The sequence below is a fragment of the Tenrec ecaudatus genome, chromosome X, assembly GCF_050624435.1.
Source record: "Tenrec ecaudatus isolate mTenEca1 chromosome X, mTenEca1.hap1, whole genome shotgun sequence".
Lineage (NCBI taxonomy): Eukaryota > Metazoa > Chordata > Mammalia > Afrosoricida > Tenrecidae > Tenrec > Tenrec ecaudatus.
This window is the reverse complement of record NC_134548.1, coordinates 12,989,628-13,133,806: the sequence shown is the minus strand read 5'-3', so window position 1 is coordinate 13,133,806 and position 144,179 is coordinate 12,989,628. Positions and strand designations below refer to the sequence as shown.

Below are 144,179 nucleotides of genomic sequence, written 5' to 3'. Positions count from 1 at the left end.
AGAGGGACTTGTCTGACCAGAGCACACAGTGGTTAACGAGGGGGGAGGGGGAAAAAAGAGTGAAGCACATCCTGTCTCACCAAGCCCTGAGAACAATGATCCTGCTGAGAAAAGCAATGCACAGAGATGACCACAGGGCTGGCCGCACCACGGGACACAGCGTTCCTCACTGACCCATAGCACCATTGGGGACAAAACTAGAGACACATAGCGGGACTTGTGCCTGCCCTGTGCTCACTACACTGAAACCAGCCTCTGGGGGCATGCAGCAGAGCAGCGGAGGGAGCAGAGCAATGAAGTCCCCAGGGATAGATGTGAGGCCAGGGCATGGCACTCCATCAGATGCAACTGGAAAGCACACGTGAAGGACAACAAATAGACTCTGAACTAGTTATAGGGGTTTTCCTGTGTTGTTCTTGTTGTAGCTATTGTTTCACTTTCTGTTGTTGCTTCATTGTACTCAGTCTTGTGATGGTACATAAATAATGTTGCTGCATGTATACCTGGAAGGGATAGGCAGGATAAACAATCCAGAAGAGAACAACAGGATGACAGTTCCAGGGGGACATGGGGGGGGCGGGGGAAGGAGATGGGTGTTAACAAACCTAGGGGACAAGGGAAAAACAAGGGATCCAAAATCTGTCGCAAGGAGGGTGTAAGAGGTCTGGCAGGGCTGGATCAAGGGCAATGTAACCGAGAGGAATTCCTGAAATGCAAATGAAGGCTGAATATGATAGTGGGACAAGAGGAAAGCGCAAAGAAATAGAGGAAAGAACTAGGAGGCAAAGGGCAGTTATAGATATCCAAATACAGGCATATACAGATGTAAATATGTTTATATATGATGAGGGGGAAATAGTTCTATGTACATATATTTATAGATTTATTAAGGAAACAGATGGACAGTGAGTTCCGACTCAAATACTCCCTTAACACAAGAACACTTTGTTCTAACAATTCAGCAGTCTGAGATGCTTGCTTTCCTGGCACGATCGCCAAAGACAACAAATGTGCTGAAGAAAGTTGATGGCTACCAATAGATATAGTATCTGAGGTCTTAAAAGCCTGAAGATAAAACAAGTGGCCATCTGGCTGAAAAACAACAAAACTCACATGGAAGAAGCACACCAGCCTGTCCTGACTATATCGCTGAGGACAAAGCGGGTGTATAAGCAAATACAGTGAAGAAAGCTGATGGTACCTGGCTGTAAAAAGATATAGAATATGGGGTCCTATCAGCTAGAAGATAAACAAGGGGCTATCTAACTGAGAAACAACAAAACCCACATGGAAGAAGCACACCAGCCTGTGATATCACAAAGCGTCAAAGAGATTAGGTATCAGGCATCAAAGACAAAAAAAATCATAGTATTGTGAATGAGGGGGAGTGCAGAGTGGGGACCCAGGGCCCATCTGTGGGAAATTGGACATCCCCTTGCAGAAGAACTGTGGGGAGGAGACAAGCCACTCAGGGTGCAGTGTAGCAATGATGAAATATACAATTTCCTCTAGTTCTTGAATGCTTCCTCCCCCCCCCCCCACTAGCATGATCCCAATTCTACCTTACAAATCAGGCTAGACCAGAGGATGTACACTGGTACAGTTAGGAACTGGGAACACAGGGAATCCAGGACAGATGAACCCCTCGGGACCAGTGGTGAGAAGGGCGATACCGGGAAGGTGGAGGGAAGGTGAGGGGGAAAGGGGGGGAAAGATTACAAGGATCTACATATAACCTCCTCCCTGGGGGATGGACAGAGGAGAAGTGGGTGAAGGGAGACATCAGATGCTGTAAGATATGACAGAATAATAATAATTTATAAATTATCAAGGGTTCATGAGGGAGGGAGGGAGGGAGGGAGGGAGGGAGGGAGGGAGGGAGGGAGGGAGGTGGGAAAGGAGGAGCTGATACCAAGGGCTCAAGTAGAAAGCAAATGTTTTGAGAATGATGAGGGAAACAAATGTACAAATGTGCTTGACACAATGGATGGATGGATGGATTGTGATAAGAGTTGTACGAGTCCCCAATAAAATGATTAAAGAAAAAAAATTATATACCAAAAGGTTCAAAGCCACTAGCTGCTCCTCAGGAGAAAGCTGAGGCTTTCCACTACATGAAGGGTGACAGTCCCAGAGACCCACAGGGGCAGTTCTACTCTGTCCTATAGGGTCTCTGTAAGTCGGAATGGATTCGGTGGCCACAAGTAGGTGGGATCAAATTGACAACAGCAGCTGGAAAGACTCGATAGGAAGGTTAGAGGACAGTGAGTTTAGGTGAATGAACAAGGAAGACCTCAAGAAAGAAGGCAGAGAATGGCCGCACAGCTCAAAGTTGTCATCAGTGTCACACAAATGGGGCATGTTTGCCTGGGTATCGCAACCAGGAGATAACATTTAGACAAGAAAAATGTCTGTTATTTATGGTAAAATGTAATGAACTTTTAAATTAATTTTTTAAAATCTCCTGGGATGCTTTTAAAGAAACCAATGCCCAGGACTCGCCTCAGATAAATTAAGTTCGAATCTTGGGGAGGCAGTCAAGCACTTTTTTTCCTTAAAAGTCCAGATAATTCCGGAATGCAGCCAAGGTTGAGATTGCATAGACCACTGTATCCAGACTATTATGCTAAAACTCATGCCAGGTGACTTCAGCAAGCATAAACTCCATGCCTCCATATATATGCCTCGTATACTTACGAAGTGTTTATTCCTCCATGTATACTTATAAAGTAGTTTTTCCTTCAGTGTTTTGTTTTTTATGGTGTGGTGATTTTCTTTTAGAATCTATCCTGATTGCCATTTATTCAGTTTCTTTTAAAAAATAATTTTATTAGCATATCATACAACAAATATCATACAACTCAATAGTTCAGCCCTTGAGTCTTTCTGTCTGCTCGAGTGATCAAAGATAAACAGGTTAGTCATCTAAACCAATAACTGTTTGTGCCTTTGTAATCACCTTCTTGAACAGAACTAGTGGACTGAAGATGCAAATGGAAACTGCAACTTCAAAGCTATCAAAAAGTTAATGATTTATACTGTCCCTCCACTGCTGCTTTTACAGAATATAATGTCCCTTGTTTATTTCAAAAACAAAGGCGAGTCTTATAAAATTGTAGCCAGTTTTTTGTTGTTGTTCTTTTTTAAATAACAATTTGATTGGGGGCTCTTACAAATCTTGTTATGATCCATACATCAATTGTATTCGCTATATTCGTACATATATTCCATTGTTCATTTCTAGACATTTACTTTTCATTGAGCCCTTCGGATTAGCTCCTCTTTCTTTCCCTCCCTCCTCCCCCACCCCAACCTTCATGGGCCCTTGATAGATTGTTAACTATTTTCAAATCTCATGTCAACTACTGTCTCCCTTCTCCTCTGGTTCCTGTTGTCCTTCCCCCTGGATGGGGGTGTGTGTGGCTATGTGCCATTCATTGCGATCAAAGCTCCCCTCGCTCCTCACCTCTCTCCCCCTTCTCCCTACCCTTTTGGTGTCTCTATTCCCATGCCTGTTCCTGGGTTCCATGTGTTGTGAGGTTTTTGTTTTGTTTTAATCATTTTATTGGGGGCTTGTACAACTCCTATCACAATCCATTCATCCATCCATTGTGTCAAGCACATTTGGATGTTTGTTGCCCTCCTCAAAACATTTGCTTTCTACTTGAGCCCTTGGGATCAGCAACTCATTTCCCACCTCCCTCCCTGTTTCTCCCTCCCTCATGAACCCTTGATTAATTTAGAAATTATTATTATTTCATCATGTCTGACACTGTCTGAAGTCTCCCTTCACCCACTTTTCTGTTGTCTATCTCCCTGGGAGGGGGTTATGTGTAGATCCTTGTAATGTTTCCCCTTTACACCCCACCTTCCCTCCACCCTCTCACCACTGGTCCTGAAGGTATCATCTTTTTTAAGTCTTTCAACGATCTCAAACTTGCATAAAAGTTGCAGAATAGTACTAAAAGTTCCTCTATTCCCTTTTCCTTATGGTTTTCTCATCTCTCGCCCTCTGCTCCACCTCTCTCTCCATGTGTTTGTGTGTGTTTGTGTGTGTTGTTGTTGCTGCTGCTGTTTTAATGCACGTGAGATTATGTTAATCTTATCTATTTACCCTTAAATATTTGGGAGTGCATTTCCTTGGGACAAGGACATAGTCTTACATGACCACAATTCAACCATTAAAATGAGGAATCTAGAGTTCATTTTCAAATTTTCCCAATTGTCCCCATAAAATTCTTTAAAACAACAATTTTGTTCAGGTGACCAGACGTCCTGCTTTTGGCAGGACAGTCCCGATTTTTAATAATTTTCCCGCGTCCTGCAGCATTTTTAAAAAGTCCCGATTTTTGGTAAGAATGCACGACAAGCTAGGGTATACAGTTTTCGGCTGCCATGTGGCTATGTCACCAGGATATGAGTTTTATCGATGGTGTCCCACTTTACCAATGTTAAAATCTGGTCACCTTACAAGGCTTAGTAGGACCTCCTGCAACATCCCTGGGGACATACTGGGCTGTGTACCGAGCTGCTAACCACAAGCTCAGTGATCTGAACCCACCAGTTGCTCTGAGGGAGAAAGATGAGGCTTTCTATTTCCACAAAGATTCACAGTTCTTGGAGGCATGGGGCACTAACCCACCCAAGGGGAGGGTATTGTTTATATCTCTACATGGAAAGTGGGACCAGACTTCAACCCAGTGCCGCAAGGTGTGAATACAATATCCCAGCGTGAAGTAGGGAACGAGTGTAGAGGTCTGGGAGGCTGGCCCCAGCACCAAAAATTAAGTGGATTCCTGCCCCTCCCCCGAGAAGAATTTGTTTCAAAGGACAACATTGATTCTGCAGCTCCAGGAGATGGATATATCTGGTCAGAGCACACGGGAGCAGAGGAAGGGGGAGGAGGAGAGAGTGGAACACAGCCTGGCCCACCAGGCCGTGAGGATGATGTTCCTGCATAGAGCAGCCAGTCCACAGAGAGAACAACATGGCTGGCCCCACTATAAGAAATGATGCCAATCAGTGACTAAGGGCGATACAGGGACAGCACCAGAGACACAGTGTGGGAATTGCACCTGACCTGATCCTACCACACCGAGGCAAAGCGCTGGGGGAGTGCAGCGGAACAACAAGGGAATGGAGTGGCAAGGTCCCCAGGGAATGCTGAAAGTGGACTTTGGGGCCAGGGCGTAGTGCCCCAACAGACAGGACTGGAAAACTCTCGTAAGGGCCAACAAACGATCCTTGAACTAACTACAAGCTTTTCTCTTGTGAAGTGTTTTGTTTTGTTCTTTGTCAGTAGTTTGTTTTTGTTGTTTTGTTGTCTGGTTATATACTGTTGCTTTGTTTTCCTCTGTCTTGTTTTCATGCATGTTACTGTCTCCACAGGTCTGTCTGAATAGGACAGGCTGGATGAACTATATGGAGGAAAAACAATGGGACCGACAGTTGGGGGGGGGACTTGGGGTGGGGGGAGGGGGAGGAGGGTAAGGAAGTGGTGTCAACAAACACAGGGACAATGGAACAACATGGGACCCAAAATGGTAGTGAGGGGGGAGTGGCAGGCCTGGTGGGGAATGAGCAAGGGTAAGGTTGCTTTGAGAAGAGGGATAGCTGTAGCCCAGGTGGGCATGGAGCATGGTGGTAGGGCAGGAGGAAAGTCAAGGGAGATGGAGGAAAGAGCTAGGAGTCAAGGGACATTTATGGAGGTCTAGACAAAGACATGTACATGCAAATATATATATGATGGGGAAATAGATCTATGTGTCTATATTTATAGGTTTACTATTAAGATGTCGGAAGGACCTTGGGCCTCTACTCAAGCACTCCCTCAATGCATGAATACTTTCTTTAATTAAATTGGCACTCTACGATGCTCACCCTCCCAACAAAACTGCTGAAGCCCAAGCGGGTGAACAAGTAAATGTGGTGAAGAAAGCTGATGCTGCCCGGCTATCAAAAGAGATAGTGTCTGGGGTCTTAAAGGCTTGAAGATAAACAAGCGGCCATCTAGCTCAGAAGCAACAAAGCCCACATGGAAGAACACACCAGCCTGTGTGATCGGGTGGTCCCGAAGGGATCAGGTATCAGGCATCAAAGAACAAAAAATCATATCATTGGCTGCACACCTCCATGAGACGATCGCTGAAGACAAATGGGTGCATAAGCAAATGAGGCGAAGAAAGCTGATGGTGCCCGGCTATCTAAAGAGATAGTGTCTTGGGTCTTAAAGGCTTGAAGGTGAACAAGCAGCCATCTAGCTCAGAAGCAATAAAGCTCACAGGGAAGAAGCACACCAGCCTGTGCGATCACGAGGTGCCAAAGGGACCAGGTATAAGGCATCATGCAAAAAAAAAAAAAAAAGAATATGTGTATATATATATATATATATATATATATGTGTGTGTGTGTATATATATGTGTGTGTGTATATATATATATGTGTGTGTGTGTGTATATATATATATGCTATAGTGAATGAAGGGGGAAATGCAGAGTGGAGACCCAAGGTCCATTTGTCGATCACTGGAGATCCCCTCATAGAGGGGTTTAGGAGAAGAGATGGGTCAGTCAGGGTACGATGTAGTACCGATGAAGAACACAGATCCTGGATGCTTCCTCCCCCCAACTACCATGATCCAAATTCTACCTTGCAAGACTGGATGGGGCAGAGGTTGTACACGGGTGCATAGGGGAGCTGGAGGCACAGGGAATCCAGGGTGGATGATACCTTCAGGACCAGGGGTGTGAGGGGCGATGTTGGGAGAGTGGAGGGTGAGTGGGTTGGAAAGGGGGAACTGATTACAGGGATCCACATGTGACCTCCTCCCTGGGAGATGGATGCAGGGAAGGGGGGGAAGGGAGACTCCGAATAGGGCAAGAAATGACAAAATAACAATCTATAAATTATCAAGGGCTCGTGAGGGAGGGGGGAGCGGGGAGGGAGGGGAAAAAAAGAGGACCTGATGCAAAGGGCTTAAGTGGAGAGCAAATGCTTTGAAAATGATTAGGGCAAAGAATGTACGGATGTGCTTTATACAATTGATGTATGGATTGTGATAAGAGTTGTATGAGCCCCTAATAAAATGTTTAAAAAAAAAAAGATTCACAGTCTTAGAAACCCAGAGGGGCAGCTCTACTTTGTGCTCTAGGGTCACTATGAGTGGGAATGGACGTGATCCAGGACCCCACGTGCCCTTGACTGGCTTTTAAAATCTCCTTTCACTAGAAGCCACCCTGTAGCCTTCTTTTGTCTTTCTTGACCTTGACATTGTGCACTGTCCCTCAGTCTAGGTTGAGCTGATGTTTTCCCCCTACTCAGATTTGGGTGGCACATTCTTGGATGAGAGTACTACACAAAACATCAGCAGCCGTCATCCAGAAGTTCAAGAGTGAGCTTGTAACCAAGCTTGCAACCATTGTAACCAAGTGACCAAAGGAAACATCACCAGCAATGATAATGGTGATGTTTCCCTTGGTCACTTGCTTACCATGGTCATGGGTATCTGCTCGGCTTCTCCCCTGGGAAGTTACTCGTTGGCCTTGCAGGGCTGGAACTAGGAGAAGGAAGTGAGGCACTTAGGAAGCAGACACTAAAGAGGTTGTCCTTGCCAGGGTCCTGGCCCTCTTGGGGAGACACTTTACTCCCTTTTATAAATCAGCCTATTTTAAAATAAGTGACTCACGTGTCCTCCCTTTATTGTGCTCAAAAGGAAATCTTGCCCCCAGCCCCACACACCAAATGTTACCAAATTTAAAAATTAAAATTAACTGGTTTTTTTTACCCTAACCCTCACCCTAAAAATTAACTAGGTTTATGCTATCAAAGTGAACCAAGATGAAAAGAAAAGAGGGAGCCAGAAGCACGATCCAGATGGAGGGGATAAAAATAGCCAAAGCAAAGCAGTTGGGAAAGGGCAAGGCATGTTGGAGAAAAGGGCGCTGGTTTGGGGTGCTAGGAGCCAAAGGTGCTGGTCTGGGTGAGCGTGATGCGCTCCCTACCCCCACGCCCACCCCAACTAGATCTCCCAAGCCCATCTCCCTTTCCTTCTTCCGTCTGTCTCAAATAGAAACTCACCCAAGCAAGCAAGCCTTTCAAAAATCAAAGCGCCATCCAGCCATACCTCATTGCACCAGAGCAAAGGCCAAGTCCCTGCAGGAACTGGCCACACACACACACCCCTCCACCCCTCACCCCCCACGCAAACTGGTCTCTTCCCTTGCTGCTCAGTCAGAGAACAGTAAAAAAAGGTACACAAAACTAGGTGTTATAAGAGTTTTAAAATATTAATGAATAATATTAAATAATACCTGACAAAAATAATAAAACTCTCATTTAAGATATTTCCATATTGCTTCTTGATTGGCGTCCTCACTTGCCATCTTCGCTTTTCTCTGATCACCATCGGCTGTGTGATTTCTCCTTAACATTCTTCCCACTGTCGGAGGAGGATCCCATTCCTGTAGAAGTCAGCCCATTAGACAAATGGTCATTGTGCTTGATGGATTAGAAAGGTTACTGCTCTGAACATATTATGTTTATCTTTGGAAAAACCTCTTCCTGCTTCTGCCGATCTTACAGCAATTGTGCTGACAATACTTTTAGCTCTCTGAACAGTTTCAGGATTGCATAATTCCCTCGTACTCTCTCCTGGGAATTTGGGGAGTAACACAAAGCTGAAAGAATGACAGCATTTCACTCTCTGGTTCTTTGGTACTTTTTCTCTTAATGTGTTTGTTTCCTGAAGTAACCAACACAAGGGAATAAAAATGCAGTATTTCATTAAAAGTTTCAGGAAATGAATAAATAAATATATAAGCATCGTTCCATCTAAGTTTTTCTACCTGTGGATGGAATGAACATTCCTATGAGCACTTAGAACACGCTGTTGCGCAGGTGAGCATTTAAAATGAGTAAGGAATATAAATGGGTGATATCCATGTTGGGTGGCTGGTAGCCGCCCCCCTTAGAGAGTACAGGTGCCATTTTCACAACAGCTTCACTCAACACAAAATTAGGTATCAGTTCTGCCAAACCGGTGTGAACTGGCTGAATCCCACCACTGGCCGGCCCTCCAGTTCTGCTGGATCAAAGCACGTCCCCCTGCCTTGCCTAGGGGCCTCTGGGCGCCTTCCTTCAACCTGGGACATTATGTTTCCATAGCTCCCTCTGAGGGCTGCTCGGCTTTCTCTGTGAGGCCAACACCAACCTCAGAGAAGCCCTTCTCGCTCTTTCCCTTCCTGGTGGTACTTTTCTCCATAGTATTTATAACCATGAGAGACATTCAAACTTGTTTAATGATTTTGCCTGTCCCTGAAGAGAGGGATTTTTCTCACCTTCGTTCACATTTGCATCACCAGAGCCTAGAACAGTGTTGGGTGTCTGTAAATAGTTGTGAGAGACAGGGAGGAAGGGAAAGGAGCTCGGGTAGGGTGGGGAGGTCCATTGGAACGAGAGTCTATTGACTCTCTGACAGGATGAGTTCACCATGAAGTTAATGGAACTTACATTTGCAAAGGTAAAACGCTTAAGCTGCCATTCTTTAAGAACACTGTCTTTGCCCACTCCTATCCACCACCACCCCTGCCCCTTCACTTTTCTTGTGATGTCTTTTATACGTTTCTGCCTAGCTAAGACTCAGCATCCCAGAATTCTCTTCCCTGTGTGGGTCCACGCCAGCACTGGCCAGTAGAGACGTTTTTACAGGAGATATGGAATGCAAGAGCCCTGGTGGTGTAGTGGTTACAAGTTGGGCTGCTAACCACAAGGTCAGCAGTTTAAAACCACCGGCTGCTCCGAGGGAGAAAGTGCTTTCTACTGCCAGAAGGAGTTTTAGTTTGAAAATATTGTAGGAAGCATCCCGCTGATCAAGGTGTTTACTAATGGGTGACTTTTTAGTCCTCTGTGTCTCTGCAGACAAGAGTTGCAAAGTGACTGTTCTTTGTGACTTTGCTGCTAAAAGCATTGAGGGATAACTCAGCTATTTACACCTCTTTGAGGCTCTCTTGAATCTTGCATATCCGTGTGATTGTCCTTGAACCTAGTTGCTTTTATTATTCTAAAGTTAAGAAACTGTGACTAGTTAAGTAACATTTGCATAGATAAGAGTTTAGGAATGTTTAAGTTCTTTGATGTTTGTTTTGTAACCACTTCCCTTGTGTAAGAAGAGTATGTAAACCAAGCTTCAAATACACTGGAGACTTCAATCCATCAGATTGGAGTCCTCCCGATCTCATGCTTTGTACATAGCTCTTTCTTTTCCTTTCATCCGCACGCCTCATTTTCGGACCCAGCTTGATGCGGGATAGCTGGCCTAATTCCCCGCAAAATATCCCAGGGGCACTTCTTCTCTGTCCTATGGAGTCACTATGAGTTAGCAGTGACTTGGTGGCAGTGAGGTATTTTTTTGGATGGAAGGCAGGTATGAGGCAGTGACCAGATTTTTTTGTGGGGTTTTGTTGTTGTTTTAGGTTCGGAAGGTTAATGCAGGGTGCCAGGCACGGTGGCTTCTTGTACATTGTGTTGTGAATATGATGGCACTGGGCAGCACCCAGACCCAGAACTCCTTCAGTTCTCACCTTTTGGGTCTCCCAAGTCCTAGGCCAAATGCCTGGGAATGTCCAAGGCAAAAGACCCTGGCTTCTCATGTAGGTTACGTATGAAATTGGGGTTGGAGGTGCTGTGCCCTCAGGTAGTCCAATGGCCTGAGTCCCATTTCATCGTTGCTCTTGGCCACAGTCAGCTCTTCTGCTTACCTGCTGTTGTGACTGATCTACATTGACTTCAGGCTCCATGACAGACACAGAGGCAGCAGCCTAGGTGGACTCTTCCACCAGCTCACACCACTGCGTACACTCTAACCTCTACAGGAAACGTCTTATTGGGTATCACTCATGGCAGCTCTGCTTCTCTTATTGCATCCTGACTGGCATACTTCCCGTCCTACTCCATGGCATTGGACTGGCCGTAGGTATTTGGGGGTCCCAGCTAAGGTAAGGGGAACTTGGGATACAGCTATATTTCTCTACAGTGCAGAAAGATGCTTACGTGTCTCAAAATAACTTCCACCAAGGGTTGAGTCATTGATAGTCATCAGTAATGGCTTCCAGAAATATTCCTCCAGCTCACTGCCAGAGGTCATAGCATGATATGATCAGGCCTCTGGGTATCTGGCACCAGAAGTATGTGGGTAGTGAACAAGAAGTAAAGTTTAAAATATCCAGAGCCCTAAACTCAACGTGGTGGCTCTACTTTCAGCCAAACAACAGACCTATAAAGTGAGCTATAACATGGAGTTCACACTCCTTAGATCAACCAAATGCAAGTAAGGAGTAGCTCTGAAGGCCAAGGAGGGGTAGGAATGAAGGGAAAAGGGTGACACAAGAAGGGCTTGGAGAGTCTCCTGTTGCATTGTGGGGATTACAACCCAGGTCAGGAATCAAGACGTATATGTTCTGTTTAATGGAAAACCAAGTTGCTCTGTAAATGTTCACCCAATCACAATAAAAACTTAAAAATAAACAGAAGACAATGTATGGAGCCAGAAGTGAGTCTGATGGAAACACTTCCAATCATATTGTGAAGTATTGCCAAAATTTGCAATGTTTCTGGTGTTTGCCAACTTTTAAAAAATCATTTTATTAGGGGCTCATACAACTCATCACAATCCATCCATCCATCCATTGTGTCAAGCACATTTGTACATTTGTTGTCATCATCATTCTCAAAACGTTCTTTCTACGTGAACCCTTGGTATCAGCTCCTCATTTTCCCCTCCCTTACCCCCTCCTTCCCTCATTAATCCTTGATAATTTATAAAGTATTATTATTTTTTCATGTCTTACACTATCCGATATCCCCCAGGGAGGGGGGTTATATGTAGATCATTGTGATCAGTTCTCCCTTTCTCCCTCACCTTCCCTTTACCCTCTTGGTATCACTATTCTCATTATTGGTCCTGAGGGGTTCATCTGTCCTGCATTCCCTGTGTTTCTGGTTCCTATATGTACCAGTGTACATCCTCTACTCTAGCCGTATTTGTAAGGTAGAATTGGGATCATGATAGTGGGAGGCGGGGGCATTAAAGACCAGAGAAAAGTTGTATGTTTTATCATTGCTACACTGCACCCTGACTAATTCATCTCCCTATCGTGACCTTTCTGTAAGAGGATGGCCAGTTGCCTACAGATGGGCTTTCGGTCTCCACTCCACACTCCCCCACCCTCATTCACAATGATAATGATATTTTTTTATTTGATGCCTGATACCTGATCCAATCAACACCTCATGATGACACAGGCTGGTGTGCTTCGTCCATGTGGGCTTTGTTGCTTCTTAGCTAGATGGCTGCTTATTTATATTCAAGCCTTTAAGATCCCAGATGCTATATCTTTTGGTAGCCAGGCATCATCAACTTTGTTCATCGCATTTGCTTATGCACACACTTTTTCTTCAGCAATTGTGCCGGGAAGGTGATCATAGAATGCCAGGTTAATACAACAAAGTGTTCTTGCATTGAGGGAGTACTTGAGAAGAGGCCCAATGTCCATCTGCTACGTTAATACTAAACCTATAAATAAATGCACATAGATCTATTTCCCCATCGTCATATATAAATATATGTACATATGTACATGCTTATATTTAGACCTCTATAAATTTGTGTCCTGGTTCTTTCCTCATATCCCACTATCATGTTCAGCCTTCATTTGGGTTTCAGTGATTCTTCTCGGTTACATTGCCTTTGATCAAGCCCTACCAGGCCTCCTACACCCTCCTCGCCATCGATTTTGGATCACTTGTTGTTCCCTTGTCCCTGGGTTTGTTTACACCCACTTCCTTTCCCCCTGCCTCCCCCTCACCCATGTCCCCTTGGAACTGTTGGTTCCATTGTTTTCTCTTCCAGATGGTTTATTCCACCCATCTTAGCTGGATAGACCTGCAAAGATAATGATATGCACACAAAAAACAAACATAGCAAATCAAAGCAACAAAAGAAAACAAAACAATAACAAACCAACAAAAAAATAAGAAAAGCCTGTAAATAGTTCGAGGTCTGTTTGTTGACCCTTAGGAGTGTTTTCCGGTCAAGTCTTTTGGGGTACCATGGCCTGGCCCCTCAGTCCATTTTTTGTATCCCCTGGGGACTTTGTTGCTCTGTTCCCCTTGCTGTTCTGTTGCATATCCTTAGTGTTTTGCCTCCGTGTGGTGAGGTCAGATCAGGAGCAGCTCCGCGACTGTCTCCAGTGCTGTCCCCCGTAGCACTATGGGTCAGTGAGGGACATCGTGTCTCATATTGGGTCTGGCCCTATAGTCCTCTCTGTGCCTTGGCTGCTCTGATCAGGGACATCATCCTCACGACTTGGTGGGCCAGGATGTGTTCCACTCTCTCTTCCTCCCCCTTCATTTGCTCCCGTGTGCTCTGATCAGACACGTCCCTCTCCCTGAGCTGTAGCTTCAGTGCTGTCCTCTGATGTGAATTCTTCTGTGGGGAGGGAGGGCTGTCCATGTAGTTGGGATTAGGGTCAGCCCCTCAGACCTCCCTACTGGTCCCCTGCTTCATGCCAGGATATTGCATTCCTGTCTTGGAGCACCAGGTTGAAGTCTGGTCCCTCTTTCCCTGTGGAGATATTTTTTGCTAACTTTTTAACTACAATTTTATTCTTGGTGAAAATATACACAACCAGCCACACCTGCTCCCATTCCACAGTTTCTAAGAACGAGTCCTTATTTCTTATCTGCTTGTTTCACTTCCACTGACTTAAACTGCCTGCCCCTGCCCCCTAACCTTCTCATCTAGGCTTTAAAACAGCTGTTGACCATTTAGTCATATATAGATAATTAAAAACAAACAAACAAAAAACCCTCAAAATACTCAAGGGTAACAGGTTTTACTTTGTGAGCTAAACTGTTAGTTGTAAAGGTGACTGCAGGTAATAATTTTTATTCAAGCCTTCAAATCAACAAAACTGACCCCATGAGGTGACTGGTTATGTCTAATTAGTATAACATCTGTAACCAGCGGCAGGCATTTTTATGAAGTTATTGTTGCAGAATTATATGCAAGCTAGCATTTGCCAACTCATTCCTTTTTTCTTAGATACAGCTTATTGGCATCAATTATCACATCAAGCTGTTATAAACTTTGCCCACAGTCAGAGCCACCTTAACCATCACCATGAACAAAAAGTGACTACTCTCTAAGGAATACTTCCCTGTTGCCCGGCCCGCACCACCCTTGGTAACTCCCAATGAATATGAGTCTCTGAATGTCTATCAATTCCTGTCATTCCATAACCTTGAGAAGAATATTTGTCTTTTTGTGACAGCTTAATTCATTCAACACAATGTCCTCCGGATTCACTCAAGTCGCCGGATATTCCAGATACTAATTTGTCTTTCTGACAAATTTGCCTTTATTCCAATGTCTGTATCACATTTTGTTTATCCATTCATCTGTTGTGGGTACCTAAGTTGTTTCCAACTTTTGCTATTGTGAATAGGGGTATAATAAAATTGACGGGCTTATTATAATGAAATAGGCAAAGATTTGAAGTCAGAAACCAAAAAAGAAGAAAGGAAAGGTATGTTTAGCATAGATCAAGCTGAAAACCTCAAGTTGCAATATTAAAACATTTCATGGACAAAATATTGAATGATGTGAGAAGCATGAAAAAAAGATGGAAGGAATGCACAGTGTCATTGTATCAAAAAGAACTAGTCAACATTCAGTGATTTCAAGAGGTAACATCTGATATCGAAAACCTATGTACTGAAGGAAGAAGTTCAAGCTGCACTAAAGGCATTGGGAAGAAACAAGGCTCCAGGAATTGACAGAATACCAAATGAAATACCGGTATGTCAACAAGCTCATGAAGCACTGGAGGCACTCCTTAATCTATGCCAAGAAATTTGGAAGGCAGCTACCTGGCCACTGACTGGCAGAGATTCACATTTGTATCCATTCCAAAGAAAGATGATTCCCACAAAATGTGGGAATTATCTAACAATTTCATTAATAGCATGTGGAAGTACATTTTTGCTGAAAATCCCTCAACAATTGTTGCAACAGTACATTGACAAGGAGCTGCCAAAATTTCCAACCAGATTCAAAAGACGATGTGGAACAAGGGATATCACTACTGACATCAGATGGAACTTGGCTCAAAATCCCGGGCGGGGGGCGGGGGATGCTTACTTGTGTTTTGTTGATTATGGAAAAGCAGTCAACTGTGTGAATCATCACCAACTATGGACAGCACTGGGAAGAATGAGAATTTCAGAACACTTCATTATGCTCATGGGGAATTTGTACATAGATCAAACAGGCAGCTAGCAAACAGAACAAAGGAATACTGCATGGTTTAAAATCAAGAAAGGTGTGTGTCAGGGTTGTACCCACTCACGCTACTTATTCAGTCTGTATGATGAGCAAATCATCAGAGAAGCTGGATTCCATGAAGAATGTGGCATCAGGATTAGAGGAAGACTCTTAACAACCTGAGATATGCAGCAAGGCTGTACCACCGTGCATTGCTATCAGCGGTAGGTAGACCGGGTTGCACTTTCACCAGTGTTTGCTAGCTTTTTAACCCTTGTGATGTTAGGAGTCTACGTTCCAAATGGCTTCCCTTTGTACTAATCAACATGCATGACGACCCTTGCATGATTTTTCTAAACTGCTTCAAGACCCACGAGACCTGTGACAGTCCTACCTTATAAATATGGAGTTGGAGAAGCTGGATTTTTTCCCCTGAAAGCAACTGGGAACCATCCCAGGATTCTGGCAGAAGAATGGGACAGACTAGACCTTTCCTAAATGGTGGTGTCACCATTGGAGTCGTATCACGTGAATTTGTGAGAGAGCACAGTTGAATTTTCATGAATTTTGCAAAGTGGTTGATGTCACATTGGTAGCTTGAAATCTATCACCGTGTGAATATTTATACCCTGACAACGGAGCACCCCAGGGAGCCGGATGATAAGCATTTACTAGGATACCATTGGTAATAAGGGACAAGGACGTGACTTTCTACTCCTGTAAAAGATTAGTCTCAGAAACCCACAGGGACAGTTCTACCCTGTCTTTTATAGGGTCTCTAATGAGTCGGAATCAACAGGATAGCAGCGAGTATTGGTAATAAGTGATTTAATCAGTCATCCGTCTTCATGATAAAATGTCCTGGGAATGAATTTATTCTCATGTAGCTGATAGAGGTGAGGACAAGGGAGGGAAAAGAGGGCACATGACGGAAGAGCGGTGCAAACTTGACGATGAGAAATATAAAGGGAAAAAATAATGGGAAACTCTCAAAACAAACAGAACTGTGCCCATACTCCAACTGGCCTTCAGTGAGACCTTCAGTGGGAAAAGTGTGGCCTTAGAGGGATTTCTGTGCATGCTGTGTTCCAAGCTTTGGCCACCTGGGGGCTCCCTGGTTCCAGCATATGTAATTTTTTGTTCCGCACTGGATTTTAAAACACAGTAAAATGTCATTATTTTGGCCTCTAAGAGAAATTTTAGAATTTGTATTAAAATAAGTCCTCTCCAAAATAATAATTTATAAATTATAAAGGGCTCATGAGGGATGGGGAGTGGAGAAGGAGGGGAAAAAATGAGGACCTGATACCTGGGGCTTAAGTGGAGAGCAAATGTTTTGAGAATGATGAGGGCAATGAATTTACAGATGTGCTTTCCACAATTGATGTATGTATGGAATTTGATAAGAGTTGTATGAGCCCCTAATAAAATGATTTAAAAAAATATGTCCTCTCACTGAAATCTAAAGTTAGATAGACATCATTTCATCTGATCTAAGGTGCCTTTCCTTCTGTACCATTGATTCTTGCTCATATGTTATCTCTTGAAATGATTGAAAGGTGATTAGTTCCTTCAGGTATTGGGATTCTGTGTATTTTTCTCCTCTTCTTTTGATGCTTCTTGCATCATTCAGGGTTTTATCCTCTCACCTTATTTAATCTGTATGCTGATTGAATCATCAGAGAAGCTGGATCATATGAAGAAGAAGGTGGCATGAGGACTAGAGGCAGGCTAATCAGCAACCTGTAATATGCAGATGACATAACCCGGCCTCGTGAAAGTGAGGAGGACTTGAAGTACACTTGTTGATGAACACCTCAATGCAAAAAATCAACAACAAAACTCACTGCCACTGAGTTGATGCTGACTGGTAGAACAGCCCCTGTGTACGTTTCTGAGGCTGTACCTCTTCACGGCAGTAGAAAGTCCCATCTTTCTTCTGAAGAGCTGCTTGTGGTTTTGAACTGCTGGCCTTGCAAATAGCCACCCAATGCACAACCACTACTCAATGTCAAGAAGAGCAAAATCCTCACAACTGGACCAATAGGTAAGGTGACGATAAATGGAGAAAAGACTCAAGATGTCAGAATTTTGTCTCGCTTGGGGCAACAATCAATGCTTACGGAAGCAGCCGCACACAGGAGGTGCAATGACATGGGGGGAGTGGAACTGGCAAGCAGTGAATGTGGGAGGTGGGGTGGGAGCACTAGTACTGATTAGGATGACAGATATATAACTGGTAAAAAGCAATTTAACTATGGAAGGGTCTGGTAAGTGAATTTTCTATCAATCAAACTTTTTTTAAGAGAGATGAAATGACATTGCATTGGGTGCATCAGACCTCTTTAAAGTGTTGAAAAGCGAGGTTATTACTCTGAGGACTCAAGTGCACTTGATCCACGCCATGGCATTTTCAGGTACCTCATACATATGTGAAAGGTGGACATTGAATAAGAAAGGCCTAAGAAGAGTCAATGCCTTTGAATTATGGGGCTCACTAAAACTATTGAAAGTACCATGGACAGCCAAAGAACAAACAAATCGGTCTTGAAAGAAGTATGGCCAGAGTGCTCCTTAGAAGCAAGGCTAGCACGGATTCATCTCTCATACTTTGGACATGTTGTCAGGAGAGACCAGTCCCTGGAGAAGGAGAGCATGCTTGGTAAAGTGGAAGGATGGTCAGAAAGAGGAAGGCCCTCATTAACATGGCTCTACGCCATCGCTGTAACAATGGGCTCAGGCATCGGAACAATTCTGAGGATGGTGCAGGACTGGGCAGTATTTCATTCTATTGCACAAGTTCTGTCGCTATGAGTCGGAATGGACTCGAAGGCATCTAATACCAACCAGATGCCCTTAACTGGCACCGTTCATGATTTTCTGCATAAAAAGAAGAACAAGTGCTGCCAATGAGGCCATAACAAGGCCATTGCCAGGCAGCTAAGACCTGAATTCAGAGACACAACAAATGTGAGTATTTGCATCGGTGAGATAGAAAATGGCCCTTGGAAATCTCCTAGGCTAAAAGTGATGCTTTAGAGATGGGAAGACTGTAGCTCTTCAAGGTCACAGACCTTATACCAGTGGAGGCGAGAAGGGTCGGCCGACAGGTCCCTTCTCCCTGGGAGCTCATGATGCTCTAACATGATAAATGAGGAGTGCTAGGATGGACAAGGTCAGGGGCCGAGTACCCAACAAGCAAGGTAACTCTGAGCTTACCTGTGCTTACTTACTCATCCGTAGTGAACAATTTTAGATAGGTTTTATGACATTGTGCTTAATGACTAATCTGAGGCGAGCAGTTTCACGTTTTTCACTATAGTGTAAACTTAAGGAGCCCTAGTGGCACGGTGGTTACTCGCTGGGCTTCAATCCACAAAGTCAGCAGTTCAAAACCCCTAGTTCCCTCCTGGGGGAAAGATGAGTCTTTCTACTCCCTTAAAGAGTTACAGTCTCAGAAACCCACCAGACAGTTCTACCCTGTCCTCTTGGGTCACTGTGAGTCAATGACAGTGAGTTTGGTTTACTTTGGTGCAACCTTTGCTGACTAGGGATTCCACCAAGGCTGGCCCATTTGATTGCATAGAAAGATGCTGTGGGGCCGGAGGTGGAAGAGAGGCAGGTGCTGGAGAGGTGGGAGAGAGTCAGGTGGCAGCTATGCCTAGAAGCAGAATCTTTGATGTAGTGGGGCAAGAAATATGGAACTGCTCACCATAGATGAGGAAGTACGCAATTGTAAACTCATGCTTACCTTGCTTACTGAGCAATCTGACACCAGACAGGATGAGAGCATTTGCTTAAAAAGCCCCATCAGAAATTGTTCCTAATACATGCTCAATGTCTATAATGATTTCTAAAAAAAACCCAAAAAACACAACAAGAATCCAAACCAGTTGCCAAAGAGTGGATACTGACTCATAGTGACCATACATGTGTCAGAATAGAACTGTGCTCCAGAGCAGCTTTCATGACTGCGACCTTGGGACAGTAGAACAGGAGAGCTACTGATGCCTCGCTGGTATGTATTGGCACTGCATACCAAACCAAAAATAACAAACCCACTGTCATTGAGTCAATTCTGACTCATAGCGACCCTACACAAGCCTTCCAAGACGGTAAATCTTCACAGAAGCGGACAGCTTCATCTTATACACTCCATCATTGTTAGATGGGGGTATGTAGCTCTCCAACCATGCCTTCGGGCCAACTCTTGCATCTCTCTGGAGTCTACTTTTTCATTCGTAAAAATAAACTCACTGTCATTGAGTTGATGCTGACTCCTGGCAACTCTATAGGGCAGGGAGAACTGTCGGGGGTGTGTATGTCCAAGACTGTAACTCTTTACAGGAGTAGAAAGCCTCATCTTTCACTCAAGGAGAAGCTGATGGTTTGGAACTGCTGGCCACTATGCCATCATGGCTCCATTCATATAATGGACATAATAATACCCATCTTTCAGTCACATGAAGAGGGTAAATAAGTGTGCCTGGCACAGAAGCCAGCCAGAGGTAGGGTCTTGATATTTTCCTTCTCCTCTTAAGTTATTGTTGTTATTTTCGAAGCAGTTTAAATATACATTTCATACTCTTGTCGGGAAAACCAATATTCCTATAGAATCCACTGTTCTACACCTTGACTAATCCAATATGGTCGCCCCTGGACACATAACGCTATTTAAATGTAAAACTAAAATAAAAAATCCCTTTCCTCCGTGGCACTAGGCACGTTTCAAGTGTAGCTACTGGCTACTGTGCTGGCGAGCACAGAGGCACTGCTTTTATATCATCGCAGAAAGTTCTATTGGGTAGTGCTGCTTATAAGAAACTGTGTATGATACTTAAGGTTTCTTCTTCAATCCCAGAATCTTCCCAGATATTTTATACCAAACCTCATATTTGTGCGCCCTCCTGTGGCTCAGGGTGGGAAGTAGCCTGTATTTAAGGTGAAGTGGCACATTTATAAGGAGCCTTGCTGGTGTAGGTAGGGCTGCTAACCCTAAGTTTAGCAGTCTGAAACCACCAGCCACTCCCCAAGAGAAAAATGAGGCATTTAATGAGCTCTGGTGACGTAGTGGTTGGGTTACTAACCTCAAGGTTAACAGTTCTAAACCACCAGCTGTTCCATGGGAGAAAGATGGAGCTTTCTACTCCCATAAAGAGTTACAGTCTCAGAAACCACAGTGGCAGTTCAACCTTGTCCTACTGGGGTCACTAAGAGTTGAAATTGGTCACACGTTTTCCTCCCATCCTGGCACCGTGTTCTTCTTCGTACAGTCCAGCTTCTATGGTTCTTCACTTAGTATGTAGACACAGAAGCATGGGAAAGGCTACAACCCTGACACGCACCTTTAGTGATTTTTAAGCTACATGGTGTCCCCTTGGTTCTGTTTGAACAACTGCCTTGTGGTCTATGTGTGGGTTCCACAGGAGCCTAATTAAGTGCAGTGGAATTCCTAGTTTTCACAATGTTCTCCATAAATTATTGTGATCCACACAGTTGAGTGCCTTTGAATAGTCAATAAAACACAGGTAACCACCATGTTTCTCTTATGCTTTGGCTTCTGCCAAGATCCACCTGACATCAGCAATGTCAGATTTTTTTCTTTTCCTGTAAGGAAACTTCCCGACATGCTCGCTGAAGACAAAATGGGTAGATAAGCAAATGTGGTGAAGAAAGCTGATTGTGCCCAGCTGTCTCTTGTTGCTTTGTTTTGCTCGGTCTTGTTTTTTTGTGCCATATTATTATCTCTGCGGGTCTATCTAGATAAGCTAGGCGGGATAAACAATTTTCCCGACAGGATTGCTGAAGACAAAGCGGGTGCATAAGCAAATGTGGTGAATAAAGCCTACGGCATCTGGCCACGAAAAGACACAGCATCTGGGGTCTCAAAGGCTAGAAGGTAAACAAGCGGCCATCCAGCCGCGAAGCAGCAAAGCCCACATGGAAGAAGCACACCAGCCTGTGTGATCACGATGTGTCCATAGGATCAGGTATCGCTCAAATCTTTTGGCAGAAGCACTGGAACAGGCCGGCCAAGTCTCAGGCACTCTGACACCAACCGATTTTTGAAGAATAATTTCTAACACTTTTATTGACATATAATTCACATACAATTCAATGGTTTAAAGATATCAAGAAAGAGTTGTGCATGGGGCAGTTTAGAAATCTCGAGTAAGCTGACCGTTAGGGAAACATGGAGCATGAAACGGAATATGGATTTTGAATGCTCTAAAGAACATCAAGGAAAATCTGTCAGGGAGGGTTTGGTCACATCAACCTAGTATTCCTTGGGCTCAGTGTTTTCTCAGCCTCCTACCCTGTGAGATAAGCACACTCCCTGTTTAAACAGTGGACAGATTATAAATGTTGAGAAGGGGAGCGCTCCCTCAGTGGTACCTGGCAACCAACTTGTGGAGGGGAAGATACAAGACTTTGGGGCACCTACATTTCTGAGTGCAGGGCACCTGGCTCTTCCTGGCACTAAACTCAGTGGGCAACTATCAGAGCCCAGAAGGTTTGATTCTTTACTTCGCCACCTGCCATGCACAGCTGTTCTCAGGTGGCAGGGTGGAGCACAGTCCCTGTCTGGGTTCAGTGGTCCAGAGGGCCTCCCTTCTGCCCAGGGTTCCAGCCTCACCAGTGACCAAGGGACATTGCTGGTACTGGGGAGAAAAAGATAAAACTCTTGGGTGAAGTTCCTTTTTTCCCCCGGACTACGGTAATCTATCATTTCCAACAATCATCAGAAAACACAGAGAAGTATGAACAAAGTAATGGCCACCCATCATCAGCTCAATTCTTCTTCTGTCTTCATTATCCACGATCAGCTTTCTCGTGCTGATGAGATAAAAGGCCGCAGCTTGAGTTGGGGCTCAATGTGCCAACCTTGCTCTTCAACACCTGAAAGAGGTCTTTGCAGCAGATTTGCTCAGGACAATGCACCGCTTGAGTTCTTTTTTGTTGTTAACCCAAAGCAATTTTATTTTAATTTTTTCCCAACAGTTTTATTGGCACGTAACAATTCAATAGTTCAATTGTGGAGTCATTTCGAGGAGAGTCGAACAATCACTGTCATTTGAGTTCTTGACTGCTGCTTCCCTGGGCGGTGATTGTGGATCCAGGAAAATGAAATCCAGACACCTTCGATCTTTCCCCATTTATCATGCTGCTGCTTATTGGTCTAGTTGTGAGGATTTTTGTTTTCTTTACGTTGAAGACTGAAGCTTTTCATCATCAGCAAGAGAGCTTCAAGTTTTGGCTTTCAGCAAACAAGGTTGCTGTCTGCATATCACAGGTTAATAACGCTTCTGAACCTAATGCCATGTTCTCCTTCATATGTTCCAGCTTCTCAGATTATTTACCCAGTATACAGATTGCAGAAGTATGGTGAAAGGAGAGAACCTTGACATGCACCTACCTAAGTCTATAACATGCAGTATCCCCTTGTTCTGTTGGAATGTTGATGGCTTTCAATGTTCAATAAACTATGGACTGCCCTGTTGGTGTACTGGTTATGTGTTGCACTGCAAAATCACAAGGTCATCAGTTCAAAACCACCAGCCCCTTCTACTCTTGTAAAGAGTTACAGTCTAGGAATCCCATAAAGGTAGTTTGATCCTGTCCTATGAGGTTACCATGCGTCAGAATTGGCAGTCAGAATACTCCTTATAAACAAGAATGGCTTGGGGACTGGGACTGAATTCATGCCTGTTGCTCAATTTTTAATCAAGCAATAGACAGATCTATTATGGGAACAACTAAGGAGGCACATGTGCCTTCTACTGCATGTGTAACATTTGAGAGGAAATATTGGGGAGGAAATGGGGAGCTAATAACAATGCTTACAGAAGGAAGACAAAGTTCTCTGGTGCTGGTTGTACAACGTCTTTTTCATATTATTAAGCTATTGAAGTTTGAATTATATGTCAATAAAACTTTTTAAGGGGGCCACGTTTACCTAATGGCACAGTTGAGGTGTATCTTACATGGAAGAAGCACACCAGCCTGAGTGATCCAAAGATGACAATAACAAAATTCAAATAAAACAGGGGGGAGAGAGCAGAGCTGCAAGTGTGAGGGCCCGCTTTGTGAAAGGCTGTGGCAGACCGCGGGAGTCCAAACCCATCTGCAGAGTGCCTTGTCAGATTAAGCCGCTGGCAGATCCCCTCTAAGCCACAGGCAAAGATCTAGAACAACCTTACTATCAAACATAGATCATTGTAATCCCAGATTATGCTGGATCAAGCTCCATATGGGGTCAGTTGATCTCCCTGAAGACTCAGCCTGCAAAGGTCCCAGGTGCAAGGATAGCTGGCTTGTTCCATGACAAAAATTCCTTCCCTGGCTTGTTAAATATTGAGAATGGTCTTTTCTTTCTTACTCATTGTTGGTATTTTATCTTTATATTACTATTGTTTTGTCCTCACCATGTTATTTCGTTTTTGCTCTTTACTGTTTCTGTTGGGTTTACCAGTCTGTGAAGGACAGAAGGAGTGGATGTGCACTGATAAGAACTGATGCAAGGGTTGGTAGGAGATGTAGGGGGTGGTGGGGGGGAGATGGGGAGGGGGAGGGTATTTGGGGAGCAAACAATGAAGGCGGGAAGGGGAGGGAGCACTAGAACTTAATGTGATTATCCAACTCATTTTAATGGTGACTTAATTGTGGGGGATGCTCTAAAATTGAATGTGGTAATGACTGTACAATTCTTGATATAATTGAATGCTTGGATTATGTGATATGTGGATTATGTGCCAGTAAGACTGTCTTTAAAAAAGAAGGAAGAATGGAACGGGAAAGTGGAGTAAGTGATGTTAGGTTCTGGGAATTGCAATATAAAACAAAATGTGTATGAATCATTGAATGTAAAACTGGTGACCTGATCTGTAAACCTTCATCCAATTAACAATAATTTTTTTAAAAAAAAGACGACAAAGAACAAAATCCAAATACGATGGAGGGAAAACTATCAGAGCTCATATTGTAAACACCCAACTTGTAAGAAGGCTATGGGGGACAGTAGGAACCCAAAATCCATCTGCAGACTGCCTCTGAGGATTGAGCCTCTGGAAGGTCCCCGCGGACCACATTCGAGGGACATAAATAGCCGTACTATGAAGCAGAGATTATTGTAAACTTGACTATGGTGAATGCAACTACAGTATAATAGGATATCTGGGCAGCTGACCGCCCTCTTGACCCACTCTGGATTTGTTTTAGGTTTAAATATTTCTTGCTTGTTTCTCAACAGAGGTTTTCTCTCTGAGTTCTTTTAATATTGTCAGTGGTCTTTCCTTTTATTTATTTTTTTTTTTTGTCTTTGGTATGCTTTCCAGGACATAAAGCACAACAGCAGCAGAAGTAGATAGACAATAATTGATGCACTGGTTGTCGGGGGTGGGGAGGTGTTGAGAGGAATTAGGGAGCAAGGAGCAAATGATAGCTACCTGAGGAGGGGTTTTAGTGTTAAGCACTGAAACCAATTGTGATGGAATATGTATGAATCTTTTAAAATACAACTGAACTATGGACGCGTTTGAATTGTGATTTTTACCACAATAAGACTATTGGGGGTAAAGACTAGGTTCAGAAAGGTTAGGAAAGGAGGAGGAATTGAGACAGGAAGCAGGAGGACATGGGATCAGTGACAGGACAATGAAGGGATGGCCATGGATGAGCTGAAACAAAAGGAACTGTTGAATGGAAAACAAATTTGCTCTGTATATCTTCACCCAACTCATAATAAAAAGATAAATATAAAAAGAAATTAACAGTTTTATTAGCACTTCATCCACGTGTCAGACAATTTAATAATTCAATCATATTAAGAAGAGTTGTACAATTACCACATTCACGTCTAGGACATTTTCTTCTTCCTTGTACTCATTGGTATTCATGAAATTTTAATTTTTTTTCTAATTTTGGCAAAAATATGCACAACAAAACACTCTCTGATTCCACAACTTCTACATTTGTATAATTCATTGCCAAAAATGTTAATGAAGAAAAAGGAATGGCAAAACCTCCTCTCACGGACTTTGGACATGTTATCTAGAGACCCGTTCCTAGAGAAAGACATCATGTTGGTAAAGTAGGGGGTTGATGGAAAAGAGGAAGGCCCTCAACAAAATGGATTGACACAGTAGCTGCAACAATGGACTCAAATATAGGCAAGATTGTGAGGATGGTGCAGGAGCAGGTACTTCGTTCTCTTGTACATGGGGATGCCCTCTATGAGTTGGACGAAGAGAGTTGCTTACTATTATAGGGCTGTGCTACGCAGTGTCTATGCACATATGCCATCCATCACTTCCGAAATTAGGCTAAACTACACACACACACACACACACACACACAAACACGGTCGTGCACAGGTTTATTTAGCTTTAAAAGTAAGCAAGAGTCACTGCCTTCTGGATTCAGGCCAGATGTCAGGCGCATGCCCAGCTGCAAGAGATTAGGTGGACCAGGTGCACAGTACTTCGGCAGCCTTCCAATCTTTACCTATGGTAGCGAAGTGTATACTCTGCTTGGCACATTGTCTCTCTGGGAGGAAGGGCCAAAGCACAGCTTCTCCTCCTGCAACTGCATCTCATCAATCAGGCGTTTCACTCTGAATGTGCCTGGAAACCAGGTACAAGCTGACCCATTAACATTCCACATTTATCTTGGCTCATTACATTGTGGAGAGCAGATATACATAGCATTATGTTTTTCTTGCTTTCTTTTTTTTATTTAGCAGCTTTATTAAGCTAAAATTCACATCCTATGTGACTCACCCAAGTGAAGTGGACAACTCACTGGGTTTCTGTGTATTCATGGAGTGGTGCACTCAGCTCCACAATCCATTTAAAAACCCTTTCAGCCTCCCTCTGAGAAGCGCTGTACCCATGAGCACTCACTCTCCACTTCTCTGCAATTCCCTGCAACCCTGGCAACCATTAATTTGCTGGCTATCGATGGAGCTGCCTGTTCAGAACATCGCATGAAAATGGCATTAGGCATTATGTGGTTTTTATTGTCTGCCTTCTTTCACTCAGCATACTGTTTTTTAGGTTTGATTTCTTTGTTTAATTGTGGTGAAAATATAAATACCAAACCCCTTGCCAACATAACTCCCACATTTACAAATCAATGACACTGGTTAAGTTTTTCACACTGTGTAACAATGATCAGTATCCTTTTATAAACCATTCTGCCATCATTGATATACACCTAAAACCCAAAGAATCCTCCCTCTCACCTCCCCAAACTTCTATTATTTGTTTATTTCCTATTTCTATTATTTGTTTGTTTCATATTTCTATTATTTGTTTACTTCAAGTGGGCTTCCAAGTGCCCATAGAAAAATGGAATTAAAGGAGAATGGGAAAAAATGAGAGAACGGAATTTTCACAGGAGTTTGTTGAAGTGACATAACAAAATGCTTGTCCTTTTTGTAATGGATTTATTTCACTCAGCATAACGTTTTCAAGGTTCATTCATCAGGTATGTATCAGGCCTTCATTTCTTCTTGTTGCCAACCCATTGTATGCATACATATTTCAGTTGCCCACTCATTGGTTGATGGACATTTTGATTGTTTCCATTTTGTGGCTATTGTGAATAATGCTGCGAACAGCTCCTTGAACATGCTTTCCTTTCTCTTGGGAATAGACCTAGGAGTGGGATTGCCAGGTCAAATGATTATCCTCTATTTTGAGAACTTGACCCACTATCTTCCAAAGCCATTGCACCTTTTCATATTTAGGGATCTGATTTCTCTCTATCTTTTGAATTACAACCATCCTCATGGGTGTGAAGTGATTATGACTTGCATTTTCCTAATGATTAATGATGTAAGCTATTTCTACACCTTCCTTAGAGAAGTGACTATTTCGCTCTTTTGTTCATTTTTAAATTGGGTTGTCTTTTGCTTGTTGAGTTTTAAGCATCATGTCTATTTTCTGGATACAACAACTACCTTACCAGATCATGTGAAAATCTTTTCTCCCATTCTGTTGATGGTGTTTTCGCCTTCTTGATGGTGTCTTTTGAAGCTCAAGTTTTAATTTGGAGGAGGTCCAATGTCTCTGTTTCTTTTGTCACCTGCGTTTTTGGTGTCCTGTCTAAGAAACCATTGTCTAACCCAAGGACATGACGAGCTACTCTCATGTTATTTTCTATGAGTTTGACAGTTTGGGTTCTTACATTTAGGTCTATGATCTATTTTAAGCCAACTGTTGTGTATAGCGTGAGCTAGAAGTCCAACTTCATTCTTTTGCATAAGAAATTCAGTTGTTACAGCACCATTTGTGTACCAGACTATCCTCTCCCTACTGAATAGTCTGGCATCCTTGTCAAAATCAACTGATCATAACTACAAAGGACTTTCAATTCTATTCCATTGTAACATATGTGTATCTCTGTGCCAGTAGCACACTGCCTTGAATACTGAAGGTTTGTTATCAGTCTCTACATTGGATATTAATAAAGTCCTCCAACTTTGCTGTTTCTCTTTCAAGATCATTTCTCTCTCTTTCTCTCCACTTTTCTGTGTCCTTTGCATTTCTATATGAATGTGAGGGTCAGTTTGTAAATTTCTATAAAGACATCACTTGACAATTGAGTAGGGATTGTACTGAATCTGTAGTTCCCACACAATGTTTTATAACTCTTTTTCCCAGTTAAATTGTGTACATTTCCCCATTTCAATCATTATGGTTTCATCTTATTTATTCATCCAACAAGCAAGCACATAGCCCATCCATAAAAAGGGAGCTTTCTACCTCATAAGGGAAATGGGGCATAAACAAAGGTAGAGATAAAATGCTAGAGAAAAGATTACTCATGAGGGAGTGGATGTGGGGAGGGAGGGAAAAATGATGAGCTGATAGCAGGGGCTCGAGTGGAAAGCAAATGTTTTGAGCATGATAATGACAACAAATGTACAAATGTACTTGACATAATGGATGGATTGATAGATTGTGATAAGAGTTGTACGGGTCCCCAATAAAATGATTAAAAAAAAGATTACTTACAGATCTGAAGGATGAAGTAAAGGTTTCACATAGATGTAGCCATTGAGACAGAGCAGAGTGTCTCAACCTTGCACTGTTGACATCTGAAAATTCTTCTTTTTGTGGGGTAGGTTGACATCTACCTCAGCATCCTTAGGCATTAGATGCCAGTAGCACTGCCTCCTAAGTTGTGGCAACCAAAAGTGACTCCAAAGAGTGCCAAATGTCCTCTGGGAGGCAACATCCTCTCCTGCTGAGACCCACCAAGCCAGACCACACATATGCCATCATTTTTAAAGCCTTCGGGATGCAGCCTATGGATAAACTACAATTGATGCAACTAATATCCTATAATTACATATTTCTGTTTTGCCCTATATTTCACTTTTTAAATAAAATACAACTTTTAGAATGCCTAACATCTGCTCTTTGGGGGGGTAAATAGCTAGATCACTCTGGTTCTTTTTTTATGCTAAAAGTTATAAAACCATTTCTCACAACAGTGTTAAATTGACCAGTGTTGTATCATCTGCATTTTTTTCCAGATCAAACGAGTCATGCCTGAACACTCCTGAAATGGGAAAGGCTTGGTTACCTATATATTTTCCTTACTCTTAAAAAAATGAAACAAATTTTCAGGCCATTTTGTAGATTTAAAGGGATTTAAATCTCAATTTCACTCCCCAGAAACAGTCTGTGGTGTGTTAAGATATTTTATTTTTTCAGGATGTACCCAAACTTTGATGCAAGTCTGTTGTTACATCCAGATTGTCAATTTCATCTGGAGCTCTCAAAGCCAGGAGGCTCACACTGCAGGTGTGTGTGCCCATTAGTGAAATCAAATCAGAGGTTACGATCAGCTTGTTTTTGAAAAATGAAATAGAACAGAACAAAACAGGTCAGACCACAGTACACAGTAAGGGTAGATACTAGCTTGCAACAATTTTGCTTCAATGTTATATAATGAGCGTGTGCTCATACAGATATGGCTATGTAAAATGCATTCTTGTAGGTTGCAGCCAAGAAAAAATGTGAAGACCCTGTTTTCAGCAATTTCAATACGCAAGAGTATGTCAAAAAACATTGCTACAAAATCATAGACACCTTTAGTTGAGGTTTTTTTACATGTCAAAATGTGAAGCTATTTTTCTTGACATGTCCTCCATCTAGGTCTATACATTTCAGAAAATAGGTGTCTCCATCTCTCCCTTCCCCCATAGAATTCTGGGTTCTTCTATTTACACCAGTTTTGGCATCCCGGAGGCACTCAAATCATGTTCCTTTGAGTCGGGGGAACAAAAAGTCTTCAAGGTCAGGATCAAGCCTGTAGGTTGGATGGGATAAAGTATGCCAATGAAATTCTCCTAGGACAGCCCTCGAATACTGAGCAGGTGTACTGTTGTGATGACAGGAAAAAAACAAAAAAAAACCTTAACGTAGCTTTCTTAACCTTTTACTTACCAGGGCAGTTTTCCGTGTTCTTAAAACATTTTTCATGCTTGTCTTGTCTGAAGAAAATCTCTCAGGTTGACCTCTTTGGAATTCCCACAAGCAGTGGCCATAAGCTTCTGAGCTGAGCCTGGAATTGAACTGGCCCAGCAGCTTCCCTTTGAAGCCTCCTTTAATTGGACTTTTTTCTTTCTTGCTTTTTTAAGGCACCCCTGGAGACTAACACAAGGGCAGTACTGAAAAACTCATCTGGAGGCAGCCAGTGATTGCAGAGACAGGTATACACCTATTATTTATAAGAAACCCATGTACAGAGGAACTCAAACTCTAGTAGCAAGTTTTGTGACTTACCCTTGTATATTTGGCTGCAACAATGGGCTCAGGATAGGCACAATTATGAGGATGGTGCAGAACCAGGCAGTGTTTTGTTCTGTTGGGCATAAGGTTACAATGGATTGCAACCGACTCCATGGCACCTAACAGCAACAAATGGTGAAATGGTACGTGGGAGTGGGGCTAATTTTTCTTAATTAAAACATAACAATTAATAGGAGTAAAAATATCTAGTGTTAACAATAACTCAGTAGAAAAGACGCACGACGTTCCATACCAAATATTAGTTAACATATCGTTAAGGTCAGAGCTCCATCAATTCAATTGCTTTGAGTCCTTGAGAATTCAGTGATTCCACAAGGATTGTACACAACCATTTGAATACATTTACAGGTAATTTACAGAGCCTGTGATACATATTAGGACGGTGGCTTCATGGTGCCACTAAAGCTAGTTCTGTTCTACTTCCGCCTCCACTCAGTTTGACTCAGTAAACAACATCATCAACCATTTCTGACTCTCTCTAAATGGGAAACCTGGTAGCATAATGGGCTATGCGCTGGGCTGCTGTGAGGTTAGCAGTTCGAAACCGCCAAGCACTCCTTGGAAGAAAAATGAGGCTTTCGACTCCTAGAAAACCCGTAAACAGTTACAGTCTTGGAAACCCCCTGGGGCAGTTCTACCCTGTCCTGTAAGGGTGCTATGAGTCAGAATTGACTTGATAGCACTAGGGGAGTGAGCAGGGATCATGGAACACTGGTTATATAAATTAATGCGCCTCCCCTATATGAGTAATAGCTAGAGATGTACATGCTATTTGGAGAGTAATATCAAGAACTGTTCATATTTTTGCACGAGAAACTGTATCAGAACAATCTTCTATTTAAAAATGTTTTTGAAGATACATGCAGGAATATTTGCAAATGAAATAACACATTTGGCTAGGAGGAACTGAACATTTTTGTAGGTGGGTGATGGGTACATGGGGACTCAGTTCTCTTTTGGATGTCTTTGCAATCGTCTGTAAGTTAAAAACAAACCAAATAAATAGCCCACACAGAGACAAAAACCACTGTCTGATTACAGTTAACAAGTAAAACCAGGCTAAAAGCACCACTAAGGTTTTTTGATGGTGGCTGCAGACCATAAGTGCACTTTTCAAATTGGAATTTTCTTGTCATCATAGTAGATTCATAGGCAGTTATAAGGAATCTGCAGAGAGAGCCGGTGTGCACTCTGGCCAGTCTCCTCTAATGGAAGAGTCGTTCAAAACTGTACTGCCATGGCCAGAACGGAATTGCTGGTACACTCCACTAACCTTATTCAGATTGCCCAGTTGGCTTGTACTCATATGTCCATGTGGTTATGTCTATGTAGTGTTACCACAAGTCTAGGTTCCTGAATCCACCCCCATGGTCCAGATACTGAGCAGTTCACCAGATTACTCATGTTGTCCACCTCTCCTCCTCCCCTTTCCTTAACCCTGCCAACCACTAATCTGTTCTCTATCTTCACAATGTTGTCAATGCAAGAATGTTATTTACATTGAATCATACTGTATGAAACCTTTGGGAATTAGCTTAAAAAATCATTGTCATTCCCGAGATTCATCTAAATTGTTGCTTGTACCAATAGTTCAGGCCACTTTCTTGCTAATATCCCTGAGTATGGATGTTCCACGGTTTGTTTAACCTTTCACCCTTTGAAGGACATCTGGGTCCATTTCAATTTAGATTCTTATCAAAAAGCAACACTGTCACAAAGTCCTGGTAGCACAGGGGTTAAGCATTGAGCTACAATCCACAAGGTCAGCAGTTCAAAATCACCCGCTGTCTGCAAGAGAAAGCTGGGGCTTTCTACACCTATAGAGTTTCAGTCTCATAAACTCAGAGGGAAAGTTCTATCCTGTCTGATAAGGTCTCTATGAATAAGAATTGACTTGATGTCAGTGAGTCTAGTTTGGTTTGGGTTAGGTAAACGTTGGGGTGCTAACCACAAGGGTGGGGGTTCAAAACCACCAGCTGTTCTGCAAGATAAAAACAGAGCTCTCTGCTCCCATAAAGATTTACAGCATCAGAAACTAGAGAGTCAGAAACAACTCGGTGGCAATGGCATTGGGGTTTGCCAACACATAGAAATGGAGATAATCTGGTTTCTGATGAATATAATACTTTTACTTTGTAGTTAGTAATCTCAAAAGAGTGTTAATTTTGCAAAATTTCCAAATAAAATCTGTTGGTATAACTGACCTGCACATTTAAAGCATGTAGTTTCCTTCACACAACGATATAATGAATTTCTCTGGTTTCTTGTCTATAATATTTTGAAAAGCAATTTTCAATGGGATTTTGATAACTTTACATCAATGCAAGTATCTTCTTTGTAATAATCAAAGTGAATAATCTTTCTCTCCTTGTAGTGTCCCTCATAAGTATGTATAGGAAGACTAATTTTCCAAGTGATGTATCCATATGCCACCACTAAGGGTCAGAGAAAGTGGTAGGCCCTTGGGTCTTTCAACAGAAAGTGCAATAATGGTGTGATTTACATTTCAGCCACATACAGATTGAAAATTTCTAATATACTAGAGAATTCTATTTTCAAAAACCATTACTGATCCTCTTAAAAGTGAAATGCGTTTTGTTGTCTTTTAGATCTGAGCTCATCTTTTTGTGCACCCTGCACAGTGATGCCTGACTGGAACTCTGAAAACTGTCTTTTCCAGACTCCTAGGCTGGCTACTTTGCTGGTGCATTCTATGGATGAAGGGAGGATGACTGGCTAGAGATTGAGAGTGGTGAGAAGGGGCTTTCTTTCGAACTTTTTATTGTGGTTTGGGTAAAGGTTTATAGAGCAGATCAGTTTTCCACTCAACAATTAGTATACATTTTGTTTCATGTCCCTGAGGCCAACCCCCAAATGTGATATTACTTATCCCAATTCTTCCATGTGTTTTCTGCTCCTATCTCCCCTTCTCTCCCGTCTCTTCTGAACTGAGTCCTTCAGTAAATGCTGCCCTTTGGATCTCAAATAGTTGATGATTCTGAGGTGTGCATACCTCTCTTGTTTCCCGCCCCCCATATATACCATTGAGTCATGGGGTGAGTTTACTGCCAGACCTTAGGGGTATGGCTAAAGGACATCGACTCGGAGTTCCATCAGTCTCTCTCTCTGACTAGTAAGCTTGGTCCATATTTTTCTCCCACCTTCCCCAGGATCTTCTAATGTGATCCCTGTCAGAGCAGGCACCACCTGGTTCTTCTGGGCTAAGGGTTGTTTTTGTGGTTCATTATTCCACTGAACTGTTTCCAGGGCTCTTTTGATTTTTGTAGAGGTGCCCTGGTGGTGTAGTGGTTAAGCGTTGGCCTGCTAACTGCAAAATCTGCATTTCAAAACCACCAGCCACCCCAAGGGAGAAAAGGACTTTCTACTCCTATAAAGAGTTCATTCTCAGAAACTTAAGAAGCAGGTCTACCCTACCCTATAGGGTCTCTATAATTCAGCATCAACTCCATGACAGTGGGTTTTGGTTTTATTTCTGTCACTCTTCTTTCCTCCAAACTGAGACCAATAGTTGCACCCTAAGGGAGGGCAGGCAGAGGAGGGAGGGGGATGAAAGGGAAGCTGATATTAAGGGCTCAAGTAGGAAGAGAATGCTTTGAAAATGATGATGGCAACATATGTGCAAAGGTGCTTGACACAATGGATGAATGTTTGGATTGTGATAAGAGATTTAAGAGCCCCCAATAAAAGTATTTAATAAACAAATAGTTGCACCTCAGAATTCGTGAGCTTTAAAAACTCCAATTTCAATTCACCGAAGTAAGATGTGGAACACTGGCTTTCTGGACAAGGTTGTGTCCATTGACTCTAGTGTCCCCTGCAGACTGGTCCTGAGTCCCTAGCACATGCTTCGGTTCTTAAAAGTCCTTGGTTAAGAAGTTAAAAGAGCTTTTAGACATACTAGATGCATATATACTTTAATATTACTAAGTGAAATAAATTTCTAAAACTTTGTTGCATTTGGTCTTCTTCTTCTGACATACTTTTCAAGTCAGAATTGTCAATGTCTGTGTTTTTCCAGGTCCAGTAACTCCCTCAAAAAAGTCTTCTTGCTACTAGTTTCATCACCATCTGCTCATGGCTCTAGTGCCCAGCTTCCATAGCATCCCCAGGCTAGGCCAGGACCGTGGTACTGTGAGCACCCCCAGCCTGGCTTGTTTTGGTGGGTTGAGCATAGGCCCAGTGTTCTATGGCACTGGCGTTGTGGAGCACCCCTACCAGAAATCCCAAGGCCAGTCTTCATGGCACCCCTCCTCCAAGCTCTGCACAATTCTGATCACCTCACTTTCAAACTTTGTTCCCCACCCCTAATCAGGATTCTTGTCTCTTCTTTCAGCCTTTACCCGGCTTCTATTTCCCAGAATGTTTTTGCTTTCCACAGCTGCAAGCAAAATTGTGCATAACTTGAAACATATTATCCACCTTCTTATCGGGTACAAAAGTCATCTTCCTTAGTCAGGAGACTCAGGGAGTATGTGGCTGAATTCTAGAACTGTGGTGGGCAGAGGGCTAAGGTCAGATGAATATCCACTTCTTGGGTTGCAAGCAACAAATACACTCAGGCTGGCTAAGCAAAAAGTACATCTATGGAAGGAGAGGAGGGGCTCCCAGATTCCAAGGAGATTTGGAAAGGATGGGGGGAGGCCAGGCGAGTCCATCCAGACAACCAGGAAGCACCTTTGCGGAATGCTTCACCTGTGGGACCCGAGGGCATCTACATTCCACGTAGGACAGGACTGAGCATGCCTATAGGGTCATGTGTCCATCTACTGGTTTGGGGCGAGCAGCCAGCCCATCCTGCTGTACAGTCCGACTTCATTCCTAACTAACCAGTCCAGGAAGAGTACCTGGCCAACCAGGCTGTTCGTGGCCATAAATGACAATAAACTTTCACTCCCGTGAACACCAGCCAGGAAAAGCCTTCAGTTGTTCATGACGATGAAGGCATGCGTGGCAGACCAAAACATTGAGTGAAAGAGCCACGTGCTGGAGGTGAATGGCTCAGAGCCATTTTTCCAACAGTAAGTTCTCCATAGGAAGCCTGCCCAACATTGCAGATGGACTGGGAGCAGCTCAGGAGGGGTTAGTGTTCATTGGACAAATATTTATTTTGTATGCCCCAATGAGTCCAAGTCCAAGCCCCAGTGATTCCAGTCTAGGTCATTTCCTTTATCCGCTGTTCTCAATGCGAAGCCTGGGATGCTTAACATAAGTAGCGACTAGCACAACAGGCCAAGGCAGCCTTGTAAAAACCAAGAGACCCCACAAATATTAAATATTAACGCTGTTACAGACAACTCCTTCGCTTTACCTAATAACAATACCACAACAGTAAATGACAATGAAGTACAAGTTCAAGCCAATATGTGTTCTAGGACCAATTCCCTTGAACACTTTCTTGCACAATTGAACAAATTTTAAAGAAAATTACTTAGAAGTCAATCACACAATTCTATATGTGTATTTGCATTACTTCACTTCTTTTTTCTTAATCATTTTATTAGGGGCTCACACAACTCATTACAATCCATGCATACATCACTTGTGTAAAGCACATTTGTACATTCATTGCCCCACTTCTTTATTCTAAAATGTGTACGGTTTCTCTCCCTGCTCCCCACTCTGTTTATCAACGTTAATATGTGGTCTTTGGTGGGGAGGGGGACATTATAATAGAACAATAGAGACGGGAAACAACCATCACCCATTAACACCAATACCAAGAGGCATAGCTATCCCTGATTTAGTGTATTTTCTTCTGCTACTCTTAGGATGAAAAGAGTTTGAGGTAAAAATCATTTTCATTGTGTCCCTCTTTTGCAGGTACAACTTTCAGATTTTTCTGTAACAATGAGTGTTGCTTTGGTACTAAGAAAAGGCAACAACAAAGGAATGTATAAAAAGCAGTATCTGTCTTGTTCAGTCATGGACCCTGGGCCCTTGGTTCCCAGAGTACTGCTTGGCAGACAGTAGGTACTCTAAAAATATTTCTAAATGGCTAAGATTTTGTCCAAACTAGTGAGCTGGGGTTGCTAATGACCCAGAGCTTATGGCCAGGGCCTGCTCAGGGTTGCAGTTCTTCCCTCCCTGTTCTTTTTAGCAGCCTGTTGATTCTACAATGTACAATCTGTGCTCAAGAAGTTTACTGTCTTAACAAAAGACGGATTGGATTCAAATTCCAACCCCCACACTCACTAGCTACGTGACCTTGGGGAGAAATTCCAGAGTCTCCCGCTGGCTGGTTCAGAAGCTGGGGTGGGGGAGTGCAGCAGAACAAAGAGCCTAGCCTGAGGACCAAGCTTACCTCCCAGAGTGGGGGAGAGTGTCCGGAATGGCTGTCAGCTGGTGTGAAGTGTAGGACAAAAATCAAACAGAGGAACAGAGAGTGACTATGGGTAGGGAGGGTTCCTCCTCTGTAAAGAGTGGTCAGTGTGGGCTAAAGGCTTTACAAATATACTTCATCTTCTGACTAACTGCAATCATGAACTCTATTTAAAGTGTGATTGGCAGATTTTCTCTAAAGGGAAATCTAAAATCCCAGAGTGCATCACACAGGTTGGCGTTGTGGACCACATAGGGGTTCACAATTAGCAATTTGGAGGCAAGAGGTGTCTGAGAAAAATACCCGAATTGAGGCTCATTGAAGCAAGATAGCCCTCACCTTGTGAGTACACACGTGTGTGGGGTTTAGTTAATAGACCAGGGGTCCTCAAAGTTTTTAAACAGGGGGCAAGTTCACTGTCCCTCAGGCCCATTGGAGAGCCGGACTATAGCTTAAAAAAAAAACTATGAACAAATTGCTATGCACACTGCACATATCTTATTTTGAAGTAAAAAACAAAACGGGGCAAAAAAACCCAGCGGCCTGGATAAATGTCCTCGGCGGACTCATGTGGCCCGCAGGCCACTGTTTGAGGAGCCTTGTATAGACTATGTGGGGTGTTTGAGAGACCCAAAAAAAATGCTACCACTATCAAACAGGAACGGAAAGTTCTAGATATGAGGAGTGAGAGTCTGAGGAGATAAGGCAAAAACACATCTGAACAGTTAAGAAATTCAAGAGAGAAAATTGGTATTGCATTTTGTGTGTGTATGAAAAGTACGTGATAGGGAAAGGATCCCGAGAAAGTGAAATGATCCTGAGAAAGTGAAATGAAATCAACAGATTAAATTGAACAAAAAAACATCCAGCAAAAATCAGTGAATGAAATATGCTGTTCACCCTTGTGTACAGCAACAACTAGGCAAATATTTTCTGAAACTCCTAAGTTATCTGTTCTGTATTTCATTCTCTGCCCTCAGGTAAGCAGTATAAAGATTTTAAACCCATATCGGCTGGCAAGATTTCTTGTCCTGTGAACCTTTAATCGGCTTGGGAAATCTTGCCTATCCATCAGAAATGAGTAAATTGTATTAAAGGGAGACTGGGAAATTCAGCCCAGCCTTTCCTTGTTCCGCAGCAGAGCAGGTTCCCATAGAATAAGACACAATTATTCTAGACCAAGGTCAGTGGGCCAAAACTAACTTTCAATGTGTTTTGGCATGGCCTGGGTACTATAAATGGTTCTTAGATTGGTAATCAATTGGAGGGGTGGAGAAGGGTAATTCTGTGACACGTGACAATTACATGAAATTCAAGTGTCAGCATCTATAAGGTTTTCCTGAAAGCGTATTGGTCTGCATTGTTAATATCTGTTTTACCCAGTGCAGAATTGAACCAATGGCTGCAAAGTTTAAAAAGTTTACTAGCTTTAAAGATGAAGCTTGCCCGGTCTGTGTTGGGTAACTGCAGTCTCAGTTCAGAAACCCACCAACTGTTCAGGAGGACAAAGATGAGGTGGAGCAGAATTGACCCCATGCCTTGAGTTTATCCTGCTCTCATAAAAGGTTTACAGGCTCGGATTTTCTCATCTCTCCCTGCCATCACGTCGAGGATGACTCATAGCCACCCTAGAGGATAGGGTAGAACTGCTTCTTTGAGTTTCAGAGACTATACATCTGGCTTCCTGACTCTGTAACTCTTAATGGGAGTAAAAAAAGTCTACCTTTTTCCTGAGGCGCGTCTGATGGTTTCAAACTGCTGCCCTTGAGGATCACAGCCTAATGTATAACCACCTAATTGTATATGGGCGCTGTGAGTCGGAATAGACTTGATGGCATTTGGTTTAGTTTTTGTTGTGGTTTTGAGGTTCTAGAATATAGGGTCACTGAGCCCAAATCTACTTGGTGGCAGTGGAGTTTTTTTTTGTTTTTTTTTTTTTGAGAGAATTAGAGGGCTGCACAGAGTAACAACTTCTTCCAACTCTCTTCCCTCTCCAGTCACTGCCTCCAGCAACAAGATTCCTGTCCATTCTCTGGTTGGGGGAAGGGGGGTGGGGGAGGAACAGGTGAAGGAAATGTATGGAAAACCAGAGCTCCCAAATAGTACATTTCTATATAAGGTCATAGACGTGCTGTGCCATCAATGACAGTGAGTTCTGGGTTTGTTCCCTCAAAATCACAAAGGTGGGCGTCACCACAATACCTGCACTCTCTTGTCCACCCCCTAGGTTACTAGCGGGGAAGTCACTTGGAAAAGGTCAAGGCACCACGTTTAGAAGGTGCTCTCGCAGAGCGTAGAGGCCCTGCTATAAGTCTTTGCCTGTGGCCCCCCTCTGATTCAAGGCCTGGATTTTGCCTCTCCATTCCCGCTTCCCCTTTCCCCTTTCAGGTTTGCAGCCAATGTTCACCTCCGTCTTCTGGGCTAGCAAGTTCCGGGTTGGAAGGGAGCAGGGATCCAAGGAATTAAGAGTGGTTCAGCCCAGCTCTGGTCCTGGGGGTAGTGGGAGGGAAGGGGCCCAGACCAGGTATCTAACTAGAACGACTCAGCAGGATTGGGGCAGGGCTTGATGTCCTGCGGCGCGGAGTACCAACTTAGAGACCCAAGCACAGGGAACAAAGGAGCACTTTATTCCAGTTGGCCTCAGTCTGGCTGCCTGGGACATCGCAGGCCTCACGTTCAGCCTAACACGGTGGCTCAGTAGTCAGAAAACGCCCTGGGCCTTTCCAAAAGGCTACTTTAACGCTGACAAGGCCCACCACGGCCCACCTGGGTCTGCAGGCCTGATCTGGCTGGTCTAAAACCTTACGGGGTGTACAGAATTGCAAGGCCGGGATTAATGGAGGAGGGGGCCTAGGGGGGACACGCACTAGTTTTTTGAAAACATTTCCTAAGACCCTGGGCCTTGGTGGCCACATTCCTTTTTGCCTCTGGCCTTGCCTTGGCTAAGCGGCCCCAGGCTCCCTGCCCCCCTTCCCTCGCCCCCGCCGCCTCCGCTTCCAACAACCACGCCCAGAGGCCCCAGGGCTTGTTGGCCCGAGGCTTGCAGCCCCCGCGCAGCCCCGGACACCGCGCCTCTATTCGCCCCACCCCCGCGCGCCCCCATCCACCCCCGCGGCCGGCCCGGGTAGCGCCCCTGCGGGGCCCCACGCATGCGCATTACCAACTTCCTGCCGCGCAACACTCCGCCTACCCCCAGAAAACTGCCCCCGAAAACTGCGTGAGACTGGCCTGCCTCTCCCTATTGGGCCAGGCGGAGAAGCCGTTGGCTCCCAGGCCCGCCCCTTCGCCGCCTCTCACTTTTCCCAGGGCAGCTGCGCCTGCGCTCAGCCTTCTGGGCGGGCTGAGAGGCGCGGGTTGAAAAGTCTCGTTCCAAGTTTGGAGAGAGAGAGAGCGAGAAGAGCGCCTCAGACCTCGGTACCTGGAGCGCCAGTGGCAGGAGAGAAAGACGCGGCGTCTGGGGAGCACCCAGGCTGCAGGCCGGAGCTCAGGCTTCGGATCTTGAAGTGCGTGACGCGCCTGGAAAAGGCAGGGGCGTCTACGGTTGGACTGCACTCGGCTGAGAGGGGAGTTCGAGGCGACAACAAGGGGCTAACTACCCGACGCAAGATGGCGAGTAAAGAGAGTAAGAGGCCCTGCAGGGCGGCGCGCGCCGGGCTGCGGGGGGCGGCGGGCGCGCCGGGCCTCGGCACGCGTCGGGGAAAGGCGCGAATCTGCGTGCCGAGCGGGGGCGGGGCCGGCGCGAGGTGGGGCGCTCGCTCGCTTGAGGGCCCTGCGCGGGACGGGCCGCCGCGCCGCGCAGAGGCCGCCGAGCACTTCCGGAGCCGGGCGCGGGGCCCAGGGGTGGGCCCCCGACTCGGCGGCGCGGGAACGGCGGCTCGAGCTCCGCGCGCACGCGCCCACCGCCTCCGGGTTGCGGCCCAGGGCCTCGGGGTTTCGGGAGCGGGGCGGGCCTATGGCTGCCCACGCGGGCGGCGTGGGAGACGGGCCTGGCGCTGCTGGGGCTGCCGGGAGCGGGCCCCTGGTTATCGGCTGCGTGCGAATTTCTCTTCCCCAACGGGTTGGCACAGGTGCGGAAAGAGGCCCAACAATTTCTCATTTCGGCCGCGGCTTGAAGGCCGGGTAAATTACCGAATTCTGTAGACGCGGAGAAGGTATCGATCTCAACACGAGTGCACGAATAAATTTGATAAATAAAGACAGCTTCCTGGTGTGTTACTATTCGCTCCACGTTCTGGAGATGCAGTTTGTTGTTGTTCCCGTGTCCCAATTCAAGGACGGGGGTGGCGGCGAGGGCGGGGGGGGGGGGCGCGAGTTGATTAGGTGTGGCCATCTCAGAGGACCTCCGGTAGCAGTGCAAATTGTGGCTTCCAGCGCTCAGCCGCTTAATCGTGTGTGGTCTTTTTGCAAATCTCAGTGTTTGAAGATACTGTGGAGGAGCGTGTCATCAATGAAGAATATAAAATCTGGAAGAAGAATACTCCGTTTCTGTATGACCTGGTTATGACCCATGCTCTTCAGTGGCCCAGTCTTACGGTGCAGTGGCTTCCTGAAGTGACTAAGTAAGGGTTTCTGACAACTTTTTAATATTTACATAAAGCCTAACTGCCCTTGTGAATTTTCTAGTTGGCAGCATTGTATTCCGAGAGCCTGTGATAAATGTAGCCCTTTTGTGAAATGATAGCTGGTTTTTATTTTTCAGATTGAGTTGTTCCAAGGGGAGCAAAAACCTGTTACAGAATTTATAATGTTAGTAGGAAACACAGAAGGTATTTGACGTTTCTAGGGTTTTCATATAATGATCAGACTAATGCATTTCCACTACACCTTATTGACAATCAAGGTCTAGGTAGATGGCCCTACGAATTTTTCTAATGTGAACATACCATGTAACTGCCACTTGAGACAAGCACTTAATTTGCGATTGAAAAAATAATTTGGCAGCAGTTAACTGAAGACAAGGTGTTCACTGGTTTATGGTAAGAAATACACTTCGGAGATTACCGGTTGTCTTCCTGAAAGTAAGCCATCCTTCCAGCTAGTTCTGACATTACTCTGGGTAATAATGAGACAATTCAAGCAGCCGGAACAGGGCTTGTCCCCTTTGAGGAGTTGTGCATCCATTAGTTGTTTCAATCCTCACACCAGCAGCTGCACCCAGAGTCTTTATCTCCCTTCTGCTGATAAGGTAAGTGGGGGGAGGGGTGGGCTGGAGAACCCAGACCAGTGTGTCCGTCTCTCATACACTGAGCCTATTTCTGTCTGGATCTTCGCCATCTAAGTATTTTTCAAAGTGCATTGGATTCAGACAGTGCACCTTAAATCAAACTAACCCAGAAAGGGTTTTTTGCGTGTGGGTGTGTGAGACAGATTATAATTTCATGTGAAATTAAATGACTCTTAAACGCCTCAGTTCTCTCAATGCAAACATTGAGTTCCACCCAGATGAGGACATCCCAATGGAAAACTAAGGGTTAAACTTTCAGGTCTGGGAAGAGTAGCCAAGAACCTAATAATAGGGACTTCGAAGCACTGACATAAGTGAAATTTTTTTTTTTTGGAGCATCGTGATGGGATGCTGGCTTGGAGCATGCCGTGCTTTTAATTCTCTCTTGTTAAAGCAGATTTAAAACTTTTCAACCACCTACCTTCTCTTGGACCTCTTATTGTGAGTTAGTAGAGAAACCCATCCACTGTCATCAAGTATTATAGAGTTTCTGAGCCTATAAATCTTTCAGATGGCCTTTTTTTTCCCTCCACAGCCGCTGGTGGGTTTGAACTACCAACCTTCTAGTTAGCAGCCTGGCATTCACCTTCCAGAAAGGCAGGGGCTTTTAATGTCAGTGACCTGTGTTGGAACCTGTCTCTGCTTCCACTTAGCTTTGTGACTTGTGGCGAGTTGTCCATGGAGACGCTAATGGAGCTGGCTGTTCAAAACTAAATTCCCTGACATAGAATTGATTAGGGCATCGACTACAAGGTAGAACTCCTGAGGGTTTCTTGACTGTTTAAGTTTCCCAGACTATGGGATGGAGACCCACATTTTTCTCCCACAGAGCAGCTGGTGATTGCGAACTGCTAACCTTGCAAGCAGTTATAACATGGCTCCTGGAGAGTCTGGGTAATGAAGGCACAGGTGATTGCAGCTGATGCTGAGTCATCTGTCATCATCATCTCCCCCCCCCCACTTCAAGAAATGGATGGTTAGGGATAGGTATGCCTCTATTCACTATGACATTTTCCATGTTAGCAGCTTATGGAAGACCTTTTTAAAATGTTACCTGTGATGCAGTTTTGTTTTTTAATAAAATCTTATATTTATTTTAGTACTCTATTTTCCTATGACAGTGATACTTAGATTTTTCTTTTTACTTAAGTGCTTTTATTTTATTGGGGACTTTTATATCTTATCACAATCCATACATTCATCCAGTGTGTCAAGCATATTTGCTGCCATTGTTTTCAAAGCATTCTCTTCCCACTTGAGCCCCTGATACCAGCTCCCCATTTCTTACCCCCACCCCCACCCCCCGGCCGCTCTCCCTCACGAACCCTTGATAATTTACAGATTATTATTTTCATATCTTAGTTGGTCCTCGTCGAGTATATTTCCTGGAGATTAATTTCCTAAGTGGTTTTACCTGTTAAAATTCCATGGAAGAGCCCTTCTGCCCACTTGCCTTGTGCATGCTCTTTCCCCTGTATAGTGTGGACCTCTAAGATGGGATTACCTTTCTGAGAGCCACCTCAGACTCCTAATCCTTTGTTTCACAGGACCAGTGTGTCTGGTGTTGGGGCCCAGAACCCAACTTGTCAGCCTTCTCACTGAGGTGGGGGCGCTAGCACACTGTTGAAGATTGCTGTTGTGGGGATCATAAATGAGAAAATCCTGGAAATAAGCCAAGTTCAGGCCTGTCTGTCTCAAACAAAACTCAAACTCTAGTTGCCATTGAGTCCGTTCCAACTCAATTTTATTGGGGGTTCTTAACAGCTCTTACAACATTCCATGTATCAGTTGTATCAAGCATATTTGTACGTATGTTGCCATAATTTCCAAGACATTTTCTATTTTGAGCCCTTCCTTGTGTTTCCTTGATCAATTATATATTATATCTTACACTGCCCATTGTCTCCCTTCACACACATTTCTGTTACTTGTTCCCTTGGGGAAGGGGGTTTCATATTTCCAATCTTGTGATGGGTTCCCCCTTTCTCACCCTTTCCATTCCAACTCTTAACGACCCTGTAGGAGAGGGTAGAACTGTCCCTGTGGGTTTCCAATGCTGTCACTCTTCAGTAGAAAGTCCTGCCTTCTCAAGCAGGAGCAGCTGGTTGATTTGAACTGCTGACCGTGCCGTTAGCAGTCCAACATATATATAACCACTATGCCACCTGGCTGTCAGTATTAATAGGTTTTTCAGTGTCAATGTAAGACACAACCAGGTAACAAAGACCTCAAAAAAATCTGAGATATTGCATAGCCTCTAAGCACCATTAACATAAATAAGGGATGGCCACATGGTACTTGTAAACCATTTTTTTAGGCTATGCGGCCTGCCAGAAAATTGTCAGGTACACACTCACATAAAGTTATTTTCAGTTTGAACTGGGATTTACACGCAGTTTTTCTGACTCTCTTTCTCTGACTCTTACTACAGGGACTAGAAATCCAGGGTATCAAAATGGGGCTGTGGGCAGCAGGAGGAACCCTGGTGGGCACTTTGAGCAACTATAAGCCTCAGGGTTTTCACTGCAAACAGCACACCACTTGCTCCCCAGGAAACTAAGGGGCTATTCTACTCTGCCTTATTCAAGGATTTTGGGAATTAATTTGACAGCACCCAATAACATGGGCAAGAGAGTTTAGATGGGAAGTCATGATTTGAGTATGGGCTTTGGTGCATGGACTCCTATCTGGGCCTACCTTGCTCAACAAGCTACTCGGGAAAATGTAGGGCTCCTCTTGCTACTTGGTAGGCGAGGAATATGGCTCTTTGAGGGTAGAAGAAAGGGTGCTGTGACCACAATGGTCTGGGGATAGGAGGTGGGTCAGAGATCAGAACATTTCAACAGTGTGAGGCTGGTGCACAGTTGATGTATTTGTCGAAGAAATGACAGTGGGCAAGAGGACTTCAGTAAGCTTAGTGTCATATGCCATGAACTTTGTGAAACTCGCTTGTATTTGGGGAGGATTGGACTTGATTTGTTAGCAATACAACGGAAGCTTTCTTGTAGGGTCTGTAATGGATTTTCTTGTTTAAACAGACCAGAAGGAAAGGATTATGCTCTTCATTGGCTAGTGCTGGGGACCCACACTTCTGATGAGCAGAATCACTTGGTGGTTGCTCGAGTGCATATTCCGAATGATGATGCCCAGTTTGATGCTTCCCACTGTGACAGTGAGAAGGGAGGTAGGTACAGCATATATTCTAATATTGGTGTTGAAGGCAGTATGAGTATGCCTCTTGCTAAGAATCCCGATTTTAATGTTTTTATACTGACATATAACCAAACATCTCTTGGTTTGGAGCCTGAGAGTAGAGGTAGAGTCAGGGTTTCATGTGACATAACAGTTAGTTGGCCTAATATAGCTAGTGCTTCTGCTCTACCTCCTTTATGTAATGCCTGGGGGCCTTAAAATCAAGGAATGTAGCTAATGGCCTTTTCTGAAACTTCTTTTGCCTCGAGACCAGAACTAGATGGTGTCCACCTAACATTACTGAGCATTCTGATCAAAGATAAGGGCAATTTAACGAGGGAAATAGAGATTAGAATTTCAACTTCTCATGGACTCCAGACATTCTGGAGTCATTGGGGGGGGGTGTGAACCCTTGAAACCGTTAACCTAAGTTGATCTTCAAACTATAAACCGAAAATATTCTCTGAAGTCATCTTAAAACCAAGCAGTACCTTTTGTTTAGCTTGACTAATTCTTTAAAAGGCTGCTTTGAGCACTGTGTTCTTTTTAGATCTCTGTGGGATCACCTTGACCACACCAAATGGAAAGAAGTGCACCTGGAGGGGGTGTTGATCTATTAATAGGGGGGAACAACTGAAAAGGAAGAGAATATTCGCACAACTCAAAGAATAGTCAGTTGACACTAAATGACACGTGCAGTAACTATTAACTTGATAGATGTTTTCCTGTGTATATTCTCCACAAATTAAATGCAGAAAAAAACACGGTATACGAATCTTTTGACCCAGCATTTAATCTCAGAAATTTACCCAATGTATAATTTTAATAGTTCATTTTTAAAGTAATCATTAAGATTGGCATATGCATAGAAAACAAAACCAGGAGTCATATGCAGTGGTCCCTTGATACCTCTGGGGAATTGTTTTCAGGACCCTGAGTGTGAAAGTCAGATGCTCAAGTTCCATAAAATACCTAATGCAGTGAAAACAGCACTTTACAGTCCCTTTCAGCCTTTGAGGAATTGCTCTGACGAATTGCACCTCCTCCCAGTATTTTCCATTATTCCAGTGGTTGATTTTGTAAAAGTTGAGCTGGCTCTGCACTACCCAGCTCATCGTGGGTGTTCTGGGAGGGGAAATGGATGGGAGGTTGAGGTGGGGATAACCATGGAAGCTTTGGGCCTCTCCCCACTCTGAGATACATTCAACCTTCATTTTAATATTCCCATGATTGCTCCAAGTTCTGTGATTTTTGCTACGGCTTTGGGAGACTCAATAGCAAATTAAGAGTCATGGCTAAATTGAGTTTTAGTGATGGTTAGAGCACAAAAGCAGCAGGGACAAGGTACATGGGCTCGGAGGAGGGGCCGGCCCCAGGCTCGGTGTCCAAGGTCGCACAGGATGTGCTGTTTCTGATGGTGAGCTGCAGCGAAGAAAGTGGGTGTGGGTTTCGGACCAGAGGTTGTCACAGAGAGTGGGGAGGGCCAACTTCCAGTCACCCCCTGCTAACAGCCAGCCATGACAACTGAGGCAAGGGACTCCACAACAGTGGAACTAGATGTGCTGTGTCAGTCTTGATGTTGGTACAAAGCAGCCCTGACAAACAGGTACAGCATGGTCCAGTGCTCCAGGTGCACACTACAAAGCCGTCAGTTCATCAGTGGCACAAAGAACATTTTGAGGGCCATGTTTTCCTGAGTTGGCCAGGAGTCAATCACAGTTCAGGTATCCTTCGATAGGTGAGGGGCAGGGGACCAGATCTCTGGTGTTATGCCTTCCTCACGCCCACATGATTTAATAGTTACTGACCTTTGCCAGTGTACACCTGATTTTTTTTGTCAGAATAAAAGACCACAAATTCTACCGCACATTACCCCATTTCTCCTTGCTGCCCTTCACTTATAAATGGATGTATGGTCATTTTCGGTTGCTGAGTTTTTATTATTCAATCATGCATAAGGTTTTATGGCTCTTTTCATTCAGCCTTTTTCAGGTGGGCCATGTCGAGGTCTAGCTCATTCTTCTAACATGTGTGATATTCCATTGTGAGTAAACTCTATCACGTCTCTCAGCCAAGGGTCAGGTAGAATATGGCTGGTGGCTTTGCTCTTACAAATGGCTGTGGTGAACATCCTCAACAGGTCTTCTCGGACAGTTGTGGGAGTGCCGATCTACCATGGTGATCCTTGCCTTTATGCAGTGGTCCTTGTCAACGTGAAATAATGTAACTTTTTTTTTAAAAGACCCACTTTACCACTCCCTTGTGCATGACTGGTATTTGGGGTTGGTATCACGTTTGTGCATCCTTTTCTGTGATCAACGTGTTTTGAATGTTTGTATCTTCAAAGTAGGCACTTACTGGACTGTCAGGTTAACAATTGGTCTCTATAATACAAATACTTGTATTCATCACGTTCTCCAAGGGACATGCCTTGCATTCTAATGGGGCTCAAACAAATCCGCATGATTTTAGTTTGGGTTATAACATTCCCAAATGAGTACAGTTTTGCCCATTAATTTAATGACTTTTGTCCATTAATGTAATGACTTTCAACTTTGTGAGTTGTTTGAGTTGAAGTATACAAAGCCCTAGGTTTGCACTGAGGAGAGCTGTGGCTAGGAAAAAGCAGTTCTGGCTAAAGGGCTTGGGAAACCTGCGTGTCTTTAGAGCAAAAAGTTGGAACCCTGGAGTCCACAAAGAGGGAGGGAGGGAGGGGGTTGGTAGTAAACGGTGGGGCGGGGGGGAGGGGACGCAGGGTAGGAGGAGAAAGGATTGAGGTGGATTCTTACAAAGGCTGAAGCTCTCGGTAGGCATGATAGAGCAAAGGAAAGTGCTGGGACAATGGCAGGTATGGCTGTCCTGAGAATGGCGGCAGCGGAGGTAGTGTGTGAGCATGACAGGATTCATGGAGCAGCCATATGGAGACTTGACCTGCACTTGCCCTTGAGATAGTTGTCAGAGAGCCCAGCCACTCAGCTCTTCTGCTGTCTTCCAGGACCTGAGCAAGTGGTTTGACTCCCTCCCTGCCTGGCCGCATTGGGTTTTTCAGTAGTGCTTCCTGGCCTGGAGCACAGGGTGAACTAAGCAACAGGTCAGAAAGGTGCCAGTATAGATCAAGGAAAAATCAGAGCAGAGCATCTGAAAACTCCTAAGATGGCTGGGTCCTGTTTGCTCAGACTGTATAGATGTTTGTGCTTTCTGTTAACATCTGGCAGCTTCTCGGACAGTGGTGGGTTTGTTATGTGGCTCTGTTCCTTTACCAAGAGGGTTCTTATTTGTTGTTGACCATTGCTATTTAAGACTATAGTCTGGTTTATAGGCCCGATGGCGAGGTTACTACCCCCTCCTGGCAGCCCGACAGGGCAGAGTAGCACACTACTCCTTGGGGTCAGAAGCAATACATCTGTACGGGAGCAGATCGCCTCCTGTTTCAAACTTAGAACAGCTGATGGGTTTGAACTGCTGATCCCGCTGTTAGCAGGCCAATACGTAACCTACTTTGCCCCACCAGGTGGAGGACTTGGTCCTCTTGTTTTTGCTGTGGCAGTTTCCTAGCAGTTAAATCAAATGTCCTATCTGGGTGGGGGTGTGGGGGTAGGGCTGTTTGGCCTTTGACTGAGAGTGAATAGAGATTTAGGATTTTAGGTGTTGTCTTGCTGAGAGTGAATAGAGATTTATGATTTTAGGAGTTTTAGACTCAAGGCATGTTCATATTCCCAGTGCTGAAATCACCTCTTTTTAATGAAACCTCAAATAAGACACTGATACTACAGTGCTTCCAAATGAATTGGCTTTGAACTAAAGAGCTGTTGTATATTTAATTTGTGGTTATTTTGAGATTTCACTAAATACATCATCCTTCAAGCAGAAGAAAATTGTACTTCCATGATGGAACCAAATTGATTTGCACGAAATAGCTATTAATATTTTCCAATGAAAATAGGCTTTGAGGATAAATCACCCCCTGGTGGCAGGTGGACGGTGGGTGTGTGCAGGGGTGTCCCCAGTTAGTAGTATACATCACTGGGTTCAAATTTCTTGTTCAGTGGCTGAGCTGTCTTGTGAATCTTAATCTTGGACTGTATGTGTTTGCTTATTTCCTCATGTTAGAATTTGGCGGCTTTGGTTCCGTAACAGGGAAAATTGAATGTGAAATTAAGATTAACCATGAAGGTGAAGTGAACCGTGCTCGCTACATGCCGCAGAATCCTCACATTATTGCAACGAAAACTCCATCTTCTGACGTGCTGGTGTTTGACTATACAAAGCACCCTGCTAAACCTGGTACGTGATGATAAATTCACACTGTTACTAATAGGCTTTTTTTTCTTGATTCAAATTGGTAGTTGTTTTAAGGCCAAAGTTGTATCCGCTGAGGCTTTTGAAGGTTTAAAATTGTTTTTATAGTCCTGTGTTCAGTTATTTTCCAGAGTTCAGATTTAGCTGCAGGTTACCCCACAACCAAAGTTTATTGCAACACAGGATACAGAGCAAAGGCAGCAAGAAAAGGTGAAGTGCCCCGCAAGATCAGACCCAGACTTTGGGTTCTCCCCTGCCTGGGGCCACCAGGACATGATTTGTCTTAGCAGCCAACTGCAGGGATATGCGCTAAATGTCTCATCCAGGGCAGTCCATTTGAGTCTGAGTTGAGTTTTTTTGGAGTGGGTCATGAAGGCACCACTTACTGGGCAACCAGCCAGAGTACCAGAAACTCCAGAACCCCAAGAGCAAATTCAAGTACCTCATGAATCTTGCTAAACAATCCTCTAACAGGTTTTGAAAAGAAGCTGCTACAGCAGGCCTCATTGCTCGGGGCATACACAGCTTCATCAGACAGAGACATATAGAACATTCTGAGGGCCACATGCCCTTGGGGTTGGGGTTCGCTAAGGCTGCGGTCTACCCTGGAGATAGATAAGGACTGACCAGCCTTGATTGGCTGTCCCCGGCAGAAATAGACCCACCAACAAGGCACACAAACTGACCTGTGAGGGCATGTGGTGCGGTCACCACCACCCACCAAAACTGTAGATAGCATCATTTTCAGTATTTCTATGTTGGGCATAATATGGGGGTGGGGGGGCGGCAGGGTTCCAAAGAAATTACTTTCACATTGAATGTTAAGAGGCCTGGTTTGCACTGAGTACTTAAAAAGAAGCACCAAGATCTGCTTTTTCAAATATGGGTCTGTTCTTGCACCCTGCTTTCCCCGTTATATTACAATAAATGGGGTGGGTTTACGACTCCCACCTGTTCTAATAAACAGATAATGACTTAGTTGCTTAATGGTGTTCTGGATTTTTCCTTAGATCCAAGTGGAGAGTGTAATCCTGATCTTCGCTTGAGAGGTCACCAGAAGGAAGGCTATGGTCTCTCCTGGAATTCTAACTTGAGTGGCCATCTCCTGAGCGCTTCTGATGACCATGTGAGAAATAGGGTCTTTCTACCTTGCTCAGATTGTAGATAGCGGGGCTTGCGGGGTTTACACGGAGTGTCATGAGCAGTCTGCATTGGTAAGTGCTGTAGAGGAAAGGTTTACCGAGATGCTGCTGGTGCTGCAGATGGTGAGAACACTGCTGCCGGTTGAGAGCAATGGTTTTCAAAATAGCCCCATGCAACCGTGTCACAGTTCAAGCTGCTCTTGAAGCAGCTTTAGAATTGAGGCAAGGTGGGCGGGGATGACACAAAGCTGTCACAGCTACAGTGGGTGGGTGGGGGGGCCGATTATTACAAATTAGTTTTTTCTATTTTTGCTTCCTTTTTTGGTGTTTTAATATATTCACAAATTTGTACGACTACCACCATCTCATTCTAGAACATTTCTAAGATGTCTGAAAAAGAAACCCTTTGCCTAGTAGCACATCTCACTTGGCCCTTCCCCCAGACCAGTGGTTCTCCACCTTCCTAATGCCACGACCCTTTTATATAGACCCTCATGTGGTGGTGACCCCAACCATAAAAATATTTTTGTTGCTGCCTCAAAGCTGTCATTTTACTACTGTGATAATCAAGTGACCCCTATGAAACGGTCATTCAACCCCAAAGGAGTTGCCACCCCCAGGTTGAGAACTGCTGCCCCAGACCCTGGGAACCATTAATCTACCTTTTGTTTCTATAGATTTGCCTGCTTTGGGTATTTCTTGTAAATGGGACAGTCTCTGGCTGCCTAGTGTTTTCACAGTTCATGTTGCAGCATTGATCAGGACGTTGTTCCTTTTGACTGGATGTTGATTTCTTCTAGGGAATCTAGGCTACATTTTGTGTATCTCTTCTTCACTTAATGGACATTGGGTTCTTAATGCTTTTTGGCAATTGTGAATGTTGCTAAGAACATTTGTGTACAATTTTTCTGTGGACATTAACATTTTTTATGTTATGTAGACTTATTTTTTAATCATTTTATTGGGAGCTCGTACAAATTTCATAACATTCCAAAATCAGTTTCAGAAACACATTGTCTTGAACTCCTTGATTTTAGCTCCCCTTTCTCCCCTCTCACCCCCACCCTACCTCCCAGGAACTCTTACTTATTTTGGCCATATCTTACACATTCAATATTTCCATTCACATACAATTCTGTTGTTTGATCCCCTCAGTAGGGTTTATGGACATTAACTTTTTATGCCAGGTTGCGCCCCAGTGGCTTCACTTCACATTATCACAGCAGTTCCAGTTTCTCCACTTCCTCACCAACACTTGGTATTTTCTGTCTGTATGCTTACAGCCGTTCTAGGGTTGTGCAGGGTGTTGATTTCATTGTGGTTTGATTAGAATTTTCCTGATGGCTCATGCTATGGAGCAGCATCCTTCCATGTGCCTCTTGGCCATTTGTACATTTTTCGAGAAGTGGCTGTTCAGATCCTTTGTCCAATATTTCATTGGGTTCTTTGTGTTTGTTTTATTGAGTTGTGAGTGTTCTACAATTTGGACCTGTGTATATGTGACATGTGCCTTATCGGGTAGTTGATTTGCAAGTGTTTTCCCCATCTGTGTGTTGTCTTCTCCTCAATGTCAGTTGGAGCGCCAAAATCTAATTTGGTGAATTTCAGTTTAGTTTTCTTTCTGATGATTGTATTTTTGAAGTCATAGTGAAAAAAACTATTGCCTCCTCATGAAGCTTCACATTTGTTTAGTCTTGGTCCTGGATGGCATTTTAAGTTATGGTAGCTTTGTCTTCTTTAGTCTGTCCTCTTAGCATCTGATGCAGGGTCTGTCATGCGACACCTTATATTTTTGTTGATGATTTTTTTTTTTTAGTGTTGGGAATTTGGAAAGTACGTGATTGCCCTAGTCAAGGTCTTTTAGTTGTATGCAACCAAAACTTTCCTGGCTAGCGTAAGCAGAAAAAGAACTTAAGGAAAGGGCTTTGGGTCAGGTAGCTCAGAAAGATTTTCCTTCAACTTCCCTCCAAGTACATGTGGCCAAGCTCCCAAGAAGGAGAAGGGCTTTCCTCAGCTGGTTGGTGGAACCTTGTGAAGACACCTGGTCAAGAAAAACTAGAACACTAGGTAGCCGATGACCCAGGACATTCCATGTGGCAGGCACCATGCAGGCAGATCCTTTATGAGGAGAGGAGCAGGGGACAGGTGGGGGGGGGGCTCTGTGCAATCCTCTCTCCTCAAAATCCAAACCCAACACTCACTGCCATCTAGTCGGTTTCGACTCATAGCAACCCTACAGGTCAGGATAGAACTTGCCCCCTGTGGGTCTCCCAGACTAACTCTTTGCTGGGAATAAAAAGCTAATCTTTCTTGGGATTAGCTGGCGATTTCAAACTGTTGACCTTGTGCGAAACCACTCCACCACTAGGGCTCCTCCTCTTCCTCCTCCTCCAATGCTTGCAGATTCTGTATTTGGATTTTGGTGTAGCAACCGAAGAGGAGTGTTTTAAGTACTTTCCCGCTAACCAAAATGTTAAGCCATAGAGCTCCCCTGCAACTCACACAAAAAGAGCAAGTGGTGGTCGCTGTATACCAGCAAAGGGGGTTCTGTCTCGCAGTGACTCCCTGGGGCAGAGGAATGCAGCCCCACAAGGCTTTCATTTCTATGGAAGCAGACTGCGACTTCTCTCTTCCGTTTGCAGCTAAGTGCTTAACCCACTGTGCCACTGGGCCCCCGTTCTGGGCTCCTACAGCTTAGGAAACTGCAGCATTTCTACTCTGCCTGGCAAGTTTGTTAGGAGAGGGAATGGGCCCAGTGGCCTACAGTCACGATGGAGATAACGGGAGCGTGTGTATTGCATAAATGTTGACATTTACTAAGAAATAGCTTTGTTCCAAGAAACCTCTTCAGAGACAGTCGTTGGAAAAGAGATGGTGTTCAGACCCGTCTGTGGAATTCAAATTCATGCTACTGCTCCTTAATGGAGCTGGAACTACCTCCTAACATTGAGCCACCGGGTGAGAATGGCTGCCTGCTCACTTTGCTGCCTTTTCCCATAAGAACTGAGGGCTTTCTCGTCATTTCCGTGTTCTCTCCTTGGGCTTGGGGGCCAGTGTTATCTCCAAATGGAGCCCTGATAGCTGTAGTCACTTCTGCCTTGAAGTGAGAGAGACTCATACAAGCCAGCTTTCTCTTCTTATGGCGGGCCCCTTTTTGATTTTGTACTCTTGATTACCAGTCTGCCCTGCCCTGGCTGGGTTGGTTGTAGGATGTGGGTGGGTGTTCAGTGATGAGCTAGTGAGCTCCCGGTGCAGCGTTGTGCAGTTGAGAAGGATGCTGGATACCTGGCTCTCTGCGTGATATTTCATTCATTCTCGCTGCCTTCGTTCTTTTCCCCTTCCTCCTTTAGACTGTCTGCTTATGGGATATCAACGCAGGACCAAAGGAAGGCAAAATTGTGGATGCGAAAGCAATCTTCACTGGTCATTCAGCTGTGGTGGAAGACGTGGCCTGGCACCTGCTCCATGAGTCTCTGTTTGGCTCCGTCGCCGATGACCAGAAGCTTATGATGTAAGGTGGAGGGGTGGGGGACAGAGACAGGTGCCCTGAATGACCCTTATGCAATGGTTGTGGACTCTGGTTTGAGTTCTTCCGAGTTACGTCATGGCCTTTGCTTTAAAAAAAAAAAAGGCAGCTAGGTCTCAGAGGTGTAGTGATATTTAAGTTTCACAGGTGTACCTCGTGTCCTTCTGACTGCTGTGCTGTAAGAAGCAAGACAGGTGCTTGTTTAAATCAAAACCACATGTGACCATGAAGACGCCTGTCTGGTCTTGGCAGATACCAAAGTCGGGGTCTGGGTGACTTCAGTTGAGGGTAATGGGGGGTCTGGGTGACTTCAGTTGAGGGTAATGGGGGCCGTGCTTGGATCCGGGCATGCTCCTGTGCTGCGTCCAACTGCTTCGGCTCTTTTTTTTAACTTAAAAAAAATCACCAAGGCCAAGACAATCAGCAAAGTCTTGGTTGTAGGGGTCAAATGGTTTGGTTCTTCTCTACAAATCTATACTATTTGTGTGTGCAATCACAGCTGTGGTTGGCTGTGAGGGTTAGAATGTGTCACTGGACTGCTGGAAGTGTGAATCTCCCAGTCCTTTCTTGCTTGCTTGGCCACTGTTTGGAGGTGGGCTCCTGAGACGGCACCAGGGTGAGTGAGTGCCGCTGTGTCCTAGAGCAGCAGACTGGGGTGGTGGGCCAGATAGCCACTCTCCCTCATGGGGACGGGCTTTTTATGTCTTGTGTTTTAGATGGGACACCAGGTCCAACACCACCTCCAAGCCAAGCCACTTGGTGGATGCCCACACAGCTGAGGTCAACTGCCTGTCCTTCAACCCCTACAGCGAGTTCATTCTGGCAACAGGCTCAGCGGATAAGGTTTTGGAAGTTTTTTCACAATTGATGTTTACAAACACAGATGTCTTGGGGGTTTTTTACCAGCTGTTGTTTTAACCTTGTCTTCTGTAAATGACCAGAAATCAATTCATTTTCATTTGTGACCTCTCTCCTTCAGACCGTAGCTTTGTGGGATCTGCGTAATTTAAAATTAAAACTCCACACCTTCGAGTCGCATAAAGATGAGATTTTCCAGGTGTGTAAACATTTCCTGGTATTTGTATGTCAGATTTCATTTACCATTTGGTAAGAGTAAGGTGATAACCCCCCCCCCTTGTAGATAATATGGCAGGCATGTGGTGCTGCATTTTTTAAAAGCCCCTAAGCTGTACTATATTGATAAACAGAGTAGAGTTTTGGAGAGGCTAGTTAAGGTAGAAGATAAAGCCTTGCAAATTAGAATTCATTTCAAGAAAAGTCCAGGGGCCCTTCGGTTTCGGGAGGCATACCAACATGGCAGGACCACGGGCTGAGGTCCACTTTGTACAAGCAAACCTGACCTTTGAGGAGGTTCAGTGCTTATGTGGTGAGAAGGGTATAGGGCCAGAGGAGCTCATCGGGACCCCTCCTGAGCCCACTGGACTAAGAAAGGTGACCTTCATGGCAGCAATACCAGGAGAATGGGCCCTTTCAGGGTACTTGAAAGGCAAGGACAAGGAGGTAGGGTGGAGTCAGGGGATATGGGTTGAGTAAAATAGGCCCCTGATGAGCAAATGTCCTTCAATCAAGGGGTGTATGGTTCCTTAAATGTATTTTCCAAATGTGTATTGTTAGGTCCACTGGTCTCCCCATAACGAAACCATTCTGGCTTCAAGTGGTACTGATCGTCGCCTCAATGTGTGGGATTTAAGGTAACTGGGATGGCATGAATGTGCTAATCAGACAGAGTCCATAATGCAGGAACTAGAAAAACAAGTGACTAATCCGCTTTAATAAGCCTAATATTAAGAGTATAACTGTTCAGTGCTTTGAAACGTCTTGCTTTGACATGGACTAACATGTCAAAGTACTGTCTTGACTAAAGCTGTGCCCAGGATAGAGACCTCAGGTCCACCCCTTAAAATTGTCAAATTAAAAACTGACAAAAATGTGCGGTTGGCATGTAGAATACATCAGGGTTTGGAAGTTGTACGACTTGGCAATGGCATCGTTCCTACACATGCCAACAATGTTCCCTGCAGGCATTATATAATTCCTTCGTATAACTCATTAAGGGCTGGCTAGTACTGAAAATCCACTTTGATAAAATGAAGGATCAAAACAGTCATTTAGCAATTGCACTGAGGACCGAGGGAAGAGGAACTTGTTTTGGTTATAGTCTGAAATATCTGGGTTTCTTTGATTAGCTTAATGGAAGGAGAGAGAGAACGAGATGTTAATCATTGGGAAGACTGTGGCAGCTTTTCCAGCAGATGTTACCAGCAGTGTTTGGCTGTAATTTGATGATGAGCAAGATCACTTTGGACTACTGGCAATTTAATACGAATGCCCCCTCCTGTTGCTTCACTTGTGAACTCGGCATGGCATATTTGTAGAGAGTATACTATTCTGCCCTCCTACCAAAAATAATTCACATAGAAAGAAGCCCTTAGTGCTGTCTGTGTGGAAATAGGTGGTTTAGGGTTTGGGCACGTCTGGGTATTTTTGTGTATGTGCTTCTACATGCATTTTAAGGTGCCCTTTCTTTGGGGATACTGGCATTTGGACGTTTCTGCTTCCGGGATGGCAATAACCACAGCGCTGTGTTCTGTCTTTATAGTAAAATTGGAGAAGAGCAGTCAGCGGAAGATGCGGAAGACGGGCCTCCAGAACTCCTGGTACATGTTGACTTTCTCCTACAAGATGAGTGCAGGCTGCAGATGGGATTATTTGTAATTGGTCTATTTATCTTGAGAATGAGTCAGAACTTCATGTGCTAGCTCTTATTTTGCCAGCGTATTTGTTGTTGGTGAAGCTGCACACAGCAGAACACCAAGTTCTAGATCTTACAAATGATTTCAAAATGGGCACCCTAAACGTTACTGTTATTATGGTTCATCATTTATTGGAAATGCAGGCAGCTCTTCATTACACTTTTTTTGGGAGAGAAAAATGAATCTGCTTCCCAGAACCTAATGGAACCGGTGTACTGTGTCCTATAGGGTCACTGAGTCAGTCGACTTCGGGGACAGTGTGTTTTTAGAGCAAGAGGCAGGTGTAGCAAGTGAAGGCGCTAACTATGGGGCATCACCAAGTGGGACATTCCTTTTAAATTTACCTAATGGTAAAGGACAAGCAGGGGCTGTCTGCCACGTTCCAGAATGCTGATGGGGAATTCCCAGCCCAGTGGGTTTTTAAGGTGTTCCACTTAAAAGTAGTCTGAGATCCTGAAAAAAAAGGGGGGGTGTACATATTTCTCATTGGTTTTAATGTAATATTTCTGTAGTTTTTTTAAGAGGGTGGTCAATCTGCTTCAAGCAAATCTAATGGTGCCAATTTTCCAATAGTGCTCACTGCCATATTTTAGGTCCTCTTCCACAGTATTTCCAAGCTAAGGCTTCCAGGTCTCACCTGCCATTTTGCAAGGCACCAGCCTTTGCTCTGGCCAGCCACCAGTTGTTAGAGGTGAACAGAAGGCCCGTAGGAGTAAACCCAGGTGTTGCTCTGCCGCAAAGAATGCAAGGTTTCTCCACAAACTGCTGCCCTACAGAATCGGTGCCTGGTGCCCCCCTTTTCCAGGGTGTATTGAAAAGCTGTGTTTTGTTCATTTTTAAGTAGTTTCTAGATCCAGGGTTGCTCATTTTCGCCAACTGTTTGCATTTCTTTATTTACTTACTTGGCTAACAGCTTTATTGAGAGAATTCACCTGCTGCCCAGGGTCTCCACTTCAAATATGATTCAGGATGGCAGAGGAGGGTGGGGGTTATGTAACATGAACTAGAAATTCTGTGGCTAGAAGGATAGCAAAGTGGACAGGCAGACCCGGAGAATGATTTGTGCTCAGTTCCAGGCCTCTGCCCCAGCCCAGTAAAGTGGATCGCAGGATTTTTTTTTTCATTTTAGTTTCCCAGTACAAGAAATTATACTGTCCTTTCTGAAGTGTTCAGTCGCATGCTGGAAAAGTTGGAAGTACTGTGAGGGAGGACCAAAATGTGGCAGAGTGAGCACTCACTATTGAAAATGGCGCCAGTGTTAGATTTGCTTGAGGCAAATTTAGCACAAACCATTGGTACAATTTAAAACACAGATGGGTATTTCTGTGTAACATATGGCTACACAAAGAGAAAGCAGATACAGCAAAATAGTCTTTAGTGAATGAATCTCATCACCTCTGCCGCAGAGTGGTCAGAGACAGATCTGTAACTCCTTCCTTCAAACCCCTAGGGACCCCCCCCCCCACAAACAGTATGAAACAAACTTAAACCATTAAAACTCCTTAGTGCATGTGAGGGTTGTGTTAGCATAACCATGTATGAGACAAGGTTTTTTCTGTTTTTTTGTGTGTGTGTTGCTTTTTCTGTTCTGAACAGTTTATTCATGGAGGCCACACCGCCAAGATATCCGACTTCAGTTGGAACCCCAATGAGCCATGGGTGATTTGCTCTGTGTCTGAGGATAATATCATGCAAATATGGCAAATGGTGAGCAAAAATGTTCCCTTCCCCATCTTAGTTTACTGGTGATCCAGGCAGAAATTGTGTTGATGTGCAGGTGCTGATTAGACTCAGTGTTTACAGTCTTTACCTCAGTACCAGGGCATCTGTTCTCCAGCATCGCTGGCATCTGCAGGTGGGGAGAAGGCTGTTTGTTGGCGCTAACTGCGTAAGCGCAGGTGCTGCTTCGGCTCCATTGTTGATGACTGCATAGTAGTCACGGTGCCTTGTCTGCTGTCATGGCCGGAAAGGAAATGTCAAGGCAGTCAGTAGCATGATGATGAGCATGAAGCACTTGACCTTTTGAAGGTCTTTTGTTGCTACCGAACCCTTTCAGCAGGGCCAGACTGTCACTGCTGGCAGATGCAAAAAGTTAGGGTGTCAGTAGATAAGTAACATGGGGACCTCCTATTTTTTTTATTAAATATTTTTGTCAGAGGCTCTTACATCTCATCACAATCCATACATTCAACCAGTGTGTCAAGCACATTTGCACATTCTCTTCTCACTTGAGCCACTGATAACAGCTCCCCATTTCTCTGCTCTCCCCCCTTCCTCATGAACCTTTGATGAGTTATAGATCACCTTGTGATTGCACAGGCTGGTGTGCTTCTTTCATGTGGGTTTTGTTGCTTCTCAGCTAGATGGCCACTTGTTTATCTTCAAGCCTTTAAGACCCCAGATGCTCTATCTTTTGATAGCCAGACACCATCAGCTTTCTTCACCACATTTGCTTATGCACCCATTTTGTCTTCAGCAATCTTGTCGGGAAGGTGAGCATCACAAAATGTCAGATTATTAGAACAGTGTTCTTGAGTTGAGGGAATACTTGAGTCAAGACCCAATGTTCACCTGCCATCTTAATTTTTAACAAAGATTTAAGTACATAGATCTATTCTCGTTCTATAAAAAATACATTTACATGTGTACACGCCTGCTCTATAAATGTCCATTGCCTCCTGGTTCTTTCCTTTCCTTTTACTCTCTCCATCCCACCATCATGTTCGGCTTTCATCAGGGTGTATTAATTCCTCGCTGCTACATTGCCGTTGATTAAGCCCCACTAGGCATCCTCTCCATTGATTTTAGTTCACTAGTTGTTCCCTTGTCCCTCGGTTGGTTTCTTCCACCTCCCCTTCTCCTGTATCTCCCCAGAACCATCGGTCCTGTTGTTATTGCCTCCAAGTTGTTTATCCCTCCTGTTTTATCTAGGTAGACATGCAGAGGCATTAATAAGCACAAAAACCAGGCAACGCCAAACAAAACTATAAAAACACAAACGAAATAAAAGCCACTGACAAAAAATGGAAAGGCCTATAAATAGTTCAAGGTCTATTTGTTGACCTTTACGAGTGTTTTCTAGTCGAGTCTGATGGGGGTGCCACACTGTCTTGTCTTGTCTTTTTGGTATTCCCTGGGGATTTCATTACTTTGCTCTCCTTGCATTGTTGCATGCCCTCAGTGTTTTGCCCTAGTGTGATGGAGTCAAATTGAGCACAGTTCGTGCACTGTGTCTGCAGTGTTGGGGGACCTCCTAAATTTTGAGACTAGTCTATCTTTCTCATCCAATTATTTGTATTTGTTGGAAAGTCTGCAAAATGTAACTGGCCAGTAAATCCACCAGTATGTCCTGGTATTGAAACAATAATCGGTGAGTCCCAAGTTCTGGTTAGACAGGATTCTCAAATTTTTGTGTTTTTTTTTTTCAAATTTGATTCTCAACTGCTCATAAGACTATGCATGGGTGTTTTACCAACATGTTTATTTGGTGCTGCTCTCCAGGCTGAGAATATCTACAATGATGAAGAGTCGGATGTCGCTACATCGGAACTGGAGGGGCAAGGATCTTAAAGCAAGCCCGAGAAATTTTTCTGTTGAATGCTCCATGAATGCTTGCCTTATTGAGCGCCAAAACGGCATTGTATAGTAGGAAACCTGAGTGGGTGGCATGGCATTCTTTACCCTTGATTCTAGCACTTTCAAGTGAGCTATTGCATACTGTATCATACTGTAGCTGTTAGGGAAGAAAGCGGAATGTTACTTAAGAGAGCATCACCTTCATTGTCAAATCCAAGTAATTAGGGTCCTGCCGCTTTTTGATTCCACTGTTTGAAGTCTTTGTTGTTTTCTTGAACTAAGTGCTTGCTGTTCCTGAATATGCAAAAATAACTTTTACACTTTTCCCCTCCCAACACTTCTTGATTGATTGGCTTTGCAAAAATAAAGTTTTAAAATAACTCGTGTACTATTCTTTTACAAGCATGCTACTTAATTGTATGTGCGTAGAAAGGGGTGAAGGTTGAATAGTGTAAATTTTGTTTTCCTCCATAAGATGCAATTGTACATATACACATCGCCAATGCATTCCCCTGCTCTCCAGAGCAAATGGTCCTAATGCAAAATGGGGGTGAGGGGACAGTTATTTATGGTGCATTGAAGGCTACAGAGCAGAACCTTGTAATAGGATCCTTTCCAGAGCAGGTGGTAGTCATAGATGTCTGGGCACCATCTAGTTTTGGTTTCAGCATTGTGAAGACTGATGATTATGTGGCCCGTTAGTCCCTTGGACTAAGGGTTTACTAGGACCCAGAACTTATTTAGTCCTCACTTAGTTTAAAACCCTGGCTTGCTTTCCCCCACAATGAAAATTTGTTTGCTTCTATAGCGGGGTTCGCTCAAGGAGATGAGCTAGCTTCCTACAGTTTGCCTCTACCTGGAATGGATTACGTAATTGCCAAAAAAGCAAGCAATGCTGAACCCTCTTTACAGGATTGTATATGTGTAAACCTTTTTTTTTTTTTTTGGCACCTAAGACCTGCTGTATGGAAGTATACTCCTTGTTCTAAATAGGTAGACTTGAGTGTAGTGAGGCTAGAGAATCTGGACTGTTTTCAAAAGCCTTAACCAGAAGCAGGACTACCAGAGGGACAGCTGTGTGAAAAAAGATAGCCCCGACCAATTTGAGGGGCTGTCTGTTAAGACGGCCACCTTGGGAAACCTGAAAAAGCTATCCCCACGTATTTGAGTTCCACGCTTCTCGCAACAGAAGGACACGGGTAGCAAAAAATACACAGAAGCTAAATTTATCATACATATTTACTTAAGCTATACAGAATTGAGTAGATAAAATCAGATTCACATTAGTGAAAAATCTCTACAAAATGTCTTTGAAAAGCAAAACAAGACTGCCTCAACAATTCGTATCCTCATGAAAGACGTGGGCTGTAAAAATAAAGCAGTGTGTTTAGCACAAACTAGAAGATCTCTGCATCTTTTTCACAGTTATTACCATCTACAGTCTGAAAGAGGTAGATTTTCTGCAACACCTGAGAGTTGAATTGTGATAACCAGGTGTGATAAAGGCAGTTGCATACATAACTAAAAAGAAAAACCAAAACACCAGTCTCAAGACCAAGAAATTACTCCTACAGTCTGAGGATGAAATGGTCCATTAACCAAGAACCAGGGTTGTTATAGATGGACCGTGGATTCTACTGCCACCATAAATGGTACAAAACAAGATTCCATAATGGTGCAACAATGCAATTCAAGTGAACATTTAAACCTTTTCTGAGCCAGCCTAGTAGCATTACAGTGTTCTAGAATATGGGAGATACAGGGTGTGCTACAAAGCCACAACACTTGGCTGGTGAGGTGATTGTTCGAGAGGGTGTCCTCAAAAATGGGTCCCGATTTTATTCTTCACAGAGTAACAAATGGGAAGAAAGATTCTGAAGGGAAACCAAATGCACATCCCAAACAGAATCCATGTTCTTTCAACACCATGACAGCATCTAGCTTCAAATAACATAGTAAGCTGGAAGCAGCAGGCCAAGTACTGTTAAATCACATTGCTTTATGAAGCCCTTGAAAATATGCAACGGGTCCAAGATTTAAAATCGTCCACACAGAACAAGTACCACATAGCAATGTGAGCTACACAACTGGCTGGGTAAAATGTTAAGAGCTGTACATCTGACAGAGTTCTTATGAAATGTGATCTTCAGTACTAATTTGAAGGTCGATTATATTTCTGTACTACACCTTCATGGCTGGGTCCCAGGCTTGAGTACCTGAAAGCGGCATGGGGGTATTTGTAAGAGGCTGTGGGAGGGTGGTTTTGTTTTTGTTTCTGCCTCATTTTGTGACATCAGGTAGCCTGCTCTGTGGATTTGTCCCTGGCTGGCTGGTACTTGAGGAATAAAGCTCAGGGATGCTCTTCCACTCAATAGGGCTGTTGCCCAGGGACCAGGCACTTTCCAATTCATTCAGCCCAGTTAAGACCAGGAAAGGAGAGGACTTTACAAACAGCATGCTAAGGAACTTTAAGTGGATCAAAGGGAACAACTTGTCCAGTAGGCCATTTAACAAGTGTCTATTTGATAGCTTTGTTCAGTAGAAAGTAGTAGAACCTTTTAAGTGTTTCGATGCAAATTCTATCAAGGACAAAATCCAAATGCTTAGGGGTGGGGCCTAACAACAGTTGCATAATTTAGCCACACAACACTAAAAAGCAAACCAAAAAGGAACTAATGCAAACATGTGCTTTTAATTTTGAAATGTTCCCAAGTTCAGGGGCTTTAATAATACTTGTTTCTCTAAAAATCTGACAGTACATGGGGGATTCAAAATGGAATGAAAGCTTAAGTCGTAGATCATGGCTACCTCATACCCTACACTTCGGTTTTCTCAGCATAAACACTTGTTCCAGGTGAAGTTGGTATTGTTAGGATGATGCAGTTAAAGTTCACTTTTCAAGGCCCAGAACACTGCTAGCAGGACTCCTGTAAAAGAGATGAACCACAAGGCAGCAGGTACGGCCTCCATACTGACCCCTATCTTACATGAACGTGAACAGGATCATGGGTTTTCTGTGGGATGTGGTGGACGTATCCAACATTCTCTGCAGTCAGCCTCCAGGTGGTATAGAAGCCACACGCCGGTCACTACTGTCTGCCTGCAATGTACCTGGTTGGCAAGAGCATCTTTTTAGCTTCGGAAGCTTTCAGGCACGTGGCCACCCCTCAGTTTGTCAAGTGATACAGCCAGCTTAAATCTAGTATTTTTGTTTCTGATCAACACAACTTTCGCTTAGCATTTTGATGGGATTTAGACAAAAATGAATAATTGCTGATTTTTAGATTTGAATCATGGAGGGAGAACCCAAAAGGTTTATATGGTTTTCACATCAAGAAGCCATTGACAGAACTGAGTGCCTTGGTGATGAACCCTGTCCTGACTGAAATGTCACTGATGACGACTATGTCCAAGGAGCCGGGGACAGGAGTCTGCACTGAACACATGCATTCCAGTGGAGGGGCAAGTGAGGGGGTTGTGCAAGACAGCTGAGGAAAAGGTATAGATTCCAACGACTCAAAACTGCTAAGCCGCCTCCTGTACCACCACATAAGTCCAGTAGTTCTAAGAAAATACAGATATGGTAGAAAAAGTAAGAAAGTTTTCACCACAAAACCAATAGTAACTACTAACAGAAAATTATACACAAAATAGAGCTCTCCAGACAGTGATTGCACATTTAGTCAACGGAGTCGATGGTTGGAAATGGGCTGATGCTCAGGGTCTCTTGGGCGACCTCATGCTCCACTGTCAGCTGGGCTCTGGGGGTGTTGTCAGCCAAGCTCGGCTCCCCATGGGACTCCAGGGTGGTGGGGGACTGTGCTGCCAGCGGTGGCAAGTCCACCCCTACTGCTCGGAGGGCGACCTGCTGCTCCAGGAATTGCACTTTCTCACTGAGCTCATTTCTTTCAGTCTGAAGAGCTCTACACAGCTTCTCTAACCGTTCCAGTTTTATTTGAAAGGCCTTGTATTCTTTATCACGGACAGTTTTCTGTAAGGAAAAACACACAGCCTTGATGAACCCTCCTCAACAGGCTTTCGGTCACAACAAGCTAGCTGAGCCCTGTTAGCGTCCTCCTTTACCACCTCGGAACACTCGTTGAATAAGCCTCTGAGCAGCCAAGGTCAGCGTCTCTGCGTCCACCTCCAAGTAACCCTGCCGCCTGCCAGGGCAGCACTGCCGCTCCATTTCCACTAACTTGTTCCATAAAGAAAGAATCCCAGCCCACTCTACTTATAGCCACCACTGTGCTGGAGAAACACTGAAGTCATTCAAGAGCTTAATCCTAAAGATCAGCAGATACAAAGCTTACAATGGGGATGGGAGCAGGGTAGGGCACTAAAAGGCTGAATCATGAGTCACTTTCATCCCATTGTAGGGTTCAGTTGGCCAGTTTGTAGGCAAGGCCATGGCTCCTTCATAAATGGGCCCCCGCACTCACTGGCTCCTGTGCAATAATGGTATAAACAAGTTCTGCTACGTTTCTGAAGGGTGAAATCTAGTCACAGCCATTGGATTACATTTCAGCTTTGTCTTAAGAGAGGCCCAGAAAGCATTTTGTTGCCTTTCTGAAGAGACCAAGTCAAGGCAGAGACTCCGTTGAGTCAGTGGGTGCGCTCGGCTTCCCCCCATGGGAAGCTGGGCCACCGCTCCTCCAAGTGTGAGTTCTATCCGGGCCAGCTTGAGGAGGCACTTCCATTCTCCCCCACTGCCTCCCAGCCGGGGCCAGGCAAGGGAACTGGGCAGTAAGCAGGACTTTCAGACACTTCCTCCAGGTTCAACCTCTTGCTGAGTCGTTCGGGCCACCGAGTGAGCCCCTGACTACGAACCCCCTGGTTACTGGGGAGCACCTGCCTCACCTCTTCAGCCATCTGCAGAAGTGCCTTATTGTTGTTTTCCCACTTGGTCCGCCACACTATGGTTTCTTTTTCCAGTTTTTTAATTTTCTTTGTCATCTGTGAATCAACACAATTGCAAACTTAAAATTTAAGTTCTTTTTCTCATTTGACCCCGTGTCCCACACCACAGGGTGTTTGTGTGTCCCATTTGTGTGTGGGCCTGACCCAGCCAACAGCTGTGGAGGTCTCTGTAAAAGGAGCCGGGCCGGCTGTGGGCAGCAGAGCTGAGCTCGGAAGCTCCTCAGCTGGTGACAGCAAAACCACAGCCAGGTTCCTGATCCGAGAAAACCAAAGTTGATCTCCCTCCCACGGAAGCCCACGGAGGTGGTCTTCAGCCAGCTCAGTCTGCTAGCTCATCTAAGGCAACCTCTCATTACAGAGGCCACAGGCAATAAGACCACCATCTGTTCCCCAAGCAGTCTGTTTTCTGGAGATATGAGCCATTAAACTAACTCATTAGATCAGGGGTCCTCAAACTTTTTAAACAAGGGGCCAGTTCACTGTCCCTCAGACCCATTGGAGGGCCGGACTATAGTTTTTAATATATATATATATATATATATATATGAACAAATTCCTATGCACACTGCACATATCTTATTTTGAAGTAAAAAAACAAACAGGGCAGAAACACCCGGTGGGCCAGATAAATGTCCTTGGCGGGCCACATGTGGCCCGCGGGCTGGTTTGAGGATGCCTGCATTAGATTCTCAGGGATTGTTAGCCCTCAGAAAGAGGTAACGACTGGCGCTCTATCTACCACAACCTCTAAATCCCGCCCCTCCCCATGGCTTCCAAGCCCGGGAAGACTAGTAACTAGATCAAAGATGTAGGTCATCCAAAAAACGACTTCAAATTTTTGCCAAAGATTAAATGGGTCCAAAACCAAGGGAACATTATCAAGCTATGGTGGCCCAGCAGGTTATGAGTTGGGATGCTCATCTCAAGGTCAGCAGTTCAAACCTACCAGCTGCTCTGTTGGAGAAAAATGAGGCTTTCCACTCCTATAAAGAGTTATCATCTCAGACGCCCAAGGGCACTTCTACTCTGTCCTATACAGGGTCACTCGGAGTCGAGATCGACTTAGGCAACAAGAACCCGGTTTGCAAAAATTCAAGGGAAGCTGTATCTATGCCCTCCACTCGGCCCCGTTTTTACTAGCGACCACCACGACTGGTGACTGGCCAAAGTAGGTGGTTGGCCAGGTGTTTGCTAAGGGAACTAAGGGGAAGACAAAGCCAGTACCCTGAGCAACTCCACAAGCAACCTGAGGCACCCTGGGACAATCACTGGCTGTGGGAGTGCTCAGGGCAGACTGAGGCTGGGGGCTGACCCAGACAGAGTGCTCTCTGAAGCCACCAATAGGGAGAGAGAGGGTTCCAGGCCAAAGGCGTCTCTAGGCGGGCTAACTTGGGAGTCCTAACTTCTGTCCCACCTCTCTAAGCAAGCAGGTGCTGGAGTCCAGCTAACACTCCCCCCCCAACCCCCACTGGCCTGGGGCCTCCGTAGGAGGCCTGGCTGACAGACGGCTCGGCCTCTGCTGCTCTCAGAATTCTCCAGATTACTGGGGTCTAAAAATACCTGAAGGTAGTAATTTGAGCTTGAGCACAGAACATGTGCCGAGCACAGTTTCAAAGGCTCTTGTTTGATCAAGAGCAGTTTTGGTGTCCTCGTTTTTGATGAAGGACTAGGGAATGAGAGGCCTGGAATACTGAACAACCTGATGGGGAGGCGCTGAACGACGCATGGGGGCCAGGCCTCGAGATCTCCACAAGCGCAATCACCCTTCCTGCAGCTGAGTGCTTCCCAAGGCCAGACCCTGCTGTCCTCCCCACCCCCGCCCCAAGCCACCACTGGAAGGGGAGACGCTCCTCCCACACGGGTGGGTAGGTAATGAGCTCTTCTGGTGGCTATGCATATTCATCAACCAACAAGAATGTCTAATTACTCTTCTGGTCTTGGAGGTTTTAAAATAATTCCATCTCCAAGGGCGCAGGGTTTTTTTTGGGAAAAAACGATGGGTAGGGGAGGAGTGCCATCACCTGCGATGATTAAAACACACACACACACGTCTATTTGTAAAAACTACTTTTATATTGTAGAAGAACTTAATTTCATAAAGACAGACTTGAAGCGCTGTAAGATCATAGCTACTGAGAGTGCAAGCTGCCTGAGGGAACCAATGCAAAACCAGAGGGCGGGTATCACCCAACTAACTCACCCACCTAGCCTGCCCGCTTCAGAGACTCCGTGGAGCAGTTACTGGGAATATGTAATTACCTTTTCCATTTCTTGCCTGAAGGTTGTAAAAAGTTCATTGCTTTTTGCCATGGTAGTCTGGAATTCTTCAAACTTATCCATATAAAGAGAAAGCTAGATAGGGAAAAAGTAGGAAATACTCTTGAGAGCCAGGTAAACAATCCCAAAGATATTGAAAAGAACACAAAACACTTAAACACTGTTAGACATTGTTGACAGAAAATAGAACTAATCTGTGCACAGGCTTCAAGCACCCAACAGAGGCAAGTAAGCCAAAATCTGCTGGCTCGCGTTGAAACGTCAGAAACACTGCCGCCGTCGCCATCTTTGAACGCAAGGATTTGAAATGCTGATGCTTACTAACTCCATTCCATCAGTTAGGAAAAGGGCGTCTCTTGCAGGAGCAATCTAAAATCCATAAGGCCCAATGGGTTCAATGAACTTGAAAAAAAAATTGTTCTCGTGGAAAAGATCCTTCTTTTAGAATGTCACCTACAGTTCTTGGTTTGGTGGCAAGGCTCTCTCTTCCTGTAACAGAGGCAGGAAACTGAAAAAGCAGCTAAGGAACTGGTTTGGCTGGAGGAGGAAAAAGGAGTCCCTGGGAGGGACAGATGTGCCCGAGCCACCTTTGTTGCCATGGGGGCTACAAGTCTTGACCTCATGCAGTGCCAGAGCCAAGAGCACAGGATACACAGAAGAAGAGCAGAACAGACAAGCTCGTGAGAGGACAAGCCACAAGAGAAATGACACCTTCCCCTTTCAGCAGTGATGGGCCAGGAGTATGGCATGGGCTGCCTGAACAGGACGGTGGAGAACCGAGGGCACGGGCACCACCCCCCACTCTCCCCCGTCAGTTGTCTGGTGGGCTAGGCCACGAGCTAAGCACAAAGAAGCAAGTCCCATTCTCCATAGGAAGAAGAGACAGATGGACAGCGACGTGCTCGCCTGTGATGTGAAGATGGCTGAGGACGACAGAACAGCCAAGCCAAGGCTCAGGAGGTATGGGCCAGGCTGGGCGATGGCCAGCTGAAACAGATGGAGGGTGGCAGTGGACAGGGCTGCATGGAGGCCTATGGCGGGGGCACCTGGCTGGTGCAGCCGTGGCACTCGAGGGAAATGAGGCTATGGTTCTTTGAGCTGGTGTGTTTGTACTGCCGTCGGACAGGCAGAAGTAGACAGCCCCATCTGAAAATTCATAAATAGCAAGTACCATCCCACCTGGGCTTATGGGAAGGCAGTGCCAAACAGTGGGCCCCCCACACCAGGAGGACCGTGGTACCAGTAGCAAATGCTGCCGAAGGGCGCAGGGAAGGGCAGAGAGTGCGGGACTGCCACGCTGATGGAGAAGGAAGAAAAAGAGATGGCAGCAAAGGAAGCAAATGTTGAGTATCTACTATGACCGTGGCAGGTAGGAGAGCTGAATTGGAGATGGTGGTGAGCTTGCTAAGAGACTATTCTCCAGCCAATGGTCAGTGACTCCCACATTAAAGGCCATCTCCCAAGCCACACAAAGACTTGGTCTACCTTCTCGACATGGAGAGTTGGAATTACAGAGCGGAAGAAGAGGTTCAAATCTAGAAGCATTCTAACAGGAGGATAAACTGATGGTGGAAAGAAAGTTCCAAAGATTTCTGACATTTGACTTCTTTGGACGGTCAACTGTAGACTAGCTTGATAGCAAATTACCACCACCACCTTATCAACATGTCCAGTGTACTATGAAGACTCCTTGAACTTACTATATGTAATTAACTGAAAAAGGGTGATTATAGAGAGAAGAGTGGAAGCAGGCAGGCAGCCTTCCCTGTGAGGAGGCAGCCTCTGCCCTCCTCACTCTATAGAAGGTCACCATATTGACATTGAACAGGCCAGACTTGACCTCAAAGGTCTCATCTAAAAAGTAGGGAGGGATCCAGCGACAAAACCATGAGCCAAAACAGCTCCACGTGGAGTGGGCCTGGTTGGGCATTCGCCAATTTTCAATAAGTCCTGTGCTCTGGGCACAACATGTTAATGGTTACAGGTCATACTCTACGGTTCAGCCATGTTCTGTAGGTCAAAGTAGGCAAATACCAGAAATTTCATATGGCTCAAGGAAACACACTGAAGATCTCATCAGTATTTCCTCAGTGGGAACCAAGGTAGAAGTGGACATAGACAGAGAAAGGAAAATGGACACGGGACACTGAAGAGGTGATCAACTGCTCCAGCCTGTCTGACATGGAGGGGACCCTGGCACATCAGTGCTAAATCCTGGGCAGGCAAACCAGGGTGAGCTAGCTGGTCTCCCTAAAGGAAGAGGAGACTTCCCAGTGGCCCGTGTGATCGACTCTCTGTTCTGGTTGGGGCTCAAGCTATCCAGCACAGGCACCGCGTCGGAGGACCCACAGACGTTGTAGTGTCTGTCCCTAGCCCCACTCAATCTCCATGTTGTCAACTCACCTGCTGCTTTAGCTGTATTTCCTGCTGCTTCAGTTGTTCGTATTTGTGTCTTGATTCAGTTACTTCTTTTAATAGCTAGAAAACAGAAACATTCTGGAAAATATGTCCACTGTGTCCAGTGACCCTAGAGTTGGGCCCAGTGCTCCTGGTTTGAGCGAAAATCGCTAGTCTCTGGATGAACTTTCCGGTGGCATCAACCGCTAGTCCCTTAGAGCGTTATCTACTCTGCTGGTGAGCACTTCGGAGAGCAGCCACCTGCTCTCACTGCTTCAGTAAGAAGAAAAGGTGCCTCCGAAGCGTATCTGGTTACAGAACTCAGGGCTAACTTGGGCTTTAGGTGAGAACATCATGGAAAACATAGCTGGGAATCTTGCAATCATTGGGGCAGTTTAGGTGAGGACATGGAGCAAGGCAACGTAAGCAGACTCTGCATCTCATTTTAAGAAAGCGCAGGGGGTGGGGGAGAGAGACTCAACGCAGGCAGGACGGCTGGGGTTCATATACCCCGGTTTGCAAGAGAAGGGCGTAGGAAAGTTACAAGGGAGGCCCCGCAGTGAAGTTCAGGCTCTGGAGTGAGAAATCACACTGTCCAAATTAGCCTTGGAAGCCCTTACAACAACCAGGACACGCAGCCCTAGAATGTGTGTACAGGTGTGTACCTAATGTCTACTCCAATGTAGGTCTGGCAGCCATCTTGGCATTGAACACAGAAGGCCCATACTATGGGACCTATGGCTCACTAAAGTCTAGTCAGCAAATCAGCAAGACTAAACCCTTGCCAGCAAGAGATGCTCTCTTCTCGAGGGTCACTGAGGACTCCCAGGTTGTCGTCAGAGCCGAGGTCACTTGAATGAGTCACTGGATGAAAGGTCCAGATGCCCATCATCACATCTCACATTTTTGTTTTTTTTTGGTGATGTTAAGCCCAGAGTCGAATGTGCATGTGGCAAGCATTTGTACCCAGTGAGATTCTACTGCGTCAACGTCTGACCAGCAAGGTCATCTATGCAGAGACTGGGGGGGGGGGGGGCGGCAAGGTTAGGAGCTTAGGGCAGAGAGTAAGAAAACAAAGGGTTTACCTAGGTTGAAGTAACGTGTGTAAAAGAAAAATGTAACAGGATATGGGAGACCAGTAAAGGGTACACGCCTGACCCTAGCTCTCCAGGTCTAACTTGACAGGTACCTGATAGGTTCTTTACCTGGTGACCCTTAGCAACGAAGTGAGACGAACTTTCGAAGCACATGCAGGTCTTTCCTCTAAGTGCATTTTTTATATATACAGCATTAAGCAATATAAAGCTGAATTCTAACACACACTCCCCTCCTCCGGTGCCAGTAAAACATCCCACTGAAGGCCTTGGGGCTACATGAAACAGGGTACATTCCGATGGCTCAGGTTCTACTTTCGACCATTTCTTTGTTTCAGAAACAAAACTTACGAACTCTCTCTCTCTCTGATGCTTTTCTTCAGCCTCTTTAATGAGCTGTGTGGTCTGCTGGAGCTTGGCATCCACAAGCTGCTGTTGCAGCTCCTTATGCTTGAACACTTTATCGATGTGCTGTGGAGAAAGGAGGACCGCTGCCGTCACTTAGCGCTCACAGGAACCTGCGGCCGGAGGGACTCCTTGTTCTGCGCGTGCCATCTGACCCACAAAGGCTTCTGTCCCCATGCCTGCACGTGACATCCCTGCTGCCCCACAGGCCTCTCTGCCCTGCACACACTCCTAGACCTTTGTAGTTCTGAGTTTGCCCAAGTTGAAAGGAAGGCTTAGACACGATGAAGAAACCATGGAAACTCTAAACCCAGTCACCATACGCGTAATTCCTGAATGTTTGTGCTCCCTGTTCAAATCCCCCCCCGAATTTCTCAGTAGCATGATATACTGACACAATGGTGGGAGTGGGCCAAGGTCAAAGCCTGCTTAATTTCGCCTCTCCATCTGTCAAAAGGGATGCCCACAGGTACCCTGCAGAATCGTAGAGATAAAGGCAATCATTGACTAGGGTAGGTGCTCGGTACTTGGAACACACCAGACATTCGGCATGAGGTCAAACTTTCCTAACTGAAGTGGTTAGAGAATATGTATGGACAATAAAGTAATTATAGGCTCAAAGTAGTACACAAGGGGGGGCTGAGTCACAACTAACAACAACAAAGAAATCAAAACCTCACTTCTGCAATGGAGAAATAATATCTCCTCTAGCTATGAGGAGGGCTTCCTAAAGCTCCTGGGAAAGCCCTAGTCTTCCTTTCCATCTAGCTCCGAACGCTGCGCAGCTGCCTCCCTGAAGAAGACAGACAGTGGATATTAAAGGTAGTCTAAGTAATAAAGAGAGACCCAGTCATCTGTCTTTAGCAGCATTTGATCATCATGATAGTCTGACCAAAGAGAGAATGCTCTAGAATATGCAAAGGAAACTCACAAGTCACAGTTTGGACACAGGCCACTTCCAAATGCACTACATCTAATGGCAAAACAGACTGTGATAAACAACAAACTGAAAAGAATCAGGCCTTCATGCTTTAATAAAAACCAAGTTCATTATACAGGAAGAAAGACAGGTCATCGAGAACGCACTGTGAGAATGCAGAAAATGAGAGATCTGACACACAGCAACCAGGGAACCGTGTGCATTTACTTGGCTCTTGACTCAAACAAGTTTTAAACAGAAAGGAGGCAACCGACAAATTAGGAAAATGACTAGATAGGTAATTTAAATGATTACTGGTCATTTTTTACGTATGAACACAGCATTGTGGTTAAGCTTCAAAAGGAATCCTTATCAACTATTTTATGAACAAAATAGCAAGGTCTCTTGAATTTCTTCCAGGGCCGTCCAGGGGAGGTGACGGGAGCAGAGACCGGGCCTGCGGGTCAGGGTTGCTCCATCACTGGGATGTACTCTCTCTTTTATTTCAGCTTGGAATTTTCCACAATAAAAGTTTTCTAAAAAGCTAAAAACAGAGTGGTTTAAACCACCACCACCACACACACACAAAAAAAAAACCCCAAAAGTTTCCAAAGAGTATTTAAAACTATAAAGTTAAGTGTTGAAAATGGGTGCAATAACCCGTAGTGATGCCACATTTTTTAAAAAATCTACTCCTTTCCGTTCACGGACAGGACACACGCAAGCACATTTCACCAGCTTTAAAGGCAGGGGCTGCACCACTTACGAAACCCAAGCTTCTACCTGCGTCCATGGGAGCACACAGAGAGCTGGTTCCCTACGTCTTGCTCTAATGCCCCCACTAGCCTGCGGAACAATCACACCGGTCTAAGTTGGAGGCCCAGGGACGATAAATAGCATTTCACATGTCTATGGGAGTTCCCCTCAAAGAGCCAAACTGACCAGCTCTCTGTTCCTGCGGAGGCTGGGGCCTCCCCTGTCCGATGTCACTACGCAAACAGCCCAAGTTCTAAGTATCCCAAGTTTGTGGTTTTCAAGGAATGACCAACGGGGAGGTTTGGCGAGTAGCGGCGGCCAATGGCGCAGACGTCTTTACCTCTTCCCTCAGTGCGTACTGCTCGAGGAGCTTCTTTAGCTTCTCGCCCAGCTCAACGTTCTCCTGGCGCAGTTTGGCATTGTGCACGTCATGCTGCTCCAGCTGGGCCTGGATTTCATTCAGCGTGGCCTGGAAATGTGATGTGGCATCTTTCCGTCTTTCTTCCTCCTCGCGTGCTTGCTGCATGTTTTCTTCCTTATCATTCAAAAGAAGGCGTGTTAGTAGTATAGACCTATCATTGCAACACTCACCGCGAATGCTGCGGTCACTGATTGCTGCCCTGACCACAATCCCTCCCCCGAGTTTCCAACCCAAAGGCTCTCATTTATAACCCAGAGGCCTCTCCCAGACTCAGGCATCCATGGAAAGATACAAAGTGTCCCCAAGAAAGCCAGCGTGCACCTACCCCTTAGCCCTCCCCCTACCAAAGTCCTGGAGGGCTCTCCCTCCTCCTTGGCCGGGCAGGGCAGCCTGCACCAGGGCAGCCCCTTCCTTCTGAGTTCATATCTTCCTAAAGGGCAAGGGACAAATGGACTCTTCGATGTAACAGTCTTACTTTCAACTAGGAGACAAGTGTGAAAGACCTCTCCTCTAGACAATTCCACTTCAACCTCAATGGGGATGTGCTATGGAATAAATAATCACCTACTTTTTATTCCTATCAAAGCCCAAAGCTGTAAAAGCAAAGGAAAAGGAGCCTTTCAGGGCCTTTTAGGCCTCAGGGTCGGAGGGGGGAAGTTAGTGGGGTGTACTGGACCAGCTTGGCCATGACCTGGGGGCAGCTGCTCCCATGAGAGGAGCCAGCAGAGCCTTCTGCGTCCCTGCTCTTTGTCCTTGTTCCCTGTGGGCAACCAAGCAGTCTTTCATCATCTGCACCATCTTCTTTCATGTACAGCCGCAGCTGAAGTACTTATTCTGGAAGGACTGAGCAACTGGAGGGTGGGTGTGGGGCGGAGGCTAGCAGCCCAGCTATTTCACATTCACGCAGCAGCTCAGCAAGGTTTGCCTCCCTGCTCAAGTGCACAGTGACGCAGGACCGCTGCTCCCGGCTGCTTATTTCCGCTCAGCTGCCCCTGCTTTATCTGCGGGAGGCATGGTAACCAAGTGCATCAGTAATCGGCCAGCCCTCGGAGCTGAGGAACCAGGGCTCTTGGCGGGGGCGCCAAGGACAGAAAGAGCTTATCTAGATTCCCAAGATCAAGCCTGTGGGCCACAAAACCACGACTTCTGTTCTAAGAGGAGGCTCCCAGAGACCTCCCACATGGCCGCAGCATGTGCAGCCAGAAAGCCAGGTGGCCAAGCTCTCTGTTCCCTGGGGCCCCACAGGGCCTCCCGCTCAAGGAACCTGCACTTCGGCCCAGATGTCCCCAGGGTTTATCAAAAATCAAAGTAGGTGGCGACCAGGACTGAATTCCCATAGATCTGAGGGGACTAGAACCTGAGGAGAAACAGAAATACGAACCAATGCACTGCTTTGTAAAAATTGCAGCTAAGCAAAATACTAGCCGTTTCCACACTATTCACAAGTATAATCCAATGCCATGACCCATGCTCGCCAATCTGGCCCAATGCATCTTACCTTCAAAGTCTTATTGTGCCGCTGGAGCTCCCTACAGAGGGACTCGAGCTTGCTTCTCGCCAGGATGGCCTTGCTGTGCTCGCTCTGCAGATGGACCTTCTCCTTCACGATCTGCGCTTGCTTCTTCTGCAGGACCTTCATCTGCTTCTGCACGTTCCTGCTTTCCTCCAGCTACAAGGACAAGTGCTTTACACCCAGGGAGCCTATGACAACTCTCTGGGCAGAGGCCTGATGAGAGCCGGAACTGACCGCATTTCAGACGCTGCCGGCCGGGCAGTCGTCTGCCTAAAGGCTGTAAGGGCAAACACTCTGGCAACCTTTTCCGGCCCTCTCTTTTCTAGCTGTGATGCAAAAGCAGGCCAACCACTTGGGACAGGGGAGGGGGAAAAAATCTCAGTTGCCATTCTCTTCATAAAAGCAAAAACTGTTTTTTATTTCAAGAAAACATTTTAGGAATGGACATCAAGTAATACCACACCAAGGCTACTTGTCTGACGCAGTCGTCAAAATGACCTATTTTCCTGTTTCTCCATAAAAAACAAAAACTGGTATTTTAGGGGAACATTTTTGGAGTAGACATCATCTAAGACCACTACTTCTCTGATGCGGCGGTTCCCAGAAGCTCTCGGGCCAGAGTGCGTGGGTTCTCGGGGCGGAAGGGCTGCTGCTGGCTGAGAGCTACAGAAATTAATCAAATTCAAGGTTAAAACAAGACTAATGGGTAAGATGGCAGCCTGACTGCCTGGTCCAGAAAGCTCTTCCTGAAGCAGGAAATGAAGAGGAGTCACATTGTCAGGAGCAAGAGTGACATCTGGTGGCCTGATAAAACATCACACAGCCTTACGGCATACAGCACTTGGCTGGCGAGTCTGAAATCCCTGCAAGACTGTCAAGAAATGTGGCTTTGCTCTCTGACTATGGGTGGGCAGCTGCAGCCCCGTCTTTCCCACTCCAAGGGAGTAAAATGGGCAATACTGGGGGAAAACCAAGCATTGCCTATTTCCCGGTACTCTTTCTTGGTCACGTTGACACAAGACTTGGGTGGCGGCTCAGACATGACCGTACCATGGCACTGACAGTGTTGGTACCCTACACTAAACCTTACCGGGCACCCAGGTACTAAGCACTGATGATGCAAAACTGATGAGTGCCCAGCAGGTAGGTACAGACAGTAGGTTGACATCTCTTTCCTCTGAGAGACTCGGGGCATGTCATATGCTAGAGATAATAAGGGGTAGAGAGGCCAAGGGTTTGCAGATGGCTGTGGAAGGGGGTGTTCAGTTGCCAGGAAGAAGAACAGACCCACAAAAATGGGATCAGAAAACTGTGCCAACATGCCCACTAGTGTTGAGGCTGAGCTGTGTCCCTGTGCAACACCCAAAGGCAGGGGGAACATGTAATCAAAGGGGGAAGAGGGTATTCCCAAAGAGGGTGACAGAGTAAATCATGTTCTCTTTGCTGTCCTGTCAAGTGAAAAGCAGCATCCCAAAAAGAAAGGGGACAAAGGAAATCCCAACAGACCGAGTCACACAGGTGTATGGCAGCAGGGCGCCATGCCCCCAACCTCCCAGCTCGCAGGGACTCCTGGAAAGCAATTTTCCAATAGGCATCAATGACCTTGAAAGTGTTTCTCTCCTCTGCCTAGTCATGAAATGCTCACATTCATTAGAAATGAGAACTCGAGACAGTACTGCTGGTGTGAGAAAATACTACGTTATCTAAACTAACAAAATGTCCTATTCATATAAATACACACTCATTACCTATGGAGCCTGGTGGCACCATGGGTTACTTGTTGAGCCGCTAACCATAAAGTCAGCGTGTGACTCCACTTTCTGGCCCTCCATGGTAGAAAGATGAGGCTGTCTACTCCCGTAAAGATGTCACTTTCTAGCCCTCCATGGTAGAAAGATGAGGTTGTCTGCTCCCGTAAAGATGTAGTCTTGGAAACCCGAGGGCAGAGGGACTCTGCCCTACAGATCATTGTGGATCAGAATTTACTCGATGCAGCTGGTTTGGTTTCGGTTACTTACCTACAAACACAAGATCATTTTGGAAACGCTACAAATAGCATCCTTCTAGCTGTTTTTTTCATTATTTCTAGATGGCGGGTGTCCAGAAGTGGATTCATCACAACCCTTGATTCAGGACACTCAGTGGTCTATACAGGCTCTTTTTACCACCCAACACAAGCCTTGAGTCCTGAGAATCTTTTTTTGGTGGATTTAGTCCTTTTACCTTTCTCCGCGGCTGGTGTGACTTGAGGACCTGATTTTGTAATGTTTGTTCTATCAAACTTGGAAAAGCCCCCTGGGGCAAGCTGCTCTATTTGGGAGAGCCCAACTCTCAGTGACACCTACTAGGTGTCATCTGTACTCTCCAGACTGCTCTACAGAAGTGGCACCACTTGGTCCTGGCTTTTTTTAGCACACTTTTCTATAAAGGATCAAAAAATAATAAGTATTCTAACTTTTTGCAGGCCACATATTGCTTTTTTTCATTTTTGTAAACTTTTCTAAATATAAAAACCACTCTTGGGTTGTGGGCAGTATAAAAGCAAGCACCAGCCAGGTTTGCCCCACAGGCTCTAAATAAGTAAAATAAAATATTTTATTTATAAATAAATAAAACAAAACGTTGCTCTGTTAGGTGCTGGCTTTTGGCTCCACAGTGCCCCCAAGTGTTCCAGAGAGGAACTGTCCCATGGGATTGTCTTGGCTACAATCTTGATGGAAGCAGAACTAGCCACCAGGTAGATTTGAACCACCCACCACCTTGCAGCTAGCAGGCCAGTGCCTTCACTACAACACCACCAGGGTGTCTTCAACAATGAAAAGACAAGGACGCTTCAAAAAGCTTAAGGAAAAATTTCCATTTTAATTGTGTCATTCCATCTCTCTACACACTATTTAAAGCCTCATGTCTATCCCCTTTACTCATTTATCCTTTTGTGACTGGGTATTTTGGCTGTTTCCAGGTATGTTCATTATTCACAGTGACACTAATGCCCTCGTATTAGGTCTCTTGATGCACATGTGTGGGAATTTCTTGGGTATAAATCTCGAAGTGGGGTCGCTGGGCCGCGGAATTTCTAAATGTGCAGTTGGACACGACAATGCCAAAATGTGCCCGAGGGCCTGGTGGCTTTCAACTCCATCGGCAATACAGAAGGTACAGTGCTTGCTTTGGGTAAACCCCCACCCCTTGCCAACACTTTTATGATGACTGCTTATGGGAAAGGCCTGGCCTGGCCCTGTGCTCTGAATGTCTACTTGTACGGGCTGAACAACCTAAGTCACTTCATGTCTATGAAATGTCTCCTCGTGGCTCTTGTCTAGCTCCCTTTCTGGGTTCAGCTGATGGCTTCTCAATCTCAACTCTTTTCTTGGTTCACTGCGTTACAAATAAGCCCCCCCCCCAGTTTGCAATGTGTCTCCCTCACTTTCTTTTAAGAAGTCTTGCCAAGTAAAAGTTCTTGCTTTCACTATAGGCAATTTCCTCACTGGAAGGGAGCCTCTGCTCTCATGGCTTGGGGCCTGTTTAGCCCAGTTCCCATGGCAAGGCCAGTCTGCAGAGTGCTGCCAGCTAGGACGGTGCACAGGAACTCTTTCTAAACACAGGGCAAGTAGCCATCAGCTTCCCAGTAAGAAATCAAACCCACAGAATCCGTTATCTCAGAGCTGATCTTTGAAGGAGTGGCAGTGTTTATGATAGAGAACAGATGGAAATGCATAGACCCCCCCTTGAGAATGCACCTCTGTGTTTCAGAGAAGGCCATCGGTTTAGTATTTAAATCAGAGGGGAGGGGGAATCCACTGCCGCTGAGTGGCCTGTGACTCATCGCAACCCCGTAGAACAGACTAGAATGGCCTAACACGATTCCCAGGGCTGTAATTTTTAAGGGCACAGGCTGCTCTATCCTTTCTTTACAAATTGGCTGGTTAGCTGGAACTCCGCCCACCTTTCAGTTCGTAGCTGAGCCACCAGACATCATTAAAAGCATGTTGACACAGGGGCCATGGAGTTGATTCTGCCTCAAAGTAACCCATGTCCAACAGAACACAATACTGCCTGGCCCTGGGCCATTTTCACATTGTCATGTTTGAGTCCAGTGTTGCCACCATAATTGCCAACGCAAAAATCCGCTGCCAGAGAATCATTTCTGATGTTCAGTGGCCCAAGAAGGCCGAGAGGACAACAGTTTCTAGAGTTTCCAAACTGACTCTTGACTGGCACAGCCAGCCTCATCTTTCTCCCAGGGAGAAGCTGGTGGGTTCAAACTGCTGGCCTGGAGCTTAGGAGTTCTGGTTGTAGCTCACTACCCCACCAGTGCTCCTGGGGGGCACAGAGGAGACACTAATTACGCTATTTCCTGAGACATGGTATTACTTTACTGGACCAGGTCGTTTAACTCACATTGATCTTCAATCAAAATGGTTAGTTTCAGAGTATGTACATGAGTCCAGATAAGAGATGGAAACACAGGGAATCCAGGAGAAAAAAGCCCCTCAGGACCAATAACGAGAGTAGTGATACCAGGAGGGGAAGGGGAAGGTCGGGGAGAAAGGGGGAACCGATCACCATGATCTACATATAACCCCTCCCTGGGTGATTGACAACAGAATAGTGGGTGATGGGTGACAGAGGACAATGTAAGATATGAAAATAATAATCTGTAACTTATCAAGGGTTTGGGAGGGAGGGTGTGGGAGGAAGGGGGAAAATGAGGAGCTGATACCAAGTAGAAAGCAAATGTTTTGAGAATGATGGAAACAAATGTACAAATGTGCTTGACACAATGGATGGATGGATGGATGGCGATAAGAGTTCTACAAGCCTCCAATACAATGATTTAAACAAAATGCTTAGTTTTTAATCTCTAGACTTCCTTTGGGAAAAGTTAAATAAGGGACCCAGTGATCCCAACAGACTGGCATCTAAACACTATCTGAGGCATGAAAATGCTGATGGAAAATACACTGGGCAGGTCGGCGCTGAAGGAATTCTATGTACCATTTTATAGAGCACCATGACCATCTATACAGACCACCTGGTAAAATCAAGTTAAGCAACCAATGAAAAGCCCAAGATGCCAGATGCTTGCCTGCAACTCTGGAATAAAATCATCTTACATTTAAAATTATATCAAAAATTACATTCTTCAAAGCGGATCAAATCACACACACACACACACACACACACACACACACACACACCTCTCTATTTTAAATGGGCCTGGCCCGCTTGATCAAATACTCACAAGATCAGCATATTTCTTACAGAGAGCTGCCAGCTTCTCCTCCGGAGTCGCAAGGGTGTTTAGGGCTTGCATCAGTAATAAAACTTCTTTTCCTGCTGATCAACAAAGTAAAAAATAAGTTCTGAAAGAATGAGGATCAAACCTAACCTGAAATTTCTATGTAACTTACCTGCTAAATAAAGAAAGCTTTTTTTAAATTATGGACTAACTGGCACTCCTTCCTTCCAAACCCCGTCACCCCAAACTTTTTCACTCACTCACTGGCCCTGAACTATAAGAATCCCTGTTGACGGTTTAAAAAGTCTCCGGGCCTGACTAGTGAGATCCAAATTAGATGTGTGACAAAGGGCAGAGAATAACCAAGTAAAAATATAGAAGCAAAGGATTTTCAGTTCATATTCAATAGAATCACTAGGATGCACACATAATTTTAACATGTCATTTAGTATGAACATTTTAAATAAATTGATTGTTTTCCGATAAGTTAGTGAAAGACCCGAAGGATAGTATTTGAAAAGGCTTTGGAACGGGGAAGCAAGTGGCTGCGAGAAGAGAAAACAAATGTTTCAAAATATGTCGCATGTTTTATTCATTCATTCATTTTTAATCATTTTATTGGGGGATCATACAACTCATTACAATCCATACATACATCAATTGTATAAAGCACATTTGTACATTCATTGCCCTCATCATTCTCAAAACATTTGCTCTCCACATAAACCCCTGGCATCAACTCCCCATTTTTCCCCTCTCTCCCTGCTCCCCTCTCCCCCATGAACCCTTCATAATTTATATATTATTTTGTCATATCTTACACTGTCCGATGTCTCCCTTCACCCACTATTCTGTTGTCTGCCCCCCAGGGAAGAGGTTATATGTCCTCATCTGGGAAGCCAAGACTACTTTCTTTTTTATTTTTTTTAAATGGTCACTCTTATATCTAAACTATTTTACATGTAAGATATGATCAGAGAACACAGTGTTCTCTGTGAATGCAAGTGAAACACTAAATCTTTGGGATAAAAAGCCAGGAAGTGATAGCAAGGCTAAAATAAAAAGGAGACTTTGGATTTCACATTCTTAGTCCTAAATTTGTTAACAAAAGGGAGAGATCAGGCCCATGCAAACCAGTTTTAACCTACTTTCTAAACTACAGATGAGACCGTGTCATCTTGGGACTCATTTCCAAATAAACTGCACAAACAGACGGTTCCCACATAAGTTTTTTGTCAGATGACTTTAAAAATACAAACAAGGTGAGTCAAATTGCCCCGTTTTTCTCTAGAAAGCCAGTTCTGGGAAATAACTGCGCTTCCTACTCTGGCCGTTTTCACCTCCTGACCATGACGGTAGCCACTTGCACTTGGGCAGTGACTAAAGACAGTAGGGTGTGTTAGCTCAGTCACTTTCCCCCCAAAACTGACCTGCCTGCCAATCAACTGCACTGCAACAAACATAAGGAAAACAGGCCCCAGGTGAACCCACCCAACCACTGAGCAAAGCCTCATACCTAGCTCTTTCTCCGTGCTCCTGTTGCATTCGGAGTCTTGCTGCCCATCAGGGGGATAGGTGCGAGCTTCCTGCCCAGGAGTTTCCTCCAGGGACTCTTGTGTGCAGTAAGGTGGGCTCACCAAATCCCTGCTGTTTGTTAAGAAGGTGCTGCCTTCCTCTTCTTCCAGTGAGTGTTTGTTACTTGTGCCATCACAGTGAGAATCTTGATGTTGAAGAATATCATTTGCTTGAGAGTTGCACAACAAATCTGCTTCCACCCCTAACCCGCACATTCCAGTTTCCTCCATTGTGCCCAGGACACACTGTAAAGGGAAGAGAAAAAAGGTGGGGGAAGTGGTTAAATCAAATCTTATCAGTGTTTAACACCAAAGGCACATCACAGTCTGATATATTTTTTTTATCTGAGTGGTTCGTAAAATTGCTGTCAGTAGTCATTTCGGAGTCCCAGTGAGAGGTGACCTAAAAATAAATCGTAAAGACATGGAAAGTAACACATAACCAAATACATCTACTCCTTACTCATCGACAAACTCATTACCCGACATTTCTCAACTACAATAGCAAAATAATCAACCATTTTCCCCCAATACAATAGCACCTCGCCCTGCTACGAAGCAGCCATTGCAGGATACCCATCTTCCCGACATGATCACTGAAGACAGCCGTGTGTGTAAGCAAATGTGGTGAAGAAAGTTGATGGTGCCCGGCTATCAAAAAATGATATAGCGTCTGGGGTCTTAAAGGCTTGAAGGCAAATAAGCGGCCATCTAGCTCAGAAGCAACAAAGCCCACAGAGAAGAAGCACATGGCCTAAGCGAACACAAGGTGTTGAATGGACCATGTAGCAGATACAAAGGAACAAAAACAATCATTGTGTGATCACCTTCCTCACATAATGGCTGAAGACGAAAGTGTGCATAAGCAAGTGTGGTGAAGAAGGCGGATGGTGCCCGGCTACTGAGAGATATAGCGTCTGGGGACTTAAAGGCTTGAAAGCAAACAAGTGGCCATCTAGCCCAGAAGCAACCGAGCCCACACGGAAGCAGCACACCAACATAGGTGACCATGAAGGACAGAGGAGACCAGGTCTCCAACATCAAAGATGGGGTGGTGGTGAGAATCACATCACCGTGAAAGAGGGGGAGTGCATGATGGGGACCCAATGCCCACCTGTAGAGAGCTGAACACCCCTTCCAGAGGAGTAGTGAGGAGGAGATGGGCCACACAGGGTTCAGTGTAACAACAATGAAACTCAAAACCTTCCTCTAGTTCCTGAACGCTTCCTCCCCTCCCAATCATCATGACCCCAATCCTACCTTGCCTTGCGGACCTGGTTGTACCAGAGGATGTACAGCGGTGCAGTGGGGATCTGGAGGCACAGGGAATCTAGGACAGACGAACCCTTCAACACCAGCGGTGGGAGAGGCGACACCAGGAGGGAAGGGCATGTAGAAAGGGAGAACCGATCTCGGAGATCTATGTGTAACCTCCGCTCTGGGAGATTGTCAAGGGGGAGGTGGGTGAGGGGAGACGCCGGGGAGTGTAAGATAAGATATAATAATTATTTATAAACTATCAAGGGACCAGGGGTGGGATCGGGGAGGGAGGGGGATGGGGGGAAAAAAAGGGAAACCGAGCTGATTCCAGGAACCCAAGTGGAAGGTGAATTATGAGAGTGACGAGTGCAACGAATGTATAAGGGTGCTTTGCTCATGTGATGTATGTACAGATTGTGATAAGAGCCTTATGAGCCCCAATAAAAAGATTAAAAAAAATAATAATCAACCATTTGTCATCAAATGGGCAGCATTTATCCAAGGACAAAGAACAGAGGATTAGGAAGAGGGAGAATGGATCTAGGAAAAAAGAAGAAATGGGATAAATGATCGTACACTGAGGAGATTGCAATGGATGAGCTAAAAAAAAAGTGTATGCATTTTTTAATGTAAATCTGATTATCTGTTCTGTAAACCTTCACTAACTCACTATAAAAAGTTTTTAAAAGGGGAAGAAAAGAAAAAGAACTGTCTACAAAAGTTGCCCCCAAACTCCAAAAACCATCTAAGAATTATGTGAGATACCATCAAGAATAGCATAAGTGTGACAGGAATTCCAGAGCAGAAATTTTGAAAGCTCAGAGAAAACTGTCTGGTGTTGAAAGAAAACTTCCTAAACAACAGCAAAGAGGAGAAACCAAGCACTTGAGAAGCTGAGCATGGGGGGGGGGGCGGGGGCCCAAATGAAAATTACTACAGCATAACACAATAAAAATCTCCAAAATCAAAGACAAGAGCCACTCAGAAAAAAAGGGAAGAAATGTTTCCAACCAAGAGTAACCAATAAGACTAAACTCTGATTTCTCAGCAGATGTCATGCAGGCAAAGCATTAATGAAATGATACATATACAACTCTGGAGGAGTGGGGGTAAGGGGGAAATAGTCAGCCAAGAATCTTATACCCAGCACAATTGACCTGCAAATACAAGGAAGAAATAAGGGCATTTCCTGATAAGGATAAATTAAAGGAATATGTTAAAGAAGACTAACCTTACAGAAAATACTTGGGTGAATTCTTCGGGCAGTTGAATCAGCAGCAGCAGCAGGTATTAACCTGAGATCAAACATACAAGGCAAGACCAACTACAAGTCCACTCACTTACAAATAGTACTCAAAATAAACTTCCAAGACCAAATAAGATACCACACGTAAGTGCTAATACCAACAAGCCAGATGTAAAGTGATCATTGTAATGCCCTATTAGACACAGCTAATCTTCATCTGTCAGTTTGTCATCCTATGCTTACTTGCATGTTACTTTGATGCTACAAGCCATGCCAGTGGCATTTCAAGTACCAGAAGGGTCATCACCAGTGGACAGATTTCAGCAGAATATCTGACTAAATAAGACAGAGTGGGAAGAAAAGTCTGGCAACCTACTTCTGAAGATTAGTCAATGAAAACCTTATGGATTTGAGAATGCTGAGTTAAGCAATATAATAAACATTTAGATGATTAAAATGTCAAGTATTTCATTATTTATATTTTTAACAAATTAAAAAATAACACAATTTTTAAAAGAAGGAAAGCTTTAATGATCACAACCAAGTATTGTTCAATATAATGCCAGAAGATAAGTTCCCTAGGTTGGAAGGTACTACACAATAGCTGCCACAACCGATTCAAAATGGAGCAGGGAACACAAAGGTGGTGCAGGATGACACAGGTTTCATTCTGTCGCTAAGAGTTGAAGCCAATTTAGCTGTACCTCTCTTTTATCAAACTGTAAATTGGCAGGTACATGGATGTTAATAAAGACCCTTTACACAGAAGCAACATATAGAAAAAATAATATCAACACCATCTTATCCAATATATTTAAGAGTAAGTTTTAAACCTACTCCTTGAAAATCATTAGCTGTTAAGGACTAGAACCACATGAAACTACAATGGCCCCAAATTCTGACAAAAGTCTACTAAAAGAGATGTAAAACAGAAATTTTTTTTCAAAACCGTAAGAAAACTTCTCAAAAGAGTAATGATAAGAACCCATACAATCCCTGAAATTGTGGTATCAAATGAGTTACGAAAACTATAAAACATATACTCTACACTCTGCTCGTTTGGGGAGTTTTAGTCAGAAAGCTACCTGAGCAGGGGCCGGTGAAAGTTCTAATATGGTTAAGAAGCCCTTTCCAGTTCCATTAGGGATTTTTTTAACAATCAGTTTTCTGGAAGATGTAATTCGCCTATCATGCAATTCACCTATCAAAGTGTAGAATGCAATAGTTTGTCGTGTAATCAGAGTTCTGCTGCCATGATAATCAGTTTTAAAACACTTTTATCACTCAAAATGAAACTATGAGTGCTCATCCTCTAAAACCCCTAGCCCAAACCCAACCCAAAGCCATGGATTCAATTCTGACTCAAAGTGACTTTATATAGTCTCCAAGATTATGAAATCTTAAAGGAACTGTAACCACTAATCTACTTTGTCAAGACAGATTGGGCTATTTTGAACATTTCATATAATATGGGGTCTTTCCACGTAACGTGATTTTCAAGGCTCATCCATGTTGTAGGATGTATCAACATTTAAATCCTTTTTGTGGCAGAATAATATTTCGTTGTATGGATAGTCCATATTTTGTTTCTCCGAGCATCAGTGGGTGGACTATTTTTGGCTATTATAAAGAATGCTGCTAAGAACCTTTGTATGCAAGTTGTGCAGACATCTGCTTACATTTCTATGAGAAATAAACACACATACACACACACATCGTAGTCACACTGCTGGGTCAGAGGGTCAATCTCTGTGGAACATTGTGAAGATGTGCCAGGCTGGTTTCCCAAGTGGCTGCAACACTTTACATTCCTTCCAGCAGCATACAGGTTCTAATTTCCCCACAACTTTGACCATGCTTGTCTTTTCCACACAGCAAACGTATGTGGTGAAGTGGTATCTCATTGTGGTCTGGGTTTATATTTCCCTAACACAGCAGTTCTCAACCTGTGGGTCGAGACCACATTGGGGGTCGAACAACCCTTTCACAGGGGTCATAACAGTAGCAAAATGACAGTGATGAAGTAGCAACGAAAATCATTTTATGGTTGGGAGGGGTCACCACAACATGAGGAACTGTATGAAAGGGTCACGGCATTAGGAAGGTTGAGAACCACTGCCCTCACACTTAATGATGACTATCTTTTTATGCACATTATTATGGTTTTATTTATATATATATATTTAGTTTGGAGACATGTTTATTAGGATACCTTTTCTATTTATTTATTGGGTTGACTTTTTATTACTGAGTTGTCAGAACTCTTTTTGTATTCTGGATGTTATTGTATTTCCTATCTAGTCCATTGCTTCTCAAAATGGGTGATCCAGGGGGGCTGCCTAACAGATACCTATACTTTATCTTGAATTACAGGCTATCGTACATAAGTCTGTAATTGTCAGCGGAACAATGGGTAATTTGTTCCCCCCTAAAAAGGGGGCAGTCAGCCAAATCAGTTTGGGAACCTATGGGCTAGTCGATTCGAACTCGTGTCAGACCCCTGTCCAGAGTAGAAGTGTTCCATAAGGGATTTTTAAAGCTGACCAATCAGAAGCAAATTGCCAGGTCTGTCTTCTGAGGCATCTCTGAGTGGGTTTGAACCACCAACCTTTCAGCTATTATTCTAGTCCTTAAATGTTTATGCTACCCAGGAACTCCTATACTCTAAATACAAGTCCTTTATGAAATCTATGATTTTCTTCCAGTCCTGGTTTTATTTACAGGGAACTTCTTCAGTTCCTCACTTTGGAAAAAGGACTCAGTTAAGGGTTGGGTTCAGAGGTTCAAATCCACCAATTGTTCTGTGCAAGAAAAATGTGGTTGTCTGTCTCCGTAAAGATTTAGCTTCTAAAAAAAAACGATTTAGTTTGTAGAAACCCAAAAGACCAGTGCTACTCTGTCCTATGGAGTGCCTGTGAGTCCAAACTAAATACATGGCAGTGGGTGGGATTTAAAAAAAAACTTAAGTAGGCCTGCTACTCTTGTTTTTGGATTAAAGCATGTAGGTTAACGGCTACTACCATACACATGCAAAAAGACAAAAGTTAAAAGACTTCAGAAAGGCCTGCTCACCTAATTCAAAATGACCACGGCACTCAGTATATTAAATTAAATGAATCTGTATAGCACACAAGCATTCATGCCTCGTTTCCCTCTCATCTTGCCTCATCATTTGTAGCTAATGTCACCTTTTGTCTTTCCGGATAAGACTCCTCCCTCCACCTCTACATGAAAGAGCCTCTGAGAAAGTAGTAGCGTGTGCCTACATGGTAGGAATACCAACTGATGGGCAGCTAAGGGGAAGAGGGCTAGTGAAAATACCCTGGAAAGTACCCATCTGTTAGCACATGATGTAGAGACATCCCTACGAATGTTACTAGGTGACTTTGCCTGGTCAGATTTGGGCCAGGGAGGGCAGACTGCCCTGGAGAAGAGCAGAAATATACTAGAACCCTAAACTCTCAGAGTCAGCTACTGGGCCTATTACTGATCTTTCTGGAACGAACCTCCCTCTGCAACTTTCCCAGTCATTTGAGGGGCTTACACCTCGAAATTCCAAGGTTTACAAGCAAACTATTACATTTTTATGAGCACAGATTAGAAAACTGGTTTTAACTGAATATAGATCATACAACAGAGTTTTATATATTACTAAGGGTATCGTAATCTTTTAAGGGATTACTCTAGATAACAAAATTTTCCACACAGCTAGCTAGCACTTTATCAATCATTCATCTCCAAATTCTATTTTAACCATTTTGGGTCAAGACCTTTTTAATATGTGTTATGTAACAGCCTCCTAAAATAGCCTGTTTTACTGTATTTGAACAAATGGGTAAAATGAAATTAAAGGGGCTGTATTTTTAACAGATAAAATGTCATTTTACTGGGTACTAATGTATCATTAGATTCTGGTCTCTGTAGTACAGCTATAATTTTTAGGATACTAGATTCTTATTATCTCAAAATATAAATTCCCCAAATTGAGACCTCACTTTGATTTGAAGACTGAAATACTTGTTTGAGACCTCTTATTTCTATAGCACTTGTTTTCAAATAGTGACCCTGATCGTAGAGGGCTGCGAGAAGTTGGAATCGACTCTATGGCAGTGGGTCTGTTTGTTTTTTTTTTCAGTTTGGCTTTCAAAACCAGACAAGGCAGATTTAGATATGGGATTTACTACATGCAAAATTGAAACAGAAGACAGCAACCCAGTAATATTGGTACAGAACGCTTACATGTGGGAGGCTGCGTGATGTACGGCACACTTCACAGTAGATGTGAGGCTAGAGTGGAGAAAGCAGGAAAAACTCCCAGCATCAGAACATATGAATGACTAAAGAAATGCATTCTTTTGGTTCACTCACCATTCTGAGTGAGAGCATTGTCCAGGTAAACAATGGAGCAGAGTACGAAGGAAGTAGGGGGAAGAAAGTGAGTATTTAAGATCAGCCATATTTTCACACAAATATTGTATACCTCCCCTTTTTACTGACTGCACCCTCCTTACTTTCATACGAGATCCAAGCAACTTTTTGTTTGCAGCAAAAACTAAAACACATTGGCACAGTACACTTTGAAAACCTTTTGTTTTTTTGGTGGGGGAAGTCTACAATCTGCCCTATGGAGCTGGTCTGACCAAACCCAAACCGTCTTGGTGCCGGCTGGGCCTGGCCACAGCCCACTGCCCACATGTAGCATGGATTCAGATTCTGGCGAATAGGTGAGCAGCCACCACAGGCTTCCAGTGCTTTACTTCAAAAAGTCTGGCCCTGCGAGCCCCAAAGAAAATTCTAAGCAAATTAGCGAACAAAGCTGTGGCCAAACAGCACCCCTGCAACAAGAAGGCAGCCCGCGAGGTCACGTAAGCCTTAATCAGAGGGGAGCGCAAGCTCCTCTGCAGCAGTGGTTCTAACCTTCCTCATGCCGTGACCCTTTCATGCAGTTCCTCATGTCATGGTAACCCCCCAGCCATGCAATGATTTTCATTGCTACTTCATCACTGACATTTTGCCGTTATGAATCGTAATGTAAATATCTGATACGCAGAATTTCTTTTCATTGTTGCAAAAGAAACATAATTAAAGCCTAGCAATTAATCACAAAACAATATGTAATTACATATTGTAAAATATTTATGTGTTTTCCAATGGTCTTAGGCAAGCCCTGTGAAAGGGTCATTCACTCCCCAAAGGGGTCGTGACCCACAGGTGGTTAATGTGGAAAAGTTCAGGAAGCAGTCAGAAGTGGACGGCTATGCCTACGTTCGGCTTCTGTGAGCTGGAACATACATACACCTTCGACAGGAACGTGCTCTCCCAGCTTCAGTAGGAGCTTTGACCTGGGATGACAAAACCGGGCACATCGACAACATCTTCATCCACTTTGCTGACAAAGAGGTCCTCTCTGCGCTCTAGCATGTGGATGGAGACTGTAGGCCCAGTGGCAAGAGGAACTGTGAGGGAATTAATCAATTCATATACGAGAAATCCTTGGAATGCTTTCCCTCCTCCTGGACTGTGCTACTTAAAGTTCCGGCCCTCGCTGTGGAGTCAAAGAAACAAGAAGAAACCCTTGTGGAAGGCACCACTGTTCTGATTATTCATTTCTCTGATGTCACCGGGGCACAGATGTGTGTACTATATCCAGAGCCCCCTGATGGCTGGGTCCAAACTTAAAACCCCTTTTCTTTGTAAGCTCAATTGGCATTTACTCTCTCCTAAACTCTGCTCATCATGAAAACAGTTCACCAGCAGCTACCTCCTTGTGCATAGTAGAAGGCATCCTGGAACAGGACGGCCTCCAGTGATGGGCCTGGCCTCCAGACCCTGGACTAGAATGCCTGCCCCACCTACCTCACAGGGCTAGTGTAAGGAGTAGGTAAGATCATGTGTATTCATGCCTTCAAAAGTTCATCAGGCGAGGTCTTACTATTTTAGAGGGACAAACATGGATCTGGTCAATGAAGCAGCAGAGAAGAAGGAAACCATAATATCTGATAGTCCAAGTTTCCAAGATGTCTCTAAATGTGCTCTTTCAAACAACAAAAAAATGAAATGACCCCAAGGTATTTGTCAAGAGCCCAGTTTCCCAGGTCTTGATCCTACAGAAAGGCATGGGAATATTGGGAGGGGGGCGGGCAGTGTGTGTCACCCCAACACAGAAGCAGAAAAGCACTGGACCCTACGCAGGGCTCCCGCTCCATGTCTCAGAGGTCTGTCTGTCAGTCTGATAGGACGACCGAAGGCTTATTCAGCGCACACAGCAGTCGTGGAGGATGAATCCCTATCCACTTTTCTTGGTCATTTTTGTGCTATTTTCTCTGGTTTACTAATAAATTGAAACTACCTTTAAAAAATGTAGGGGTGGAACAGAGAAGCTGTTGGCAAACAACACGGAGCCCATGCAGTATCTGTATAAAAATCAGGTGCAATCATGAAACACCTAGTTTGGAACGACATGCTTCTATGAAGGTGTCCTTAAGACCTTAAAGCTAAGAATCAAGATGACTCTTTGGGTGCATAAGACTCTTCAAATCTTTAGTAAGAAAGACAATTTTATTTGCTAAATCTGTATGAGGGAAAGGCAGGGGTTTCCACTCCCACAAAGAGTTACAGTCCCGGCGTCACTATGAGTCTGCAACTCAATGGCAGTCCATTTGGGTTTTTTTAATCAGAGATTAAATGTAAAATATTCTGACTGCTAATATCACTAAACTGCCTGTTAACAAGATGAAGCAGTTGGGTCAGTAACAATTGGGATTTCATTCTCCCCCCCCCCACACACACACACTTTCTATCATGAATTTGGTAGAGGTTTATGTATCAGAGGAGCCCTGGTGGAACACTGGGTTAGATGTTGGCTTTCTACTCCCATCAAGATTTACAGCTGCGGACACCCACAGAGGAAGTTCTCTGTCTTACAGAGTTGCTCTAAATCAGAATTATCAGGATGGCAGTGAGTTTGGATTGATGGTTTGTCATGTCATTTTTGCATTCAACTCAAACAACTAATCATCTCCCCAAAGCTTGCCCTGTTCCCTGGCCCCCCGTTCCCCCAACTCCCTCTTGTAGTGTATTATTTTCCCCTTTGCTTGAGTTAACAAGTGTCTACCCTGTAGCCTATTACTCCCCCTTCCACCCCCACCCCCAACACACACCTCAAAACTGAAAAACCAAACTCACTGCCATTGAGTGGATGGCGAATCATGGTGAGCCTCTCGAACGGGACCAAACTGTCCCTGTGTTTCCAAGACTGTAGCTGTTGATGAGGTTAGAAAGCCTTGCCTTTCTCTCTCTCGAGGAGCAACTGACCTTGCTGACTACAGGCCAATGTGTAATTACTGTGCCACCGGGGTTCCAACACAGTAATCCTGAGAATCTGGGGGATATTTTGGTAGGAGAACCTTTTTGATTATCAGTGGCCTCAGATAGTTCTTTCATTTGACTAACTTTGCTCAGCATAATGTCCTCCAAATCTAGCCATGTCATGAGGTATTTCAAAGCTTCATCATTATTCTTTAGCAATACATAATATTCCATTGTGTATATGTGATATTACATTTTTAGGAGCAAGTCTTAGAGAAGTATACAAGCTCATGAAAAATAATGAACAAGATGGCCTCAGAGAAGATGGAGAATGAAAAATAGACTCCACTTTGGGTGAAACTGGAGCAGTAGTGGTTTTTAACATTATGGTCTATGGAATCCTTCATGAGGTAAGGTCAAAAACTATGCTTATGGTGGTGTTGTGCACCATCAGGTACATTCTGACCCACAGCGACCCTGTAGGAGAGTGAAGAATAGGCTCATACAGTTTCCAAGAAGACAGCCCCATCTTTTTCCTGCAGAGCACTTGGTAGGTTCAAACCACCAACTTTTCAGTTAGCAGCCAACTGCTTAACCATTGCGCAACCAGGCAACCTTCATAATGAACTCAAAACCCAAATCCACTGTCAGGTAGCTGATTCTGATTCATTAGCAACCCTATACAGGGTTTCTGAGGCTGTAAATCTTTAAAGGCAGACAGCCTCATCTTTCTCCTGCAGAGACTGGCTGGTGCCTTTGAACCGCCTAACTTGGGATTACCAATTCAACACTTAGCCAATAGCGCCACCAGGGCCCACCCTTTTCGCTGTTGGCAGTAGTACCAATGGTGAAAAAGCGGTAGTGAGTCAGTCATCCTGCTGGCTGCCCAGCCTGGTCCCCCTTGCCCCTCCACCTCCCCACCCACACACTGTCAAGAAGTCAGGGTTTGCTCCGCCCTTCACCTCAACCCTTGTGTACACATTGTCCTCTCCTAGCCCATGCATCTGATGGATGCTGTCTGTCCCGAGGAAGAGCATGGGGTAGGTGTCTGGCTTATGGGCTCGACCTAACCACTTCTTTCAGTGAAGGCCCTCCCCCCCACCAAGACAAACAATCATTGCTTATTCAGACTTGGGTTATTTGGCAGACATTTTCTCAGAAATACATGGAGCGCGTCTGTCACTTCAAGGCAGACAACTGATAGCATTTATTGCCAAGGATGAAAGTTGAGCTTTCAAGCAAAGATTAGAAAATCTGAAAATGATCTGCCACATGAATTTGACAGCCTTCCTCGGGGTATCAGTGGTGATATTAACAAATATGGTTTATTTTAATAACACATAACAAAATGTCCCAGTCTTTGGAAGATCGACCCAATTCAGTAAAGCAATTATTTTTCAAAGGACAAATATGATGCATGAAAACAAGACCCATTCCAAAAGTTCAGACAAGAGTTTCGAATTGCCCATTACAATTTAACCTTTGTAGTATCATAGAATTTCCAAACTTAATCAAAGACTATGACAATACTCCTTGTTCGACGGGCATGTAGGTGTGAGAACAGACTACCATCTCATACCTCAACTGTACGACAGAACATGGCAAGACACTGAACGCAGCCTCAGATACGGGAATTCAACCATCTTCTGCTAAGCATTCAACCCAAAAGATTAGAAAATGTAATACAAGGTTTCTCTTCTACTTAAGAAAATAGTGTTGAATTTTTAAATTTTTACTCATGCTGGGCCGAAGGTATCAGGATTATAGTCTTAGGGGACACCAAGGTGAACTGTCAAAACCACTCACAAAAAGATATACTATTTTGAGAAGTAGAGACCAGGGTCTTAGAGGCTCTTGGAACAGCTATCTAAAGTGCACCTGCTGAGTTCTCCCCACATGGAGGAAAAAATGATGAAAATGTAGACAGGTGTATTCCAATGGACTAAGAGACCACGCACACATCAGTCTCCATAACCTCAAGCCCTGAAAAAGTAGATGGTGCCTGGTTACCACTACCAACTGCTCTGAAAAGGATCACACTAGAAGGTCCTGGATAGAGTGGGAAAAACATGTAGAACAGAATCATGAAAGAGACCAGGCTTACTGGTTGGAGTGAGATCAAGGGGACCTCCAAGACGAAGGCTCTTACCCTTCAGGTCTGGAATGGAACTCATCTCCATGTTAGACGAATCCACCATTTAAGATCTAAAAGGCAGCATTTAGCCAATAGTTCAGAGGGTTATGAAAGGAGGAGGAAAGGAAACAGGAAACACAGGCAGGAAGTGGGAAAAGCAATACACTGAAGGGATTGCAGTGGATAAGTTGAAACAAAATGTGTAAGAGCTGCTGAATATACAACTATGGTATGCTCTGTAAACCTTCACCTAATTCACAATAAATAATTTCTTTCTAACCTATGTTACCTCTTGTTAATCCCACCTTGGTGTTAGCTCATCCCCTAGTGATCTGCTATGAATGAAGAGGACATAGCAAAAGTGAGGGGATGTCACTCCGGTACCAACTAAATCACAAAAGACTGCCTTCCTGCTCACTTGCTGGCTCTGCCTCTGACTCACTTGGACGAAGCCAGTTTACATGTTGTAATATGTCTACAGAGAGACCACGTGGCAAGGAATCAAGTGAGGCCTCCAGCCAGCAGCGCACACGGAACTGATCCTGCCAACAGCCTCCCATGTGGGCCTGATAATAGTTGGTGAGCCTCTGACACAAGAGGACCCAGTTGATCTACAGTCAGATCGGAACTCACAGGCTATGACACAATAAATACTGATTTAAGCCACTAAGTTTTGGAGTAGCATGTTAAAACAGGTATACAACCTCAGTTCACTTTTTAAATGTGTTCATATTTTTTTGCTCTAATTTCCAATATGGTGAGTATTTTTAGCTACAGCTCGTATAAGCAAAAGTTCTCTGGAGTCCCCAAGTGCGTCAAAAAAGGGGGAAACTGAAAACTGTAAGGATTGCTGCCCTAGCAGAGGTGAGAGCAAGGATAGAGAAGAAAAGGCCTGCCTAGTCCAAACAAGACAGACCTAGGAGACCCCCCCCCACCCCTACCCCCACTCTGGGCACCAGTAACCAGGCGGAAGAGCAAAAAGAAAGCCATCTTTCTCTGACCAATTACACTCACCTACCCACTGGCCACACACACTGGCCTCATTTACCTTTTTGGTCTAGGGTGTACCAGTCAGTCTAGTCCAAATGGGTGGTGCAGGAGAACTGGAAGAAATCATTTCCCCTTGGCCTTTATTGTTCTTGGCTCACTCAGAGCCAGATGGCAACTGCATTTGATCTATCTCCTCTTTACCGTCAGAACTAGCTTACCTTTAACATTAGCCTCTGCAACAAGGAAAAGTTTAAGCAATTTGACCATCCAAGGACATAGACTTGGACTTGGAAAGCAGGGACTGAACTCTGAACTGTCTCTACAATACCCCAGAGAGTATGGTCCCCTCAAGTCAGTTAAAAACTAAGTCTGTTTGGTGAAGCAGAGGGAGGGGAGTCAGGGAGAGCAGGATATGCTGTGCAAGGTTAATTGCCTTCAGCAGCAGCCTTCTTTGCCATGAGACCAGAGGAACTGGATGGTGCCTGGCTACCATTAAGGAACATTTTGATCAAAGCCCATAGACAAATCCTGATCAAGAGGAGGAAATACAGAATTTCAAAGTCCCATGGACTCTAGACTTGCTAGAACCCTGGAGAGTGGGAGGCAGCCCAGAAACAATTTGTCTTAAGGTGCTCTTTCTCCTTAAACCAACAACATCCCCTGAAGTCTTAAGACTGAACATTCCTTTCCCTTAACCAGACACGTCTGCCTTGAGCGTTATGTTCTATTGCATCTATGTAAATTACATGACTGACAACAGCAGCTTGGAAGATTAGACAGGACTCTTAGGGGACAGTGACTTTCTGTTAATGAGGGAGAAATGCCTTGGCAAAAGAGCGTGAGAATGGTGGCACAACGTAAAGAATGCCACCAATGTCACTAAATTGGACATGGAGACACTGTTGAATTGGTCTGCCATGCATATTCGCAACTACCACCACATGCTCAATTCTGCATAGAGGTGTGCAGGTGGTGCAGCTCTGGGAGCACACTTGGCACGTGGGCTTGTGCGCTGTAAGTGGGTGAATGGCATGGTCTGTGAGCTGTACCTCAGTAAAGCTGTAACAAACCAAACACCGATGTGTGAGGCTAGGGCAGCAATGATGGAGTTCTGGGGAGGGGCATAAACCAGAAGCAAGGGGAGTTCTAAGATTTGTCCCAACTCCTCCTTGGTGGCAGCAGAAAAGATCCAAAGTACTTGTTGCGGCATGAAAGAGAATGGAGAACAGAAAACCATCAGCAGGCTATTGGGAAGAAAGAGGGCAAGCTGCTTTGCTGAACTGAGGGATGGGAGCAGTTGATTCTCCCCACTGGCGAGACACTGAGATTGAACCAAAGGCCCCGGTGAAGGTCTAGTTAGGCCACTTTGCCAGCTTCCTCTCCAAAACGGTGGTAGCTGGTTCTGTGATTTTATCTGTACATGCTGCATATTAAGACTTTATATGCCACTTACCTTTTAATACAAGGATGACTGCATTCAAGTTCACATTTAACTTCTGTGGCTATTGCCTTCATTAAGGTCAAGTGTGCTGACTTCTAGCTCTAAAACTGGAATTCGATGATTACCTGCAGTCTGAAGGAGCTTGTAACTATAACTAGATCTCTGCAATGAAAGGATCCAGAAACTCAAAGATCTTAACAGGCCGAGCCATTTCAACATGCTCGGGCCTGACCCAATCTGCAGAGGGATAGGGCCCAGGCCACACAATTCGAGTGCTCAAGCCTCAGGCTCCACATGTAAAATGGGCCTCTACTTTTATGGGTTATGTAAGTGGAGCATCCCTGTCCCAATTTTCTGGAGTCACCCTTCCGCAGCTCCCCTTAGGTAAATCACAAGGCACTTCTGAAACATCGAGCTTCTCTTTGCACTTGTCCATTGTAGCTGGTTACTAACACCATGTTGTATGCACTTTCTTGAACATAAGTGGGCCTCTGTAAACTTGAACCTTGATACAACAGGCAGCTTCTCCCACACTGCATTTCCATTTACCCGGATTACACTGGGAAGTGGATTTGCCAGGAATGACAGGGCAACAAACTTCTTAAAGCAGGGTCTATGGGAAAGAAACACGAGGAAGTAACTCTGTAAGGCTCAACACTACCCCGGGCCCTTAGTGACACTGACCTCTAGTACCTGCTAAAGTTAAAGTGGGGATGAACAATAGCTAACCTTCCAGGGAGCCCTGGTGGTGTAGTGGTTATACATTGGACTGCTAACCACAAGGTCAGCAGTTCAAAGCCAGCAGCTACTCAGTGGAATATGAAGCTTTCTACTCCTGAGAAAAGTTATAATGCAGGAAACCCGCAGGGGCAAATCTACTCTATCCCTACAGGGTCTCTAAGAGTAATTGGCTCGATGGTAGAGAGCAACCTTTCAGAGTCATAGGATTCAGCACAGCAACGATATTTCAGCAGCACAAAGATTTTTAGAATATGACTCAAATAAGGAGATTTTACAAAACACACACATTCTCATTTCAATCCAAAAGCTCTGAAGAAACTCACTTCTAAGCTACTGGCCTGTCCTTCCCCGACAAACCTTGACCTTTCTGCAAGCAGGGAGCTCACCCACGTCAGTATCACTCAAGGCCAATGAAGGGAGGGGGCTTGTGGGGGGTGAGCGGCATTCTGGGGACACTTTGGCAATGGAACAATCTTTTATGCCTTTTCCTTCATGCAATAAAATTTACGTAAGCTATCTAAAGTGTCAGCAGAATTTTATCTAAGAAATAGACTGAATCATAAAAAAATAGTCTCATTATCTGGCTGGATCTTAAAGATCACCGGAGCATTCTTGAGCCGCCGCTAGAAATGCCCTACCAGGAAAAGTGTAAGCATGGCTAATTCTCTTATGTTGGTAAATACGAATGAAATTTGTGTACTGCTTTACACTTTATACATACTGTCAGATCAGTTAAATCATCTAAGAGTTCCTAATGATCACAGTAAGACCCAAAAGGAGCCAAAAAGGAGGGATTTGGGGGGTGGGTGGGAGACAATGGGATTTCTTTGAGCTACTAGGTTAAACGTGCTAAGCAAGCAGAAAGTGTGAATGTAGAGCACATCCATTGCACTATTAATCACACAACCAATTTTCCATGTATTCAAGTTACCACAAATCATACTTCTGACAGTTCACTTTTGGGGTATTTTTTGTTATCATTAATAATACGCTGCAGCATGTAGTTTGTTGATGTTCTTATTCTCAGATGTTCACAGGCAGATGTTGAATTTTATGATGTACTGTTCAAACTCCTGCCAGATTATAAAGGTAGCAAGGAAAACAGGAAAAGACAGAAACAGGGGGCATTCGACTGGCATCAGACCTGACAAAGGAATCTTTGGAACAGAACACAATACTAAGCCGGGGACTCCGGTTTACTGGGCAAACTTCATTGACAAAAAGCTGTGCTAGTTAAGAAGTTGGGTGGGGGCTATTTGGTGTTTGGTTACTGAACTTACTGGTATGGAGCAATCGTTGCTTTCATGGCGGCTTCCTCGCCATGGCCTGGTCTCTCCTATGACTGGGTGGGACTTGTGGCACACCAAGCGGAATGGACAGCTTGCTAATAATGCAAACAAGCCGAATGGCACCCCTGTGCCAGTGGGGCCATGCAAATAATATTGGTCAGTTTTACTAAAATGACTCATCAGTTTGGGGGACTGACAACAGAAAAGTGGGTGAAGGGAGACGTTGGACAGTGTAAGACATGACAAAATAGTAATTATTTATAAACTATCAAGAGTTCACGAGGGAGGGGGACTGGGAGGGAGGGGGAAATGAGGAGCTGATACCAAGGGCTCATGTATAAAACAAATGTTTTGAGAATGATGATGGCAACATAGGTACAAATGTGCTTGACACAATGGATGGATGGATTGTGATGAGTTGTACTAGTCCCCAATAAAATGGTTAAAAACAAAACAAAATAAAATGAGTCGCCAGTCATCCCAACAGCAAAAAAAAAAAAAAAAGAGCAAGAGGGGAGAGCCTCCTTTGGACCCAGGGTCCCAACCCAAAGAACCTTCTAGACCCAGAAAATAGAAACCTGCAACACCAGAGAGGGAGCAAGAAAGTGAGAAGCAGCAATAGCAGGACCAGGAGAAAGGCAGGAGACCACATGATGGGCTTGCTGGATCCTAGAGTGAGAGCGCCGAGTGCCTTGAGACCCAAAGCAGGCTGGCGAAGTGGAGTGTCCCCAGGAATGTACCAGAGAAGCTAAAGAGCTTTATAACACTTGCCTGAGGAGGCCCGAGGCTGGGCTGCCACAAGAGGCCCGATGGGTTAGGGAGAGGCCGCCTTGTAGGCAAAGCCAAGGAGCCACCCTGGCCATAGAACTGTATTCTACGTTACTCCTGATTCTGAACTGTGACCGGTTACCTGCCTAATAAATCAAGCCTATGGCTGTGAGTATGGTCTGTGAGTTCTGCGTGCTCCCTCCAACTGATTCTTGAACCCAGCAGAGAAATAATTTGCAGCCTGGGAAAGACAGCTGATGTCAGGATTGGGGATTAGGTTTAAAAAAAAAGAGGAGTTCTGACCTCCACCTCAGAAGAATCAGTCTTGGGCTGCTGATCTGGATACTTCTTCCTTTTGGTGAAATTAGACAAAGAGATCAGATGGCATCACTGCCACCTGCGCCATGTTTACAATGGTGGACTAGTGGTTAAGAGCTTGGCAAGTAACTGGAAAGCCAGCAGTTCAAACCCACCAGCCACTTCTGGGGAGAAAACCATGGTAGTCTGCTTCAATGGCTTGGAAACCCCATTGGCAATTCTACTGTCCTATAGGGTTGCTATAAGCCAGAACCAATGTGATAGCAACACATTTGACTCTGTTGTGGGCTTATAAGGGCAGAGGAGTTAAGGAGACACTGGAAAACACGTGCAGTTGCTGTGCCTAGCATAGTACACAAAATAGTGAGGACTTAATTTTTTTTCCTTTGAAACAATTTTCCAAAATGTATAAAATGTGAACAGAATCCCACAAAAGTAAATCCTTTTGTTTTCTATCACCCAAATTTGACATATACTTTTTCAAAGTAAACAGCTCTTGTCAAGGCCAATATAAATGACCAAGGAAATAACATAAAAACCATCTTCTGCTAACACCATGATGAGTGAAGTAGACATACTATGCCATGCAAACGTGGCATGATTAAAGGAATGTGATGTATCCTGTAGCCTCTTGCTTGTCCTTTGCTTCAATGTGAAAATGAAATCTACCGAAGTGTGGAGCCGCAACTTGACAACAATCTGCAAACAGAAGATCACTTTACTTTGCTTATGACTTAACTACTATTCTAGAAGAGTGGAAAGTCAAGGCGTCCTTGGATAGAGATCGAAGAAGGCAGTAAAATGGTTTCCGACCCACATACTCCTGCTGAACCTAAGGCCTGAGAGTTGCTCCTCACTGCATGCATCACATAGAAGATCTGAAAATCCAACATAAGGTTAGAAAATTGTGTTTAGACACAGCACCCAGCAGTCAGAGAAAAGAATCTTTTATATCCTCCCTGCCAGATCAAGTAAAAGTCAACAGAGCATCAGTCCCACTCTACAGGTTATGAACCTGATGCCTAGAATGTCTGAGAAACCTGCCCAAGGTTGCCAGGCTTCTAAGTGGCAGAGAGCCAAGAGTCCCGACTCCAAAATCCACACTCGTGACCCACCACTACCCTGATTATTACTGTGGTGTAGATGAAAGGGGATTACTGGGTTCCAGGCTCGGCTTCACCCCTTGGGCAACTCTCGTGACCTTGCTGAGCAGTTTCTCACTCGTAAATGAGTGCAATGACAGCAGCCTGCTCTCCTCCACAGGAGTTGAGTGATGCAGAAAGAGTTAATGATGTGTCCACACACTGTCAAAACCACAAGACTCTTTGTTAATTTAGGCCCAGGTTCCAGATTATCTTTATGTACCTATAAATAAATTCAATAATAGCTAAGATTTTTTTTTACCATTCCCAAGCAAAATATAAAACCAACCTTGTGAAATCAATTCTACATCAGGACATAAATTTCTAGATCTATACTTTGGCCAAGACGGTAGTCACGAGCCACATTGACTAGTGAATACTCGAAAGGAGGTTAGTGACCTGAGGGAATGGAATTACATTTATTTCATTTTAATAGTCATATAGGGCTAGCTGCAACTGCCTCAAAATGAATTGTCATATTAGCCTTTAAAAAAAAAAACTACCTCACTCACTGCAACTCATAGCAAACCTACAGGACAGAATAGAACTGCCACTTTGGGTTTCTGAGACTTTAAATCTTTACAAGAGTAGACAGCCTCATCTGTCTCCTGTGGAGCACCTGGTGGGTGCAAACTGCGAACCTTGTAGCTAGCAGCTCAACAAGTAACCCACAATGCAGCCCTGGCTCCTTCAATAGTAACCTTAGAAGAAAAGAGTCACCCTTGGAGACCATTCACATAGAAGTAGTTAAGAAACAAAGCCACACTTAACTAAAGCAGGTCAAATGGCCAGTTAAGGCACCAGGAACCAATCAAGTCCCTCTGCGATTGTCCTGCACTCAAGCTAGGTACTATAGTCCAACCATGACAAAAGAAGCACTCCTCTTTTCATTCCTTCAATAATTTTAAAAAATAAGAACCCAATTTGTTAAATGTCCTTTCTGCTCCCTGAAAAAGAAGGCATAGGGTTCAGCAGGAGTTTTTCCCCCAAGTCAGGGACCCAGAGGAAATGCAAATTTGTTGTTTGCAGCTACAAGCTATTCATGCACTTGTTTTTAAAAGATGAAAATTCAAAACTGAACCTCATTCTTGAACTTGGAGTTCCTCAGTGGAACAAAGGTTAACGCGCATGGCTGCCAGCCAAAAGGTTGACAGCTTAAACTCACCCCAGAGGCACCTCCAAAGAGGACTGGCAACATACTTGAGGGAAAATAAAAATCAACCAGCTGAAAACCTTAGGGAACACAGTTCTACTCTGACACACATGAGAGCCCATAAGTTTGAATCAACTTCAAAGCAACTGGTTTAGCCATGCATTTCCATCCCATGCCATCAGCTCGTTAAATGAGAGCAAGGAATGAAAGACAGGAAAAGATGCCCCATATGCAAGAAGTATGAGATCAGCACACCAAAGCAGCAGACATGCAAGGAGGTTCGGACTATTCATATGCAGGTGTTACCAGAGCTCTGGGCCTCAAGGTCATTACTTCTTATCTGGGTAGTTTTGAAATACTAGTTGGTTAATCTCTGTTCCCAATTCAACTCCTTTTGGTCCTATCCCATCCAAGTGGCACAAAAGGGAACTGATGTCCTGAATTGCAGTGGCTTTTGAGCAGAGTTCTCCCCTGGGGGAACTACAGTGTCCAGAGGACAATGCCGACTCCCTAGGGTCCATTTGGTCCGTGGCTTCTTTTTTCAGTCAGGCAAGTACTGGATCTTTCTTTCAAAGTGCAGAAAGAGAAGAAGAGAGAGGTAACTGAGAAGTAGGAACACCTACTTCTAACCCCAAGGCGCGAAAATGCCAGGCCTTAGAGACAGACCCAAAAAAGCTCATTCCAGACACTGCTTAATGCAAACCTAGCCCTTTGTCAGGTCTCTTGAAGTTCATTAGCCACATTAGAAAAAGACTATTTCATAATTCCACACAGGGATGATTTTTAAGGGTATTCAAATACATAATTAACATTAAATACCTTGAGTGCTCCAGGCACATGTCCAACGAATTGAACGTTCCAGTATGTCTAATCAAGAGCAACTCGAAAACGAAAGGGGTTTTCCTTGCTTCGAGGCCCCCCTCCCCTTCTGCAGTTCTCCCTGCCAGAGCCCTGAAAAATCCTGTAGCCCATTCGTTGTGCAATCCTGCTCAAACCCCACCCACTGAGCAAGTGCCATTCTCCAGTTCTGAAGGAGGGCCTGGGCTTGCTTTCCCTGTATCGGGGAGAAACTGAAAACTCCTGGACGTTGAGTCAAGTAAGGCAAGGGGGGCGGTCCTGCATCCCTGATTAAGTGACTAAAAGCTGGGCCAGGCTCAAGGAGCGCAGGATTCCACATCAGTTGCACACACTCGTTGGTGTGATGGTGGCGTCCGCGGCGTGCTGTCGAGTGGATTCTGACGCAGAGCAACGCGATATGCATTCTCCACAAGATGCATGTTTTCCATCGTCCAACTGGGCACAGACGAAATGCACTGGGGAAAAAATTCAAACGAGGGAAGGAGGCAGAAAGGCTGGACAAGGAAGACAGGTGATCGGCGATGCCCCCTGCAAGTCTGCAGCACTGAGGCACCCTGGTTGCGTGTGTCCTTGCCCCTCCACGACCCCACGTGCAGCCGAGCCCGAGGCCTGAGGTCCGAGGCCTGAGCGACCCTGAGGGGAGGGGGGGGGCTGTTGGCCACCCACGCAGTTTCGGGGAACGTCGGGTGGGGGAAGGGGCGCCTCGCCAGCCCGGCTCTCTCGTGCGGATATCTTCTGATATCTTACTGCGCAACAACCTCGCCGGCGCCGGCCCGTGCCACCCCGCAGCGCGCCCCTCACACACCCCGCAGTGCGCCCCTCGCACCTGCCGGAGGGACACCAGGCAGCCCACCAACGGCTGCGCCCAGCGCGGGGATGGAGGCAACTGGGAGGTGGCACCTGGCGCCGGGTCCCCGACGGCACGTGGCTGTCACACCTGGCGTGCCCCCGCCTCACACCCCCGGTGCCCACCAACCTGGATGTGCCCCCTGTCCACCCTCCCCTTCCCGCCTTGCGCTCACCAACGCCAATTGTCGCCCCTTCCCCTTCCCTCCATGTTGGTCCCACCCTCCCACCTGCTCCCTCAGTCGTCACCCCCCACCCCGAGGGAAGAGGACCGGATGTTCGTCCCGCGGCTAAAGGTAATCGGGGAGACTGAAGAGGTGGCCCCCGAGAAAGAAAGCTCGTACGTTCCCCATCCTGGCACCAGCCAAGGTGTTCCCAGAACTGACCGCCTGCCGTGGGCTAAGTCGCCGTCCGCCCCGTCCGCCTTCAGCCGTCTCCTTAGTGCCGCCGCCTCCTCCTTCAGCTGCCTCCCCTACGCGAGTCGCCATGAGGTGACGGCAACAGCCAAACAAGCACCCCGACAAGGGGCACGGAATCGCAGGCCCTAGGCCCCGCCCCCGAAACCCCGCCACCAATCACCGCGCGTTGTGCTGTCCACGTGACCGGAGGAGGTTGGGCCCCGAGGGGAGGGAGCGGGATGGGGGTGGGGAGCAGTGAAGCAAGGGTTGGGGCTGCCGAAGGGCCGAAGGGCAGACAGAGGCCGGGCGAGTCTGCGCGGAAAAGGAAAAGGGCCTCTGAAGTGCACTACAAGGCCCAGTAGGCTCTGCGGCTCCGGCTCCTAAGCCCGGATAGGAATTGGGTAAGAGTTGGAAAAGAATTGCAGCGTTGTGGGAAAGGAAGCCCACCAGCTGCGCTGGGCATGGCAGCCTACTGGGTCTTGTAGTTGTGTGTGGCGGTATTCCGATGTGGAGCCTTGGTGGCGCAGTGGTTCAGCGCTCGCTGCTAACCGCCCGCCCGTGGGTTGGCGAGTTTGCTTTCGATTTCCCATCCCGTCAGAAAAGTTGAATCGTCCGCTGGTTCAGAGGCACTGAGATTGATGACGGGTTGGGGTGTTTGTTGAGCCTTCGAGTAGAGATTTTTCGCCGCCTGAACGTCTGAAATTTACAGGCGCCTATGAAAGCTGCCATTGTACCTGAAATCATTCCATGTGAAAACTTGTGCTAAATCATTTGTTTTATGAGGTGGGGTTGAATACAAAACAGTGATAGCAGGTGCATACACGAGAGTAAATTTTAATATGACAGAGAACCCATCCATTAATTTTCAGGGGGGTTTTCCCTGTACACTTGGGGGAAAGGTTTTGTTTCCTATGGAACCCTGGAGGCGTAGTGGGTGGCTAATGGTAAGGTCAGCAGGTCCAGAGAAAGAAGAGGCTTATACTCAGACTTACGGTCTCAGAAACCCACAGGAGCAGTTCTATCCTCCCCTATAGGGTCAGTATGAGTAGGCAGGAATTGACCCGAAGGCAGTGAGGTGGTTATTACTATTATTACTAATTTTGTTTCAGGGGCAGAACGCCTCAGTCCAGCTCTGAAATTTCAAAACTAGAGCGCAGTTTGAAGTATCAGTGACAGCAAATGATGAACCCATTCCTAAATGACAGAAAGCTGATGGCCTCGGCAACCAAAGTGACACTTTTTTTCAGAGGGGGGGCCGTTCACAAAAATATTGAGCAGCGACCATGAGTCAGATGCATTGTTGCTCATTCCTTACAACTACCCTGTGGTATAGAAATTAGTCTCCTTTGCTCTGTTTTTTACACTTTATTGTGAAATGTGTGAAGGTTTACAGAGCAGACCATCAGTGTTCCATTCATCCACCTCTTGTTTAATTTCATTGTTTGCAAACCCCTCAATGTAACATCACTTAGCCACTTCCTCCTATATTTCCTATTTCCATTCCTCTTCCTTTCTTAAGCCTTCTGAATGTTATCCATGGGTAAATGCTGCTCTTTTGATCTCAGACAGTCGGTTTTTCTAAGGTGTGGGTACCTCCCTGTTGTTACTGTTTGCTTCATAGGCCCATTGTCTGCCTGAGAATTGAGCTGCCATGGGTGGAGGGTGGTGTGTGTGAGTTTCACTTTCAGACAGGATGGGTGACAGTGACTAAGGGCTATAGTCTCAAGGGCTCTCAAGGAGAAATCTGTGGAACAAAACTCAAAATTATTCAAGGAAACCAGGTTTCCTGGTCAGATAGAGACGGATGCAACCCTTTCAAGGCTCAAATAAAAAGCAAATGTTTGTAAACTAACAATGGCATCATATGTACAAATATGCTTGGTACAATTGATGTATGGATTGTTATAGAAACTGTAAGAGCCCCCAATATAATGATTTTTTAAAATGATTTTTAAAAAGAAGGAAAGAAAGAAAACCAAAGAACTATTGCAAGTGACCGCAAGTCGTAAGGGAAATATGTTATGGCATTAATTTATATAAACAATCTCAAGCTCCAAGAGAGGGGCTCGGGCTTAGAAATATAACCAGTATGCTGTTGATTTAATGTATGTATATGCAGAAATAAGAATAAAGTGAAATAGGGTAGAAATTAAAAGTTGGGGTCATGAGTGATGTGAATCCAGAAAGCACACGCCTTGTTGAGGCTTTGTGCACAAGCTGGAGGTGAGCCAATTTTTTTAAAAGCTTCTTGACAGCTGAGAAAAAGAGGAAAACACAATTTACTGAGTGAGTCACAGCATCACTGAATAAAAACAAATTGATTGCTCAAGAGAAACACAGCTATTACTAGTCCTAGGAGAAATAGGAAATTTAGAGATCTGTTTCTTACAAAAGGAGCCCTAGTGGTAAAGTGGGTTAGGTGTTGGGCTATTAACTTCAAGGTTAGCAGTTCCACCCACCAGCTAGCTACTACTCAGGAGACATTTGAAGTTATCTGCTCCCGTGAAGATACACAGAAACCCCAGGGAACAGTTATCTGCCCTATAGGGTCACTGTGACTCTGAATCAACCAGATGGCAGGTGGGGGCTTTGGGGAAGTTGGTTTCTTAAAAAGGGAATCATAGTGACACTTTGGTCACTATGAGAAGGTCTGCAGTTCGAACTCGCCAGCTGATCCTATGCAGAAAATCGTGTCAGTTGGCTGGCCTAGAGATTATAGCCTTGGAAACCCTATAGGGCTATTCTCAATCCCATAGGGTATATAGGACATACCCTATAGGCTAGGACTTTAAAACAACTGGAAGGCAGTGGGTTTTGTTTATTTTTTTGTAACATCTTTTAATGTTGGGTATGGTGGGTTTGAAAGAATCTTTTTGCACAGTGGGAGAAAGACGGTGGGGTTTCCTACTGCAATAAAGAGTTACAGTCTCAGAAACTCACAGGGGCAATTCTACCCTGGCCTAGTGGGTCGCTCTGAGTCTAAATTCCACCCGTTTGGATTTCAGACGGTGGGTTTGAAGAGCCCTGGTGCAGCAATGCTAACCAAAGGTTCAGTGGTTCAAACTCACCAAACTCTGCACGGGAGAAAAATTCTTTTGTGCAAAGAATCACAGCTCAGCAGCCATCTAAGCAATAAGTCAACTAAGTTCACATAGAAGAAGCACACCAACCTGTGAAGGGGAAAGTATCAGAGCTTACATTGTGAACATCCAACTTGTACAAGGTTGTGGACAGTGGGAGCCAAGAATCCATCTGCAGAGTATCTTGTCAGATCAAGCCTCTGACAGACCCCCTCTGGCCACAGGCAAAGGTCTCACGGACGGAGATCATTGTAAACTTGATTATGCTCAATCGAACTTGATCCTTGGTCAGTTGACCACCCACTTGACCCAACCTGAATTTGTTCTAGGCGCAAGTTCTGTTTAAATATTGATGGTGGTCTTTTCGTTCTTACTATTTGTACTTTTTATCTTTATATTAATCTTATTTTATGCTTACCACTTTATTTTGTTTTTTATTGTTTCCGCTGAGTTTCCCAGTGTGTGAAGCACAGAAGGAGTAGATGCATAGAGATAATAACTGATGCAAGGGTTGATAGGGGATGTCAGGGTGGGGGGTGGGAAATGAGAGGTCAACACTGAGACACTGAATGGAGATAGGATTGAGACAAAGACCATGAGGTTAAGAGTGGCTTTATTGGGGGGGGGGGCGGGGAAATGCTGCTGGGAGGGAAGGGAGAGCAGAGAAAGTAACAGGAGCATCTTGAGCTCCTGGGCGGGTTCAGAGACCCAAAGAGTCTTGCCCCTTCTGTGGGGCAGTGGGATATTTGTAGGATTTGGGTCAGGGAAATATGTAAATGAGGTGAAGAGAGCTGCTGGTGCTTGCACCAATAGGAGAAGGGAGGCTTTCTGGTGTGCAGAGTCTGAGTCCTTCCCAGAGCAGCTTCTTGGAATGTGGGGGAAGAGGCTGCACAGTCCAGCTCTGGCATTGAGAGGTGAGTGGGAAAGGGCTGTGTTAACCCTTCCCAGAGAGATAAGCACCTTGGACTGCTGGAGGCTGGGACAGCAAAGTCCAGCAGATCACCCGTCTTTTTGAGTGGCTGGAGGAAGGGGCTGCATGGTCCAGACCCCGCCCAAACAGGAAGTAGGGAGGGTGAGGGGATTTGAGGAGCAAACAATGAATGAGGGAGGGGGGAAGGAGCTTTAGAACTGATTGATTGTGATTATACGATTCATTTTAAAGGCGACTTAACCATGGAAGAACAAGTGACTACTATATCAAGGAAACCATGGGAGGAAAAGAAAGAAGGAAACCAAACTTGACCAAAGGTTACCGTAGGTGAAGGGGAAAGAGTTGCTGTGTAGGGGGCATTGAGTTTAGGTCAATGGTGGTAGAATAATTAGGAAAAGGCTATCAATAGTGACTGCAAAGCACGAAGAGTATAAACAATGACACTGAATTATACAAGTAGATGTTGTGGAATTGGAGAATGCTCTGTGTTCTGTTATGTATATTTTTTGTCAAGATTCTAAAAACAATAGTTACATGAATAACAATTACTACAAGAAGAAAATGTTTCTAGAATTGAATATGGTGACAATTGGTCACCTCTTCCTATTATGCTTGATTTATATGACATGTAGATAAAATGCTAAAAGAACTGATTACTGAAACAAGTGAAGGTTGAGCATGATAGTGGGACAAAAGGAAAGTAAAAAGAAATAGAGGAAAGAACTAGGAGGAAAAGGGCACTTATAGAGCTCTAAATATAGGCATTTACATACGTAAATATATGTATATATGATGATGGTGTATTCGATCTGTGTGCATATATTTAAAGGTTTAGTATTAAGGTGGAAGATGGATATTGGGCCTCCACTGAAGTATTCCCTCAATGCAAGACACTTTGTTTTATTAAACTGGTATTCTTTGATGCTCACCTGCCTGACACGACTGTCGAAGACAAAGCGTGTGCCAAAGCAAAAGTGGTAAAGAAAGCTGATGCTGCCCAGCTATCAAAAGACATAGCTTCTGGGATCTTAAAGGATTGAAGGTAAACAAGTGGCCATCTAGCTCAGAAGCAACAAAGTTCACATGGATGAAGCACACCAGCCTGTGCGATCACGAAGTGTCAAAGGGATCAGGTATCAAGCATCAAAGAACAAAAACTCATATCATTGAGAACGAGGGACAGTGCGGAATGAGGACCCAAAGCCCATCTGTAGGCAACTGGAAATCCTTTTACAGAAGGGTCTTGGGGAGGAGACGAGCCAGTCAGGGTGCAGTGTAGCAATGATGAAAAATACAGCTTTCCTATAGTTCCTGAATGCTTCCTCCCCCCCGCCCCCAGCCCCCACTATCATGATCCCAATGCTACCTTACAAATCCGGATAGACCAGAGGATGTACACTAGGACAGATAGGAACTGGAAACACAGGGAATCCAGGACAGATTATGCGTTCAGAACCAGTGGTGAGAGTGGCGATACCAGGAGGGTGGAGGGAATGTGGGGTAGAAAGAGGGAACCGATTACAAGGATCTACATATAACCCCCTCCCTGGGTGATGGACAACAGAAAAGTGGGTGAAGGGAGACGTCAGAGAGTGTAAGACATGACAAAATAATAATTTATAAATTATCAAGGGTTCATGAGGGATGGGGGATGGGGAGGGAGGGGAAAATGAGCTGATACCAAGGGCTCATGTAGAAAACATGTTTTGAGAATGATGATGGCAACAAATGTACAAATTTGCTTGACACAACGGATATATGTATGGATTGTGATGAGTTCTATGAGCCCCCAATAAAATGGTTAGTTTTATTAGAATATTAGACATCCAAAATCAGATTAGAATCCTTTTCCACGTTAATAATGATCATTACTGTCTTTTAAGGAGCCCTAGTGCACAAGTGATGCAGAGGTTACGCATTGGGTTTCAGTCTGCATCTTCGGCAGTTGGAAACTATCAGCAGCTCTACGGGAGAAAGACTGGACTTTCTACTCCCATAAACAGATACAGTCTCAGAATCCTAAAGGGGGTCTCTGTGAGTCAGCAATGACTCAGTGTTAGTGAGTTTGATTTGCAGTACACTCATAAGAAGCACTGATGACATAGTGCGTATGAGTTAGGTTGCAAGCTGTAAAGTTAAAGATTCAAAACCACCAGGTACTCCTTGGGAGAAAGACGGGGCTTTTTACTCCCATAAAGAGTTACAGTCGCAAATGTGTGCATAAGCAAATGTGGTGAAGAAAACTGATGGTTCTGGGCTATCAAAAGATATAGCGTCTGGGGTCTTAAAGGCTCAAAGATAAACAAGTGGCCATCTAGTTCAGAAGCAACAAAGCCCACATGGAAGAAACACACCAGCCTGTGTGACCACGAGCTGTCAAAGGGATCAAGGAACAAAAAATCATATCATTGTAAAAGTGGGTGAGTGCAGAGTGGAGACTCAAAGCCATCTGTAGGCAGCTGAACATCCCCTTAAAGAAAGGTCGCTGGGAGTTGACGAGCCAGTCAGGGTGCAGTGTAGCTATGATGGAACATACAACGTTCCTCTCGTTCTTAAGTGCTTCCTCCCCATCCCCCCATTATCATGATCCCAATTCTACCTTACAAATCTGGCTAGATCAGAGGATGTACGTTGGTACAGATAGGAACTGGAAACTGGGAAACCAGGACCGATGAGCCCCTCAGGACCAGTGGTGAGAGTCGTGATACCGGGAGGGTGAAGGGAAGGAAGGGTAGAAAGGGAGAACCAATCACAATGATCTACATATAACCCCCTCCCTGGGGGACAGACAACAGAAAAGTGGGTGAAGGGACACATCAGACAGTGTAAGACATGACAAAATAATAATAATTTATAAATTTTAAGAGTTCATTGAGGGGGGGGATAAGGAGCTGATACCAAGGGCTCAAGTAGAAAGCAAATATTTTGAGTGATGAGGGTAACAAATGTACTAACATGCTTGACACAAAGGATGTATGTATGAATTGTGATAAGAGTTGTATGAGGCCCCAATAAAATGATTTTTAAATGCTAATAAAACTGTTGTTAAAAAGGAAATCACAGCTCAGACAACCCTACAAGACACATCTGTTTTATCCTGCAGGGTTGCTCTGAGTGGTAATCAACTGGACAACACACTTGGTTTGGGTGTGGAGCAGTAGAGGGTTAAGAGTGTGGCTGCTAACTGCACATGTGACCTTATGAACCCACCCAGGCACTGGATGGGAGAAAGATCTGACCAGCTGCGCCCATAACGATTCCAGCCTAGAAAACTCGATGGGGAAGCTCTGCTCTGTCTGATAGGGTCCCTATGACTTGAATATCGACTGGACGCATCCAACAACTGCTCACAAATTCTTTCGCACTGCTTCCTTCAAAAGGTTATTGTGCCCGCTGGAATTGAGGCCAACTTAGTGATTTACTTCCAAAGACTACAAAGTAGAAAAGAGAGATGTTACTTCTTGAATTCTGTGCGAAAATGAATAGCTGCTGCCTGGCTTTCTTCAAGAAGCCTTGGTGGTTTAGAGTTACAAATTGGGATGAGAATGGAAATCACCAGCTTTTGCTCATGAGAAAGCTAGAGCCATGTACTCTCATTAAGAGTTACTGTAGAAATGATGAAACAAAACTTTCCTCTAGTTCCTAAATGCTTCCTCCCCCACCCCCACTATTATAATCTCAATTCTACCTTACAAATCTGGCTAGACCAGAGGATGTACACTGATACAGATAAGAACTGGAAACAGAGGGAATCCAGGACAGATGATCCGTCCAGGACCAGTGCTGAGAGTGGCGATACCAGGAGGTAGAGGGAGGGTGGGGTGGAAAGGGGGAACCTTACAAATCCGGCTGTACCGGAGGATGTACACTGGTACAGATAGGAACTGAATCTAGGAAGGATGAGCCCCTCAGGACCAGTGGTGAGAGTGGTGATACCGGGAGGGTGGAAGGAAGGTAGGGTAGACAGGGGGAACCGATTACAAGGATGTACATATAACCCCCTCTCTGGGGGATGGACAACAAAACGTGGGTAAAGGGACCCATAGGACAGTGTAAGATATGACAAAATAATAATGTTATAAATTATCAAGGGTTTATGAGGGAAGGGGGAGCGGGGAGGGAAGGGGGAAAATGAGAAACTGATACCAAGGGCGCAAGTCAAAAGCAAATGTTTTGAGAATGATAATGGCAAAAAATGTACAAATGTGCTTGACACAATGGATGGATGGATGGATTGTGATAAGCATTGTATGAGACCGCAATAAAATGATTTTTAAAATAAAAGATATAGCGTCTGGGGTCTTAAAGGCTTGAAGATAAACAAGCGGCCATCTAGCACAGAAGCAACAAAGCCCACATGGAAGAAGCACACCAGCCCGTGTGATCATGAGGTGTTGATGGCATCAGGTATCAGGCATCAAAGACCTAGAACAAAAAAATCATATCATTGTGAATGAGGTGGAGTGCGGAGTGGAGACAGAAAGGATGGATGGATTGTGGTAAGAGTTGTACAGCCCCCAATAAAATGATTTATTAAAAGAAAACAAGGGGGCAGGGCAAAGGAAGAGGAAAGGGCTTTCTCCCCACGCTCAAGGACTGTGACCATCACCTGAGAATGTCCCCATTAGTAGGGTTGGTTAGTAAACAGCCATGAGCCATCAGGCCCGAAACAATGCACAGGCCTGTGAGCCCCATCATTCTCCAGCTCTTTTGTCTCACAGGTGCTCTGACCAACTTTGGGCATGAAAGTAACCCTCTACCCAAATGAAAAATTGCAAAAGCAGGCTCCCTTTGCCTTGTAGCCATCATCAGAGTTAACCGCTGGACACAGAACCACGTAGAGGTTGAGCCTCAAGTATAATCCCCAAGGAGACAGAAGTCAGAGTTGCTAGGTTTTTGTTCTTGCTGTCCTTAGGTGTTGTTAGTTGTTCCTGACTCATAGCGACCCCATGGGCAACAGAACAAGACACCACCCAGTCCTGCACCACCCTCACAATTGTTCTGATGGTTAGCCCATTGTTGCAGTCCCTGTGTCCATCCATCTTGTCCAGAGTCTTGCTCTTTCTCACTGACCCTTTATTTTACCAAGCATGATGTTCTCTTCCAGGGACTGGTCTTCCCGGATAATATGTCCAAAGAATGTGAGACAGAGTCCGGCCATCTTGCTTCCAAGGAACAGTTTGGCTGTACTTCCTCCATAATAGATGTAGTTCTTCTTTTGGCAGCCCCTGGCACTTTCAGGATACTTCGCCAACACCGCAATTCGAATGCACCAATCCTTCAAAAGTCCTCCTTATTAGGTGTTCAACTTGCACATGCATATGAGGCAATTGAAAATCCCATGGCTCGAGTCAACTGCACCTTAGTGCTCAAAGTAGTAATATCCCTACTTTTTAAAAAAACATTTTATTAGGGGCTCATACAACTCTGATCACAATCCACACATCAATTGTATAAAGCACATCCATACATTCTTTGCCCCGATCACTCTCAAAGCATTTGCTCTCCACTTAAGCCCTCTGCATCAGGTCTTTTTTTCCCCCTCCCTCCCCGCTGCCCCCTCCCTCATGAGCCCTTGATAATCCACAGATTGTTATTTTGTCATATCTTGCACTATCCAGAGTCTCCCTTCCCCCTCTTCTCTGCCGTCCATCTCCCAGGGAGGAAGTCACATGTGGATCCTTGTAATCAGTTCCCCCTTTCCAACCCACTCACCCTCCACTCTCCCAGCCTCACCCCTCACACCCCTACTTTTCGACACTTTAAAAATCTTTTGTGCTACAGATGTACTCAATGCAATGCGTCCTTTGATCTCTTGACTGCTGCTTCCATGAGCATTGATTGTGGATCTAACCAAGATTAAATCCTTGACAACCTCAATCTTTTCTCTGTTCTTTCTATTGATCCAGTTGAGGAATTTTGTTTCCTTGACATTGAGTTGTAATCCATCCTGAAGGCTGCCATCCTTGATCTTCATCAGCAAGTGCTTCAAGTCCTCCTCACTTTCAGTAAGGTTGTGTCACCTGCAATAAGCCCTCCTACTATCCTGATACTGTATTCTTCTTTATCTAGTCCAGCTTCTCTGATGATTTCCTCAGCATACAGAGAGAATAAGTATGACACAGAAGTCCCTTGTTCTGCATGCACACTGCCTCTTGACTCCTCTGCGGGAGCATAATAAAATGTCCTGCAATTCCGCTTGTTCTCATCTGCATCGTGATGGTCAATGGATCTTTGAGAGGGCAGCTCTTCCTCAATCATATTTTGAGCACCTTCTGACCCGAGAGGTTCATCTTCCGGCCCCATCTCGGACAATGTTCTGCTTCTGTTCATGAGGTTTCAGTCCCTGACAATGCTTGATGCTTATCCATAGGGACTTCAGTGGCTAGTTCCTCTGAAGGGGGCCGCCGCGCCTTTCCTTGCAGTCTGTTCTTAGTCTGGAAGCTCTGCTGAAACCTGTTCACTGGGGGTGACCCTGCTGGATTTGAAATACCAGTGACATAGCGTTCAGTCTCCCAGCAATACACAAGCCACCACAGGAAGACAAGCTGACAGACAAGAGGTGGTGCTAGGTTTTTAGAGTCTGTTAATGCAAGAGTTGGTCATCTCACTTATCACGAATATCACTCGCTTCAACAAAAGGAGCCCGTCACTGAAATCTATTGTTCTAGTTAGCAAGCTACTAACGCCACCCATGGAACCTCGTGTTCTAACCGTCATCGAGCTATTTGGCAAAGCATTTGTTTTGTCTGCCCCCGGAATATGAACTCCCCGATGAGTGATGAGGAGCCCTGGGTGACCCGGGTGGCTTACACTCACTAGCCTAAAGGCTGCTGGTTTGAACTCACCCACGAGGCACCAAGAATGAAATTCCTGGCAGGCAACTTCCTTAAAGATGACAGACAAAGAAAACCAAGGAAGGTCCATTCCATGCTTTAAGGCATAGGGTGACCGGGAATTGGAATCTACTTAACAACTTGGCCTTGCCGGTTGTTTGATCAGTACATGTTAGCTGACTATCCCTGGACTGCCAGGTCATTGCCAGCCCTGAAATTGACACCCACGTAAAACTGCACCTCCTTCATTGAGAGTCTGTTACTCTCCCCTTCATGCCCTCTGACATGAAGGGAGCGATTGACAAATTTGAAGAGGTAATGTGTCCATGGGAACCTATAGAAAACTATAGTGGAAACCTATAGAAGGGAGGGCATCAGAGAGACCAAGTTGGCAGGATTCATCCAAGCAATGTGGGGAGAAAGTGGATGGCACAAATAATGGTGCCGCTAACCAAGTTTCCATTCGACTGGGAGTGGAGGTCTTGGCCTCTACTAACTCAATGTCTTTGCACTTTTGAAATGCATAGTAACTGATGTCTTAATCACCAAACGACTTTCCTATTCCAATCTCGCATGCCACATGGGTCTGGCCACTGGGAGAAAACAGGGATAAGTATATGGTATATCTACTTGGTGAGACATTTATTACCCAGTGTCAGTTGATGGTAGAGAGAGGCGGCTTCTACTCCCATCAAGAGCTACAGCTTTGGGGACCCACAGGGCCAGTTCCACCCTGTCCTATAGGGTTGTCATCAGTCAGAATGGACTTGAGAGTAGGGAGATTGGAGTGTTAGTAGCGGAGTATTTTGACCTAATATATCAGCCTCAAGAGCTGTGTCTGTGAGAGAGACTCCCTCCATGCAATCCACTGCCTCCTGGAGTATCTTATTTGGCCTCTGCTTGCCTCCTTAGCCCATTGCACTTTTGGTGTCATGGCAGTCTCCACTCTTCAGGAGAACAGCTTGATAATTCACTCTTTCTTCCTGCACGGTGGTCAAAGAGATGAGGGTCAGGCACTCTGCCTATGTTACTCCTGGATCCCAGTCTCCAACAGAATGCCAGGCCTGGAGAAGACTCTCACTGATGCCCATTGAGCACAAGAAGCTCTGAATAGATCTGTATTGTCCTAAGGCATGTACTCTACTTCTCTAGGATCTCATATCCCTCGCGATGTCTACACAGAACTCGCAGACAAAATTCATGATTAAAGGGTTTCTTAAGGAAGTTAAGTTGTAATGCCAGTGAGTTGTTTATGAGCACATGTCAAAAAGCTCTTTCAAGTCTCCTAATAAATGTCCAAATGGGCATACCACGGCGCTGTAAGCCTCTACCCAAAGCCATTCAGCTCAAGCTCCATAGGGCAGCAAACTCGGTTCCCTGAATTAAGGGTCCAAAGGCATCCCACTCCAGTAAACCTCAGCCCAAAGGCACTCAGCTCCACCTCCATGAGTTCAGCAAGACCAACTTCCCCAATTAAGTTCCCAGGGCACCTCACGCAGCAAGCCAGCGTCCTGCACAAAAAGCACTCAGGTCTACTTGCCCCGTGGGTTGGGGAGTCCATGGCTCTGTTCCTTGCTCTGACTCTTGATTCTGCTGATGCTCTTCTAATAGTGTAACTGTCTTCTGGATCTAGGAGGTTCACTGTGCAGGGATCTTGGGTCCAGAGGACGTGCTCCACTCCTGGCTGTGGCTGGTAATGAAATCCCCCCTTTATGCTTTGCAGAGGGCTCCTTTGACATGCAGCAGGATGGCATTGCAGGGAAGCCTGTGCCTGATCACTCACAGGTGAATCCTATCAGTCTCTTGCCCCCACCTTCTTACCAGACCCATGCAGGGAACGATCATTTGGTAGGCATTAGAGATTTTGCCTAAGAAGAGCCACATTAAATAGATTCACTGTCCCTGCAAGATCTAGTCATTTTCTAATCTACACAGAGCAAGTCCCAGGGTGATAACTCTTCATGGGCTCAAATCCCTTCCCCCTTTCGGAAAGTCTTCCGGTGTGAAGGTCCCTCTGCAGTCCTGCTCCATCCTTACAGACCAAGATTAGTCCCGGATAACCACAGCAGCTGCAGAGAGAATTTTCACTAAACAATTAAACTTTGCTAATCAGTTACGATTTTCCAAACGCCTTACTAGATGGTGGGTAGACCACCGTTCCAAATAAGGGGCTCCCAGAGCAACAACGTTGAAGAAAACTCTGTTGATCTCCTTCTGTAATGATTGTTATTGTTCAAAAAAAGATTGTTATTGTTATCTCATGCCCTTGAGTTGTTTCCGACTCATGGTGGCCCCGTGTATTAGAGTGGAAATGCTTCATAAGGTTTTCTTGGTTGTCATCTTTATGGAAATAGTTTGTCAGGTTTTTCTCTTCCACAGTACTGCTGGTTTAAACAGGCTGTCTTGCAGGGAACTTGGGTGTGTCTGGACCCAAGAAAAATCTCTGGACCGGTTCCACTCCAAAGCACATGAGTTGCAAGGGACTCCATGATAAGGGATGAAGCCAGCACAAGACAGTCATATGCAGAGCAAACAATAGCAGCATTCAGAAAACAGAAGCTCTGCAAAGGAAGTTCTGCTGTCATCGTTGTTCAGTGTTGTTGAGTCCATTGCAGCTCATAGCTCTTTTACGTAGAATAGGAAGAAGCATGGCCTGGCCCTTAGCCGTCCTCACAACCTTTGCTAGGTTTGAGCCCATTGCTGCAGCCACTGTATCAATCCACGTCTTTGAGAGTCTTCCTCTTTTTCATTGATCTTCTGCTTTATCATGCATGATGTTCTTTTCCAGGAACTGGTCCCTCCTGATAACATGTCCCAAGTATATGAAAGGAAGTCTTGCCATCCTTGCTTCTGTAGAGCATTCTGGCTCTTCTTCCTCCAAGAGAGATCCATTTGTTTTTCTGGTTTTGCTATATCTAAAGGATACTTTTCTAGGGATGGTGAGGACACTTAATTTTAAGGGGATATAAGATCCCTATCTGGAGGGGTCAAAAGGAGTGAAATGAACCACACTAGTTTGATGTAAGGAGCCCTGTGAGTTAGATGTTGGGGCTGCTAAATGCGAGGTCGGCAGTTCAAACCCACCAGCCACTATACAGGAGAAAGATGAGGCTATCTGCTCTCATAAAGATAAATATTTGTTTCAAAACCCAATATATGGTTGAGATGAATCACAGTTGACTGGTTGACAGTGGGTCACTCTGTCTTATCTAGACCCCTATGCGTCAAGGTCTACTCCACAGTAGTGCATACATAGCCTGACTTGTCAATTCGAGAGCATTTTCCAAAAGAATTCTGACTAACTTTTAGAACAGCCAAGGGCACTGTTTCATCAAATGAGTTGAATTTCATATTTATTGTGTGCTTTTAGGATTGTAGGTAGTTCAAAGGACTCTGCTTTTTCATAGAACAAAGATAGTATTGTTTGGTTAGATTACCCAATACCCTGCTTCTGAGCTAACCCTGGTTCTATTCCTCATAGGAATTTGGCCCATTTTCAGCATGGGCTATATACTTCTCCCTTTTTGCCAGCCACAGAAATATTTAGAAACGAATTTGACATGACACTCAGATTGCTCAGGCAGAAGTTGTGTGCCTGTGATGACAGGATGAAGATACTTCAAATATATATATATTTGTATATATTCACCCACCACTCGTCAGTGAATTTGATGTTCTGTAATGCTTTGTGTGTTGCTGCGAGCTATGCCTCCAGGATTTCACTTACCACTCACTCCTGGTGGACTGGTGTCAGCAGTTTCCAGGCTGACACACACTAAGGATAACCTGGTCATCTACTTCTGAAAAAATTAGCCAGTGAAACAAACTCTCTATAAATTGTGAAATGGAGAAAGGGAATCAGATGTTGGCTGTCCCTGTGCCATCTTCATACTCACTGATGTGTTTAAATCTATTGCTCTGACTACTGTGTCATTCCATTTCATTACCCATCTTTCCCAACCATCGTGTCCTTTTCTAGTGACCCATCTTTCCTAATGGCATGTCTAAAGCAAAAAAAAAAAAAAAAGAAATCTTAATATTGCTAGTACCATGAAGATGTCTAATTATGTTACTCTAAGATTGTACTTTATTTAAGCAATAAACACCATAATTTGAACACAAAAAAATTTGTGAAATGGAGAACTGCTCTGCTTTGTAAACCTTCATCCAATTCACAAGAAAGAGGGTTTTGTTTGTTTACTTTTTTAATTGACCAGTGAAAGCCTTCTGAGTTACACCTGAACATAGTATTGGAAGAGGAGCCTCTCAAGTTGGAAGGCTCTGAAAATATGACTGGGGAAGAGCTGCCTCCTCTAAGATCAGGATTTCATTGCTTTTTAGGACTGAACTAAGATCCCCTCATATGTAAATATACAGGAGAAAGATGTGGCAATCGGCTTCCATAAAGAATACTGAGAGGAATTACTGAAACCCAAATGAAGGCTGAGCATGACAGTGGAACAAGAGGAAAGTAAAAGGAAATAGAGGAAAGAACTAGGAGGCAAAGGACATTTATAGAGGTCTAAATACAGGCATGTACATATGTAAATATCTTTATATATGATGATGGGAAAATAGATCTATGTGCATATATTTATAGCTTTAGTATTAAGATAGCAGATGGACATTGGGCCCCCACTCAAGTACTCCCTCAATGCAAGAACACGTTGTTCTATTAAACTGGCATTCCATGATGCACACCTTCCCTACATGATCACTGAAGACAAAGCGGGTGCATAAGCAAATGTGGTGAGGAAAGCTGATGGTGGCCAGTTATCAATATTTGTAGCATCTAGGATTTTAAAGACTTGAAGGTAAATAAGTGGCCATCTAGCTCAGAAGTAACAAAGCCCACATGGAAGAAGCAAACCAGCCTGTGTGATCACGAGGTGCCAAAGGGATCAATTATCAGGCATCAAAGAACAAATATATCATATCATTGTGTGTTCAACTTCCGGACAGGATAGCTGAAGACAAATAGGCGCATAAACAAATGTGGTGAAGAAAGCGGATGGTGCTCAGCTAACAAAAGATATAGCATCTGGGGTCTTAAAGGCTAGAAGGTAAACAAGTGACCATCTAGCTCAGAAGCAACAGAGTCCACCTGGAGGAAGCACATCAGCCTGTGAGATCACGAGGTGCCGAAGGAATCAGGTATCAGGCATCAAAGAACAAAAAAGCAAATCATTGTGAATGAGGGGGAGTGCAGATTGGAGACACAAGACCCATCTGTACGCAATTGGACATCTCCTTACAGAAGGGTCATGGGGAGTAGATGAGCCAGTCAGGGTGCAGAGTAGCAACGATGAAACATACATCTTTCCTCTAGTTCCTAAATGCTTCCACCACCACCCCACCCCACTATCATGTAACCAATTCTACCTTACTAACATAGCTAGACCAGAGGATGTATACTGTACAGATAGGAACCGGAAACACAGGGAATCCAGCACAGACGAGCCCTTCAGGACCAGTGGTGTGAGTGGTGATACCGGGATGGAGGGTGGAAGTAAGGTGGGGTGGAAAGGGGAAACTGAGCACAAGGATCTACATATAACCTCCTCTCTAGGAGACGGACAACAGAAAAGGGCGTGAATGGAGATGACGGACAGTATAATATATAACAAAATAATTCATAAATTGTCAAGGAGTCATGAGGGAGTGGGGAGCAGGGAGGGAGGGGTAAATGAGCTGATACCAAGGGCTCAGCTGGAAAGCAAATGGTTTTCGAATGATGCTGGCAATGAATGTACAAATGCGCTTGACACAATGGATGGATATATGGATTGTGGTAAGAGTTGTATGAGCCCCCAAGTAAATGATTGAAAAAATAATACTGATGGCAACAAATGTTAAAAAAAAAAAAGGAATACAGCTCTGGAAACATTATGGGACCATTTTACTCTACCCTACAGGATTACTACGAGTAAGAACTAACTTGATGGCAGCTAACAACAGTAACAAGACTCCTAGCAGTCTACTCTCAGATCGCTTCTCTCTTTGAAACTTCCAGCATGAGCTGGACCCATGTGTGTCAGGAATAGACTGTACCTGGTAGTGCAGTAGTTAAACAGTTGCTTGCTAACCAAAAGGTTAAGCGTTACAACCTTGGATACCCGATGGGGCAGTCCCACTGTGTGGTATTGAGTTCACGGCAATAGGGAGTAAGTAGCCTTGGACTGAAAAAGACTGCTCCACCTTCTGGACTTCACTGATGGGAGACAGAAATTGGCATCCACCGTAGAGCAGTGTCATTTTGGACTTGCTTCTAGGGAGCAACAGAGGGCCTGTGTTTTTCACCTGTGCTCATACAACACGTAATTTTGTCCATTTAGAATTCTTTTTCTTTTTTGCATTGTGGAAGAGATTGTTTTTCTAATATTATTTGGATGTGAGTAGTACTCACAATTTACTCATAGTATCCTCTGAATACATCACTTTTCTGCTTCAACTTTCCGTTTTGTCTCTAAGTTAATAATTGCCAGTTGCCTTTGAGGGGGCGGGGAACTATTGGTTTGTTTTCAGATTTTTAAAAACTTGAATATTATTGTGATGAGAATAGAACAAAAAGTTTGCCCTTTTAGATGATGGTGGAAAAATCAGTCACAAAAATGACACCTCGGGCAATGAATGTACAAATGTGCTTTACACAATTGATGTATGTACGGATTGTGATAAGAGTTGTATGAGCCCCTAATAAAACGATTAAAAAATTTTTTTAAAAATGACACCTCTCTCTCCATCTAAAAGAGATGGGTGCAGACATGTTGCTTGGCTTTGGGGTGGGAGGGGTTTCCTACCACCCAGGAAATGAAATACTCATTTAAAAGAAATCCTTGAATGAAAGTTAACTGCCTTCTTTCACCTGAAAATGCAAATTCTTTCTCTCCCATTCAAGGCCAGGTTGGCTACATTTGAATTTCAAAAAACCTGGTTGGGTTGTAGGGGGTGGCCTACACTATGCTTAGTGTTACTCAGGACTATTTTTCAGGGTGGCCTGTCCTTCCCCATGGTTCTTCTCCCCCACCATGGTCATACAGAATCCTTAATGCTTATTATCTATTGTATAGTCATGAATAATATTTGACTAGACATACTTGCAAATGGCCTAAATGCACGATTAGATTAGACACGAGTATATGAACACCACCAACAAAATTTATTTTTAAAATCTTTCTACATTGAGTGTTATTAATTATAGCCTTATTAGTGGGCTTGGTGTTGGGTGACTAAGCACCAGGATAGTTGGTTCAAATCCACCAGCTGCCCTACGGAGAAAAAGGAGGCTGGTGGTGTAGTGGTTATACATTGGCCTGTGATAAGCAAGGTGGGCAGTTCGAAGCCACCAGCAACTCCACGGGAGGGAGACCGGGCTTTCCACTCCTATAAACAGTTCCAGTCTTGGCCACCTACAGCGGGCTCATTATGAGTTAGTATTGATTTGATGGCAGTGAGCTTCGTTTTGGAGGAGGGTCAGCTCCAATAATGAGTCCTGGTGGTGTAGTGGGTTGCCATGGTCTGCTAACATTTTGACATCATAGTGCCGGCACTGGTTGCAGACTATTCTGCGAGCTGCTATGGGCTGATCTCAGTAGAAGGGGGTCGGGGTGGGGCAGGGCAGGCCTCAATCGGTCCTGTGTACCTTCACCCACGGTGGATCTTCATTTCTCCTTCCCTCTAGAAGCCCATGGTACCGAGATTCTGCCAGCCATCTGCTTTCCCTGGGGTCTCCTGGTGCACAAGCAGAATCAGCCTTGTGTTCCCCTGTGGGTGGGTGTGTTGTGATGATGTTGAACCAGGTTTGGCATCACTCCCACCACAATCTCAGGAGCCCCTCGGCAATAACTCCCCACCCCCATCACTGCCCCACCCCCCTCCTCTCCCCACTCCATCCTCCTCCCCCACCCCCCTCCATTCCGCTGTAGCCATGGGTGCACTGGTAGACATTTACACACACACACATACACACACACACACCAAACAGAGGGGGGAAAACAATCATCGCAACCCCAAGAGAGAAGCAACGGGAATCCCTTTTGTGTACGTCCTCATTGGGAGTTTATTTACTCTGACAACAACGGAAAGGCTTTTTGTGGCGAAGGAAGCAGGGGGAGCCTGGGGGTGCGTGGCAGGGGGCGGTCGGGAGCAGGTGGGGGGCTGTGGGGAAATTGGGGCAGGGTGTAACCCGCTGACTGTCGCCGCGGAGTCCCTCAAGGCAGGTCTCCATCCACCGCCGAGGGGCTTGGCTGGCGATCGGGCTCCCAGATCTCCATCTCCAGCGCGGTCTGGGTCTCACGGTGGCCGTACCGCGTCCTCCTCCTCTGCGGCTTGGGCCCAGCCGCCTTCTTGGCCCGCTGGCCGCGCCGGGCCGGCGCCTCCTGGGGCTCGGCCTCCTGCTGCTGGGCCGGGGTGACTTCCCGGTAGCGGAAGAGCCAGTGGGCCAGGTACACGATGGGGTCTCGGGGCCGAAGCGCCACCACATCGGCCAGCGCCCGGGCCAGGCTGATGGCCAGGCACCTTTTCACATGCTCCATATCCATCCCGCGGGGTTGGGGAGAGCTCAGCGAGCGGCCGCCTCCGGTCCCGTTCAAGTGTCCCCCCTGCGCACCGGCGGGCCAACGGCTCTGAGCGGCCTGCCGTTGCCCAAGCGCGAGGCTGGAACCCGAGCGCGAGGCTGGAACCCGCGGTCCTCCGTGACTCCGGCGGGCGGGCGCGCGCGTGCCAGCGCGTCAGGCTGCACCGCACAGGGACAGCTCTAAGCCCATTTGCTGCCTAGATGTCCATTGCGCTTCTCCGGGGCTCCTTCGGACCAATCGCCTGCCGGGGGCAGCAGCCTTGCCCTTGGGGAGGGGGTGTTCGGAAGGCTAGCCCCTCGCCAGCACAGAGAGGGCTAGTCTTGCCATCAGGGGACGTCCCTGAGTGTGGCCTTTAGTAGAAATTGCAGTGGCAGGTTCCCCTGGTCAAGAATCCCACTCTGACCAGCCAGGGGCTGGGTGGTCGAAGCTCCTGAATCAATCTTATGAGCTTTACTCATCTGTGCTTGTGTCCATATCTTACTCACAGTCCCTCTCCCCATTCTATTTCTCAAGGGACTCCTCGGACGCCCTATGGGACGTGGCGGCCCGGCCATTCTTGCAACTACTGCTGCCCTGGGGCTCTGTCAGACCCCAGAGCGGATGCCACTGTCTACTACCTCAGCCAGAAACCGCTATACTTTGAGTTGATGTCACTTGCTGATCAGATTTTCAGAACTGGGGCGATGGAGCCAGAGACTCGCCACCAGTTGAAGTGGCAGTATGAATGGTCGCGGTATGAATGCCAGCTCTGGAACCAGCTAGTTCCAGCTAGTTCAAGTCTGAGGCTGGGTCCTTGCGTGAACTTCAGAATGTCACCTGTTTCTCGGAGCTTCAATGCCACTTGGGAGAAAGCACTGGCCCTGTCCTCTCAGAACCCACCGTCCCTTCATCTCTCCCAGCGCTCAGTGCCAGGCTCACCCCCCAATCCGCCACCCTCGCTGCCCACCTCCCCCAAGGATATTTTGGTGTGAGCCTCTTTTCTTTCTTTGACGGTAAATTTCCAACACACACATAGCACCGGCATTTGGGGAAGAAAAAGCTAGTAAATATATTTGAGTAACTTGCCTTTTATTTTTCTGGGAACATCATATTGTGAGCCTTTTTGGGAGTCAGATTCAGAGCTCCGACATCAGCAAAATCCTCTAGGCAAAATAAATCACACGCTGAGACTTTCAACCAAACAGATGAAATCAGTTTGTTTTCCTTCCCAGGGTCAAGTGAGGACTGTTTTCGCCCTCCCCCTTGTATGGAGCTCTCATTTGCATAACCAGAATGCACTGATTACTAGACATTCAAGTTGAAGAGTTTACGGCTTACTTTACAACTATAATTTTTAAGAATTCGATATAGTGTCTGTGCACAATTGTGAAAAAATAAATCTTCTCTAGGTATTTAAATTAGGCTTCAATTCACCCTCAGTGAACTAGGAGCTGCAGCTATCTAGCCGCTGTTGCTCCAAGGTCTGCAGTATGCATCTAGGTTTTTGGTTGTGTGAATCTTTTTTTTAGCAAGCATTTTTAGAGAAAGAGATACACAATTTTTTGAGTCCTCTATACAGAGGGCACCCTTTACTGGTTACAATAAAAGACTTGGTTTTTTGGTTGCTTGTACAACTCTTGTACAACCATCTGTAAGTTAATACTACTATGTGTAATGAGGGTTCCTAAAGAAGGCATCCTTATTGCATAGTAGCATCAGCTTGCAAGTGGTGTTGCTAATGTTAGCTCCCTAATCAATTTGGGGACAAGTAAACCAAAATGCACCTTAAAAAGGATGCGATTTGGGACAACATTAGGAGACTAGTTCTTAGGACAGTAACAATAACCCATATGGAAGCACCACCAGCCTGTGTGTTCACTGGCATTCCATGGCGCTCACCTTCCTGGACACTAACCTCCTCCCTGGGGGATGGACAACAGGAAAGTGGGTGAAGTAAGACATCAGACTGTGTAAGATAATGCAAAATAATCAGTTATAAATTATCAAGGGTTCATGAGGGGGGAGGGGGAAGCAGGAGGGGGGAGGGGGAAGCAGGAGGGGGGAGGGGGAAGCAGGAGGGGGGAGCTGGAGGGGGGAGGGGGAAGCAGGAGGGGGGAGCTGGAGGGGGGAGGGGGAAGCAGGAGGGGGGAGCTGGAGGGGAGAGGGGGAAGCAGGAGGGGGGAGGGGGAGGGGGAGGGGAAGCAGTAGGGGGGGAGAGGGAAGCAGGAGGGGGAGGGGGAAGCGGGAGGGGGAAAGGGGAAAATGAGGAGCTGATACCAAGGGCTCAAGTAAAAAGCCGATGTTGTGAGAATGATGAGGGCAACAAATGTACAAATGTGCTTGACACAATGGATGGATATATGGATTATGGTTAGAGTTGTATGAACTCCCAATAAAATGATTTAAAAGAAAGACAGAAAAGGATATCATGCTTGGTTCAGGGTCAGCAAAAGAGAGGAAGACCCTCAATGAGATGGGTTCACACAATGGCTGCAACAATGGGATCAATCATAAGGGTTGTGCAAATGGCACAGGATCGGGCAAGTGTTTTCTTCTGTGGTGTGTGAGGTTTCAGGCGAAAGAAGACTTTCTACTCCAATAAAGACTGACAGTCTAGAAAACTCAAAGGGGCAGTTCTACTCGGTCCTATAGGGTCCCTACGAGTCCATTTTGACCAGATGGCTGTGAGTTTGAGTGTTTTTTTGATGTGGGGTCACTATGAGTCTGAACCTACTTGCTGGCATCTAACAACAACAACAATACAGCTTGGGGGAGGCGAGTGTCCCATACAAGCCTTAGATGACCTGTTGTCTGTGTTTATTGTTATAACAGTGTAATTTTTGGAAGGCATCATTTATTAAAATATCCCATCTTACTCATGACAAAACTAATTATAAAACATCATCATTTCTATCATATATATGGTTAAACTGCCTTCTATCACTAATATTTTAAAACACTTATGATACATTTGCTAAAATTAAATGCATCTCCTTTTCATAATTGAAAAAAACAGTTTACCTTTTCTTTACAATTGGGAATCTCATTGTTAACAGCAAGAGTGACAGTATCAAATTATTTAAGTTGCAGAAGTACAATCAGAGCCATGTTTTTTAAACTCCAAAGCAGTCAAGATATAAATAAAATAGTGCTCATTGGATGCGATCTTTTTGGGAGTGGGGGTGGGGGGTATGACCTATTGCATCCAGTCCATTCAGACTCACAGTCACGTGATAGGATGGAGTAAAAGTACCCCACGGGGGTCTTCACAATGTTTCTTAGAACTTGTCCCGATTATAATTAAGCCAAGGCTTGACTGCTGCCTTTCCTCTGAAAAGAGGTTTCTCTAACGTTTCACAAAGCATCTATGGAGCGTTCCCACTTGGCTGAAGAAGTCACCAATTTTGAGTGTAAGGAGAGTCTGACATGGGAACCGAGTTGGCCAAAGTACAGTAAAACCTTTGGCCAGTCTGGCACCACCAGTTGCTTTGCTCGCTAGAAGCTGCTGTCGCTGCAACTAAGGGCACTGTTGATTTTGGTTGACTTCCTGGCTATTAATACGGCCAACAGGGTGACATTCTCTGCAACCAGCCTGAGACTTCAAGTTCTATCGGCACTTGCACGACCCAAGTACCCCAGTGAATGCTGGGAACCATGCGCACTAATGGTCAGAGAACCCCCTTTAAAAAATGCTGGGTTAGAAGTGTCTGATAATTGATCAAGGATTCGGGAGGCAGAGAGGGAGGGGGGAAAAGAGGAACTGATACCAAGGGTTCAAGTAGAAATTGTTTTTGGGAATGTGGATGGCAACAAATGTACAAGTGTGCTTAAGACTATTGAATGACGGATTTGTAAGAGTCCCCCAATAAAATGACTCATTTAATAGAATAAAATTAAAAAAGAAATGTCTGATTTCATGAGTTCTCGGGACACTTGATCCCTTCTTAATTCTGCTAGGGTGGCAAATGGGAGCCAGCAGTTGATAACTGAAACATCAGAGAGACACCTGTAATACCAGCTAGATCACTGTTATCCATGGACAACTTAGTGGAAAGGGTTAGATTGTTAGAAGTCAAAAGTACCAGACCTTCAGCCGCTCAGCATTTGTTTATTAGAGCCAGGCTGCTTAAACAGAAACGTTCCATCCACTGCGCTGGCGGTCAGGTAAATAGGCAGATTGATTGAGCAGGTCTGGGGCCCGGTGCCGCTGTGCATAGTTACTTGATGAGACTTCCGGGTTTTCAGCCTTACTCTAGTTGGCCAGCCCCAGGCACGTAGTACTTACTTTTTCACCCCTCGTGATTACAAATGATTTTGACCCTTAAGAGAAGCACAGTTACTTGTACAATTTACCAACACGTCAAACTAAACTCAACGCCATTGGGTTGATTCTGACTCATAAGCGACTCGATAGAAGACCTTTTTTTTTCTCCTTGATGATTCCATTCTCGTATTCGGATGGTCTGTACAAACTCAGAACCTTTTCTTATGAGGTAATACACAAATCACTTGTTTTCAAATGCAATAAGCATCGTTTATAACGGCTAGTAATCACCAGGCTGCACATGGTTCAGTCACATCAAACAGAACTATATAATTGCCACCACAATCAATTTCCCAACGTTCCTTTTCTTCCCGGACTCCTTGACATCATCTCTTTTACCACCTCCCTCTCCCCCACTGCACCCCTCCACCCACTGAAGCCCTTGTTCTACTTGCCGTCCCCATCAGTCTTGGGTTTCATATACCAAAACACAGAAAAACTTGTAACATAACTTAAAGCGGGTGACCTCCAATGACATAGCACCTCTGAGATACACCCTTGTATGAACAAAAAACCCCATAATACAGAAAATGTTGAAAACCAAGTCAGTCCAGCATGCCTCAGAAGGGGGACCAACCACCAAGGTTTTCACTGTTCAAGTCATATTTATGCCTTTGATCCTCTATAGTAATCTCCCCACTGTTTAGTAACTTTCCTCCTACCCCTCAACTGTGGTTAGAGGGAATTCACCGGAGGCGTATTTCCTCTGTCGTCCCTACAACTGCATCTTGAGCACCTCCTGTCATCTGTAGTCTTCTGCAAACTGGACTCTCACAATTTAGGCTCTGATACGAATCCCTCCTTTGACTTTGGATTACATGGTTTACAATCCTTCTGTGACTGATGATGGTGTGCTTCTTTCATGTGCAGCCTTTGCTTTTTGTGTGTCTCTTTAACTTTCAAGAGTCCTGGTGGCACAGTGGCGTACACGCAGAACTGTCAAACACACATTCAGTTCAAAACCACCAGCTGCTTTGTGGAAGACGAGGCTTTCTACTCCTATAAAAATTTGCAGCCTCAGAAACCCACAGGGGCAGTTCTACCCTGTCTTGTCGTCATTACGAGTCAGAAATGACTTGACAACATTGGGCAAGCTGCTTTTCATCAAGGGAGCCCTATGAGAACACGTTTTCCCCTTGATAGGAACACTCCAGAAGTTGCCAGTCACCATCATCTCTAGATTCAAACTCAGTCATGGCCAATGCTGGCTGTGCAAGTGAGTCTCAGGCTACAGGAGTCAGTGGCTTCAGAGAACACAGGATCTACCTGCTATAGTCCAGGTGACACTGCCTGCGAAAATTGTGTGATCTTCTTCAACTCTGAAGCCAACAGCAGTCCTGGGGCCTGGGCCCGATTCCCTGGAGTTTAGCTTGGGCCCAGAGGACACTCAGTTTTATGGAGGAAAGAATAGGAATTCAAATTGGCAGAGGGCCTATGGAAAAATTTCATTCCATTTCCCAGCCACTGTTTTGAAGCCCTCTTGTATGGACCCTTTTCATATAAAGAAATGGCTGAATTTTAATCTCCTTTAGGAAACAGAGGTTTCTTGAGAAATAGGAAAGGCTCAAGAAACAAAGGCTTTAGAAGTTTTCTGACCTTAAGGCACTAAGTTCTCTTAAATACTATTCTATCAACATGTACCTGTGGGGGTAACAGAACACACCATTGGACACATCATCCCTAAAGGCCCATCCCTTGCCCTCAGCACACCATCTCATCAAAGACTGATAGGCAAAGGAAGAGAAAGAGTGGAAACATTGATTTCTATGTGGTAGTGAGTTAAAGTGAACCAGCTTTTAAAAGTCCTCAATACAAAAAGGGTGGAAGGGCTGGCTTTCTATGAAACCTGTGAGATGGGATTCAGGGAAACACTAAGAAATGTGCTATTGCTTTCCTTTTCTTTAAAGTAAAGGCAAAAATTCACAGTATATTTCTCACTGTTAAATTGGGAAAGTTTAAGCTATTAAAGTCGACGGCACAATTTTTACCATTTGGCTCTCAGATGGCAGTGTCGTCGGTGTGATGAGGGGCTTCAAGAAGTCTGTGGAAGCTCCTGGGATCTAGCAAGAATACAGTTTCCAAAATACTTCTTCAGCTCTTTGGTATCATTTGGTCATTTCCATTGTGTTCAATTCACTTATTCCGTTTGCTAATGTACATGTATCCAAGAAAATACAACGAGCACACATGTTCACTCAATCAGGATTGGGGAATAAATGATCTATTTTTTTTAACCTTACTGCAAACAGAATGGGAAGACTTTGTGTTTCTATGACAAAGATATCTATGCCAACTACAGGGACATATCCAACTAGATTTTTTATTAAAGCAACATTACATGAAACATTGCTTCTCGATGACTACTATAACTGTTCTAGATACTTTTCTGTGTTGGTTAAGCAGAAGAGGCAAGTTTCAGCTTGAAGAAAATCATGCTGGCTGAAGCGATTCTCAGTTTCAATCACACCATATACTCTTCTGGGCTTCGGATTTGGTGAGTCTGGGTACCCAGAGTTGCATGTCAGTTTGTAAAAGGTTAGGGATTACTTGCTTTATTTTGGGACGCTGCTAGTTTTCCTCTTGAAGCATTTTCTCAATCTCTTTATCCCAATTTTCATCTCGTTTCTCAGACTCTGTCACCACTTCATATTCCTGGAGCTCCTGCTGTAGCTCTTTTTCCCAGTCAGCAGCATCATCTGCGGGAGACCAACATGAAGTGACCATCTGTTATGATTTCAGTCACCTGCCACAATGCCTGTTGGTCTTAGCCATGGCTGGTAATTACCATAGATACTTGAGTGTAGGCTGACCTGAATATCAGCCAAGGCACCTAATTTTACCACAAAATCAGCATTTAAAAATGTGCTAAGTGGAAAGCAAATGCTTTGAGAATGATTGGGGCAGGGAATGTGCAGATGTGTTTTATACAATTGATATATGTATATGTATGGATTGTGATAAGAGTTGTATGAGCCCCTAATGAAATGTAAAAAAAAGAAAAGAGGAAAAAAAAGAAAGAAAATGATTAGGGCAAAGAATGTACAGATGTGCTTTATACAATTGATGTATGTATATGTATGGACTGTGATAAGAGTTGTATGAGCCCCTAATAAAATTTTAAAAAGTAAATTAAAAAAATGTGCCAGAAAATGGCTTATACACGAGTATACGCTGTTCCCTACTTTATCACTGTGTGGGGCTCAGATAATGACTGAGCAATGTTGTCGGTGTGGAAGCAAAGGCACTAAGAATCTTTGGGTGTCACTCTGCTTTCACTAGGCCTCTGCCTTTTGTTTTGTTAATACGTAATTTTTGTTCACCAGTCTGTTTCTCCCACTCCCAAGGCCAGCGGGCAGCAGACTCACTAGGGACTGCTGAGCATACTAGGCGGCCCCTGGGTGAAGAGCATGCTTTTCATCCCCAGACCCTCCACACACTGTACAGATGGGGCGGGGACGGGCACACAGAGGCTGCGACATTAAGTGACTTGCCCAAGATCACACTACTTGGCAGCCGGGCACGTTCAGGCACAGAGTCCAGGCCTTCCCTTCCATTGGCTGCGTTTCTCAGCCAGCTCCTCACAGCTGCCTTCCCAACCTCCTCCTCCACAGTCTCCCCCCCCCCCACCTAAGTGTCGAAAGAAGTTTCAGGTACAACCTGATGGGGCTAACTCCCTCGTGGGACATGCCACTGCTGCACGCACCTGTGGGAACAGCTGGTTTCCTGAAGGCCCTGAACACACCTGAGAGGGCTGCTTGAGACATGCGTTTAAATATTTATATCTACTAATATATGTATATTATATACATATCTACTAATATATCTATTAGTAAATTTCTATCCAACTTCCCTGTATATATTATGTCATATATTATATATAATATATACATATAAAAGTTTGTCTTATGATGATAAACATATAGGAGGGGCTTTCAAAAATCTTTAGAAAAACAGATTTAAAAGATCGTGAAATGCCTCCATGAATTTTTTTAAGCCTCCCGATAGATAAGGTGCTCTGGCAACATACTGGTTGCATGTTGGCCTGCTCACCAACGGATCAGTCATTTGAAACCACCAGCCGCCCTGTGGGAGAGAAAGATGAGGTTTTCTACCCCCGTGAAGTGTTCCTGCAGTTGTGGAAACCCACAGGGGCAGGTCTACCCAGGCCTATAGGGTTGCTATGGGTTGGAATTGTGTTGATGCCAATGGGTTTGGTTTATTTCCTGGTCGGTAGATAACAAAACATCTGCTCAGGCCACATTTTCTCCAAGGACAATTCCGTGACCTTGATGGTATTCTTCATGGTGTGCTACCATCATTGCTTGTTTCACAGAACAACCCCCCTCCCGCCATCTCTCTCTCTCTCTCTCACACACACACACACACACGTTTTGTATGGCTATTCTAAAATCCCAATTTTGTGCAGTCCACCTCGCCGTCTAGGGTGGGAGCAGGGCCTGGTACCTTCCAGCACAGTTGTTTCCTCTTCCTTCTTGTCGAGCACAAGCTGCTCCATTTCTTTCCTCAGATCCTCCTGGTTGAAGTTGCAGCCGTCGAAGGCATCACTGACAAACTCTGACACACCCGGGCTGGTGGAAATCTCCTCCTCCTCCTGCGACTCAAGACAGGCGCGCTGGTGAGAGACCCATGGGTGGGCACGTTTCTGTGTCGTGTGCAAGTCCTCTCCCAGGGGAGGGCTGTGCCACTGACATCTCCTGCCTCTGCCAAGTAAAGACAGCAGGAGCCTGGCTCTTCCACCTTCTAACTGGCCCAGGGGTTGGCTGACTGAGCGACTTACCACCCAGCTCTCTTGGTCTCGCTCCCAGGGTATTCTACTGGACATCTCATCCCCAACGGGCACAGCTGTGCCAGGTGCCTCACCCAGTCAAGCCCTGGCTGCCTCCTCCTCACGGCAGAGAAGCTCTGGGCTCACAGAGCAAGCGCTAGGACACCTGATCTTGGGGACTCAGACTGACTTCGTTTCCAGCCACCAACCCGCTCAGAAAACCGCATTACCTCTTGAGTTTTAAGCTGAGATTTGATTACAACAGGTGGCGTTTTGGGTCGTACTGCCTCTAAGAAGTGAGAATAAGAGAGATAATGATCGCTTGATTCAATTCTGAAGACATGTTATAATGAACAGCTAAAATACGTATGATGATTTGAAATCCTATTTCCCCAAAGAAGCTTTTAGGTGTGGCTTTCAGCTTTTCTCATGTTGGTATAGGAACTAGCCATGTGGGAATACTGTTTCATATACCATATGCAATGCCCTCTTATATGCTTTCAAGAAATGTCAGTACTAGGACAATCGTTGTAGAAGGGTTCTGCTGTTTCTCTTAGGAGAATGAGAATTACATTATTTTTCAAGTTTCTCCTTTGTCCCCGGTCACATTTAAAACAGGCCAGCACCCTCACAGGCCTGGCACCCTTACCCCCCTCACTATCCTCACTTTCTAGTTGACTAACCAGGGTCTTTACAGAATGCTGTCTGCAGTCCATTTTGTTGGGAAGGTGGCCTTTGGGGGGTAAAAATCACAAAAAACAATGGTGCAGGCTAGCCGTTGGCTGCATGCTAACATCACTGTTACTGTGTGAGCAGATGCGCCCCTTCTCCAGCCCGCAGCACCATGTCCTCAGCTCCTGTGTGATGTGCGGAATCAGGTTTGGGCACGCACTGAACAATGCAAATCACTACAAACACAGGTAGATGTTGCCTGCCTTCCCCACTCCTGTGGGGCTGGCCTCCCTTCAGATTATTATCAAGACTCAGCATGGGCAAGTAACCAACGTTATAAAGACACTTCTGACTTCAACGATTATTCCAGAAGTTAATACATCTTGCTAATATTATGAAACCTCTTTGCCAACAACCTGGGGCGCACACACTATCTCCATGAAAGCTTGCATGTGGCTGCCTTTGGGCGTGTCCTGCATGGAGCTGGGCACGGAGCGGGGCCTGGAACAAAGTTCAGCCCTGCGCTGGCGAATAAGGTTCACTCAGGACATGCCATGCCAAACCTAACAGAAGCTGGAACAGGCAGTGGCATTCCCAAGCGCTGGCGTGAGTCCCAGTGGGGGAGACTGGCTCTAACTTCCCTTGGGGGAGAGGCCAAGAAAAAGCAGGGCAGGGAGGATGAAAGGGGATGCAAACAGGAGAACTCAGAGGCAAAGCAAGGGCAGAGCGCAGGGCCAAGGTAAGGGCAGCCTGGGGCTGCCGATTGTGAGCTGGTTCAGTGATGCCAACGGCATGAGATATGGACGTCCTCTGGGCCGGGGAGATTGTTTCCCTTAGGACCTCGAGGTCTCGGGGCATGCAGAAGACCACGGGGCCTCTAAGCTACGTTCCAAAGTCGAAAGCAACTCTTTGCATGGAGCAAAGCGTGCCTCTGTACAGGTACCTGTCAGCGGCAGCTCGTTTTCCCGGCCTGGGCTCCGCTCCTCCTTGGCGGCGGCCGCCTGCTGCTGGGCGGCCAGGGCTGTCAGCTGTGCGGACTGCTTGATCAGGGAGACACGGTAGAAGTAGTTCCTCCAAAACACCTCTTCCTTCACGCTGAAAGAGACGAGAACCCCATCTGAGGATGCAGGCAAGCCACGCACACAGGGGGTGGGGGGACTAGAGTGGAGGTGACTGGGAGAGATGGCATTTGGGAGCACTTTCACATCCAAGTGAGGGTCACAGGAGAGTCTCACATGTTTTAGAGTGGAAAAGCTAAGTAATAGGAAGAAAAAAGAAGAAACCACGTACTGCTCTTTCAAAGCAGCACAAGCCAACTCCCAAAGAAGCAGCTGCTGTGGCGTTGTGGCCCACAGAAGGAGACCCGTGTGTGGTGCTGTCAGCAGAACCGGACTGTCCAGGGGCTTCTTTTGTGTTTCAAGTTTAAAACTGTTTATTGTGACTTGGGATATGGTTTACAGAGGAAACTGGGTTTTCACTCAACAACTCAAAGACACATTTCAATTCATGACACTGACTGCAACGGTCATGTCACCACAGCTCCCCACTCTTCCTTGTCCTTCCCAGACTCCTTCTTTCCTGCTCCTTCCTGCCGGTGAGCTTTATCCAGGGGCAAATGCAGCCCTTTGACCTTGTGTGGCTGATGGTTCTAAGGAGCAATGCAATGTAGTTCATTACTTAGCGTGGCCCTTCTAGCCACCCCCATTTGGGGATGTGTTGTACATTCTAGTCTCTACTTCTGTGGTTCTAGTCCTCTTTTGGAGTGAGTGAATGTTATGCTAGTGGAGCTCTGGCGGCATTGTGGTTACATGTGAGGCTGCTAACCACACGGTCAGCAGTTCAAAGAACAAACAAACCCACAGGGGGCAGTTCTACCCTGCCCTACAGGGTCACTCTGAGTCACCTTCAACTCCAGAACAGTGGTTGGTTTGTTTTGGTGTGTTATGCAAATGAGACAGGACTAAGTCCCAGTCATCAGGTCAACTCTGACTCACAGCAACTCTGTAAAGACAGGAGAAATGCCTCTGGATTTCTGAGGCTATACATCTTTTTTTTAAGTTTTATCCGCACTTCATCCACATATCATACACGTCAATAGATCGACCATATCAAGAAGAGTTGTACAACCTTTACCACAATCAATTTTAGAACATTTTCTCCCCCCCCCCATAGCTCATTGTTACTAATGTAATTTTTTTCAAATTTGGCAAAAATATACACAACAAAACATTCTCCAATTCAACATCGTCATGTATAATTCAGTGGCATTGATTATATACTTCATGTTGTACAACCATTGTTGAGATCCCTCTCCAAATTGTTTCAACACCATCAAAATGAACCCAATTCCCCCTAAGCAGAACCTCGTCCTCCTTCACCCTTGGTAACCAGAGGTCAAGTTTTTTTTTTCTTGATATAAGATTCACACTTCCAGAGTTAAATGGTTTTACAAAAGAGTTGTATACACATGATCACAATGAACTCTACTGCTCCCTCCCTCCAGCGGTAGGTTTTTAGAGGAGCAGAAAGCCTCAAGTTTCTCCCAAGGAGTGCTGGGGAGTTCAAACTGCTGACCTTGAGGTTAGCAGTCCAATTCTTAATCTACAGCATCACCGTGGCTCTCCACCTTACCAGGGAGGGTGTGATTCAAGTCACCATCCTATTTCCTTGGGGGGTACAATCTTCCCATTTGCCCTGGGCCAGATGGCAAAAAAGGACACCTCCATGGAGGCCCTCAATGTGGGCAAGACACCATCTGTGTGACCTCCCCCTCTTCCTAACTGAGCATGTGCAGAAGACTAGCGCTCAGTCCTTGGTGACAAACACTAATCAAGATGCCAGTCACTGCCCTAAAAGTCTGCTGGGTGGTCCAGGATGTGGGTAGCCATCTTGATGTGAGTCCCAATGTACTTTTTTAGTTGGGCTAAGCAAGTGAGCCCTGATGGTGTAATTATGTGTTGGGCAAGGTCAGCAGTTGGAAACCTCCAATCTCTGTGGGAGAAAGGTGGGGCTTTCTTCTCCTGTAAAGAGTTATAGTCTCAGAAACCCACAGGGACACTTCAACCCTGTCCTATGGGGTCAGCATTGACCCCACAGCAGTGAGTTTGCAGCACGTGTGAGGAGCCCTGGTGGCGTAGTGGGTTACGTGTTGGGTTGTGACCCACAAAGTCAGCAGTTCGAACCTACCAGACACTCCAAAGGAGACAAATGAGGCTTTCTACTCCTGGAAAAATGTATAGTCTCGGAAACCCACAGGGGCAGTTCTACCTCAGCCTATCGGGTCTCTGTGAGTTGGAATCAACTTGAAGACAGTTGAGAGAAAAGCGAGTGAGACCTGCTTTTACTTTGGGAATGTTTGGCTCTCGTGTTTTAGTCCCTGTGTCTGGCTGGCCTCCTCCTGACCTCCAGTTTCTGTAGCCGTGTGGAGGAAGAGGCCCCTTCAGAAGGACAGGGGAACGTTGGACTTATCAGCCTCCACAAACATGTGAGCCATTTCCTTAAGGGACAAAGTCCAGGGGGGTCCAGCAGTTCTAGCAGACCAGTAAGCCAGGTCTTTTCTCCCACTCTAAAATGGACCTCCTGCTGTGATCCCTTTCTGAGCTTTGGGCGGGCACTGGGAAGTAGGTGCCACCTCGGCTCTTCTGATCTCAGACTTGTGAAGGCTGAGTGTGGTTTGTGTGGCCCCATGAACCCTCTCGACTTATTCGCTCACCCCCCACTAACCCCCTCTTCTGTGGATGGGGAGAAATCTTCACAGGGTTTTCAGTGGTTGGTTTTTCGAGTACACTACCAGATATTTCTTCTGAGGGTGCTCTAGGCAGGCTTGCACCTGCCACCTTTCTGTTACCAGCTGAGTCCTTAATCATGCACATCACCTAGGGTCTACCCCAGGCCCCAAAGCATGACCACGTACACAGTGGCCCGGGGCCTTGAAACAGGAAAAGCAGCAAGCCTACAACATCAAAGAGTCCAACACACACACACACACACACACACGCAAGCCTACAACATCAAAGAGTCCAACACACACACACGCAAGCCTACAACATCAAAGAGTCCAACACACACACACGCAAGCCTACAACAGCAGAGTCCAACACACACACACACGCAAGCCTACAACATCAAAGAGTCCAACACACACACACGCAAGCCTACAACATCAAAGAGTCCAACACACACATACACACGCAAGCCTACAACATCACAGAGTCCAACACACACACACACACACACACACACACACACACAGAAAACCTCAGTGAACAGACATGGATACTTCATGTTGTCAAGGGACAGTGAAACCCTGCTGCACCCACACAACAACAATCACTGTTGTTCATTGCTGTTGAGTTGACGGGACTCATGTCACCCCCCAGGTGTGCAGAGCAGTGCTGCTCCCAGGGGGTTCCAAGACTGGGACCTGTAGGAAGCAGATCACCAGGCCTGTCCTTCCAAGGGCATTTCTGGGTGGGCGAGCACTTAACTTTGTGTCACCCAGGGACTCTATGTCACAAGAATGGAGTGCTATGGAAAAAGGGATACTTGCAGCGTAGGAAACAGCTCATGCTTTAGAAAACAATGGCAAACCCAAGCCAAGGGAGTAGGTGGCAAGTGAGTAAAACCTGGAAGTGAGCCAAGAGGAACAGTGCCCTCTGCTGGAGGAGTAAGTCAGGGCAGTGCCCCAGCAAAGGTGCTAGAGCTCACAGGACTAGTAGGGTCTCTGGTCAGGGGGACACAGCGAGAAGGCAGTGGGTAACACTGATGCTGGGGAGGCCCCGAGCCCCAGACATGACCTGCCAAAAGCCACACGGCACGCTGATGGTTCCTCTAGGAACAGGTGCTCGTTCTTCGAACAGGATAACAAGAGCATGTCTCACTGTTCCTCCCCCACCCCTGCCATTTCCTAGAGCCGTGGTGGCACAGTAGTTAAAGCACTCAACTGCTGACTGAAAGGTAGGGGGTTCCAACCCACCAGCCACTCTGAGGGAGAGAGATGTGGTGACCGGCCACCAGAAAGATGATAGTCTGGGGCCCCCGGGGAGGGATGGGGGCCCTTTTACTCTGTCCTGGGCGGTCAGTCTGAGTCTGGCTTGGGGGTGGTGTTCTCCCAGGGGTGGAGCCCAGCTTACAGTTTGGGCACCAGGGCAAATCTCATCCTGCTCAGCAGTTCGTCTTCCTGGAGCATGACCAGGGCCACCGGGTACATCTGATCAAAGTCAAAGTTGAACTGCACCCCAGCTGGGGGGTCCCGGAGGAAATTCCTCTTGTCCTTTGAAGCAAAGAAAAACAGCAGGGCTGAGAACTGCAAAACGCAATTATGATCCATCGTCACATCACAAATGGGACGGAGCGGACTGCAGTCGCCAAGTCCACCTGTGAGGGACCTGAGAAATTGGTCTCCTCGGGTTGGCTGGTCCAAGGAACAGCTTCCTCGCAGCTGTCACCAGTCACTTGACAGAGCTGTCTGTTGTGTGCCTAGCGGTGACCCCTGGAGATGGGTTCAGTGACAGACCTGCAGGATGTCTAAGGGGCACAGTCTCGGGTGCCACCCGTCTCTCTCAGGCCCGTAACCTGGTCTTTCTGATGATAGTGATTTTTATTCTTCATTGTTTCTCTTTTCTTTTAAAAATCATTTTATTTGGGCCTCTTACGGCTCTTATAAGATTCCATATATCGAGTTTATCATTTGTACGTATGTTGTCATCATCATTTCTAAAACATTTTCTACTTGAGCCCTTGGTATAAGCTCCTCTTTCCCCCCTCCCCCCTCTGTAAATCCTTGATCAATTTTATCTTGTTATTATTATTTCGTATCTTACACTGTCCATTGTCTCTCTTCACCCATGCATTTCTACGTTTTCCTCTGACTTTCTCCACAGCCTTCTATTATGATCCCCTCTGAGCACTCATGTGTGCTAGCCAGGCACCACCTAGTTCTTCTCGTCTTAGGGTAGTACAGGCTGTGGTTTGTGTGGTTGAGTGTGAGTTTTATTTCAGTCAATTAGAAGAAAAGCATCTGTAGTTTTGCTCCCAGAGTCTGACTTCTGGGCTGGCACATTAGCTTTCACGGGTAGATGCCCAGGGCCCATCCCCTGTGGGGTGACTGTGCTGTCTGAGGTGGGCAGAGTCTTCCAGGGCCCTTCGATGGGCTTTATTTATTTACCTTTTAATTGTGAATCGGGTGAAGGTCTACAGAGCAGGAACAGTTTCCATTTAACAATTCACCCACTTATTGTGTCATGCCATCAATTGCAACCCCCTCAATGTGGCATCATTTACTGCCCACTTCCCTTCCTATTTCAATCGATTTCCCTTTCAAACAAGTGGCTGCAACAGACCAAGAGAAAATGAGTATAATAATTTCATACCGAAGTAGAATGCTGATCTGAGATTGGAAAGACAAAGTTCTCCTAATAACGTAGAAGAAGCGGGGTTTAAAGGCTGCAAGAATGATCTCATGGGGGCAGGCCAGACTTGCACATCAAGCAAAGAGAACTTAAGGATACACACATTAAAAGTTAGTAAAGGGGCAAAAAGCAGAAGAGAGGGAGCAGAAGTTCTGGGTACTTTCCCAATGTCGCAAATTACTAAATACTTGGGTAGCTAAAAAAAAAAAAATCTCTGCCCAGGCCAGCCGAGCTGCAGCTTGTCCGCAGCAGATAATGTGCTCTACAGATAGCAAGTTGCGTTATAAGAAACTTACAGCTGATAAGGCCAAGATTTGCTGTTGGATTGTTTCCTCATCGTTACTGTCAACCCATGGAGGCACAGCTGCTTCTAGAAGGCATTGAATGGCAAAAGGAAAAGGGAACAATGGGTTACGATGGTTCCACTGCAGTGAGCCCCAAATCTGATCATGGACCTCAGCACCCAGATTGAATTCAGGAGTCTACTGCGTGTGTGTGCATTTGGTACAAAAACAACTAAACAAAATCACCCTGCTTGAATTTTATAGTGGGGAAACCAGAGCACCCTTTGACCAGGTGATTATAGAGTCAATATCACGTGTGAGGGAGGGACAGAAGGACAGACAAGAAAAGCAGCATGGACCTCCAGCTGTGCGATCCTGTCTAGGGTACAACATCCCCAAGGCATCTTCTGGTGCAGAAGGGACCACTTAGTCTAACCAGAAGACAGTTTGGGAGATCACTTAGAACTGGAGACATGAGGAAGCCAAGGAAAGTTTGAAAGAGCAGCCGGGGCGGGCCTGCTCACTGTCTCAGACATGCGGAGGCCAGGCCCAGTCTGGATGGCCAGGCTCCCAAGAATAGCCACCTCCCGCCGTCTAGTCAATACCAACTCACAAGGAGTTTCCCAGATATTAACTCTTTATGGAAGCAGACGGCCTCATCTTTCTGCTGTGGGGCCAGTTCCCCAGAGGGGCCACTGGCTGAGCCCAGCTGCTGGGAAGAACAGACTTCTTCCCTTTCAGCCTCCACAGTTGGGTTGTCTTCTTCACAAGAGATGGGGCCATTTCTCACACATTTCTGTACCCTCAGATCCTTTGTGTGGGGTCTGGCAGGTAGCAGCCCCAAAATCCAATTGGATGAATTAAGTCCCATCACACCAACCTATAACATACCTGACTTCTTTGTATGTTGTGCCTGAACAAATTTTTCCTGCTCCTTTTGGAAAGCCCCTAAAATTGTCTGTGATAAAACAAAAAAAAAAGAGCACATCAAGCATTAGATTACTTTGAAATGCTTATTATTAGGTAAGAAAGTCCTGTATGCGGCCCTGTACTCAGGTTGCTTGAAAGAGTGCCCCTTCTCCATGTCTTCAACGAGGGGCAGGCACCAACATGTTCAACATTTAAGTGTATGAAGGCTTATCTTTTCAAATGCAGAAATACAACAATTTCATTTTTGTATGCTATTCCATAAAATAATAAGGGCCCGATCATAGTTCATGCTTACCAATGGTATATCCAAAACAAATCCCTAAATAATCCTATAGCTAGGCCTTTCCTGGGGGCCTCCTTGGTCCAGGGACAGGCGAGGTCACAGTGATATGGCAGATACAGCTCCAAGCCATTGCCCCGAAATAAATGTTGCAATAAAGGGAGTGCCGTGGATTTTTGGTACCCCTGTGCATAAACGGGGGTGGGGGTTTCAAAGAGTTTGTGGCAAAAGAGAATCGAAAGGTAATGGAACAGTGCCGTAACCATTTTGAAGTCCCTTGGCAAAGTTGTGCTTACTGTAGTCTATTAAGTGAGCGAAAGCATTCGGGGAGTGTTTCACATACTGTGAGGATGAACCAAAGGTGACAACAGAGACACGCAGTGAGCACGGACTATGAGAAAATTGGCCCTGAGAAACTTGCTGGGCTCAGAGCTGCCACAAATTTTCAATTTGTAGAAACTGCACTGTCTGTGAAGTGCAATAAAGGGAAGAGCAATAAAACCAGGTCTGCCCATAGTTAGGAACATAAATGAACCCCCTAAGCCCACTCACTGTGCACGCTGGCTACAAATGCACTCTCTCCTTAAAGCCTTAGCAGGGTTTTTTCTTAATGGGCTAGGGCTTGGATCTCCTAATGGTGATATGAAAAAGCATAGCACAGTTAGCTTCTGAAATAGTTCTATGAACAGGTTGCTCTGACGCAAAAGTATCAGTGTGTTTTAGAACACTTTACAAGAAGAACAGTTATTTAAATGAAGTAGTTGCTATCATTGCTATTTTTTAAACAACAAAGAAAGAAAACAACCAAGGACCCCCCAAAATTTTAAAATTAAAAAAATCAGAATAATAACCCCCCCTCAAGTTGGGAGTGACTACATTTCCTAAGAAGAAACGTCAGATTGAACAAGCAGGCAGCGAGTTTCTTAAGTGCCCACTTCGGAAGCGCATCAAAACTGACCTTATCAATGATGCCATCGATTTTCCCTTCCTCCACGGACTTCTTTATGGTTTGTGCAGTTTTGGCCACTGATTCGGTGATCTTTTTTGTAGCTACCGTTGCAAAGTTAAACAGATAGTCTGCAGAGAAGCAAAAGAGTATTACTAGGGTTCAAGGCTACCTTTGGGGTTTTTTGCTTCCAGAGGATCCAATACTGCGGAGCAAGTTCCTTGCAAATTAAAGTGCAGCATGAGGGATGAGGTCCACTTTCTCCGCAGCTAAGGAGACCTGGGGTAGAGCAGGTTTGAACCCATGAACTGCTCTGTGGGGGAGAGACGAGGCTACAGTCTGAGAGACCCTACAGACAGGGTCGCTGGGAGTCAGAATCCATTCAGTGGCAGGGGATGGGTGGGGTGTTCACTGCAGCTCAGCATCCATCTCGCTCTCGAAGACAACAGGCTCACCCCAGCTGCTGTTTGAAAGTTTTCTTAGCCCCCTCAAGTTCTAAGTGATCTCTGAAAACAACCCCCCTCCTGCTGCACGAATCAGATCAAGGCGCAGTTATGCCTTCCTTCCTTTCCAGTCCTTCCCCACCCCCACCCCCACTCCCCACACACATCCCATCTTCCCTTTCTCCTCCTTCCCTCCTGTTCAAGGGAAAACATGCCCCTCCTCTCCCTGAGCCACCTGCTCCGTGACCAGTCTGGGGGAATATTTCAGATACAGACATCTTGGCAAGCCCAGATGGAAACACCCACCTCTACATCCTCCTTGCTATCTCTCTTCGGGTCAGCCCCAATTCAATGGCTGAGTTTTCAGAAGTAAATCGCCAGACCTTTCTTCCTTGTCTTAGTCTGGAAGCACCCCTGAGCACAGTTGAGCAACCTAGCAACACACAAGCCTCTACTGACAGGGGTGTCTGCACTAGGGGTGCAGGGTCAGTAGCCGGGTCTCCTGCACAGAAGGTGAGAACTCTAACCCCCCCCCCACCGCACTGTAATTTGCCAATTTTTAATATGTAGAAATTGCAGTATCTGTGAAGGGTGCACATAAAACGAGGTCTCATTCTTAGCTGATGCAAACAGGCAAACGTGGAATGACACGAAACCTGGCACACCCAAACCTTTGCTGTCCCAGACCACTTACTGCATGTCCTCGAGGACAGGAAGCGACACCCAGCATTGCAAAGCCCACACTTGGCAGGAAGAAGGTGCTGGCAGGGACCGCGGCGGGTGGGCTGTGGATACTCCTGCTGCCTGCGGGTTGCCTCAGTTAGGGTGCCTGTAGGGTACCTGGCAGCTGTGACTCATAATGGCCACATGGGAAGGAAACTCTAAGAGGAAAGGCAAGGGGGCTTTGCCCACCCAGTTAAATCCTTGCTGGGCTGACAGTATCACTTCCAGGCTCTTAGCCGCTTGTAGGGAGTTCAGGACAGTGCAGTCAACTCTGCCCCTTAACCTCCAGCTTCCTTTGGCCTTGACCATTAACTGAAGTCTCCTCACCCTCACTCCACAGCGCCCTCTGGCAATCACAGCCACACCCCAAAGGGACTACACTTATCTGTCCTCTGGGGGTATTACATTCATGAGGTCAGACAGCTATTCTTTCAATACCTCTGAGGAGGTGTCAAATATGTCCCTCCCTCAGCTTCTCTAGATGAGCCCTGGTGTGTGTGGGTTATATGTCGGACTGCTCACAGCAGTGTCAGCAGTTCACAACTACCTGCGGCTCCACAGGAGAAAAGATGATGCTTTCTACTCCCATAAAGAGTTACCTAGTCTCGGAGACCCACTGGGGTAGTTCTACCCTGTCCTAGTGGGTTGCTATGAGTCAGAGTTGACAGGATGGTAGGGAATTTGGGGTTTTCTGGTTGGCTTCTCTGTCCTCCTGGCCTGGCTAACTTTTACACCCCTTTTGGGTCTTTAGGAACATAGCGTTGCCCCGGGGAACCAGTCTCTGACTCAGGGCCTGGAGCAAGTATCTTGTGAGGCACTCAGGACCTGGTCTGGTCTAGCCCGGTCAGGACTTGGGACACCCTAGACCCCTAGGTTGACAGCGTCTTCCCCACTAGCCTGCAAGTTCCCTGAGCCCCAGTGCCTCCTCCAAGGGGGCCTGTGTGGGGAGTGACAACACCTGGGCTGAGCTCACATCTGTCTACTTACCTGAGTGATGTGTTAGAGGCGGCAGCCAATGATGTGCTTCTTCACAAAAATATTCTTTGCAGGTAGACAAAAGACATTGAAAGTTCAAATAGTTGAATCCACCCAACTGCCACTAAGCTGATTCTGACTCACAGCGACCCTCCATCGAATTTCCCTGAGGGTCAACTTTTATAGGAGCAGAGAGCCTCGTGTGTCTCCCTTGGAGCAGCTGGTGAGCTTGAACCACTGAGCTTGCAGCTTAGCAGCTCAACACCTAAGCCACAATGCCACCAGGGCTCCTTCTAATAGTACAGGGTTCTCTTTATTAAGATGTTCCCCAGGGGTACATTTTTAAATTGGGTTCTACAGTAACTCTCACTGCCAT

At 45.3% G+C, this 144,179-nt stretch overlaps 3 protein-coding genes across 5 annotated transcripts in view; 1 reads left to right on the top strand and 2 right to left on the bottom strand.

The window, feature by feature from the left end:
* The first annotated feature begins 39,813 nt into the window (after positions 1–39,813).
* RBBP7 (RB binding protein 7, chromatin remodeling factor) lies at positions 39,814–60,598 on the top strand. The gene is made up of 12 exons (XM_075538219.1): positions 39,814–40,107; positions 40,900–41,044; positions 44,748–44,893; positions 49,012–49,185; positions 50,211–50,326; positions 53,693–53,853; positions 54,585–54,711; positions 54,848–54,925; positions 55,504–55,580; positions 56,489–56,546; positions 58,239–58,349; positions 60,144–60,598. The coding sequence occupies exons 1-12, from the start codon at positions 40,092–40,094 to the stop codon at positions 60,210–60,212; spliced, it is 1,278 nt and encodes a 425-aa protein (XP_075394334.1). The 5' UTR covers positions 39,814–40,091; the 3' UTR covers positions 60,213–60,598.
* An 878-nt stretch (positions 60,599–61,476) lies between these two features.
* On the bottom strand, positions 61,477–103,773 carry TXLNG (taxilin gamma). 2 transcript variants are annotated; one of them, XM_075538852.1, is made up of 10 exons: positions 103,617–103,773; positions 81,679–81,982; positions 80,166–80,260; positions 74,906–75,076; positions 73,327–73,521; positions 71,258–71,377; positions 69,819–69,893; positions 67,398–67,490; positions 65,079–65,174; positions 61,477–64,209 (listed from the first exon to the last, which is right to left on the bottom strand). In XM_075538852.1, exons 1-10 carry the CDS (start codon positions 103,716–103,718, stop codon positions 63,898–63,900), a joined length of 1,563 nt encoding a protein of 520 aa, XP_075394967.1. In that variant the 5' UTR covers positions 103,719–103,773; the 3' UTR covers positions 61,477–63,897. The 2 variants fall into 2 exon arrangements, with proteins under 2 accessions (XP_075394967.1, XP_075394968.1); XM_075538853.1 differs by having other exon boundaries at positions 80,166–80,257.
* Positions 103,774–129,656: 25,883 nt separating this feature from the next.
* The window catches only part of SYAP1 (synapse associated protein 1), a 20,051-nt gene continuing 5,528 nt past the window's right edge, over positions 129,657–144,179 (bottom strand). Inside the window, exons 2-9 of one of the 2 annotated variants that reach the window (XM_075538108.1) lie at positions 141,675–141,793; positions 140,398–140,464; positions 139,519–139,592; positions 137,945–138,084; positions 133,756–133,907; positions 132,371–132,429; positions 131,819–131,987; positions 129,657–130,050 (exon numbers count right to left, since the gene is read on the bottom strand). In XM_075538108.1, the coding sequence (XP_075394223.1) occupies positions 129,923–130,050; positions 131,819–131,987; positions 132,371–132,429; positions 133,756–133,907; positions 137,945–138,084; positions 139,519–139,592; positions 140,398–140,464; positions 141,675–141,793 (908 nt within the window). In that variant the 3' untranslated portion in view covers positions 129,657–129,922. The remainder of the gene's footprint in view (positions 130,051–131,818; positions 131,988–132,370; positions 132,430–133,755; positions 133,908–137,944; positions 138,085–139,518; positions 139,593–140,397; positions 140,465–141,674; positions 141,794–144,179) is intronic. The other variant, XM_075538109.1, reaches the window with a different exon arrangement.

Excerpts from the sequence above, each read along its gene's own strand:
- RBBP7 (XM_075538219.1), top strand. Across the intron at positions 54,926-55,503 it reads ATAAAGATGAGATTTTCCAG|GTCCACTGGTCTCCCCATAA; the intron begins GTGTGTAAACAT and ends GTGTATTGTTAG. Across the intron at positions 56,547-58,238 it reads ACGGGCCTCCAGAACTCCTG|TTTATTCATGGAGGCCACAC; the intron begins GTACATGTTGAC and ends TGTTCTGAACAG.
- TXLNG (XM_075538852.1), bottom strand. The coding sequence starts at position 103,718 with ATGGCGACTCGCGTAGGGGAGGCAGCTGAAGGAGGAGGCGGCGGCACT. Across the intron at positions 71,378-73,326 it reads AGTACGCACTGAGGGAAGAG|CACATCGATAAAGTGTTCAA; the intron begins GTAAAGACGTCT and ends CTTTCTCCACAG. Across the intron at positions 67,491-69,818 it reads AAATACAGCTAAAGCAGCAG|CTTTCTCTTTATATGGATAA; the intron begins GTGAGTTGACAA and ends TTCCCTATCTAG.